The following is a 144179-nucleotide window of genomic DNA, read 5'->3' on the forward strand; positions in this document are numbered from 1 at the left end:
ACAGGAGACTGTCTACCCCAGCCTACCACCGCATCTACCCACTGAACTGCATCTCGGTGGGACCCTCTGCCTGGCCTCCCGTTACTATGGATGAGCTGTTTGTGCTCTTAGCCAAAGCCAATTCTTGAGGGCTTTTGAACTTGCCATTCCCTAGGTCTAGGACATGAACAGTCTCCCTCACTTCATTAGAGTCTATACTAAAATATTGGTGAGTCTCTCCTATTTAAAATAGCAACCTCCAGCCCCACTTCCAGTCTCCTTCCCTGCTTTATTTAGCACTTATCATCAAAAAATATTTCATATATTTAGCTTGCTTATTTTGATTATTGTCTATCTCTCCACAGAAGACTCAATTTCAAAAAGATGTCAGTTCTTTCTAATTTATTCGTAAATTTAGTAGGATTCCAGTAAAAGTATCTAAGGCTATGTATGAGAATAGGCGAATGGATTTTAGTTTCATATATAAAAAGAATCAAGAAATAAGATAAGAAATCTTTTAAACAGAAGAGCAATAAGATGGAACCAACCATACCATATAATAAAATATATCATAAAAGCCTAGGATATCAGAATAGTGTTATAGAGAAATATTAATAGACAAAACCGATAGAGTAGAACAACATGTGGGAATTTAACATAAAAGAAAGGTTGTATCGCAAACTTTTGAGAAAAACATAAACTTTTCAATAAATGAGTTGGAGAAAATTCAGTAACCATTTGGGAAAAAATAAGAGTCAAATCCAGAGCAAAATGTAAATTTAATGAGAATCCCAGAAGATAATTTTGTTGGTTTTTGTACTATGTACTATGCTTCTAAATTCCAAATAAGAAATTAGATGAATTGGAATTGTCAAGAAATTTGGAAAAATAAGACAATTAAGAAAACTGATATTATCAGATATTAAAATAATATAAACCTATGGTAATAAAAAACTATGGACTTGACACATGAACAGACATCTACATCTACATCTGTGCTCATGCCTTCCTAGAACATAATGGATTCTCTACACAAGTTTGTTGAAGATAGAATATAATCCTCAACTCAGTACGGTATTATCTTTAAATTATCTCCTGCCGTATAACTTAATTATTCATTATTCTATTGAAATTTGAGTTGTTTTCACTAATATAAATAATGTATCAGGACTTCCCTGATGGCGCAGTGGTTAAGAATCCGCCTGCCAATACAGGGGACACAGATTCAAGTCCTGGTCCGGGAAGATCCCACATGCCATGGAGCAACTAAACCCGTGCGCCACAACTACTGAGCCTGCCCTCTAGAGCCTACGAGCCACAACTACTGAAGCCCACGTGCTAGAGCCCGTGCTCCAAAGCAAAGATGAGCCACTGCAATGAGAAGCCCACACACTGCATCGAAGAGTAGCCCCGCTCACCAGAACCAGAGAAATGCCGCGTGCAGCAACAAAGACCCAACATAGCCAAAAATAAACTAATTAATTAATTAAAATTAAAAAAAAGAAACCAGTAAAGTTATTAAAATAAATAATGTATCAATGAGCAAATTTAAAGATAATGCTTTATTGAGTTGAAGATTATATTTTGTCTCCAACAAATGTGTATGTGTATATGTACACACACAACACATACATATAATTAAGTTTAAACAATAAAGTATGTGTGTATACATACACACACACACACACACTAGGAAATGCAGATATTAACATGGATGAACATCACGAGCATTATATAAATGAAAAATTGAAAGGTACATTATTCTACTTAGATGAAGTTCAAAACATTGCAAAACCAAAAATAAATTGTATAGGTATACATACATATAAAATAAATCTGTAGGAAGAAAAGCAAGGTCACACTAAATATTCATTAATATGGTGGTTACTTGGTGGGTGGAGGGGAAGTGTTTGGGATTTGGGATGGGTATAAACAGGAAGTGGGTACCAGAATAAGTAGCAGGCCTGAGATGCTATCCTTAGAAAGACCTGCTTGTAAGTTTAGACCTTGGCTAGCGTCTGGGAGCTTAGATTTCATCTTGGGAGGGTTCCCACCATTGCCTAATAAGAGTGGCTCACAATATGGTTTATGCCAAACACCTGCTTTCCATCCGGAAGTCTTGAATTTTGGTACATGCCAGGCAGAGGGAGCTGCATGTGCAGTTCCCAGCGAAAACCCTTGGCACTGAGTCCCTAATGAGCTTCTCTAATAGGCAACACTTTACACATGTTGTCACGACTCATTGCTGGAAGAGTTAAACCCATCCTACTTGACTCCCCTGGGAGAGGACTCTTAGAAGCTTGCACCTGATTTCCTTGTGCCTTTTCCCTGTGCTGATTTTGTTTTGTATCCATTCACTGTAATAAATCATACTGTGAATATGACCTGATTCCAAGACTATGAGTCCTCCTAGCTAATATCAAAGCTAGTGTTGGTTTTAGAAATCCCTTTCAGTGAGGGCTATACAGGTGTTCTTTCAAAAATTTTTATATCTTTCATATATTATAAATATTGCATGTATTTACCGATTAATCAAAAGGAAAATAAAAGGTGAAATGAATAGGAGTTACCCAAGTAAAGATGAGATGTGATTGTGTAGAAAGCGTTCCAGTAAAATGAAATAGCATGGCAATGTCTAGAATCAAACCACAGAATATCTCATTCAAGGAACTGAAATTATGAACAGAGGAATCAGAGGAAATGGTAAAACTGGAGAAGTAATCAGAAGTAGCCGTGGTTGTGATCTCCGTGAAAAAGTCTTCCCAGTTCCTGCCGACCCCATCTTCCCTCCATGTACTGCCCCTTCTCCTCCTAATTTTCATCTATGGTGTGATGCAAACGTTGAGACACCTTTTGTTCCCATTAGCATCCCCTTTTTTCCATTGCCGTTTATTAGAAAGACTATGAATTACCTTGGTACGTTTTTGAAAATGAATAAACTATATATGTGTGGGAATGTATACACATATGTGTATATTTCTGGATTTTCTAGTCTTCTCTGTTGATACGTAGGTTGATTCACACTCCACCACCACACGACATTATCTTGAAGCTATAGCTTTATAATAGTATTTTAGATCACATAGTAGACGTCCTTCCAATTTTCCTTAAAATTGTCTTAGGTATTCTAAATCCTTTTCATCCTCATATATTTGGAATCAGCTTGTCTATTTCTAAGGGGGGGGAAACCTGCTTTTTAAAAAATTGCACTGAACATTTAAAACATTTTGAGAAAAACTGACATCTTAACAATATTGCCTTCACGCCATGAATGAGGTTATCATTCTTGCTTGGATTATAATTCAGTAATATTTTATTTTGTTCAAATTGTTTCTGCTTTGGCACTGGGAGCTCTTTCAGTTGGTTCCTGTGTTGCTTTGATACACACCATCATTGTGTGTGTGTGCCTGTAGTTCTTCCCAGGTGTTCAGTGAGGATTTCTCCACTCCGGCTGATGAGAACTCAGTATCTCCTAGTTTTGGGAATTGTTCAGCTTTGGGCTCCCAAGTGCTTTTCTTTGCCTGACCTTGTAGAATTTTCTCTAGGCATGTGCTGCTTTGTAGTCAGCCAAAACTCAAGGTGACCTCTATGATGATTTCTGGAGCCCTTTCTTTAGGATAGATATATTTAAAAATTATTTATTTAGCTGTGCCGGGTCTTAGTTGCCACGTGCAGGATCTTCATTGCAGCATGCAGGATCTAGTTACCTGACCAGGAATCGAACCCAGACCCCCTGCACTGGGAGCTTGGAGTCTTAGTCACTGGACCACCAGGGAAGTCCCTGGAGCCCTTTCTCCACATAGCTCTCTCCGCTCTAGCATCCTGTACTCCAAATTCCAGCCACCTGTCCAAAATCTGATCTCTGTCTCCTCAACTCAGTAAGACTCTCATGCTCTGTTTGGGTTCCTCCTCCCCACCTGTGGTCCAGAAAGAGCCACCAGGAAGAAAGTAGACGTGTTGCTGGGATACCGTTTTTATTATCCTTCTCTGTCTAGTGCCCAATGTCTGAAAACAGTTGTTGCTTATGTTTTGTACATTCTCTAGTTGTTACTATAAAAGGCCAGTGCAGTACCAGTATTCCATCATAGGAGGAAGCACAACGCCCTCTACTAGGGTTGGCCAAAATGTTCGCTCAGGTTTGTCCATAAGATCGTACAGAAAACCCAAACGAAATTTTTGGCCAGCCCAATATTTTGGTTGCTATTTTACTTGGTAAATATTTCTGTAATCAATTACAGTTACTAATATAACTTCCATGTATGGGCATATAGAAATGCAATTGTCAGGGATTCCCTGGCGGCCCAGTGGTTAGGACTCTGCACTCTCACTGCTGAAGGCCTGGATTCAGTCCCTGATCGGGGAACAAAAATCCCACCAGCTGTGCGGGGAGGCCAAAATAAAAAAAAGAAATGCAATTTTCTTAAACTATTAATAATTCTATAACTTGTCTGTAGATGTTTTTAAAGCTTTATATTCAGATAGTTGTGTTAAAATAATATTTTGTGTGTTTTTCTTTTCAGTTCTTAGAATTTTTATTTCTTTGTCTTGCTGCATTGGTTTGAGTTTCTGGGATAATGTAGAATACAACTGGTAATAATGGACATCCATTCTTATTCCTGGTTTTAAAAGGAATGTTTGATATTAGCTGTAGCTATTTTTTTAAGATCCTGATTAAAATACAAGTTAAGGAAGCTGTCTTTTACAATTCGTTTGTGGTTTGTTTTGCGGTATGCTGGAAGAATGTCCCCTCCCCCCAAGTTATATTTACTTCCTAATCTCTGGACCCTGTGAATATCACATTACACAGCAAGAGTGAAAATTAATTTACATGGCAAATGATGTGATTAAGTTAAGGATCTTGAGAGGACTTTATCTTGAATTATCAGGGTTGGCCCTAAATGCAATCATATGTACCCTTAGAAGAGAGAGGCAGAGAGAGATTTTATACAGACAGACACAGAGGAGAGGTCCAGGTGTGGATAGAGGCAGAGATCAGAGTGATGTCACCATCGGTCAGAAAACATCATACAGAGTGAAGTAAGTCAGAAAGAGAAAAACAAATACCGTATGCTAATGCATATATAGGGAATCTTAAAAAAGAAAAAATGGTCATGAAGTACTTAGGGGCAGGATGGGAATAAAGATGTAGACCTACTGGAGAATGGACTTGAGGACACGGGGAGGGAGAAGGGTAAGCTGGGACGAAGTGAGAGAGTGGCATTGACATATATACACTACCAAATGTAAAACTGATAGCTAGTGGGAAGCAGCCGCAGAGCACAGGGAGATCAGCTCGGTGCTTTGTGACCACCTAGAGGGGTGGGATAGGGAGGGTGGGAGGGAGGGAGGCGCAAGAGGGAAGACATATGGGGACATATGTATATGTATAACTGATTCACTTGTTAGAAAGCAGAAACTAACACACCATTGTAAAGCAGTTATACTCCAATAAAGATGTTAAAAAAAACACAAAAAAACATTAGGAGAAGCTATGAGAGGCAAGAACTGACTCTCCCCTAGAGCCTCTGAGGGGAGCCTGACCCTGCTCACATTTAGATTTCTTATTTCTAGCCTTCAGAACTGTGAGAGAATTATTGCTTTAAGCCACCACGTTCATGGTAATTTGTTATGGCAGCCATTGGAATCTAATATTGTTTTTATTTAGCTGTGATATTGAATCACATCAAATGCATTTGTTTTGCATCCACTGAAACAGTCATATAGTTTTTCTCTTTTAATCTCTCTTTTTTTACTCTTCGTAGCAGTGCACGGGCTTCTCATTGCGGTGGCTTCTCTTGTTGCGGAGCACAGGCTCTAGGAGCGCGGGCTTCAGTAGTTGCAGCGTGTGGGCTCAGTAGTTGTGCTGCATGGGCTTAGTTGCTTTGTGGCATGTGGGATCTTCCCGGACCAGGGATGGAACCCGTGTCCCCTGCATTGGCAGGCGGATTCTTAATCACTGTGCCTCCAGGGAAGTCCCTCTTTTAATCTCTTAAAATGTGAATTACATTAATTAATTTTTCTAATGTTAAACCAACCCTATATTCCTGTGATTAATCTAACTGGTTTATGATGTATATATGTATGAATGTATGTTTCATCTGTCTTTTCTGCTGATTCTCATTTATGGTATATAATCTTCAAATGTCGTCTCTAGAGCCTCCAGCTAGAAGAAATGCAGCCCTGCTGACACCTTGATTTTAGCACAGTGAGACCCACTGTGAACTCCTGACCTCCAGAACTGTAAGACAATAAATTTGTGTTGTTTTAAGCCACCAACTTTGTGGTAACTTGTCACAGCAGCAATGGGAAACAAATACACTCATTTCCCTTAAGGATTCATTTGCAGGATTTCCTTAAGGCCTTAAAGGAAGGACCAATATTTCAGAGAGGACGTGTATTTCCTTCTCCTAGTTGTCTAGGGCAGAGGTCCCTAACCCCGGGGCCATGGACCAGTAGCTGTCCCGAGGCCTGTTAGGAACAGGGCCTCACAGCAGGAGGGGAGTAGCGGTGGGCAGGCCAGCGAAGCTTCATCTGGCGCTCCCCCTCGCTCGCATCACTGCCTGAGCGAGCCCTGCACCCTCTCAGCACCCCACCCCTGCTCCATCTGTGGAAAATTGTCTCTCACAAAACCAGTACCTGATGCCAAAAATGTTGGGGACCGCTGACCTAGGGGCACTACTAGCCCGGGAACTCTTTGAACTACATTAAGGGCTAGAGGTAACATGATTTTGAGCTGCAAATCCGTGTAAAGGCTAGGCTGTGTTATACTTTTCGCTATTCCCCTCTCTTCTTGTTCTGTTAGACAAGGAAAATTTTCTCAGAGTCTCCTGGGTGGAGAGAGATGTGAGTTTACTTCTGTTTCGCCCTAATCCTGGGTTGTAACCCTTTGCAGGTCTAGCCCAGTGTAAAGAGACCCTCCTGTTAGACTTTCCAACTTGGGGGCTCCCAGGCTCTGATTTCTGCCCCTTTTACCCCAGAAGGCTGTCAAAACCCAAAGTTCAAGTTTGTCTGGGATGGAAAATGCACCCAAGGCAGAAGCAATTTCGGGGTCTCTCTGGTTCTCACTTTCTTTAAGTTTTGCCCTGTTTTCAGCGCTTTTGACGCTTTTCATATTTTTCTTTCTTTTAGCCAGAATTTGTTGCGGTTTTCAGTAACGGGACTGATCTGAATAACCTAGCCCAACATATTCCCAGGCACCTATTAAAAATTTTGTCCTCTGAATCTGTCAGTTCTACCATCTAAACTTTTGGATGATCTGATTTTGCTGTCTTGTGTTTCTGCTGGCTCCCACTCACGATGCTTTGTTTTCCTGTTCATTTATTTGTTTGTTTAATTATAATCTCATTTTCAATAGACCTTTATTTGTCAAACTTCTTTGAAGGTTAGGTTGAAGTCACTTACCCCCAGAAAAAAATTGCAGTTGTATTTTCAATTGCCTGGAGGCATGCCGACCCAGTACCAATTAAAAATAATTCCTTTGCTTGAGGTTTTCTACATCACCCAGGTATTATGAAGTGGACCACAAACATGCATGAGGTCTGACTTGTGGTTACACATTCTTGTGGGAATTTCTGCCCTCTCTTTACTCAGTTCTGATGTTGATACAGGAATTTCTGTGCCGCTCCCTCCTCCCTCATCCGCCAACACCTTTTGTTTTTGTTTTATTCTTCCCTTTACACTTTAACCACTTTGCTGATGGTTCCCTTTTGACACTTAGCTTTGTACAAGGTTCTTTTTATAAGAATAAGAGAGTAGATCTTAAAAGTTCCCATCACAAGAAAAAACAAAATTTTGTAACTATGTATGGTGATAGGTGTTAACTAGACTTATGGTGGTGCTCATTTTGCAATATATACAAATATCGAATCATCATCTTGTACACCTAAAACTAATATAGTGTTATTTGTTTAATTATTTAAATTAAAAAGACTCCATAACTTGGCCATCTCATGTCCTATGTACATATCAAAATCAAAGCTTAGTGACACCAGGGATTGGCAGTGTTCTGCCATTACAGTGCTTCCTTATTTCTCTAGATTTCTGCCTCTACTTTTTTTGGCTTCTAAGACTGCTTTTACTGTTTATCAACCTAGCAATACATTTAAAAAGAAAATTTAAATATTTTAATGAGTATTGGTAGTTGCTGTGCAATGGAGGTGTTTAGGAATCTGCTCTGTCATTCTGTCAGAAATTCATCATTTTAAAGTGTCAACAGTCTGCTGGAATTTAAGGGACTAAGGCTATAGTTCCTAAAGTAGGCACCATGGTGTCCTGACCTCCAGAAGTCCTTCCTGACCCGGAGGATAAGATTAGATTCCATTTCACCACCATTTTATGCCTTGAATGCGAATTCTTTCTGCCTTCATACTCAATTCTCTTTTATAACTCTTCTTGATTACTAACCCATTCCTCTCTACAAGCAGTTTATGTGAAGTAAGTCAAAATAACATGACAGGCATATGATCGTTAAGAACTTTTTGAACTTTACATAGCTCTCTTATCTCTTCTTATTAGAAGCAGAACAAAACAATAAAACAAAATCTTAACCCAGGGCTTCTCAGACAAAGATGGGCATTACATAGCAATAAAAGGGTCAATCCAACAAGAGAATACAACATTTGTAAATATTTATGCACCCAACATAGGAGCAGCTAAATATATAAGGCAAAAATTAACAGACTTAAGGGAGAAATAGGCAGTAGTACAATAATAGTAGGGCATTTTAATACTTCACTTACATCAGTGGATAGATCATCCAGACAGAAAATCAATAAGGAAACGTCAGCCTTAAATGACATGTTGTACCAGATGGACTCAACAGATATATACAGAATATCCCCTCCAAAAGCAAAAGAATACACGTTCTTCTGGAGTGCACGTGGGACATTTTCCAGGATAGATCTTATGTTAGGCCACAAGACAAGTCTTAATAAATTTAAGAGGATTGAAATCATCTCAGGCATCTTTTCCAACCACAGTGGTGTGAAACCAGAAATTAATTATACAAAGAAAACCAGAAAATTCACAAGTATGTGGAGATTAAACAACATGCTACTGAACAACCAATGGGTCACTCTGTTGTATGCCTAAAACTTATATAATATTGTACATCAACTATACCTCAATTTTAAAAATATATAAAAAAAGAATGCTCAAAAAATAAAATAAAAAGAGGGAAATCCTGCCATTTGCAACAACATGGATGAACTTGGGGGACACTATTATAAGTTAAATAAGCCAGTCACAGAAAGACAAATATTGCATAATCTTACTTATCTGTGGAATTTTTTTCTGAAAAAGGTTAAACTCATAGTAACAGAGAGTAGAATCTTTGTTACCAGAAGCTGGGGGTCAGGGGAGAGGGGAGATATTGATCAAAGGGTACGAACTTTTAGTTATAAGATGAATAAGTTCTAGAGACAGCATGATGACTATGGTTAATAATAATGTAATATATACTTGAAATTTGCTAAGAGAGTAGATCTCAAGTGTTTTCATTTCCCCAAAAAAGGTGGTAACTGTGGAAAGCGATGGATATATTAATTAGCTTGATTGTGGTATGCATTTCACAATATACATCTAAACATCACCTTGTACACCTTAAATGTATATAATTTTTATTTTTCAATCATATCTCAAGCTGGGATGCAGGGAAGACCCTGTCTCCAAATACAGTCACATTCTGAAGTACTGAGGGTTAGGACTTCCACATATGAATTTTGGGGGACACAATTCAGACTATAAACACCCAAAACTGATTTTTAAAAAGTGCCTTGAAACCTTCTGACTTAGATTAAAATCTATACAAATTAACATATAAGGAATAAACTCAAATCTTCAGAAAGCCATGATTTTGCTAGTCTTATTATAGGCTTCAGATTGAGCCAAAAGATATTAGCATAAAAACAAAATAGGTATCAGAGAGATATTTGCAGTGTTTATTCAATATGGTGTAGGAAAAAGGAGCACTGAAGCTTGGGTATACGTCAGGGGGAAGGATATAAAAGTTCTAGTCACTATAAGTTTCTTTTTACAATTTAATAATTCAAAGCAACTGTCAGATTATTAGTTTCCCAGCTACCTTGGTGTAGAAGACTTTGCCTTGAATAGTAGACATGAGAATTCCAGTCACTTGAATGAGATATATTATATAGTAAATCAATAAACTTGGATTCTGGGCGGCATATGTCAGTATCTTGTGTTTGGTTATTATTGGTTTGTCCATGAGGCTCTGATCTACTCTGGATGAATTAAATTGAGTTACTAATCCATCAACATATGAGGAATACAGTGGTCACAATGTATTGTCAAAATGTGAGGCCTTATTTGGACAGCCTCGTTGATGCCACTTAGCACAGTGCCCTCAATTTATAACAGCTGTTTGTAGCAGAAAGGTAGACAGAGTTTAGGGATATAAGAAAATACCTTTTGGGTGATATGACCTCTTTCATCATACCCTGAGTCTTCTCTCATTGCACTACAACAAAAGAATTTGGTCTCCTTTTCAATGATCTGAAATGAATGAAAATTCCTATAGTCAGAAAGTTCTTCTGTCATTTCACAATAGCTGCATAAAACTTTAAGGCAGGCGAAACAGCTCCTTCTCACCAGCAACTTGAAGTTATGTCCATTTGGAAAGTCTGGGGAACAACTGAAGGTTGTGTCTGTGGGTTGGGCATATACTTTGGGTCAGGAGTGTGTGTGTGTGTGTGTGTGTGTGTGTGTGTGTGTGTGTGTGTGTGTGTGTGTGTGTGTGTGTGTGTGTGTGTAGTAAGGAAAGATTCATTGTGAAGGAAAAAGACACGAATCTGTTGGTTTACTCATTGAGGGGCAAAGGTTAAGCTTAAATCAATATTCAAACTACAAAGCCTGGAAATTTAGAGATTTTTTTTTTTAAATCTTTGACCACTACTACTGATAACATGTGCTGTTTTACCTTTAGCTATTTGAAGAACCACTTCTTTAACAGAAAACAAAACACATCTGCCAAACTCAAAATTCCTACTTAATTTAAGTGAAGCTGGTGGAAGTAAAATATTTACTTTGTACCTTTAACATCTTATGATTCTCTCAGGGAATATACCTGGTTTCACTATCAAGTTTGGTGAGTTATACTGTGCTCATTTAAAATAATAAGATTGGGAATTCCCTGGCGCTCCAGTGGTTATGACTTGGTGCTTTCACTGCCATGGGCCTGGGTTCAATCCCTGGTTGGGGAACTAAGATCCCACAAGCCACATGGTGGGGTCAAAAAGAAAAAAATAAAATAAAACAATAAGATACAAAATTACCAAATTATTGAAATGGGGCAAAAATATTTTTTAAAAAACCCTTGCAATCCCAGCACCCTAATAGAATTATCTTTATTTTTTATATCATTTTTCAATCTTTGCATATATACTCTTAAAACTAAAATATCAATACATTAAGTTTGTTTTGTATTCTTTTGTATTTAATAGGCTAACATATGCATTTTCCCTTTCCTGTATTTCTAGTCTTATTCTAACCATTAAAAATATTTTAAAAATTGTGATTAAGCAAACATAACATAATATTTACCATTTAACTATTTTTAAGTGTACAGTTCTGTGACACTAAGTACTTTCATAGTCTTGTGCAACCATCATCCCCATTCATTTCCAGAACTTTTTCATCTTCCCAAAATGAACTCTATGCCCATTAAACACTAACTCTCCATTTCCACTCTCCCCTGGCAACCCCCATTCTACTTTCTGTCTTTATGAACTTGACTATTCTAGGTCCCCCATATAAGTGGAATCATACAATATTTGTCTTTTTGTGACTGGCTTATCTCACGTAGTATAATATCTTCAAGTTTAATCCATGTTGTAGCAGATGTCAGAATTTCCTTCCATATTAAGGCTGAATAATATTCCATTGTATGCGTATACCCCATTCTGTTTTGTTTGTCCATTTACCTGTCAATGGACACTTGGGTTGCTGCCACTTTTCTTTTTTTTTTTTTTGCGATACTCGGGCCTCTCACTGTCGTGGCCTCTCCCGTTGCGGAGCACAGGCTCCGGACACGCAGGCTCAGCGGCCATGGCTCACGGGCCCAGCCGCTCCGTGGCATGTGGGATCCTCCCGGACCGGGGCATGAACCCGTGTCCCCTGCATTGGCAGGCGGACTCTCAACCACTGCGCCACCAGGGAAGCCCTGCTGCCACTTTTTAGTTATTGTGAAAGCGCCACTATGAACATGGGTACACAGATATCTGCTCAAGTCCCTGTTTTCCTTTCTTTCGGGTGAATCCAGAGGTGGAATAGCTGAATCATATGCTAATTCTATTTGATTTTTGAAGAACCATTGTATTGTTTCCCACAGTCTAATCATTGTAATTGGCTATATAATATTCCATTTTGTTTCTGTGTCCTAATTTACTAAACCATTCCCGAAGTGTTTCCTGAGGAATCTCAAGTTTTCATTTTTTTCACTGGATGGAAATTAGTTCTGGTTTAGATAGTGCTCCAGGTTTTTTGCCCTTGTTTAAAAATAACTCATATACATATATAGCTACTTCTGATGGCTGATAATTGTTTTTTGCTTACTGCCACCTCACAATGACTCCCCTTATCCAGGACGTGCCCTATCGATGGGACTAAGTCCTCTCTAGCTAGACTTCTGCTTTCCAATGTGGTGGCCACTAGCATATATTTAAACTTGAGCCAATTAGAGTGAAATAAAATTAAAAACTTATTTTCTCAGTTGCGCATGCCATAGTTCACATGCATGATAGTCGCACGGAGCTAGCGCCACTGAATTGGGCGTCACGGATATAGAACATGTCCACCATCTCAGAAAGCTCTATGGCGAGGGCTGCTTCAGACTGTTTTTGACTCTGACCACTTGGTTACGGCTGAATTAGAGCCTATGAGTTACTTCCCCAAATGATTAAGTCCTAGGGGAAAGGCCAATGATAACTGCACTTGGAAGAGAATGCCATAAACTCTGGAATGTGAGTTTCATAATTCACAATTGGGAATATTGCTTCCAGTGGCTGGGCTACTCCTGCCCGCTATTTCCCACATTAATCTTCTTCAGAAAATGAATTATTGGTCTTAAGTTTCTCGGTGATGATCACCTAATCCAAGCTGGGTCAATCCAGTTCCTTACTTTCCTCTTAAGGACTTTGGAACTGGGAAGGAGAGGCTATCAGTCAGGTCCTCTAGATGTTTAGAACTATAAAACCAGGAGCGACAGTCATATCCCACTAAGTAAAACAGAGAGTGGATAAAGCAACAGAAGGAAAACTCAAGCTGGTAAGCAGATAAGGCTGCTTTAGGCTTTCTAAATTCTGGTTTGGGTGCCTTCCTTAGGCCCATCTGCATTCCTGACTTTGGAGAAAAATCTGCATCCTAATGGTGAATTCTTTAATGCTTAAGCTAGCTCGAATTGGTTTGTTACCTGGGAATCAGAATCCTAATATACATAGATACATAAACTACACACATGGGCATTGACATGTTCACATCGTAGAGGTGTGTGTAGTTGTGCACAAACTTTGCATTTACTCTTTGCACTGGGCCTCCAGACTCCCCTTTACCCTCCTCTAACGTTTCTCTACTTTTCCTCTTGCTTTACTTCCTTCTCACTAAAAGAGTGTGCTTAGGTTGTCCTCTGCCTATTTTATTTTTCTTTTCCGTCCCTTGGTCAAAATACGCCTTCTGCAATCCTTCTGGCTATGGAAGCTATATGAAATCAAGTCCTGTAATATGTTAACAATGGATTTAATTCTTTTTTTTTTAAATATAATTCTTTAGCTTGTATTGCATCTTAATCTCTCAGGCCTAAGTAATTCGGTCAACATTCATTCATGAATGACTGAATAAATAATCCCTCATAGGCCAGAGCGGCAAATGTTGAGTGGTAAAAATCTGGCATGAGCAGAACTGAGTGGGCACTTCCGCAAGTCACAGCATGCTACTGTAGATGAACTGATTAGGAGAAACCTCTGGCAGGAGGAAAGAACGAGAGCAACAGCACCCCAGAAGGCAGAGGCACACAAGTGTCCTAGGTAGGAAAGCACTCAGTGTTGTCAAGGAACAAAGGAGACCACTGTGACCAGAGTAAAGAGGACAGGGGAAGTAGTGTGAGCTGAGATAGGTAGGACCTTCGGGCCATAATAAGAGGTTAAGATAATATCTGAAGTGCAGTGGGAAAGTCTTAAAAAGATTTAAACAAGTGAGTGACCTGATCTGATTTGTGTATTAAAAAATTCCCCTCTGGCTAGAGTCTGGAGGATGAATGACAGGGACCAGTTAGTTAGGAGGCTACTGCAATTGTTGGCAAGAGATCACAATGGCTTGGCCTATGAACTTTGTGACACATTCGAGATTTTGAAAGTGGACATATAAGCTCTTAAGAAAAAGTTATCCGTTTTACCTTCTAAGTAGCCAGCCACCGTATTAAAGCTGTCAATGAAGTAGGCTCTAAAAAGCAGACCCTAAAATGTCAAGAGGCGCCTGCCTTCCCCAGTTTCACACGGTTCTGGGCTCAGCTCTTACATTAGTACCTTGATTCCAACAATCCTCTAGAGAAAAATTCTGCCGTCATCTTTCCCCCCTTTCCTTTTGAGTGAACTTCGGAGAAGTGATTGCTGAAAAATGACTCCCAGTAAGACGACAGTGGTGTTCGGGGTTCAGTGATACACCCCTAACTTTTAATTTAAATGCTCGCTTTGAATTTGGTATCGGTTATCTTACATTGCACGACGTGAGAGAGAAGGCGTTTTGCTAGCAGCATCTATTTCATCTAGGAAAACGGTATTCACCCTCTGCCTCTAAACCTAGGGCAAAATTCCTTTAGAATAATTCATCTTTCATAAAAGATGGGTTCTTTCGCCTATGGAAATCTTGTGCGTTCTGGGCACGGCTTCCCGCTGTACAGACAAATGCACTCATTGTCTAGACCACGCCGGTCCCCCCCGGATTTTATGCAGCGTGCATTTCCTGCACTGAGCTGCTTGCTCGCTGCAGGCGTGCTTCCCTCGTCCCCCTGCCCCCGCCCGGATCCAAAGCTTTTGTTTCTAACGTTTTCTCCCGACGCTATTAAAATGCTTGGGCACATCGTTACCAAATAAGTGGCTGACTAGGAGCTTTTCCGGCTGTTAACCTTTAGGCCAACGTCCAGTAAAGTTCTGAAAAGCAACTAAACCTCATGTAAAGGGGCCAAGCCACAAGGAAACAACGGAAACGTGTATATTGCCTAAACTTGCCGGAGGGACATTTGGGATTTTCTTAGAGCAATGCTTTGCAGTGGCCCCAAGGGCGCTCCAAGAGGCAGCAGCACTCGCTCCCGCAACGGCGAGGAGGTGGGGTGCGGGTGAGGGGCAGGGACCCCGGGAGCCGAGATGAGCGGGGCCTCCTGGCGGCGACGCTCTGGCCCGCGCGTGCTCGATGGTTCCGCGCGGCGGCCCGGGCCTGCGCGGTCCCGTCGCCAGGGGGCGCGCTGGCAGGCGCCGCGGATCTCCGAGCTGCGCGGCCCGACTCGTGTCCGCCATATTGGATGCCGCAGCCGCTGCTGCCAGCGCTTCCTCCTCCGTCTTCGCCGTGCGCTGCTGGTTCCTACGGCCCGAGCGGCGGGGAGGTGAAACAGGAGCCTGTCGGAGGAAGAGGAAGAAGGGGGTGGAGAGTGTAGGGGACCGGGCTAGGGGGTGGAAGCCCGAGACCGAGCGGGGCGGAGAAGAGAAGGCGCCCAGCCCCTCCCCCGCCCGCTGCCAACCAGCCCCGGCAGCGCCTCTGTTTCCCGGACCGGCGCTCCGCCCGCCCTAGCGGCCATGCCGGGGCCTCGCTGCCCCTAAGGGAACCTTTCCCTGCCGGTGCTTGCCCTTCCCCTCCTGCCCGGGGTCGCAGCGGCCCGGCCTCCCGCCGGCGCCCCCTCCTCGCAGCCGCGTTGCCGCCCCCGTCTCGCTCTCCCCACCCAGTGCAGTGGCCGCCGCCTCTTCCGCCGCCGGGCTCCGAGCCTCCGCACCGACAACATGGAGGCTGTGAAAACCTTCAATAGCGAGGTTGGTATTGTACTTTAGCCTCCCCTCCTGCCCACGCTCCCCCCAACCTGGAACGAGGCCACTGCGGGAGGGTGGGCACTGGCCCGCAGTGCTTTTCAGGGTGGGGCGAGTGGCGGCCTAGCTGTGGCCGTGGGGGAGGGGTGTTTCTCTGCCCCGGCGCCCCTCCCCCGATTCCGTGGGCGGAGGGCTGGAAGAGGGCCGCCCCGGGGCGGAGGGAGGTTCCGGTGTCTCCAGCAGAGTACTGAGTGGCTGCGGGGCTGGAGGGAAGGCCCGCTTGGGCCCTCCCCCGGAGGCTTACGGCAGGTCTCTCCGGGTCAGTTCCGCCGATGCCTGGCCCGCCCATCTCTTTCCTGGACCTGCGGGATTTTAACTGGAGGCCGGGCATCACCGCCCAGACCTTTCCCGGGTCCTTAATGAGGCAGGCCGTGATCGGGGGTAGTGCAGGCAGAGCACCTACAGGGGTGATGACCTGTGGTCACCTTGCAAGTAGTGTTTGTTTATAATTGAGATATTGTTGGCTAGGTAACCTGCCAACTAGGGACTTAAGCTAAGGGCATGGTTGATCGGGAGGCGAGATTATTCTGCAATTTCTCCTATTCTTACTCCCCCCCCGTTCTCATCATCCGACATAAAGACAGGCAGGGTGAGTTGTGCATGCAGAGGGAAGATGCTGGAGAAGCATTTCCCACGGGCTCCTTCACGTGTCGTATATAGGGCTAGATTTTTAACAAGCAGGTGTCCAGTTTTCACTGTTTAGTTGAGTTCACTAGTCTGAAGGGAGACGAGTTTTGATAAAATATTTTAAAATCTTTTAAAACTCCGGTAGGAATAGACCTTAATGCTAACATTAAACAAGCATTTAACAAGTACATATCTACACAACCAGAGTTATCCTTACCTGTATGACTTATTTAACAATATTTTAATGTGATGTTAACTAAATTTATATAAATTTTATGAACTTTTCATGTGGAAGTGCTAATAATACTCCATTCAGTAGTATAATAGTGATATTCTGAACAGGGCAATACTTTAAAAAGCTGTTTTACAATTTTGTTTTCCAAAAGGAGAAAACTCGTTTCCTCCTCCCTCCCACCGTCCCTCTTTTCTCCCTCCCTCCCTAGAATTGACGTTTTGGAAACTTAGCAAAGAGGCTAAAAGTTAGATAATATGTGAATTAAACTCTCCATATTAGACTAGATAGCAGTGACACAGTTACATGAAAGCAAGCTTTTTTTTTGGAAAGGATTTTCTTTTTCAATACTGGATTTTCTTTTTTTTTTTTAACCGCTTCTTGATACAAATTAGAGCAGTAGACTTGGGAATCTTTTCCATTTTTTTTATGGATTTATAGCTGATAATTTGGGTCAGATTATAAAATTTGGTTCCACCCCACAATACTCTTGTCCTTAAAATCTGGAATAAAAAGTAAGAATACTGTATGTTCCAGTTTATTGCTAATAGTTTCATGGCTCTGCAGGGGGGAAAAACAACAGGTCTGTAGCCTTTTTATTTGCTACATGTGGTGCTATAGCACTAAGAGAATGTTAAAGTGTTTTTTTTTTAATTATAAAAAATATCCTTTCTCTTATTTCCTTGCCATTATTTGTTTACCCTACGCCTTTTTGTTGGGTGCCTCTCCTATTTATCTTGGGGGTTCCTAATATGTACCGTCCTCCATTCCCAGCCCTCCCTGCCATGTGGTAGATACAAACAAGTGGTTAGTACACTGTGGTTGGTCACTGTAAAGCGTGGTGGATTACAGGTGTTAACAATTGGTTTTTCATTTTAGCATTGATGTTAAGGGTAAGGAGTCTAACATTTAAATGGCTGGCTTGATGCTTCAACTCTTCTCTCAGCTAATCTTCATAAGAACTTGAGATTTGTGGTAGTATTCTCATTTTAGTTTATGTAGCACTCTCTCTTTTCCCCTTACGTATTTCAGAGACCTTAAAACATCTTTTAACTTCCTATTTACTAATACGTTCGCACTTCACCATATTTGAAAATGGGCTTGGCTTAAAAATTGTAGCAGTTAACAGTCATAGAATTGAGGAAGGGCAATAGATTTTGAAGGAGATTCAGAAGAATATACTTTTTTTTTGCTTTAAACTGAAAGTACATCATCCTGTTTTTTTCTGATTTCTGAATATAGTTTCTGTGAATATAACACTTGCTGATGTAGTAAAAGTTTGTTGTTGCAAGGAAGTATATAGTGGGAAATAGTTCAGTAATGATGTTTTTCCATTAAATCACGTTGCAAAGTGCAAAAATGAAAAAGGAATCTGAGTGACAGGATTAGGAGAAAAGGATGTTTTAGAATGTTTACTTGCAGTGAATTTGGCTTTTAAAGGCATCTATCCTTGGACTGAGCCCAACAGAACTTTCTCTGGCAAGTTTAAAGGTATCTTTGAAGCACTGAATTGTCAAGAAGTGCCATTTGCTTGATAAGGCACCACAATTTAGCTCTATATGTATAATGTTTAAAATAAGAAATGCTTAGCTTTTATAACTTGCTAATTATCAGGTTTTTCAAGATTAAAAAAAAAGACAAGCAAGCAGATCTTGGCTTGAAAACAGGAATGTGCCCGAGATTTTAAAGTTCAGAATGTAGGCTTTTAATCTGCAGATAGTGGCTAAGTCTCAGTCTGAACGTGTGGGGTCTTCTGCAGGATATGTCCGAGTCATGATGGCGTGTCTGCCTCCCTGCCTCCCTCCACCCCCCCAACCCTTTTCTCAAAGGGGCTTTGTGCCTCCTTACCCCTTTTCAAATGCACTGTCAGAAGATCCTTTACGTGGTAAATCCCTCGTACGTATCATGAGTTAAATGAGATTGAGGCTCAAGAACTGATATTTAAGTGCTCATTGTGCTAGTTTTGTGGGAAAACTTTAATTTCCAGTTAAGCATCATCCTTGTGATAAAAGTTTTCAGAACTAATGTCAGTTCTGAAATGATGAAAGAAAATTTGTCCAGGATGGAATATAAGATTCCCTAACGGTCAGTGCTTGACCTGAGCGGTTAATTCCAGAAGAATTATCATCATTACAAGGTATTGTAGTTACTGCTGCTCAAAGATGGTGGCATTTATTTGTTATGATGGTTTAGAGTTCTCACCTCAGTGGAAAGGGTCTCATCTTTATCTGTTTACATCTGTGGATTACGTTAGGACCACAGTTGATTACTGGAATGCAGCAATTTTATGTGAGCTACATATTTGTACTCTGTCCGTAAGACTCCTCCTGTATGGAGGTTATTGTGGTAGCGTTTTTGTTTTTGAAAAGAGGGAAAAGAGAATAGCAATACAGGACCCTTTCCTTAGAAAATTATAACTTAATTGGAGAGGGCATTTTAGTAATATAGGAACTCTTAAAATAATATGTGGAAAATATAAGAATCTCTTATGCATTATAAGAATCTGTTATGCATGTATCAGGAAAACTATTGCAGTTTAATTTTTGAATTTACCTTGGTTCTTAAATTCTTTACTCATCTTTAGGATATCTAAATTCTTAGTGTCTTTTGTTCTTAGGATCCTTTGGTTAGTCCGATAGCTTACTCTTTGTTTCAGGATGTAGCCCATTCCAGAGTCACTTTAACACCCAGTACATTTTCCTCTTCTGTGCCTTGTCTTTCACATCAATAGTGAAATCCCATCTTCATTTTATTCCATTTCCAAGTTTGTATCCAGAGTGTTCATTTGGTTAACTACAGGACTTTTAATACAGTCTTTCCACCGATATCTAGTAGTAGGCATGGTTTGGTAGAGAACAGTGGGAAAGGTAACGGGAATAATAAAAGCATGTGAAATTTGTTTTTATATTTTCCCCTTGTGGTTCAGGAAAGGGAATTTATGTGAAGTAGCTATAAAACGTTGCCTTTTTCTTTTCTTTTTCATGTATGGGGGAAGTCTCTCTCTCCTTTTTCTCTCCTGTTTTGATTTTCCAGTGGGAGTTTTAATTAGTTTTTTTTTTTTTTTTTTTTTTTTTTGCGGTACGCGGGCCTTTCACTGTTGTGGCCTCTCCCCTTGCGGAGCACAGGCTCCAGACGCGCAGGCTCAACAGCCATGGCTCACAGGCCTAGCCGCTCTGCGGCATGTGGGATCTTCCCGGACCGGGGCACGAACCCGTGTCCCCTGCATTGGCAGGCGGACTCTCAACCACTGGGCCACCAGGGAAGCCCCAGTGGGAGTTTTAATTGTAACAATTAGTCTATCTTTTTTGTTTCTACCTTGTGAAAATCCCTTAAAGACGTAGCAGTCTTGGTGTTATAAAGGAAGGAAGCCTTCACTAACCCCTCCGTGCCCCCAGTGGTTTAGGTCAAGGTTTCTCAGCCTGGGCCCTATTGATATTTTGGGCTGGATAATTATATGTTGTGAGGAGCTGTCCTGTGCATTACAGGATGTTTAGCAGCAACCCTGGCCTCTACCCACTAGCTCCCCCATTGTGACAACCAGGAATGTCTCCAGATACTACCAAATGCCCCTTGGGGGGCAAAATCGACCATGGTTGAGAATCACTGATTTAGGTCCCCTGTTAAACTGTCTTAAAACACTGTGCTTTTCCTTCTAGTGATAACTACAATTTTAAGTAGTTAGCAGTAATCTTTCCCACCATATTATAAATTACATGAGGACAGTGACCACGTATCTTTATTGCTTCATATCCTTGGTACATAGCATAGTGCCTTAGTACATAGTATATGCTAAATAAAGATTTCTTGAATGGATAGCTTGATGGTATAGTAGGTAGCTGAATGGCCTGGACCAAGGCAGTTAACATTTCTGGACATTTGGTTTTCTCCTCTGTGAAATAAATGATTGATTTGAGATTTTTAGGTTCCCTATTAGTTGGGAGATTCTTTGACTAAATATGAAATTAATGTTTTGGAGGACTTAGTATGTATAAGCATTATTTTGAAGGTCATTTTATGGCATTGTAGGCGTATAGGAGTTTAGATGGGAAATTTAAAATCAAAACTCTGATTTGTTTATGATTTTCACTTCTTACTAAGAGGGGATAGTGGGAAGGGGACTATTCCATTGAAAGTTCCAGTTAGATTTAATCCATCCTAAATTTTATATTGTGTAATTATGCTATTTTCAAATCCTTTTTGCTTTGTTTTTCATTTTAAAACAACATATGGTAAAAGTTGTGTTTTTAACTAATTTAAAAAATTTAGAATACAAGGATAATTGAGACTGATAATAATGATTTTGGGGACTCTGAGAGTGTTTCAGTCATTCAGGATTAAATATAAAAATTTTTTGGCAACATTGAAATTCATAAGATATATATAGTTCAGCCGTTCTACTTTAGGCTAGCATTGAGTTTGTTACAGTAATTTTGATTGGCATTTAGGGGACATCTGTATTCCCCAGTCTTCTAAATAGTCATATTTTATGATCACTTGCTCCATTTTTTTAGAAGTATAGTTGGCTTAGAATTAGTGCTGGTATTGCTGCTTGTACATGGAATTTTAGGTATTTCTTCTGGGCCAGTTTTCCTGTTATTGGACAACAACTAACTCATAATGGTTTGAGAGAATGTAATCAATCTTGACCTTGAACAGTGGCTGAGCTCCTGAGCTCTTAAGTGAGCTCATTTTATCTGGTTTTGTTTTCTCAACATCTTTCTCTACTCCTCTCTCTCAGGATTGTGCCTCTCTACTCCTGCTTGTACAGACTGCTTTTCCAGCAGCATGGACACAAGAAGCATAGTAAGATGATTATGACCCACATAAGGCAGGCCCTTTGGAAAATACTTAGGGTTAAATTGGTAGTGAAATGATGTCTTGATTATATGGGAAGTACTTGGGAAGCAGAATAAAGTTTGTCACTTAGAGTATGTTGGTAATCTGAAAGAGAACATGTAGGGAATAAGTTGAATTTTTCACAAAAAATAGGTTAAGTGAAAAAAAAGTTACTGTGCTTAGTAGTGAGTATAAATCATATCTAAACTCTTGTGCATTTACTTGCATTCTGCTCCGTATAGTTTTTTGTATAAGAAATATTACTTATGTATATAATGTGAGTAAATTGCAAATCTCTGAATTTGGTGGTAGGAAGTAAAATACATCTTATATTTTGAGGAAGTTCTTCAAACTATAAGATGACAACAGATCATTGACAGATGTTGTGTAGTAATGGAAAAACAAGACTAAATCAAATTTTTGATTTTCTAATTATAGAGGAGCAGATTTTGTTAGCGGTACTATTATGAGAAATAAATGCTGGTGAGAAATGTTTCTGTAGCTTCTGATTCCTTGTCTGAGTTAGTTCTATCTTAAGTTTGATGGTAAACATGATGCATTTGATCTTTCTGATTCTGGTTTTATGCATTTATTTCGTCTTTGTAATTCTGCTTTGCCAGTTTCTGATACACCATATTTTAAAGTCAAGGAAGGGTATGTAAATATGTACGGTATCTACTGTAGGTCAGGAAATACGTTAGGAACTTTGACTCTACTTAGTCAGAATGGGGAATATAGATTATTTGTTCATGTTTTTAAAAGACATTTGTGGCTATTAATTTAATGTATGCCAAATTTGTTTTTAAAATAATTCTGCAACTTAGTATACTTTATAAAGACTGACTAGTATACTTTATAAAGACTTAGGATTTCATTCGTTTATTCATTTAACCAGTACTTAATGAATGCTTACCATACACCAGCCGTTTTTCTGTCTGCTGGGATACAGTTGTAAACAAGACAAGCGAAAAGCATACCCTCTTTGAGCTTATGTTCTTGTAATCCTTTTTCTTTCACCTCATCAGCTTTGTGTGCAATGACCTTGCTGCAGAGCTAGTGAGGCTGGGCAGGCGTTACTGACTCTGGGCTTGCTTCTTTGCCAGGAACTGCGTGGGATTGAGCAAGTAGACTTCTTAAACAAGAATGTGATCTTATATTTTCAACAACGGGGAAATAAGACAAGCTACCCTATTTTATTTTAAACTAAATTGTCGTATTAAATCTCCATTTGGCATTTTGGAATCATAACTGTTTTTAGAGAACACAGTTTTAAGGATGTTTTCTTTTGTGAGTGAGATATTAATTAGTCTCCATGTGTAAACAATTAAAAAATACTTTTAAGTGGTGACCAAACCCTTATGAGTTTGGAAGGATAAATTAAGGAATATTTTTATTTTTGAAACAAACTTTCCCTTGATTTGAGTGCATGAAAAAAATTTGGTGTCTCTCTTTTTCTCTCTTCTATAAACACTAATTTTCTGAATTTGATTTAATTCCTTGGGGCTTGTGAGTGAAGGATGAAAAGTTTGGATCATGTATTTTATGATCTTGGGAACTTGGGAAATGATATAATCTTTTTAATCTGGGTCACAGTATCTGAAAGATTGACCAGTAGCCCTGAAACTGATACAAGCTGTATGTCAGCTGTATCTTAATTTTTTTAAAAAGGTTGACAGAGTCCTGGTTAATGATTTTCTTTAGTAATGTTTTTGATACTGTAAAGTTTTATGGTTAAAAAAAATGATACAGGTATTTGAATTTATTGAAATGGTAAGAAGAATGTTGAATAAGTTAAATTTTTTGCAAACCAAAACACATAGCAAATGTCTAGTTTCTAAAACAGCTGCTTGCTATGGTGAAAAAAATGTCTGGCTTGTGTAATTTTGAAGTATTTTTTGTTTACCAAACATTGTTAAAAGTGAGCCACTTTATAATATATGGTGTTTTATGCACCTCTTTTCTGCAACCATTATTATGTTTCTGTGGATCTTTAGGGTTAATTTGTGAGAAAAGTAGGATAGGTGCTGTCTTCATTTTACAAACAAGGGAACTGAGGCCTGCCATTGTGATTTTACCGAGGAAAAGCAGCTTTGTGTTAGAGCTGAGACTGGAAGGGCCGGCTCTCAACTCCTGGTTGAGATGTAAAGGAGAACCATCACTCGATTTTTCACAATTCTTTTTGCTGGTATAATGTCCAAATATAAATTAACTATTTTTCCCCTTTTTATACTTTATTTTTACGACTTCAGGTTTACAGAAAAGTTGCAAGAGTGATAATTTTTATGTACATTTCATCCTGATTCCTCTATCTAGTTAATTTAATCATATTTGCTTTCCTATTCTCTTTCTCTCTTGACATACACATGAACGACACATGTAAACTTTTTTTCTGAACGTTTGGAGAGTAAACTGCAATTAATGCCTTTTACTTCTAAATATAACTGTCTTTGCTGAAAACAAGGACATTCTCTTATGTAACCATAGTACAGTTACCAAAATCAGGAAATTAATATTGATATAATGCAGTTGTCTGCAGACCTTCAGATTTCACTGTCTGTACCAGTAACGTCCTGAATAAAAGGAGTAAATCTAAATCCTACATCACACCTTGCATTCACTTGTCATGTCTGTCTAGTGTCCTTTAATCTGGAGCAGTTGGTTATTACTTTGTCTTTTGTGACCTTTGATGATTGATGAGAATAGGCCAGTTATTTTTAGAATTCCCTCAATATGGATTTGTCTGCTGTTGCTTTATGATTAGTTTAAGGTTATGCTTCTTTAGCAGGAATAATCCAGAAGTAATATTTTGTCCTCAGGAAGCACATGATGTCTATTTATCCCATTAGTAGGGAGGTTAACTTTTTTCTGCAAGGTTTCTCCATTGTAAAATTACTGTTTTTCCCTTGTGACAGATATCTTTTCTAAAAATTAATTAATATATTTTTGGCCACTCCATGCGGCTTGCAGTCTTAATTCCCCAACCAGGGATCGAACCTGTGCCCCCTGCAGTGGAAGCACGGAGTCCTAACATCAAACTTCACTCTTCTTTTTTTAGCATCCAGTTAGTTCTTGCCTGAATCAGGACTAAGATGGTTGTCAGATTTTCTAAGTCTGTTGTTTGTTTATTATTGGCAGTGCATAAGAGCTTTTCCTTCTCCCCATTTATGTATTTATGCATATCGGTATGAACTCAAGAATTCTTTTCTTATTCATTGGGGTGTTTTGATGTCAGGGCTCCTTCAGGCTGGCACCTGTGTCATTGTGACATGTGCTTATCAGTTTTTGAGTACTTACTTTCTTGTATAATAAGATATTCCCACCTCAGCTCTGGAATCAGCCATTTCTCTGAGGAACCCTAGTTTCTTCTGGTGGTTATCTGTTAACAGATTGAGCTAGAAATTGGGTATATGTCTGAACATGCTTATATGTGTGTGTGTGTGTGTGTGTATGTGTGTGTGTGTATATATATATATATATATATACACACACACACATACACACACACACACACACACACACATTTTTGTTGTTTATCCATCTGCCTATCTAAAAAGCCATGAGTTCATCCTATCTCCAATAACAGGCCAGCACTGTAGGGTTCATTCTGGCCTTTCCCTTTTGCAAATCTGTAGTTCCTTTCTCTGACAGTGAGAAAACTAGTTCCCATTATCCACAATATATTTACTTACTGTTTTATCAATCCTAAAATTACTTATTGTTTTATCAGTACTAAAATATGCAGAAAGTAGTTGCAGAATTCTAAACCATAGGTCTGAAAACAAACCTATTAACTAGAATTTAGTATTTGTTTATAGTTCATCTTTTTTAGCCTGAGGATATATAGTCAAAATGCAGTGTTCAAAGATTGCTTTGTTAGTTTTTTCTCCCTTAATGTACTTGCTATTCTTTTGAAATATAATTTGGCTTTTTTTTCTCTGTTTGTATTCCTTTGTTTTTTCCTCCATCCGTTTTTGTAATGTTTTAGTATGTAAAATATTAAACATAAATTAACTTTAATCCTCCTTTACTTATTAGTCTCAGCATTATAACCACTTATGCTCTGGTGAAAAAAAAGAGAAATGAAACAAAAAACCATTTCCTTAGTATTCTTCAAATCAAATAAACCAAAATTTAGAGGTTTAGATATGGAGAAGGTCTTAGGTGAAAAATATGTTTCTAGTAGCAGAGATTCAGTTCATAGGTGAAAGTACATATTCAAAAAACTTTCATTCTCTTTTGAATGGAAACTCCATTCACGGTTTCTGTAGAGGGCCAGATGGTAAATATTAGGTTTTGTGGGCCGTTTATGTCTCTTTTGCATAATCTTGTTGGTTTCTCACAGTTCTTTTAAAATGCAAGACCATTCTTGGCTTGAGGGCCTACAAAAATAGGCCATGGGCCAAACACTTATGGCCTTACTGCACTCTGAAACCTAAGAACTTGGTTAATAGCATGCTACTTGCAAATCAGAATTATAATTGAGCAGGAAGATATATTCTTTTATAGGCTTTATAAGCCTTTTTAACATCAAAAACAGAAACAAAATAACTTTAAAAGCTGCCTTAGTGAAAATATTTATTCAACATGTTTTTTGAGCACCTACCACCATGTGCAGATGTGCAGATGTGCAGACACTGTTCTAGGCTCTAGAGATTTAAGTGTACAAAACACACCCACACAAAAGACCTCTGTCCTCTTGGAGTTTACATTCAGTTTTTTTGTGTGGGTGTGTACTGGAAATGAACGTTTCTTGTTTTTCCACATTTAGTGACTTCTGATGGACTAAAAGTTTTTTTCGTATTAATTGCAGAGCGAGCATTCTTTCTTGAAAACTTGATAAAAAATGCAGCAAAGGGAGCAAACTTTTAAAAGCTTTGTTCATTTCTTCCTGTCTCCCAGTCATGATGCTTTCATTGTGTAGCGACACTAACTCACTAAAGGAAGAGAAGAGAAACCTCATTTATTGGGCACAGAACCCAGACCTAATTTAGTGATGAGTACACATGTATTACAGATCCTTAAAAAGCTGTTCAACAGTGTACATAACAGTAAATCAGCTAATCTTCCTTTACTGCTTTAATGAATGAATGAAAAAATTTTTTAATTAATTTATTTGTTTATTAATTATTTTTGGCTGTGTTGGTTCTTTGTTGCTGTGCTTGGGCTTTCTCTAGTTGTGGCGAGCAGGGGCTACTCTTTGTTGATTGCGATGCGCAGGCTTCTCATTTGCGGTGGCTTCTCGTTGCGGAGCATGTGCTCTAGGCGTGTGGGCTTCAGTAGTTCTGTCGCACGGGCTTAGTTGCTGTGTGGCACGTGGGATCTTCCTGGACCAGGAATCGAACCTGTGTTCCCTGCGTCGGCAGGCGGATTCTTAACCACTGCGCCACCAGGGAAGTCCAAGAATGTTTTTTAAAGTATTGCCCAAAGTTACGGACCACTGTGAAAGTAGTTGCTTGTGTAGTTTTCTTGAAATAGGGAGAAAGTCTCCTGATAATGCTAATATGCATTTACCTAATAAAAGCTTAAAAACTATGTGCAGGTTATCTATCTTTTGCCTGGCTTTGAATAAAAATCATCAAAATGAGTTTTTACCATGTTGTATGTTAGTTGCTGAAATGACTTATAGCTTTGGGTAGTTTTTCTGTAAGCATTTAATAAACCAGTTAGTGCCCCCCCCCCAATGCTTTATTGAAATACGAGTGACTGCTTTTGTAAGGATTATTAACATGTTTGGCTTTGTTTTTTCTACACCAAGAAAAGTGGTTTTTATTTTTATAGCAGTTCCTCTTATTGGGCAGAATTTTCCAAATTCTTGTTCCCATTTTGTCAGAGAACTCAGAACCTCTTTTAGAGGCCTCTCTCTGCTTTGGTGGCAATTACAAGAACAAGGGTTGTGACCAACTTAGCTGAAGAGGATTGATATCCCAAAGGAATAGGCCAGAGGCTGCCACATCATTCCTAGTACAAAATTTCCCAGTCACTACTTTGATTCATTTGCAAAATCAAAGGATTAGATATCTCAGGCATCTTAGAGCTGTTAACAGAGTCGTTCCAAATAATTCTGAGTGCTTCCTTTATTTTGCTAGTCCCTCAAGATTGTCAGACAATTTTTTCATTCTATTTTAACTATATTACAGTTTTCAAATTGCTAGAATGCAATAATAACCCGCAAAGGTTCTAATGTAATAGCAACTAGTGGTTGGAAGGAATGCTGGAAAGTAGTGGCTGGTCCTTTGAGCCTTGTTATTTATGTGTATTTGCCATCTAGCAGGCATTGTATTCTGCAGAGTGGTTACCAGGTTAATCAGATACCTGTGTCCTTTTTCTCAGACAGCTCATATTTTAATAGGGGTGGGGTTGGGAATGGACTACCACAAAGGATAAGAACGTAACGTGACATGAATACTATGATACAGAGTAGTGGTGTAGACAGTTTATAAACAGTATGTGTATACTCTTCTGTGTATATCATGTTGTACACAGTATGATGGAGGAGACATTGTGTAAGGCAAAGGCTAGAGATCATTTTCAAGGAAATGGCAGCTTTGGGTAGGGGAGGTGGTTGGGAGGACTGCTGGAGGGTTAGGCAAGGGTCTTCTGATGAAGGGTCTTTGTGTACTATGCACAAGACCGCATTTTTAATCAGAAGGGAATGGAGATTCTGAAGGGTTTTTAATAAAAGCACAAGTTTTAAATTTGTATTTTAGAATGATGATTAATATCTTTGCAGAACAGGGCAGGTCAATGAGGGGTGAGATTGAGGGAAGGAAGGTTAAATTACTATAGAGAAGATGAGCTCAACTACAGTAATAATGGGGAAGAGATGACTAGATGAATGCAAAATAAATTTAGTAATAATAGGGAGCTGGATATAAGGAAGAGGGTGGTGCCACAGGGCTTTGGCTGAGTGACGGTGTAGATAAAATGATATGGTACCAACCATTAATAGGGCAGATCAGGAGGAGCAAAGCACTAGAGGAGGAAGATAATTTGGTGGGTTGGATGAGGGATCATTTTTCCCACCTAGAATAAAAGAGTATGGAAGGAGGATTGAAATCACCCATATCTCAACCACCCAAAGACAGTGTAACTAGTTTGTTGAATACAGTTGTAGTTTTGAGCATCTTGAAGATTTGGTGTCTATGGGACATCAAGGTGGAGATGACCAGCTGGATATAGGTCAAGCACTTAGAGAATAGGCTAGAGATGGAGATTAGGGGGAGATGATGTAGAAAAAGAAGAGAAAAAGGCTTGGGGCAAAATCTTTTAGAATCTTTTATCTTACTCAGTTTTTTTTTTTTCTTTGTTGTTTTAGATAAGGATTGACCCTTTCTGTCATATTGTATTTGTGAATGTAAGGACATTTTAAAGCAACTCTGCTTGGAATTTGCCTGATTTTAAATTCTGTTTATACAACCAGATGTTCTTATATGCAATTAAAAGTTAAGTAGTAAATTGCATGGTCTATGAATAAAATTAAAGATTTAAATTTTGTTTAATGAAACTTTATTAGAATTCCGTAACATTGAGCCGACTTGTATCATTGAGTGTTTTCTTAGCTCCTCTTGGTCACGTAGTTTTTTTATCATAACTCTGTCTGCAATAACCAATTTATTGTGAACATGGAATTGTGGTGAATTTAAATACTGTATTTTTAGAAATAGAATCCATATTTATTTGAGAAATTCCAGCTAATATGGTTTGTAATGAAGAGGATTGACAAATTAATTATTCTTTCTCTTGTTCTCATTTTGGCCATTTCACTGTTAATAGATTGCTTATCAGTTATTTAGTAACTCTAAAATTAAGAGGAGGTAAAATTCACATCTTTTTATTTTAATGTTACAAAAAACATAGGAAAGAACTGAAATCAAAGAAAGGTGGTTGTTTGGATTCCTGGGAAAATTTAAACTGAAGACTTATTTTTATATATGTACGTGTTTGTTTATACATTTTGTTTTCTCTCATAGAGAATCATTTCTGTTCTCTTTGATTTTAGAATGGGGTAGCTAAAGACCATTACACTCATGGTAAGCATTTGTAGTTATAGGTTCTATGATTGGGTTTCTTGTTTACTTCCTTGTTAATGCTTAAACTTGATTTCCAGAAATTGCAAATTTTAGACCTGAAACACTTGTGATAGTATATCATTTAATAGACAGATGAAGAATCAAGACCCAAAGGTGATGAAACTTGTTAAGAATCACAGTTTATGAGAGGCATATAGTTAGCAGCCAAATTAGAAGAAATTTCTGTTCTCTGCGTCTCAGTTCATTGTTTTCACTTTTTCAGTATAATTTTTTGAGTGAGATTTTGGTAGTGTTCATGTGTGTTGTAGGTGGAAGCGGAGTGGGAATTGGTGATTCTTAGTAAATTAATATCACTTTATGCTAACCCTGGACCAGAATGAGGAACAAACTACTAGGCTGCTGCTTCCCTGCTCATAAAATAGGTGCCATAGGAGAACACGCACTCCTTGGCAGAGAGGCGTTGTACAGTAACACCCACTTAGCCAGCAGTTCCCTAGCAACCCAGCCCTCTGCAGAAGAGTAAAAAAAGCCTTTTTTACTTATCTTGTACCTTCTTCGTAGAAGAGGGATACAGTTACTCTGTAAGCCTGTATCATTAGCATGTTTCTAATTTTCATTTTAATAATGGTGGCTGCTCTGTAACTGCTTTCTTTAAATTTTCATAGACAGCTGTTTAGAAAGCTCCTGGTACAGGTATTTTAAGGCACAACAATGCTACAAAATTAATGTGGTTGCTTTCAAAGTAAGATGTGATAGATTACAGTTGGCAAGGAAGGAGGTAGTTGTTTTACCATTTATAAAATGTGATTAGACAAGATAAATTTTAGGATCTCTTAAATATTAGCCCTAATGAATAAGTTTTCTAATTAATTTTTCTTAGCTTCAGTTTACTCATTTTAAAAATAGGGATAGTGATACCTTCCCTGACTACCTCTCAGAATTGGTTTAAATATTTAAAATATTGGCTGGTTTGAAATATTCAAAAAAGTTGGTGTATATAAAATTTTAAATATTCAGAGAAGGTGGTTTAATATATAAAATTGTAAAATAATTTTATAAAGTACTTGGAAAGCTAAAGAATACTAGTTCTAATATTCTTAGTTTCTAGAGAAAACTAAAAAGTACTAAGAAAAGTAGTTTTTTTTTAAAGCTGCTACTGGGAACATTTACTGTCATTGTGGATGTCTCTTTTGCCCTGGAAAGTATTTTCATATTGTAACATTTTAATAATGGATAAAAGTTTTGGAGAGTATGAGCTATAAAGAAAGTGCTGTATTATATTCAACATATTTTCCAAGTTGGAGAAATATTTATAAGTTGAACAAAACTTTTGAATATCAGACAGTAACAAAATACAGACCATGATGTATTTTGGACCAGTATTATTTTTGGTCATCATTTATAAGAATTTCAATGTTCTACTAAATCCAGCAAGACTTTGAAGATAATCAATTTTAAATAGTTACTACGAGTATAATTTTGCACCAGATTGTATTTAAAGTATATATGTCATCATATATAAATATGTGTACACATTTATGTTTATATATACACACACAGACATACATATAGATGCATATAGAAAATTCTGCAAAGTAGCCTACCAGCCTTTTAGCCGTGGTTGTTTCTTAAGAGAGAAGTAGGTCGATAGGGTGTAGCGAATGAGAGTTTTCAGTGTTTGGAATTTTTCATTCAGCATCTATTACCATACCAGTTTTGTAATATTTTCCTCAAACCCAAAATATTATGTGTCTTAGCTTTGGGGAGAAAGATGGAGTTGGTCTGTTTTAATGTTATTTGAATTAAATCCTTTAGAAAAAGTGAACTTCCTTGTTAAGGGTTGGAAGACTCTTAAAACTTGATCAGTAGGCATATAAGCTTCATAATCTGTTGTCTTTAAATCTTCTTGGTTATTATTATTGGTTAGGTTGATGCTATTACATGGTTGTCTCCACGGTCATCTACCATCTTACTCAGTGACTCAGTTGTATATGTTTAGTTGGATGTTACTTGGAGGACTTTGCTTTGTTTTTGCAAACTGAGTGTTGGGGTAGCCAGAAGAACTGGGTTTGAGACATGGCTCTGTAGCTTAACACCAGTTTGAATTTAGTTAGGTCATTTACCCTAAGTTTATATATCTGTAAAATGAGAATAATAAATACTAATCTTACTGGGCCATTCTGAAGGTAAAAGTGATATAGCATGTATAATATGATAGTGCTTAATAGTTGACAGTGCCATAGAGATGAAAAGTAATATTTATTTTTAAAGATTTTCTTTATATATATATAAATTTATTTATTTATTTTTGGCTTCATTGGGTCTTCATTGCTGCGCGCGGGCTTTCTCTAGTTGAGGCGAGCGGGGGCTACTCTTCGTTGCAGTGCACGGGCTTCTCATTGCAGTGGCTTCTCTTGCTGCAGAGCACGGGCTCTAGGCACACAGGCTTCAGTAGGTGTGGCACACGGGCTCAGTAGTTGTGGTGAGCAGGCTCTAGAGTGCAGGCTCAGTAGTTGTGGTGCACAGGCTTAGTTGCTCTGTGGTGTGTGGGATCTTCGTGGACGAGGGCTCAAATCCATGTCCCCTGCATTGGCAGGTGGATTCTTAACCACTGCGCCACCAGGGAAGCCCGTAATATTTATTTTTATCTTTCTTCTTTATTATGCTACTGCGTATCTCTTTTTTTAGTTTTTGCATTTGTTGCTTATATTTCTGAAATGATTTTACTGTAAGGCCTGCTAGTCTTTTGGTCTACTTATTCTCTCTCTGATATTTAGTCTTCAGTATTTTATTCTTCATCTCTTCAACTCTTAGCTCTTCAGGAAAGACTGTAATTTTGCTTTTCTCTTCCGGGATGCAGTCCCATATCTTCTAGGTATTATGTGTACATAAAATGGCATTGTTATCATCCCAGTCTAAATTTGTCTTTCTTCTACAAACTTACTTTTAGACTTCCTCTTTATGTCGGTAGTAAAAGTGTGTTCCCAAACACTCAGACCTGAAAACTTGGAATTTTCATAAGTGTCTCTCTTTTATTTGTATCTTTTCAGTCATGAAATCCAATGAATTATTTTTAAAAATACGCTTTTCATCCTTCCCTTCCCTTTTATTCTTTTTTGCATTTCACTTCTAAAATATATTTTATTTTTTTTTAAAACATCTTTATTGGAGTATAATTGCTTTACAATGGTGTGTTCGTTTCTGCTTTATAACAAAGTGAATCAGTTATACATATACATATGTTCCCATATCTCTTCCCTCTTGCGTCTCCCTCCCCTTTTATTCTTAGTACGAATACTTTGGTCCATATTTTCATAACTCCCCACTTGGTTTGTTATAGTCAGTTTTTTTTTTTTTTTTTTTGCGATACACGGAGCACAGGCTCCGAACGCGCAGGCTCAGTGGCCACGGCCCACAGGGCCAGCCGCTCCGTGGCATGTGGGATCCTCCCGGACCGGGGCACGAACCCACGTCCCCTGCATCGGGAGGCAGACTCCCAACCACTACGCCACCAGGGAAGCCCGTTATGGTCAGTTTTTAATTGACTTTTATTATTCTCTGTTCTCTCTTGTTCGTACAGTAGAACGACATTTTTTAAGATTGCTAGATTAATTTTTACTAGGTTAATCTCTGAACAACTGTTCTGTTTGAATCACTTTGTATTTTGAAAAACCATTAAGATTCCTTTACCTTCAACTGTGCAGATCTCTTTTTTTTTTTTTTTTTTTTTGTTTTTTTGCTGTATGCGGGCCTCTCACTGTTGTGGCCTCTCCTGCTGCGGAGCACAGGCTTCGGACCCGCAGGCTCAGCGGCCATGGCTCACAGGCCCAGCTGCTCCGCAGTATGTGGGATCTTCCCAGACCAGGGCATGAACCCGTGTCCCCTGCATCGGCAGGCGGACTCCCAACCACTGCGCCACCAGGGAAGCCCTGTGCAGATTTCTTAACTGTGGATTTAATACTTTTTATAAGACTATTTTATAAATAAGTTATTTATAAATATTTATAAATAAATATTATCAATATGTTTGTCATAAGCATTGCATATTTGAAAATGCTATGAAATAGGACGATTTACTATATGCAAAGCTATACACTATGTATTCCCATCTTTGTGTCTTGTTTTTGGTACTTAGTGATACTCCAGTAGGAAAGCACAGCAGTCTGTTGAGATATTAATGCATTCCCATTAGGAAATAGCCACTTCTCCAATCCTTTGTGAAAATTACTGCTTGTCAAGAGATTTATTGATGAGTATGCTATATGTGTAAATAGTGTAGAAGCAGAATCACAGCTGTGACAGGAATGCTCTCTTTTTCCAATCAGTCCATTTCACTTCCACTTTCTTTATTAAACCTTTCATTTGTTGTTTCTAATTACATTTCATTTGTCTGAATACCTTCCCCAGTAGCATTTTTTATTTTGGCACTAAATTATGCCCCGTGTTCTTGTTTTCATGAGGCAAAGTCTTAAGGTCCTCATGGATCCCCCATTTTTAAATACTAGTTTGGTATGTTATTCCTTTGTTAAATGCGTATGGGAACGTGTGGGAAGAAAAAGATGCTCAGTCACTAATGGTTAAGTAAATTGTTTCCCCATACACCAGCTTTTTAATATACACACTTTGGATTAGTATCTCCAAAAAATTACCTGTGATTACATTTTGGAGAACTTTGGGATCGTTAGTGAATTGTCAAAGCTGACAGTGGTAAATCTCAGAATATGAAGAATCTGCTATGTTAGAGTAATGATGTGTCTGTGACCCTCCCTTTCCACTTCAGTAGATTGTTAGATAGTTGAGGTGAAAGGCTTTATGTTATCTTTTATCCCCTGAAGGGCTTAATATATTGTGCATATCTACAGTAGCTTATCAGTGGATGTTGGTTTGATTTAAGTCACCCACTAGCTTTGACCTGTTAATCAGTTCAGTTTGGCTTTGTATTTCCCAGTTCTTTTTGTTCTATTTGTTTTTAGTTGATTTTGTTTTGTTTTTAGTTGGTTTTACCTTGAAAATAAAACTTGATTGATCTCAGTAAGATTATTGCGTGAGTGCTTATGATTAACTCTCAAAGTAAATTTGAAAGTAAGTACACAAGGGTGATTGTTGTACGTCAGTTACAAGTTATATTGAGATTATTTCAGAGTGAGACATTCCACTCCTTTGAAATAGTTCTTTATTTCCATGAATATTGGCATAGGATTATAGATACAGGGTTGCAGAGATTGTTAAAAGTAAAGTTTGGGGGGGATGGGAGTAAAGAGATGTATGTCATAAATCTGGCTTTGGCATTCTGCTCCTTTGAGCACAATAGATCTGTTGCATTCAGGTGAATTTAGATATGAAGAAGCTGGATAGATTATTTTTTTAGCTGTATTTGGTTACCTGATTATCTTTGGAACCTAGTAAGCTAATTTATCAAAGTTAAATCAGCTTATATTTGAATAACTAATATGTGCAAGGAAGTTTTTGCATTTAATTCTTATAGTTATGAAGTTGCAGTTATTGCAAATATTTTCTATTTGTCATGTAGCATTAGACATTTCCATATTTCTGCATTAATAATGTGTATATCAGGTTTCTATCTCTTAGTATACCTTACTAAATCTCTCTTCCTGGACATTTTTTTTTAACTGCCATATAAAATGTTGATGTAAAAATAATCATGATTATGGCCTTTTGCTTCTTAAAATGTGTAAAGTCACTGGTGAAATTTTATAGCTCTTATATATAGTGCCATACTGTCTTTTTCTTCCAGATACTGTAGTTTTCAGTTCTAAAATTTCCATTTGGTTCTTTTTTGTAGTTTCTCATTCTGTGCTGAAAACTTCTATCTTTGCATTTATTTCGGGAGTTTTCTCCTTTACCTTATTTAGAATGATTATAACTTCTTTAAAGTCCTTGACTGGTAATTCCAACATCAGTGTCATTTTGGGGTTGGCATCTGTTGATTATTTTTTCCCTTGATCAGTGTGGACAGATTTTCCAGGACAGTGAGAGAGAGAGAGAGAAAGTGTGTGTGTGTGTGTGTGTGTGTGTGTGTGTGTGTGTGTGTGTGTTTTGGTATGTCAAGTAAGTTTGGCTTGTATGCTAGACATTTTCAATATTGTATTGTAGTATTTTATTAAAATCCTCTGAATGATGTTGATTTTTGTTTCGCAGGTATTCAACTCGGTTTGGTTCAGGATGCAAGTTCTGTCTTGCCTTTTTGGGTGGTTCCAGTGTCAGTTCAGTTTTCAAAGCATTTCTTTTGCTGTTTAGGTGTGCCCAGCATATGTTCCACTCACTTGTCTAGGTATTGGGTAATGGTTTACATAGATATTAGTTCTCAAAGCCTCTGCTGGGCTTCTTTGGGTCTGTTTCACACAGGCACAATTTTAGGACAAGCCCAGGACTTACGTTGGGCTCCTCTCTATCTCTCTCTGGGGTTCCCATACTCTCTCCAGATCCCAGGGCATCCTTTTCCTTGTTCTCTGGCCAAAAAGTCAGGTTTCTCTCCAGGTTTAGCCTTCAGAGTGAAGTGGCAAGAGAGAGAAGAAAATGGTATTTTTGGATAGTAGGGGCCCTTTTCCTGTCTGGAGATGGCTTTTCTCTTGGCGTTTTTGGTGCTGGGGTGGCAACAGTGGCTGTCCTTTAACCTTTAGCAGGGCCTGGGAAGAAAAGGGGGAGGAGTTGTTTTTTCCCTCACCCCTGCTTCCCCAGTAGTGTGGACGATTCCTTTTACCTAGTCTTCTGGCCAGATGAAGGGGGTTTCCCCTAGTATTGTGTTTTTAATTCTGGTATTGGCTGCACCATTTAATAATGCCGGCTCTGGGATAAAAGTCCGGAAATAACGGAGGAACACAAAACACTGCGAAATTTTTTACCTTAACATCCACACACAGCTCCCCGCCCCGCTGTAACTGGTCATTATTCAAGTTTGACTCCAGTGGCTTGGTGTTCCCTTTTACAGCATCCTCAGGTAGTTGTTTTTTATATGTAGTCAGTAGGGTTTACTTGTAATCAGTGAGAGAGAGAGAGGCTACAGTTGCTTACTCCATCTTGGCTGACTGTAACTTCTATGTACCTTTTTTTTTTTTTTTTTTAGAAGATGTTGGGGGTAGAAGTTTATTAATTTATTTATTTTTGGCTGTTAGGTCTTTGTTTCTGTGCGAGGGCTTTCTCTAGTTGCGGCAAGCGGGGGCCACTCTTCATCGTGGTGCGCGGGCCTCTCACTATCGCGGCCTCTTGTTGCGGAGCACAGGCTCCAGACGCGCAGTCTCAGTAGTTGTGGCTCACAGGCCCAGTTGCTCCGCGGCATGTGGGATCCTCCCAGACCAGGGCTCGAACCTGTGTCCCCTGCATTGGCAGGCAGACTCTCAACCACTGCGCCACCAGGGAAGCCCTATGTACCTTTTTTAAGAGTATTTTTTAACCCCTCTTTTCCAGGGACTTGGGAGAGTTGTAAAAATTTGGATGTTGGATTAAAGGACCATGAAAATAAGTTCTTGTGGCCTAAATTTAATTCTTTAAATGGTAATATTTTGGGGGGGAGAGATGATAGTTTTTCTTTGCTACTAACACAGTTTTAAGCTATAACTTAGATTCTAAAATAGCTTCCTTTTTGATAGTATTTAAAACTGTAATATTAACCTTAGATGTCTGCCATGCTTGAGAAATGCGATATTCTGCTTAATAATATAAAAGGTTAATTATTTATGTGAAACTGCTTATAGCCAATAGCAAAAGATAATTTATGAAGGATATAAACATTTGTATTTGTCATAATAATCTGGTTAGCACCTTTATATATCAAATTCTCGCTTTTTGTTTTTCATTTTCTTTTTTTTTTTAATTAGAGGATCTCTAACACACCCCCCGCCAAAGTTTGGTATATAGATTTGATCTTACTGGACAGATGTTTGCATAATTCAGATTTATAATAAAAAAATAGGCATCATTTCCTTTTATAATATCTTACATTTTTAAAGAAGCGATTCTGGGGCTTCTCTGGTGGCACAGTGGTTAAGAATCTGCCTGCCAATGCAGGGGACACGGGTTTGAGCCTTGGCCTGGGAAGATCCCACATGCTGTGCAGTAACTAAGCTCAGGAGCCACAACTACTGAGCCCACGTGCCACAACTACTGAAGCCCGCACGCCTAGAGCCCGTGCTCTGCAACAGGAGAAGCCACCGCAATGAGAAGCCCATGCACCACAAGGACAGTAGACCCCACTTGCCCTCAACTAGAGAAATCCCATGGGCAGCAGCGAAGACCCAACACAGCCAAAAATAAAATGAATAAATTAAAAACAGAAAAATTAGAGAAGCTGCCATCCTTTTAAAAAAACAAAAAAAGGGATTCTAGATTTGAGATTCTGAAAAAAATGTACAATTTTGCATACTCTTCACCGTATCACATTGTTACCTTCATTATGTGCTTAACTGTACTCTGCAAAGTGTTTCTATGTGTTTATTAGAATGTTGTCCATCGCCAAAAGCAGCCCATTAGTTTCATGAGAACAGAGACTGTCTACCTGTTCTATTGGATCCATAGTGCCTGGTACTAATTGAGTATATTTGGAATGAGTGATGAATTCTTGGATTATAGATGATTTGCATTTTCTGCTGTCTTCATGCTTTTTTTGTATTTCCAGTTTTTCCATAGTAAAATATTTTTATAATCAGAAAAAAGTTATAAGATTTTTTTTAAGGTGATTATTTTTTTATGTTCTCTCACTGGTTTTTAGGTATTATGTAACATTTCAGGTTTTGTGCTTTGGTGTTTGCAATTATTTATGCCCCCCCTCCCCCAAAGATGCATTTGAAACTTTGTTCTGCAGTTTTCATGCTGGCACAATATTTAGTGTAAAATTGGGAGTTCTGCCTTTGTTAAAAGCCTGATCTGGTGGTCCTCACAGAATATCTGTGATGTATCTTTTATTTAGCCTTTGTTCTTTAAACATTGTGATTGCTCAAGAATATTGCTACTTCAGTAGAAGTTAGCCCAAGTTTATAAAGAGCTTTGTTTCAAATACTTTTTACAAAGAAATTTACTTTAAAAAACCTTAGGAACATGTCGATATTGGTCACATTATTGTTTTAGAATGTGCTTTTCTTAATGTTGGATCTACTACTGTTAGTCTAATGCTAATGTTCTCTGGTCACATTTTGTCATGTCCTGTGAGTCTGATTTTATACGTCACTTTGTTACATGCTTGTATTATCAGATAGTTTATATTGTATTCCAAACCAAAAATAATATGGAAGATTCTGCTATGTAAAGAAAGGAGAACTCATATGTTAGGGAGTGAGAAGTTTTGGATATGGAGAATACCTAGTTTTTGACTTGTTGAGGTAAAATTTGTAATGAGGTGTATTGGTTCTCAGGTATTAAAATTGGTGAATATTATGCTCTTTAAAATGACTATCAGTGAAACAAGTCTCTTATTTACTTTTTTTATATATATATAAATTTATTTATTTTTATTTTTGGCTGTGTTGGGTTTTCGTTGTTGCGTGAGGGCTTTCTCTAGTTGTGGCCAGCGAGGGCTACTCTTTGTTGCGGTGCGCAGGCTTCTCATTGCCGTGGCTTCTCTTGTTGTGGCACGCGGGCTCAGCTGCTGTGGCTCACAGGCTCAGCAGTTGTGGCTCACGGGCTTAGTTGCTCTGCAGCATGTGGGATCTTCCTGGACCAGGGCTCAAACCTGTGTCCCCTGCATTGGCAGGTGGATTGTTAACCACTGCACCACCAGGGAAGCCCTCTTACTTACTTTTTATTCCTATATGCAAAATACTGAATTTCTATTTTTAAAGTTAGGAAAAGATAGAGAACTGTTTTATTTTGAAATTTTAATTTCTGTTGAATACTTTGAATTATAAAAATGGTTTTTGCAAAAATATTTATGAAAAGTAAAAAAATCTATACAGTCAAGTTAGAAAATTAAGATAAATCGTTCACAGCTTTCTTCTACTTTATTTTCTTTTGCTGTGTAACACATTGACACAAACTAAGCTTGCGGCTTAAGCACCATGTACTTATTTCACAGTTTCTGTGGGTCAGGATCAGGCACTGGTTAGCTGGGTCCTCTGCTGATGGGCTCACTAGGCCAAAGTCAGGGCGTCAGCCAGGCAGGCTGTGCTCTCATTTGAAATGTGTGGTCCTCTGCCCAGCTCATCCAGATTGTTGGCTTAATACAGTTCCTTGCCATTGTAGGACTGAGGTCTCCATTTTATTTGCTGGCTATGGGCTGGGTGTCTTTCGGAGTTCCTAGCAGCCACCCTCAGGTCCTAGTTGCCTTGTAGCCTTCTTATGTGTGTCTTCACATGGCTGTGAGAGGGAGCTAGTTCTCTGGTGTCTCTTCTTAGAAGGACAGTAATTTTATTGGTTAAGGCCTTCACTCTTATGACCTCATTTAACCTTAAATACAATACCTCCATAAAGACCCTATTTTCAGATACAGTTGACCCTTGAACAGCACGGGTTTGAACTGTGAGGGTTCACTTATATGTGGAATTTTTTCAGTGGTAAATGCTACAGTACTAAACAACCCGTGGTTGGTTGAATCCACGGATACAGAACCATAGATATGGAGGGCTGGCTATAAGTTATATGTGGGTTTTTGACTATGTGGAGGGTCATCACCCCTAATTCTTGCATTGTTCAGTGGTCACTGCATAGTCACGTTAGGCATTGGGACTTCAACATATGAAATTTGGGGGAGAGATACTGTAGAAGGCCAGGGTTGGCAAGTGGAGTTAAAACAAGATTGTATTAAAATGTAATTGTTACATTTTTCAGAATAACGTATGCATGTAGTTTCTTTTTAAGTACAAAAGAGATTTTATTGGAAGCTCTTTCTTCTCACCCTGTGCTGGATCTCCAAAAAGAACAGTGTTTTAATTCATAACACTTCTGATGATAACCTTCATGTCACTAAGCAATAATTTTATATGTGTTTCTTTAATGGTCAATTTTAGACAGTGACATTTTGCAACGGTAGGTGAGGCATTAGTTCACTTGTGCTGGTCTTGCCCTCTGAATACCTTGTTGTTGTTTTTTTTTTTTTTTGCGGTACGCGGGCCTCTCACTGCTGTGGCCTCTCCCACTGCGGAGCACAGGCTCCGGGCGCGCAGGCTCAGCGGCCATGGCTCACGGGCCCAGCCGCTCCGCGGCATGTGGGATCTTCCCAGACCGGGGCACGAACCCGTGTCCCCTGCATCAGCAGGCGGACTCTCAACCACTGCGCCACCAGGGAAGCCCTGAATACCTTGATTTTGAATGGTGAGACTGGATTTTTGCAGGGCAAATTATTTCCCTCTTTGGCTGTATCTGTGTGTTTTGGGGCTTGCGGTTTTCTCTTTGTTTCATCAGTTAACCAGTCCTTTTATGACATTTCCATTTTCTGGAAATTTTCTTGTCTGCTTATTCTGTTCCCATTCCCATTCTACTTTTTATTGTGAGTTTTAAATACTTTTAAAAAATTATTCCTTTTTTATCCTGCCAGTAAGAAGAAGAAAAGGAAAAGGTGGTCAGCATGCTATCTTGAATTGAAAGTACCAAGATTGTGTTGGATCCAGGAACTTTTGTGATTGTCTGATTTCTTAGGAGATTTGAAGGATCCTAACTCTAGTAATCTCAAGGCCCTGAAGGACCATTGTAGAGAAAAATGAATTTGATTGATTAATATTTTAGGTTCACACTTAAGGTTAATTCATATTGGACATAGAATCAACCTTGAAGGCATAAGATTAATCTGTAAATGAGCAAGATTTTACCCCAATTTAATGGTTCTCTTGGGTTTGTCAGGTCACATGTTTTTTTGTTGCACTCTTCCAGGGTCATGGTAGAATTCATTTAATATTGCTCAAATTGGGAAAGGCACTAAAATTTTTGAAGTGGAGAGTTTGCTCGAAATAAAAAGCATGAAGTACAACATTTTGTTAAATTTTGGGTAATGAGCCTTACTCAGTGCATAGATGAGGAAAGGCCTCAATACACTTGGCAGGACGTGAGAGTGTCATGTTTATCCAAAAACAAAGTGGAGTGTTTGTAGGATTGAGAAATAAAATTGCCCAATATCGGGTTGACCTGGTTTTGTAAAAAGGTTATGTTGGAACACACCCTGCCCATTCATGTGAGTTGTTTGTGGCTGCTTTCTTTACCCAGGGGTAGTGCTGAGTACAGGCATACCTCAGATGTTTCGGGTTTGGTTCTGGACCACCACAATAAAGCAAATTTTGCAATAAAGCAAGTCACATGAATTTTTGCTTTCCCAGTACATATTAAAGTTATGTTTACACTATACTAGTGTGCAGTAGCATTCAGTCTAAAAAATGTACATACTTTGTTTTTAAAACTTACTGCTAAAAAATACCATCATCTCAGCCTTTGGCGACTTGTAATCTTTTTGCTGGTGGAGGGTCTTGCCTCACTGTTGATGGCTGCTGACTGATCAGGGTGGTGGTGCTGAGGCTTGGGATGGCCATGGTAATTCCTTAAAACAACAGTGAAGTTTCTGCTGCATGGATTGACTCTTCCTTTTACAAACAATTTTTCTGTAGAATGCAGTGCTTTTTTAAAGCAGTTTTCCATAGTAGAACTTTCAAATTGGAGTCAGTCCTCCGAAATCCTGCCTAATCAACCACGTTTATGTAATATTCTGTATCCTTTGTGGTCATTTCAGCAGTCTTCACAGCATATTCACCAGGATAGAATTCTGTCTCAAGAAACCACTTTCTTTGCTCATCCACAAGAAGCAACTCCTCATTCTTTAAAATTTTATCATGAGATTGCAGCAATTCAGTCACATCTTCAGGCTCCACTTCTAATTCTACTTCTCTTGCTATTTCTACCACATCTGCAGTTACTTCCTCAGTGAAGTCTTGAACCCCTCGAAGTCAACCATGAGGGTTGGAATCAGCTTCTTCCAAACTCCTGTTAACGTTGATGTTTTGACCCTTTCCCATGAATCATGAATATTCTCAATGGCATCAAGAATGGTGAAACCTTTCCAGAAGGTTTTCAATTTACTTTGCCTAGATTCATGAGAAGAATCACTCTCTATTGCAGCTATAACCTTACGAAATATATTTCTTAATAAGACTTGAAAGTTGAAATGACACCTCAATCCATGGGCTGCAGAATGGATGTTGTGTTAGCAGATGAGAACATTAATCTCATTGTACATCATCAGAGCTCTGGGGTGACCAGGTGCATTGTCAGTGAGCAGTAATATTTTGAAAGGAATTTTTTTTTTTCTGAGCAGTAGGTCTCAACAGTGAGCTTAAAATATTCAGTATGCCATCTTGTAAATAGATGTGCTGTCCTCCAGGTTTTGTTATTCCATTTAGAGAGCACAGGCATAGTAGATTGAGCATAATTCTTCAAGGCGTGTAGGATTTCCGCAATGGTAAACGAGCATTGGCTTCAGCTAGTCACCAGCTGCATTAGCCCCTAACAGGAGAGTCAGCCTGTCCTTTGAAACTTTGAAACCAGGCATTGACTTCTCCTCTCTAGCTAGAAAGTCCTACATGGCATCTTCTTCCAGCATAAGGTTATTTTGTCTACATTGAAAATCTGTTGTTTAGTTTAGCCACTTTCATTAATGGTCTGAGCTAGATCTTCTGGATAACTTGCTGCAGCTTCTCAATCAGCACTTGCTGCTTCTCCTTGCACTTTGATGTTATGGAGATGGCATCTTTCCTTAAATCTCATGAATCACCTCTGCTAGCTTCACACTTTTCTTCTGCAGCTTCCTCTCCTCTCTCGGCCTTCAGAGAATTGAAGAGAGTTAGGGACTGGCTCTGGATTTGGCTTTGGCTTAAGGGATGTGGTGTCTGGTTTAATCTTCTATCCAGACCACTGAAACTTTCTCCGTATCAGCAGTAAGGCTGCTTTGCTGGCTCATCATTCACGTATTCACTGGAATAGCAATTTTAATTTCCTTCAAGACCTTTTCCTTTGTATTCACAACTTGACTGTTTGGTGCAAGAGGTCTATCACCCTGCCTCCTTCACTGACACAGGGTTGCAAAGCACAGTGAAATGAAATATGCCTGTTGTGCGATAGCAAGTGTGTAGCCTCCAAAGCCTAAAATATTTACTGTGCTGACCCCTGGCCTAATCAATAATGGACAACTTAAAAACTCTTCATTAGAAATGAGTTTTTTGGGGGAGTAGCCAGCAGCCACTGAGAAATCTCCGTTTAGGTTAAAGATTTCTCAAACCTTGATTGAAGTCATTAGAAACTGATTTGATTTGAAGAAGTTGTTTTCAGATCTAAAAATGTGCATTTCATGTGGTACATACAAGTGATAGAATAGAAAATTTAAATGTTACTGATTGAAAGAGCACTCTGCAATGTAACTGAAAGGAGTTGAGAAACAAAAGAATGAATGAGTTAGACTGAAAGCCCAGGCTGTTGTTTAGTATCTTTCCTTTGAATCCGTAAGTCTTGAGTAGCCAAAGGAAGGACACGTCAGGACTGGGACTTCATTAAATTTTAGTAAAGGCATTCTGTGAAGAATTAGATGAAGTGATCTATGCCTCTTTTCTGGCTGTCAGATTTAATAAAGAAATGAGATTTTAGAGAATCTAAATAAATGGTTAGTTGGAAGCACATGTATTCAGTGGGCCTTTGAAAAGTACTTAATTGCTTAGTATTTTTCTAAGTAATACCTTAAGTTTCTGCAGTATTAAAAAGAGGGTCTCTCAGACATCCCTGGTGGTGCAGTGGATAAGAATCCACCTTCCGATGCAGGGGACACGGGTTCAAGCCCTGATCAGGGAACTAAGATTCCACATGCCGAGGGGCAGCTAAATCTGTGCACTGCAGCGGCTGAGCCCCCGCGATCTGGAGCCTGCACGCCATAACGAAAGATCCTGCATGCTGCAGCGAAGACCCCGAGTGCCGCAACTAAGACCTGACACAGCCAAATAAATAAAAGTAAATAAATAAATTAAAAAAAATAAAGAGGGTCTCTGATAAGAGCTGACTTTTCATGCTGTTGAAATGTTTTACAAGTCTAAGCTATATTTTCCCTACATCATTCTCCCAACCTCCCCCCCGCCCAATAAAAAAAGGAAGGAAGAAAGAGAGCAAAGTTTTTGATCTGCTAGAATATGGACCAGTGCTTGATTGAAACTTTAGGGCTTTACCACACAAAATGAAAGAAGTAATGTATTGTCAACTATAGGAAGACCCTGGTGCCTCTTCATTGCCCCAGTCATATAAATTACTATGGAATGTACCTTCAGGTACCTGAGTGAATAAATGTTTGATGCATACTTTAATATTATTCATTTAAATGGAGAATGCCTCCAAAGAGAAGGATTTTAATTTAATAATGGCTAACCCTGTTGAGTGACTTAAGTATGTTCTAAAAGCTTTATATGCAATGTTTCTGTAAAATGAGTATTGCTTCTGTTTTCTAAACGAGAAAACTAAGGTTCAGAGGTTTAGCAACTTTGTATTAAGGTAACATAGTTGGAATTAAAATCCAGGTCTTTCTGTGCAAAGCTTGTACAATGCTGTGTCTTATATGTACTTGTTCATTTTAATTTATTCTTAACAAATTCTTATTCTCAACGAATTCTTATTCTCTGCCAGACACCGAGGGTACAGTTTGGACAAAGGGGGAAAAAAATCTAAGCATAAAAGGCAGAGTTTCTCTTCTTAGAGCTTATTCTTTAGTAGGAGAGGGCAGGTCTGGATCTCAGATGGGCTGCAGTCTGGGCCTGCTAAGAACTTCTGGGAAATTGACCTTTGCTTTACACAGCTTGCTGAAAACACTGTGTTGATGTTGTTTTGCACCTAGTGAGGTGATTGGCATACAGTTAGATTTTCTAAAACAGACAGGTAGGAATTGAGGCCATGAGTATATTAAAATTCCCTGTGAGTTTGACAGAGGTAGCTTCTTAAATGATCTGATGGGATCCTAACCCCGGTTGGGCAGTATCATCAACAAGTGGACACCTCTGTGGGAACTTAAAGGGAAAGACGTTTATACTTCTCCCAAGGTTGATTTCAGTTTGGACAGCTCTTGGTGTTCAGTTAGTGTCTTATTGCTTAAACTGCATTAAAGGAACTTATATCCTTTGTCTCAAGGATGTCAGTCTTTGTCACCCTTTGGGACAGTCCTTTTAAAAGTCAAATATTAGTTAAATAATCATGCAAGTAAGTGTCAAATTCTGTGATGAATGCTTCAAAGGTGAGTGACAGTACAATGAGGGTATAAAAGGTGGTATAGGGGCTTCCCTTGTGGCGCAGTGGTTGAGAGTCCGCCTGCCAACGCAGGGGACACGGGTTCGTGCCCCGGTCCGGGAAGATCCCACATGCCATGGAGCGGCTGGGCCCGTGGGCCATGGCCGCTGAGCCTGCGCGCCCGGAGCCTGTGCTCCGCAACGGGAGAGGCCACAACAGTGAGAGGCCCACGTACCGCAAAAAAAAAAAAAAAAAAGGTGGTATAGCTCTGGTTGGGGAGTTGTAGGGAAGGCTTTCCGCATTAGGTGATGCTTTAACTAAGATGAATGAGTATGCATAAACTAGTAGGGAGGTCCTAGTTCTATTCCAAATAGAGGAAACAAGCCCATTTTTAAAGGCTCTGTGGCAGGGAACTGAAAAAAGACCGTTGTGCCTAGGGCAGAGAGCTGGGGAGAGGAGCATGGTGTGAGATGAGACTGGAAAGGTAGACAGGAATTAGATCAGGCAGGGGCCTTGTATGTGTAGATTTTTGTGCATCTCCAAAGAGTGGGAAGTCATTGAACCTTTTAGGGTGGTAGAGGAAGTGGGTGAGTATCAGTCACCTGATCAGATTAGTTTTTGAAAAGATAGACATGCTATCACAATGTGCGAGATGAAGGTAATTTGGACTGTGGTCATGGTAGTGGTTGGAGGAAGAAGAGGCACACATGGAGGAAACTGGGTAAAAATCAATAGAATTCAGTGATGAATAGGTTATAAGGGCTGCTGGAGCAAAGGCTATAGAGCAGCGGTCCCCAACCTTTTTGGCACCAGGGACCGTTTTCGTGGAAGACAGTTTTTCCATGGACGGGGTTGGGGGGCCGGGATGGATGGTTCAGGTGGGAACAGGAGTGATGCGGAGCAGCAGATGGAGCTTCGCTCACTCGCCCCCCGCTTGCCTCCTGCTGTGCGGCCCGGTTCATAACAGGCCATGGACCACTGCTTTCCCGCCCCGGGGGTTGGGGAGCCCCGCTCTAGAGGACTCCCTAGTTGTTAACCAACCAGTGTTGTTTTGAGTTGCTTTGCAAGTCTGTTCAGGTTGTTTTTGCGATGTTCTGAGGGCCAAAGCTTAGTTTCCAGGCTTCTAGTTAATATCTTATAGCATTGTAGTTAAATTCCCAGCATCATTTAATACCAGTTTTCATCAGTATTTATTTAAGCTTAGTTATTTGTCTTTTGCCTAATTCCCCCACCTTGTCTTCATCCGTTTTCTCTCTAAGCAGTATTATTATCCTTTGCGTATATGAGAAATCTTAAAACAAAAATTTGGGGTGGGGGGGTGGGATTATTGCTAAATATTAGATCTCTTGACTTCTAAAAACAATTATATTGAGATGTAATTCACATACCACGCAATTAACCAATTGAAAGTGTATAATTCAGTGGTGTTTAGTATGGTTGTGCAGTCATCACCACAGTCAATTTTAGAATATTTTTGTCACTTAAAAAACATGCTTTACTCATTAGTTATCACTCCTCATTTCTCCCCAGCTCCCCCAGCTCTAGACAATCACCAATAGATTTGCCTTTTCTGGACATTTCATATAAATGCAATTCTGTAACATGTTTTAAATATGGCTTTTTAAACTGAGCATGTTTTCAAGGTTCATCCATGTTGTAGCATGTATCAGTACTTCATTCCATTTTCATGGCTAATATTTCACTGAATGGGTAGAAGAAATTTTGTTTATCCATTCCTCAGTTGATGGACATTTAGGTGGTTTCCACTTTTTAAATGAATTTTTTATGAATAATGCTGCAGTGACCGTTTGTGTACAAGTTTTTATGGGAACGTATATTTTCACCTCTGTTGGGTATATACCTGGGAGTGGAATTGCTGGGTCATATTACATATTATTTTTTTTTTGAAAAACTGCCGAAATGTCTTCCAAAGCTGCTGCACCATTTTACATTCCCATTAGTAATGTGGATAAGGGTTCGTTTCTCTACATCCTTGCTAACACTTGTCTTTTTGATTATAAGCAAGTAAGTGTAAAGTGATAATCTCATTGTGGTTTTGATGTGTATTTGCTTGATGGCTAATAATGTTGAACTTGATTTTTAAAAGAAAAGCAGCACTTTAATTTCACAGAGGATATAAAAATAGAAATGGTTGGTAATTTCATGTAATTTCTTAGAGACCAGTTTTGCTGTGTTTAAAATTTGTTCTTCTTTTTCATCAGTTGTATTCCCTGAATGACTACAAGCCACCCATTTCTAAAGCGAAAATGACCCAAATTACTAAAGCAGCCATCAAAGCTATTAAGGTGAGTAACACCTTTTATTCTTGTGTTTTTCAAAGGAAATACTACACTAATATTTTGCAGGAGGGATGATTTTTATAGATTATATGTTGTCTTCCTCTTTTCAGAGTCAGTACATGTTCAAGAGAAAAAACGCAAAAATGAAAATCTGTCACCTGCAAACTCTCTCACCTAGAGATAAACACTTAATATCTTGATAAATATTGTTCCATAAACTTGGAAGCAATCATTTTCCCTTATTTTTCTTAGGTAAGATTTTAGATGTAGCCACATTGTGGAGAACGTGTTTAACATTGTTATTTGTCACACTGACTTTACAGAATCTTGAAATACAAGTTAAGAAAAGGTTTCTTTAAAAAAATTAATGTATTCTTTTTCTTATTGATTGTATTATAGATTTAAAAATGGGCCATTATGGAAAATAATTGGGTTTCATTGTACATAGGACATTTAAACTGTGGGAAGAGGCCACAGGTATTTAGCCATTGTTCTGATAACAGTGGTTTTGATTTATGGATACTTCTGAAAATCTCAGGAAAAGGTTGGGTCATCTCTAGAGAAATACACATATGTACAGAATTTTGCATAAAATTTCTTGGTTTTAGGGACCTTATGAAGCTCGACCATAGACATCTCTCCAAAATGTTCTTGTCCCCAAAGCTAAGACTCCCTGCTCTAGTAGGGTTGTTAAAACTGAGAATGAGTGAGTGCTTATTTTTAATTAAGTAGGTATTAACCTATAGATATTTGGTGATACGTTTTTCTGCTCTGAGCATTAGCTCATAACCAGAAGCACCATTATTTAAATAAATTGTCTTTTTTGTTTTTTTGTTTGTTTTTGGCCACACTTCGCTGCTTACGGGATTTTAGTTCCTCGATCAGGGATCAAACCCAGGCCCCGGCAGTGAAAGCGCCGGAGTCCTAACCACTGGACCACCAGGGAATTCCCTGAATAAATTGTCTTTGACTAATAACATTTATCTGTTAGATTTAACAAATTCTTTACAGAGAATCACTACTAGGAGAAAATTTAGGTAGTTGATTTTGCAGTGTTCTAATGCCCCAAACTTAGTTTTCAAACTTATAATTAATATCTGATAGTATTATAGTTCAAATCCCTGTATTTATATGCACAATATCAAAGAGGGGATAAGGGCAGTGACCAGTAAACACCTTAAGATAGAGAATTCTTCAAAGAAGTGATTTTTCAGTTTATCTGATAGACTCAATATAGAACGTTAGTCTCTTCTGCTTGCTTTATACCCTTCTTCATTGTGATCTGATTTTTATGGTCATGATCCTGAGAGTATGCGAACGTGTATATTATTATCATTTTTATTCTGAAAATTAATAATTCATGCATTTAATATAACCTTTTGTTGAACAGAATACTTTTTAATTAGAAGACTCTAAGGAATAGGTATTAACATTATTTCCATTTTTCACTTGTTGGAAGGGTCTAAGAGAAGTAATTTGCAACAGTCAGAATAAAATCAGCTAGATTTTGATCTTCTCTCAATTAGTCTAAACATGTTATACTGTACTATTTTGATTTATTGGTACTGTCTTAATGTTTTTAATTTTGAAGAAACACAAACATGTTGCATAATATAATGAGCAACACATAGCCTCTTAGATTCACCAGGTGTTAATATCTTGCTACATTTGGTTTATTTCTACACACGCGCGGGCGTGTACACACACACACACACACACACACACACACACACACACTGAAGCACGTACATACACACTTTCACGTTTTTTTGGCTGAATCATTTGAGAGTTCGTTTCAGTGTTCATTCAGACTAGCACATAGTCCCTAAATACTTGAATTTGAATGTCCTAAAGCAAAGAGATTTCCTAGGTAACCAAATACACATCACATGCAAGAAATTTCACTTTGATACAATATTATTATCTAATATGTAATCTACACTTTCATTTACCAGTTGTCTCAGTATTAACTTTAGCACCTGCACCTGTGCATTTTCAGGATCCAGTCGAGATCCTGTCATTTATTTATCCTGTCACCCAGCCTTTTTGCTTTGTTTTGTTTTTGTTTTCTTTTTCATTACATTGACATTTTTGAAGAGTTCAGACCAACTTTTTTACAGTACTGTATTAATTTAAACTGCATTTGATACATATGTAAGTTGATATTTGAACTGCCTTTTAAATCAGATTTAGATGATATTGTGTTTCATATTAAGGTAAGTCATTGGCTTTCTATCAATGTTTAGAGACATGATTATTTTTCTGGGTGCTTGTTAACATTGCACACTGTCAACAAAACTTCTGATAACCTATTGTGGAAGAAGGCCTATGTGAGTTGAGTATCTTTGAATTAACCGTAAGTTGTTTTACTCTGAATTACATATAGTACATGAAGTAACTAGAAGCAAGAAGCACTGCCGAGATGTCTTCCAGAAAAATTAATATTTAATAAAAACCACTCAGTGTGTAATTACTATTTTATATATTGATTTTAAATGTTTAGTTACTTATAAAGTGCCTAATAACTTTTAAGTAGTTTGGCTTTTTTTTGCTTGAGTAACTTAAACTGTAGCATAAACTGTTACTTTGTAGTAAGGAAACTTTTATTGTAGATTTTGATTTGGTGAATATGAATAATGAGATTTTCCTTTATTTTTTTAAAATACGCCTTTTTATATACATTTAGTTAGTTAGTTGGTTGGTTGGTTGGTTGGGCCAGGTCTTAGTTGCGGCATGCGAACTCTTAGTTGCAGCATGCACGTGGGATCTAGTTCCCTGACGAGGCATCAAACCTGGACCCCCTGCATTGGGAGCGTGGACTGTTAACCACTGCACCACCAAGGAAGTCCCAGTTTTCCTTTGTTTTTGACTTTATAAATGTTGGCTTTCTTGCTGCAGTTCAGTTGAAAGTTCTTGTGTCTCTTCAGTCTAAGGGGATGTCCCTAAAGAGCATAATTCATGGGACCAGAAATATAAATAGAAGTACAATTCAGGACAGTTTTTTTTAAACAGAAATGTGCTGATTGTGCAGTTGCCATTGAGCTATTAAAATTAAATTAGGTACAAATTCCAGATAATTTTTGTTTAACCTGTAATTTTCATCTAATTTTTTTCACGTTTATTCATAGTGTTGTTTCATAAAACTTAAATCTAAGTTTTCACATAATCGATAGAAGCCCATTTCTAATTTTTAATGTGTGTGCTCACTTCTCTTCCTGCTGATTCGTTTTGGCTGATCCTTTAGAACATTATACATCTCTGTGTTTTGTTATATATACGTGCAGTTCCATTTTCCAGGAGAAGCAGAGGAAGATAATGAAGTTGAAAACATCTCCCTTGCACACATTTATTAATGCTCTTTATTTTCAGTTACTTGATTTTTCTAGTACTAACCTAATTTAGCCAATAAAACGATACTAAAGGAGAGCTTTGCTTTTTTTCCAGGAAGGAAGAATGTACATCTACCAGTGTCTTACCACCAGTATTTTGCTGTCAACCTAACTATTTGTGAAAGTTTGCTTTCTTAAAGACTGTAATAGAATTCTTTTGTATCTGTGTTAACGTAACACACTTTGGATATACTGATCATACACCTACTTGAAGAATCCCTTTACTAATCATAGCTAGTTTAATCATGAATTTAGTCAAAATTCATGATTAAAATTCATTGCTTTGATAGACCTTTGAAGCTATGTTAAACCGTATGTTTAGCAGGAAGGTTCTAATCAAACATTTAAAACCACATTTCTTTTTTTTCTTTTAGTTTTATAAACATGTGGTACAGAGTGTTGAGAAATTCATTCAGAAAGTAAGTATATAATTTTCTATATATACGCTAAATGTTCTGTAACTATAGATTAATGGCCTGCACTCTTCTCTTTTAAATCAAATACCCAAGTTTAAATTGTTTTGATGGACTGTTCAGAAGTGATTCCATTTGTTTTAATATCTGATTAAGAGTTAAAATGAAAGTGCTTTTTGGATAATTCTAAAAACAAAAGCTTTTAGATAGATGTTTTTGTTAATTTGCGTTGCCGTAGTGAGCATCCGTCCCTTGAAGAAAATGTTTCAATATGATTGATTTTTTTTAAATTAATTAATTAATTTATTTATTTTTTGGCTGCGTTGGGTCTTTGTTGCTGTGCACGGGCTTTCTCTAGTTGCGGCGAGCGGGGGCTACTCTTCGTTGCGGTGAGCAGGCTTTTTGTTGCGGTGGCTTCTCTTGTTGCAGAGCAGGGCTCTAGGCACGCGGGCTCAGTAATTGTGGTTCGTGGGCTCTAGAGCGCAGGCTCAGTAGTTGTGGCGAACGGGCTTCGTTGCTTTGCGGCATATGGGATCTTCCTGGGCCAGGGCTTGAACCCGTGTCCCCTGCATTCGCAGGCGGACTCTTAATCACTGTGCCACCAGGGAAGCCCCCCAATATGATTGATTTTTAATGAAATTATAGATTCATTATTTTTTATAGCCTTTAAAGAAATTCTCCCTTGTTATTTGAAGCTGAATGCTTAGAGAGCAGTCTTCCTTTTAGATAAGATGTGGTAAAATGTAGTAAAAATACCAGCCACTTTCCTTCTGCTGATTCATTTTGTCTCATCCATTAGGGCATTACACATCCTACATCTTATTATATAGACCTGAAGTTCCATTTTCCGGGGTAAGCAGAGGGAGATGAAGTTGAAAACAGCTGTTTGGCATACAGTTAGTAATTTTTTTTGTAACCAGGGCCCGAGGTGACTAGATTATATTTCTTTGCCCCTTTGTGATCAGTGCCCTATTGGTGCCACATTTTTTTGGGAGGAGTACATAACTTTTATAACTTGTAATATTGTACTGTAGGATATCTGTAATTGAATTTAGGTTTTGTATTCTGCCCATTGTTCATGCCTAGATGTAAGCAGAACCAGTTTGAGGATCAGAGGTAAACGGCATTAAGGACTTGGCAAGGTTGCAGTGTGTTTCTTGAACGAAAATAGTTGACTGGAGCATGAATCAAAGTGATATTACTGTGTCACTAAACTAGCTAGATAATCTTGAATAAATCAGTTAACCTTTATGTGATTCAGCTTTTTTTCTCTTAAAGTCTTGTTCTCTCAAAACTTAAAGTATTGGTAAAACATATTTTGAGGTGAACAACTCGTGAGTTGAAGCTTAAGGCATGGGGTAAAATAACACGTATGCTGTGTTTTAGGTAAATCCAACTAGAAAATACAAATGTTGGTGATTGGAAAATTTCATTGTTCTAAAGCTTTTAAAAATCTTTTTCAAAAGGTTCAGTGTCTATAAACAGTGCTTCTTAAACTACTTTTGTGCACAGGAATTACCTAGAGATCTTGTTGAAATGCAGGTTCTGTTTCCCTAAGTGTGGGTTAGTTAGGCTCTGATACAACCTCGGCAAGTTAGGCTCTGGTTAAAAAGTTTCTCCTGAGAGAAGACCTTGTGAAGAACTGAATGCTGTGGCTGTCTCATAATGGTTCCTTTTCCTCTCCTTCCTTTGGAAGCATGCTCTATTCACTGTGAGAATTCATTTGGTATTAGGTATAACTGTTTCCTGAGACCAGCCCTCTTTTCTTACATGCTCCTGTCAGCATCATTTAGTGCTTTGTAAGTACAGCCACAATTGTTATTCAAAGTGTAAAAAATACCTCGTGACATTGGAGTCTTAGGAATTCTTGTGTTTTCAGTACTGCCAGAACTTGGAAAAGAGATTGAAAACATTTCAGATTTTTTGGTCTTAATTCGCCTCTCAAGTTTCTAGTTGGTGACTTAGCCAAGTTTACCAAATATTGTAATCTTAAAACTTCTACAACATTTAAATCGTACATAATTTTTTTTTGCCATTTTATGTGGCAGACACATAAAAATGCCTAGTCTGTCAGTGAAGGAAATTCTGTACCATAACACGTTAATATAGTGTTTCTAAAGATATTGTGGAAGAAGAATTATCTTTATAGCTTAATAATAAAACTGCTAACATTTTTGAAGCTTTGGAATCTTCACAGTAGGCGAGGAAGGCCCATTTATTGTGTTATGTACTCATGATTCTTATGTATTGTGAGTTTATAATCGAGTTTTTATTATAAATCAGAGGAAAAGGTGTATTTGTTTAAACAAAACTCACTGCATTAATCACTTTTATTACTTACCATTCAGTATTAATTTTAATAACTCTTACCAGCAACTTATAAATTTTATTTAGCCTTAGTCTCAAGATAATCATTTCTGTAAAGTAATAGATTATATATCAGATTATTTTATCTGTGTTTTCGGCATTGGGAAATAGATGATTTTTAACAGAGTTGTCTTGCTTTTCATTAAATTTAAAAAAATTTCTTTTCTTTACTGGATGTATTATTTGCCTGGCTAGGTGAATATTTCTTTGAATGTATGGTAGTCAAAGGAAAATAGCCTTGGCCAGTTATATGAACTGAGGGACAGATATGCTAGATTTGGGGAGGAACGTGAGGGAAAAAACTATTTCAGACTTTTAAAACAGTAACTTTCAATAGAGCAGACAGGTTTTTTTGTTTTGTTTTTTTTTGCGGTACGTGGGCCTCTCACTGCTGTGGCCTCTCCCGTTGCGGAGCACTGGCTCCGGACGCGCAGGCTCAGCGGCCATGGCTCACGGGCCCAGCCGCTCCGCGGCATGTGGGATCCTCCCGGACCGGGGCATCGTGTCCCGTGTCCCCTGCATCGGCAGGCGGACTGTCAACCACTGCGCCACCAGGGAAGCCCGAGCAGACAGTTTTGAAACTTTTTGGTAGGTTAAACCTAAAACTTTAATGTCCAGTCACCAGCATTACTGCCCTTTTATTAAATGTTTCAAGTACTAAACAGCCAGAACCTTGCAGTAGACACTTGTGAATTGGTGCTAAAGGTCTCTTCATTTTCTTAATAATGACCTTAAAGAGAAGGTTCTTAAAAGGGATTTGAAGGAACAAATGAAGAATCATCTAGTCTTTTTGCAGAATGAAATCACTCATTGTCTTGACTGAAAATCCTGTTTAGAAGCATGTATGTCTGTGTTGGAGGTAGATTGAGGATCCTTTACCCACTGGTCCTTGGGTTTCCAGGAAGTTTTTCAAGAATGCAATTTTGATTTAGTCCATATATGATTTCTATGAAATTACTTTGGGTGAAATACCGAATTACACCCAGAATTTGACCCTGCTTTTTGCAGCCATAATTTCATTTTTATCAGTATATGTTTGGGAGGCAGGTGTTCTTATGCTTCTGGATATGGAAGAAATCGAAGCAGTGAGCTTGATAGTGAAAGGATTCTTCCTTGTGCTCTGGAAAGTAGGAGACTTTCATATTCTTCAGATTGGGTAATGGATAAGGTTGAGAAACATTGATCAGTGGAGTAGCTAAAAAATGTTTTCATAGGATAGATTCCTAGAATCATAATGGTAGTGTCTTGTCTTTTGTATAGGTGTGGTATTTGAGAAAAGTTTTGAAACTTTGGGTTCATTGTGTTTGGAGTGTTACAATTTGTCATTTGATTTGTACCTTCATTAGTACAGAAATCCTTTCCCTATATGTTTCAGACGAAGTCTAAGGCATGTTGGCAATGCTTTTACCAGTGCTTTTCTTTCCTGAATTTGCTGCTTCCTTTTATTTGGCTTTTCAAAATCATTAAACATTTCTTTTTATTATAACAGTACCTTATCTTTTGTTTTTTATTGTTCAAGCCAGTTACTCAGCGCTATTTCAGAACTTAGGTGATTGGCAGTTGAACTGAATATGTAGAGTAGCCAAAGTAGATTCTTTCAAATACCATTCCAGAGACAGACGGTGTGGAATAGTCAACCTCGAATGTTCATCACCTCAGTATGAGCAGTGTTTTTGTGTTTGTACAGGATTTGTGGTGACATTTGTATATCAAGAATTTTAACCTTCTCATTTGCTTCCCTTCCCACTCTTCTTTTTTTCTTCAGTGTAAACCAGAATACAAGGTACCTGGACTTTATGTTATTGACTCTATTGTACGACAATCTCGACATCAGTTTGGTCAAGAAAAGGATGTGTTCGCACCCAGATTTAGTAATAACATCATTAGCACTTTCCAGAATTTATATCGTTGCCCTGGAGACGACAAGGTATGCTGCCTTTTTTCTTTTTTTTTAAGTCACTACAGTAATTACCTTTTTTGTCTTAATGAGACTCTTTACATTATCTTAATTTTATCATTTTATGTTATTGTTTACTCTTTGTTATTCCGAATTTGAATATTTAGTTATCGCACTCTCCATGTTCCTCTTTGTTATTAGACTTTTCTTAAACAGAGTGGAAAGATATAGTTGATTTTGCTACTTTTTAATTTATTGAAGCAGTTGGTGTTAAAGAAACTGGCTCTAATAAGCATTTGGAATTATCCTAAAATCTTACTTATTTACACGCACAACCAATTCAGAATTTTGATTATTTGACTTGAGCTGATATTTACCTATTTAGTGTCTGTGAAAAGTGGATTTACCAAATAATTAATAGAAAATAACTGCATATCAAAATTCCTTTGTCATGGTAGAGTTTTCTTAGTGCTAGAAACCACACTACTGGGTCTGCTGGATCTGAATGAATAAATATTCTTTCCCACATTAAACAAAAGCTTTGGGACCTGAGGGAGAATAAAAAGGCGCTGTTTATCCTCATAGGTGCTCAAAGATAGTAGAAGGTTACGTATCTTGGATGCTGATTTGGAAATTTAGTGTCCTTTTTCTGACAGAGTTGATTGCAGTATTGATTTTGTAGGAAAAGGAACGAACAAGTGAAGGCTAACTGTTACTCTGAGGAAGAGCCACAAAACTTAAAAGCTCACCACAAATCTTTTACCTTCCCTCAAGTACAAGATTAGGTAGTCTTTATTTTTTTATTTTATTTTATTATTTATTTATTTATTTATTTATTTATTTGCGGTACGTGGGCCTCTCACTGTTGTGGCCTCTCCCATTGCGGAGCACAGGCTCCGGACGCGCAGGCTCAGCGGCCATGGCTCACGGGCCTAGCCGCTCTGCGGCATGTGGGATCTTCCCGGACTGGGGCACGAACCTGTGTCCCCTGCATCAGCAGGTGGACTCTCAACCACCTAGCCACCAGGGAAGCCCTAGGTAGTTTTTATTTTTAATTTAATTTAATTTTAACTATTGTACAGTTTTGAAACAAAAGAAGTCTTGTTATAATAGATAGATATGGAGATAAATTTATCATTGTTTTTCAGTTTTATTTTATTTTATTTTAACTATTGTACAGTTTTGAAACAAAAGAAGTCTTGTTATAATAGACATGGAGATAAATTTATCATTGTATCATTCTTTGTAAACTGTTCTTGGATATGCTTCTTGAAGCAGATTTTTTTCTTTTAATTAACTTTGGTACGTTGATAATTCTATGCAGGCAGAAAGAATGCTTCTAGTTTTTAAGTAACCCATCACAGTTGAGACTTAAAGTAGATGCCTTAGAATCCCACCTAAAATAACTCATTTGAAATTTTATATAAACATTTTTGAAGTAACTTAAACACTTTGATTTAGGAATTTCACTGGTTTGGACTTGGATTTCTATCAGTTACAATGAACAAGTCAGTCTTGAATTCGTAGATTTCATAATAATAATGTTTCTCATTTATAATAAAGTTTAGTATATAGGGATTTTTTTTTTTAATAACCATAGTAGGAAAGATTACATTGCTGCTGTAATCTCAGTGCATAAACTCCATAAAGGAGAGGCATTATTTGTGTGTAGGTAGATACACAGAATGATACTTACCAGACGGGGACTACTTTTAGTGCTTGGTGAGTATCTTGGGAACTGGAAGATTTTTTTTTTTATGTAAAGCAAAAAAAATATAAGACACTTTCTTAGTGCCTACATCTTAGGAAAAATAGTTAAATCAGAAGGTATGAAGCATTCTTTGTGTAACTTTCTTATGCTTCATTTGAAATACAAAAATTTGCATGTTAATTTAGCTTGGACATAGTTTGAAAATATGTCGATATAATATTATGAGTGATTTAAAGGTGAACCAGATATTCTTAAAAATTCCTGGGGCTTCCCTGGTGGCGCAGTGGTTGAGAGTCTGCCTGCCGATGCAGGGGACACGGGTTCGTGCCCCGGTCTGGGAAGATCCCACATACCGCGGAGCAGCTGGGCCCGTGAGCCATGGCCGCTGAGCCTGAGCGTCCGGAGCCTGTGCTCTGCAACAGGAGAGGCCACAACAGTGAGAGGCCCGCGTACCGCCAAAAAAAAAAAACAAAAACAACCCATTACAAAATAGATTATTTAACAAAAGGCTCTTTTTAGTACTAATTTCAGCCTCTGTCATTTAACTTATTCTACTGGAGTTAAGTAGCATTACAGTAGTCAGTAACTAATACTGCTGTTTACAGAACTTTTATATGCTGAACAGTGGTGGCAGAAAGTAAATTTGGTTAAATTCTTATGTGAAGAAATACCCTTTCTTGTTCTTAGATAGTTTTAAAATGAAAAAATTTTTTTAAAGTCACATAAGATAGGGATTTTCTCTTGAAGTTACTTTTTTAAAAGATAAAATTAAAATCAACAGTAAATATAACTTTAGTGCTAAGCCTCAGAATCCTTAACACAGTTCTCCAGCTAACTGTAACCATCTCATTAGTGTTCATGTAGAAGGTGAAACCTAGTTACCATTCCTTCCTTCTTTCTGCTAAATATTGCTTTCATTAACTTGTATATTCATCAGAATGAATATTTTTGCAAGTGAGTTAAAGTTAATAAATGCAAAATTATAGAAACATAATATCAGGGCTGGAAAGTATCATAGCAGTATTTTAATCCATCCTTCCTATCTATTGTCCAAGTAGCCTGTAAGATATGACTGTGCTAAGGTTTTGAAAGCAAAAAAACCAAAATATCATTTTTCTTTTTTCCTGTAGAGTAAAATAGTGAGAGTATTAAACTTATGGCAGAAGAATAATGTATTTAAAAGTGAGATTATTCAACCTCTTTTGGATATGGCAGCAGGGATTCCTCCTCCAGTTGTCACACCTGTTTTGGCCAGTACTACTGCTGCTATGAGCAATACCCCAGGTATGTTGCTTTGATAGATTTTCTGAGTATTCTATTCATGCTTTTCAGGTGATTATTCATAGATGAAATAATAATTTGACAGTGCAGGAGAATTTGTCTAGCATTAGGTAAATGAAAGGAAATGCAGTTTAAGTGAAAAATAAAATCAGAAGTTATATTTGTGTGTAATTCTTTTCTAAAAATTAAAAAGCTTAGTTTTTAAAATCCCTAGAAACATAATGAGCTTTGGAAATTGGTGTGTCAGTTAAGTTTTTCCTGATTTAGACTGTAATCTTTTAAACTTGCATATATATCATCTTGATATTCACAGTGAACTAAGACTACTAATATAAAGAGAACCCTGAAAAATTTATTTAATGGAGAGGGGAATGTTTAGTAATAATCTCAAAATCATGTTTTGTTTTTTTTTAAGGTATTTAAATGACATTTGAAATTTTTTATCATAGTCCAAGAATTACATTTGTTAGCATTTTGGTATATATTTCGTTTTTGATGTGTGTGTGTATACATACACAGACACACATATTTTGGAACAAAAATAGTTTTATGTTATGCACACTATTTTATAATAATTTTTTTCATGAAAGATTGCATTTTGAATATTTCCTTATGTCATTGAATTTTCTTCTTTAATAAGATTTTTAATGACTTGCAAGTATTAAAGCCTCCTTTATTTTGTTTATTTTTTTAAGTTATTTTTTATTTTTGGCCATGCCATGGGGCATGTGGGATCTTAGTTCCCTGACCAGAGGTTGAACCTGTGCCCCCTGCATTAGGAGCGTGGAGTCTTAGCCACTGCACCACCAGGGAAATCCCTGTAGGTTCCTTTAAAGTAGTAACTTAGTTAATTGAGAACAAGTATGGATAGCTCTTTTAGGTCGTTTTTTTTTAATTGTTGTTGTTTTAACATACCTGATTCTGTAATGGTTTTTCAAAATGGAGACAGTAAAATTACATTTATATAAATCTGTACATATTTTATAAAAGTGACAGAACAAATCTCTCTACTTTTCCAAGTCTTATTTATGTACCTACATATTTATTGGGGTTGGGTTTGATGTCTTTTCTAAAAGGAACTCCTGTGACACCTGTTACTCCAGCCAATGTGGTCCAAGGTTTACCTGATCCGTGGGTGTCTCAGATAACAAATACAGATACACTTGCAGCTGTAGCTCAGATCTTACAAAGTCCTCAAGGCCAACAGGTGAGCAGCTTTTTTATTATGTCAATGATTTAGGACTCATTATTTTCCTAACACATTGTTTCATTATGTACCACCTAAGGAGTATGTGTTTTATTTTTTAAAAATGACTACACTACATATAGTACTGTGTAACTTGGTTTTCTTTTCATTTAGTAATGCATCATGAACACTTTTATGCCATTAAAGATTATTTTACAAATAATTCGTTCCACACCAAAATAATTAAGTGCACAGTTTGTGCCAGACGTTATTAGGTGCTATTGTTATTCCAGTAACAAGGCAGGGAAGTCTTCTACCTTGAAGAAGATACCTATCTATCTTAGGGGAGACAAACAGTAAAGAAGTATAAAACATTATTTAGATAGTGATATATGACTTAAAACAGGGTAAGTCTTTACAGTGACTAAGTTTGGGGGAAGGGGTCAGAATTAGGGTAGCCAGGAGAAGGCATCTTTGACAAAGTGACATTTGAATTGAGACTTTAAATGGAACTAGTCATGGAAAGATATGAGGATAGTCTAGCATCTGTTTGGTTTTTTTTTTTTAACTTATCCTCTAAAAAGCAGGTTAATTGTGATATGAATAAGTAAAAAACGGTGCAGTTGTGGACTCTTTAAAAGACAATCTCAAAAAAAATATGGAACCATTTTAGTGATTTACAAATGTAAAAAAACAGTTCAATTATCATCTTAGATTGGATCCAGTTTCTACATTTTTGGGACAGTTGGGAAACTGAATTGGATATTAGATTAAATTATAGAATTAATAACCTTTTGTGATAATGATATTTTGAAAGTAATTCGTAAAGCAAATGTCATTTTAAAAGACATCTATTAAAAAAATACTTTTGGCCAGAGTGTGGATTTTCTGGAAGAATAGAACAAGGAGTCAGGAAGACACAGTGATCTATAAGATATGAAGTCAGAGCAGAGGAAAGAAAGTAGGGTGCTGCAGTGTTTGAGCCTGGGTACCTGAAAGAATAACAGTGCTGTGGGGGGAAATGGAGATGTCAAAAGGAACATTTAAAATGTGTAAAGGAGAAATGTGATAATTGCCTTACTTTCTTCTTTCCTCCCTCTCTCCCTCCCTCTTATTCATCCATCCTGTTTTGGAGCTTCCTCAGTGCAGTAGCTCAACTATCATATGTTTTTGTAGTTTCTTTCCTATCACATTAGTAGTTTGTAGTAAATGTTGGTATGATAGGTAAAGACACTAGTTTGTTTCTTAATGTTGCTATTTCAGATGAAATTATTTTACTTTCATCGTGCATGTTTTTACCTTCTCCCACTGTAAACTGGACTTGAAGAGTGCAAATTCTTATTTAGCAATAGCTTTTCTATTTTTCTTTTTCTATTCTAAACTGATGATTTTCAGATTTAACTTGGGTTTACATCTTGAGTAGGAAAGTATTAATTACTACTAGGTTATATATAGGGTTTACTGAACTGAACTATCTTCAGCATCTTACTACTGTTTCTATTTTTTAAGAGGGAGGGTGAATGGGGGGACAGGGATTGCTTTCAACTCTTGTTGACACTATTCACCTTTAATTTCCTTAGTTTCAGACTGCTCCAAGGGACAGATTTCTTATTTTCTTAGCTGCTTTCAGGAATGTGTTATCAGATGGTAAATCTGAATGATAGTAAAAGCAGTTGTAAGTGCTCGTCCTTTTACAGAGATTGAGTTAATTGAAGAAGGGATGAAAAAGCTTAGTGGAAAAAAGTCTGCTTGTGATGAGTTTTTTTATCCGTTGGTCATGGTGTGATCATTTTATTTTGTTTAAACTTCCCTGACTTTCCAGAAGCAAGACAAACTTATTAAGGACTGTGTTATATATGGCACACACAAAAAGTCTTTTTTAAAAAAAAAAAAAACTGTTTTAAATTAGTATATATTTTTCCTTGGTCTCTAGACTGTAGAATGGTAAATTTTATTGACCAAAAGTTTTAGATGAGTATTCTTATTACAAACCCAACACCTGTTTGTAGTAATTTTCTTTTTTTTTTTTTTCCCCACCCTTTAGCTTCAGCAGTTAATACAGACTTTACAGATACAGCAGCAGAAGCCTCAGCCTTCCATCTTGCAAGCCCTGGATGCCGGCCTTGTGGTCCAGCTGCAGGCTCTTACAGCACAGCTCACAGCAGCGGCTGCAGCAGCCAGCACCCTTAATCCCCTAGAACAGGGAGTGTCTTTTAACAAGGTAAAAACTAAGATAAGAGATCTGTTCTGTATGAAGAACTGAATTTTCTGTACTATCATGTATATTCCAATTCTGTAAATTACATTTTACCGTAGCACTATTTTATATTTTAACATCCATCATACTCTATAAGATACAAATTTTAGAAAAAGTTCAAATTTCTGAAAGAAATTAAGTAATTTTATAATTCCACTGGCAACATTTAGAATATTTTCTTTTGACTAATAATAACTGGTCAGTAAAATTGTGTATTCACTTTTTTTTAAAATAAATTTATTTTATTTTTGGGTGCGTTCGGTCTTCGTTGCTGCGTGTGGGCTTTCTCTAGTTGCGGTGCATGGGCTTCTCACTGCGGTGGCTTCTCTTGTTGTGGAGCACAGGCTCTAGGCCCACGGGCTTCAGTAGTTGTGGCTCGCGGGCTCTAGAGCGGCAGGCTCAGTAGTTGTGGCGCACAGGCTTAGTTGCTCCGTGGCATGTGGGATCTTCCTGGACCAGGGCTCGAACCCGTGTCCCCTGCATTGGCAGGTGGATTCTCAACCACTGCGCCACCAGGGAAGCCCCCTGTATTCACTGTTGAGGCAGATAATTATTTTTTATACTGCCTAATTTATTTTATGGATGTTACAAATATATTAATTATGGTGTCCGTCCTATAATTTTAATCTGCTAGAATTAAAATTGTAAAGTATGTGAAAGTTCAAAGGAAAGCTTCTTTACAAGTTGTTACTATGCTGTGATAAATCGAGGTCTAACTAAAGAATAGTGGGTTTTTTTGTTTTTTTTTTTTTGCTGTACGCGGGCCTCTCGCTGTTGTGGCCTCTCCCGTTGTGGAGCACAGGCTCCGGGCATGCAGGCTCAGCGGCCATGGCTCACAGGCCCAGCCGCTCCGCGGCATGTGGGATCTTCCCAGACGGGGGCACGAACCTTTGTCCCCTGCATTGGCAGGTGGACTCTCAACCACTGTGCTACCAGGGAAGCCCCAAGAATAGTGTTTTTAAAGTTGAAAATCTTTTATGTTTAACTTGTGTGATATGCTTAATATTCTTGCTATTTATGGGAATATTATAATACTTTGGAAGTGTTATCTGTATTATTTTTATTTCTGCTACTGTAATTTTCATAGAAGTATAAATATTGATTTATGAGATTATTACTTAGACTTTTTTAGCCTGCAGCTTCCAAAAAGTCTTTAAATTGACCATTTAGAAGACAATGGAGCATTCTGAGAGAACTGCGCTAGTAACAGATCTGTTGATTATAGTTCTAGATTTTTTTTTTAATCAAGCTCTGTTACTATTGACAAGCCACTTAATTATTTTAATCCTAATCCTCTCTTTTATAAAGTTAAGAGTATTGGTATTTATCCTGCGTGTCATGATTGTTTTGCTTCATAAGGCAATGTCTGTCAAAATGCCCTGAAGAAAAGTAAAGATCCGCTCAAATAAAATGTTTTATTGGAGTATAACAATAAAATGATATGAAACATTTACATTTTAAATGATAGAGATAAATTAATGGGATGTCAGTGACCTTCAAAATAGCATTTGCAACTTTTATTTGTGCAAAGCACTTTTAAATTTGTCTCTTTCTCTTTTTTTTTCCCCCCACTTAGAAGTTGATGGATAGGTTTGATTTTGGGGAAGATTCTGAGCATAGTGAAGAGCCCAAAAAGGAAATTCCAGCTTCTCAACTGTAAGAGTCATTATGTTTTTCTTTATAAACCATAAATTTTTTCTGTTATCTTTATAAACATTGTATGGGACGTTGCCATTGAGCTACTGAGTGTACTTTGAGTTAGTTGAGTTATTATTTCAGGCTCTTGAGCTCTCACATTACAGAAAGATGGTAGAATTGCTGCTTGTTGCTTCCCTGTGTTATTTTGACTCTTCCTAAGAACTTTGTAAATAATTGGGATATGTCAGTATTCTTTACTGGAAAATTGATGTGTTGATAAATCTAGTTGTGTTATTTTCTGTTGTCTATATTAGGCTTTAAGTTATTTAACTCTGTTGTAAGAATATTTATAGGAAAGACGTTTGCTTCTAGTGCCAGTGGGCACTACTAGGAAGTATACTAAATTCTGGGAGTAGATCAGACTAATCAGAAGTAAGGAATAGGGTTGTAGGGATTTTGTTTGTTAAAGAAATGGATTGTATGTTTTTCTTTAAATCAGTGATACAGTTCTGCAGAGCCTTAGGTTCGGTGAGGGTTCATGAGAGGACCAGAGGGAAGGAGGATGTTGGAGAGCAGGGGTGGAAGGTGGGACGATTAGAAAGGGATGATGAGTGGGGAAAGCCTCTAGAAATCTTATTTCAATAGTTATTTAGTTTTCTATATTGTGATAATATATTAAAAATATACTTATATGTAAAATTGCAATTATATGCTTATGATAGAGATTCTACTTGAAAAAATTAAAAACTAATGTTTTAGATTATGAATTCTAAAGTTGTAAGAAGCATTTGAGATCATGTAGCTTAGTGTCCTGAGCAATGTAGTAATCTCCTTTAACCATCTGTATAGGTTATTTATCCATTGTTTTAATGCCTTCTATGACAAGAAGGTAATTTTTAATACTGTATGATCTTTTGTTACTGAATCTTATTTGATTTGCTTTCTATACACTGATCCATTTTGCTTTCTGAAGCAAGGAAACAAATTTGCTCCATTTTCTTTTGAGAAAGAAATAGCCATTCCAGTATTTGAAGATAGGTATCATTCTTCCCCTTAGGTTTATTTGCTCCAGATGAAGTACACTTTTTTCCAACTGTTTCAAGACTTCTCACCATCCTGATTGCCCCTTTTGGGATGCCCTCTTTTTTGTTCATGTCTTGCCTTGTGGCACCCAGAATTCCAGGTGTATTCCAGGTGTGAATTTCCCAGAGTATAGTTAAATTATTAATTCCTCTTATCTAAACACTGTTTCCGTTAACATACCTAATAATGTGAATGCTTTTCTAAAGAAAGCAGATTAGTTTTATGAAGTGTATAATCAATTATGATGGTAGATTTCACATATAGTGATTGATGGAACATTTTTCCCACTGTCTCATAGTTTAAAGAAGGAGTTAGAGTGACAATGCTTAAGTACTTTTAACTCTTTTTATAAGTGTTTTATTGAGATTTTCTTAAAATGCTGTAATGTAAAAAGTACTAATTTATATGTATTTTAATATTGTGAGGCAGTAATATCAGATCTTCATCAGAGTATCTCTAACATGTGATCCATCTATTGAAACACTATTGAAGAGTGTATTTCTATTTTAACGTATTAATGTTCTGAGGTATTCTATTTTCTGTGTGAATATTTCAAAAGTAAACATAGAGTATAATAGTAGAGTATGTTCCATTTAATTGCATTTTGGGGTGTTCTTTTCGAATATTCAGTTATTATCATATTATCTTTATTGGATTTTAATATACATTTCCACTTGTTTTTCCTTTTAGTTCTCATGTTTCAGAATCTGTGAACAATTCCATCTTTCATCAGATAGCAGAACAGCTACAACAGCAAAATCTTGAACATCTCAGACAGCAACTCCTGGAACAGCAACAGCCTCAAAAGGTTTATATCCCCATCTTGTGGTCTTTAGAGTTACTGCTTTGTACAGTCTGTCATTTGGTGATTTTTTTTCTTCAGCTGTTTATTACTAGGGAGATCAGTCTTTTCAGGACCTTTACAGTTTTTGTTTGTTTTTTTGTTTCATTTTGTTTCTTGGTAATCAAAATGTTTACTGGCAACTTATGTATCCATTGAGAACATTAATTTCAGTATACTGGAATTAGAGAACAGAAGACAGAGATGGTGTTTCAGTATTACAGCTGAAAACTTTCCTTTCCTCTCAATTCCCTGTCAAGCCAAGACAGTGATGATTTTACTGTTGTTGGTGGTGATGATGACAAAATAGATTGCTGTCTTTAATTAGACTGTTATTAGTATGTGGCAGGAGCTTTATTAGGCATGATTACAGTTAATGCTTATGCGATAGTTATTTTGAATCTCATTTACATTGTAGGAAATTGAAGCTTAGTGAAATCGAAACATCTACTGTTAAAGTACACAGTATCATATATCATCAGTCTTAAGACCCACCATTATTTTACGTATAGCTAAGAATTTTTAGATACTTGTATATATAACATCCCCTGGAGTTTTAAGAATCTTCTAAATTTCAGGGTGATAAAATGTAAAGAAAAATCATACCTTAGAATTGATAAAATATGTCAAATTGTTGTGAAGCTAGGGTTAAATCCATTACAAAGCCTCTTTTTGCTCTATATGAGAAATACTTAACGGATGTTAAACTGTTTGGATATGAGTTTCTGGGAATTCCCCCCACTCACACTTCTTCCTAATCAAACCTTTTTGACTCTAATGAATTTAATACAATACCACAAATATTTTTAAACTATGAGCATTGTTAGGTAATACATACAGAGATGAACAGAGAAGTGTCTGGCCTCAAGTAAGCTCTTCTCTAATGGAGTGCATATATCTATATGAACACAAGGCAGAATCCTGGTTTCTGAAATAGAGGTATATATGAAGGACTATGGAAATATGGAAGAGGGAGGATTACTTAAGAAGGGATAGTCCCCGAACTTGCCCTTTTAATGCAAAGAGTAAATGTAAAATGGATTTTTTTAAAAAATATAAATTTATTTATTTATTTTTGGCGGTGTTGGGTCTTCGCTGCTGCACGTGGGCTCCCTCTAGCTGAAGTGAGCAGGGGCCACGCTTGTTGCGGGGCCTGGGCTCCAGGGGTGTGGGCCTCAACAGTTGTGACACGCGGGCCCAGCCGCTCCGCAGCATGTGGGATCCTCCGGGACCGGGGATCGAAACCGTGTTCGATCTCTGCAGTGGCAGGCGGACTCTCAGCCACTGCACCACCAGGGAAGTCCTTGTAAAATGGATTTTGATGATATTTATATGTTGGAACTTGTACCTGGAATTATGAGAATGGAATTCCATACCTTGTTTTGTAGAAATAATTCTGATAGAAGTAGTTGGGTAGGTGCATTATTTTATGTCAAGAAAATAAAATATATCTGCCTAAGAATTCAGGAACTTGAAGACAAAGCACAATAAAGAACATTTGGGGACTCCCCTGGCAGTCCAGTGGTTAAGACTCCACACTCCCAATGCAGGGGACCGGGTTCGATCCCTGGTCAGGGAACTAAGATCCCCCATGCCACACAGTGTGGCCAAAAAAAAAAATAACCTGGATGTTATTTAAAGAAAAACATAAGTTGTGACTCAAGGAAGAGAAACAGGTTGTCAGAGCTGTTACAGAGGCAAGAGATAGTAGTAATGGAACAGTTTATCTAAACAGATTTGTTCAGCTATAGATGTGACACTTTTGAATTGCCTTAGTTCCAATTTCATTTCAGAAGTTTTAGCAGAAGCAGTAGGATGAAGGTTCAGCAGAGACAGTAAAGGTGTAGCACTCTTGACCTGGATCTTGAGCTTGAGCTTGTAATTAACACCAGGTTACTGAGGTGAAAGTTACTAAAAACTGGAGAGGGATTTTGCTTTAAGAATCTTACCAACCAAAAACAGAAAAAAGAACTCTGGTCTTAGTTGATTACTCTATACCATCTCCAAAATTTTAGAAGATATAGTAATAAGATCTCTTTGAAAGGAGTAGATGTTCTTAAAAGCTTCCTTATTCAAAAATAAGCAGTGAAGAAAAGGGAGTAGTGAAGAAAAAAAAGCAACTTTTCTAATGCATAAGGTGAATAGTGTTTAAAGCCTATCACAAATTTAAAATTGAAAAGTAAATATCAACAGAGTAACAAATTTAATAAGTTGTGTAATTGGCTCTATCAAACCAGTTCCCTTTAGTGTATTTAAGATGGGGTGAAACATGCAGAAAAATTAAGCATTTTTGTTTACCAGTAAGCTCCGTATTGCTGCCTAAAATTTATTAGAGCGCCTCAGAGAAAAGAATAGGTTTGCTAGTGCCACTCTGTTCCTTGCAGCTTTGACCACACTTGGGTGTGGGTTGAGGTCTTTTATCTAATGATGGAAAACCAGTGGAAAATGGGAGCACTTTCTGAGAATGGTTGAATTGTGAAGGGACTAACAATCATATCATAAGAGGAATGATTTGTATTGTCTTGAGTAAGTTGGAGTTGTGATTTTGATAATTGTTTTATCAGGATATCCAAAAGGTGTCAGAGTCATAGAATGAAATGCTGATGATGAAAATGATAAGACTAATAAAAGGGCTTTAAAAAGAATGTTAGGAATAAAAAGATTATAGAAGATTCAGCTACTTAATAAAGAGCTGTCAGTGGGATATCAGAAATATATAACTTACTTTGCTTCAGTAGTTTTTTATAGAGGAGAATATAATGGAAAGAGGAGAATTGAACATGATAACTAAGATGGGTGATAATTAAGAGACTTGAGTTGCATTTCAGGGTACTGAGGTTGATGTTGTAAGGTTATTAGACTCATAAATTAGGAAAATGCTGTAGGTGTAGCATAGCATGTGTGGATTTCAGTAAGGTTTTTTGACAGTCTTTCCTGCCACTTATACAGAAAAAAATAGAGGAAAGTAGATTTATAAGGGATCAAAATGTGATACTGAGTGAATGTTAATCCAATTTTGAAAAAAGTCTCTGCTAACTGTTGTTATCCTTGTCTTCTATTTTTGTCGATATTATCTTTATTTATTTATTTGGCTGCGTCGGGTCTCAGTTGTGGCACGTGAGATCTTCGTTGCGACATGCAGGATCTTTCGTTGCGGCACATGGGCTCAGTAGTTGCGGTGTGGGCTTAGTTGCCCCGCAGCATGTGGGATCTTAGTTCCCTGACCAGGGATTGAACCCGGGCCCCCTGCATTGAAAGGCGGATTCTTAACCACTGGACCACCAGGGAAGTCCCTCAGTATTATCACTGATGCTTTGCCTGAAGACATTGCTGAAGAAACTAAAGATGAATATACCAGGATGTATTCTAAGGACGTATATCAGTATATCAGGGTAAAAAGTCATTTGCCACCTGGGTTCTATGGAGTCTTTTTGGTTTTTTAAAAATATTTTTTAGTCATCTTAAAATAATTTAAAAGCGAAGCTAAAGGGATAGGGGAAAATAAACATAATTAGGAATTTTAATATAGTTGAAATATAGCAAACCTTTTTATGTCAACTAAGTTCAAATGTCACATGTTCTTTTAACAAAACAGACAGTCCAGCTTCTTGTTCCAAAATACTATAAGATGAAGTCCTTCCTGTTGAATGACTAATTGAATGAAAATACCCTTAGAGATTTTTGTCCTTAGAGATACATTTTTCGCTCATCAGTTCTTGAGTTTGAGAAATACGTTTGGGATGCAGTCATTTGAAAACTCACCGTCTGATATTTCACTTAAACATTAAATTTCACCGTTACCATTAGAGTCTAGAATGCTGCGGTCTTTTTTTTGCATTCATCATCTGCTTTGTCTAAGTGTTGTGAAATATTGGGAATTACTGGTGGTCCAGTGGTTTGGACTCTGCGCTTACACTGGCAAGGGCGCGGGTTCAATCCCTGGTCGGGGAGCTAAGATCCCGCAGGCTTTGTGCCCAAAAAAAAAAAAAAAAAAAAATTTTGTGAAATACGTTTCTTTGTCAGTTTTCTTCTCTTTGCCATTATGGACAGAAAATGAAACATCTAAATATCCATTGTCCAAGGAAAGCTAAAAGCAGACTACAGATATGTCTCCAGTCTTATTTATACCTTCTTGAAATATAATGCAGTGGTTTTGGTGATGCAGTAAAACTGAATGATGATGGTTTCACTGTTGAATCACGCTTCTCAACAATTCCTTTTTTTTGTTATTATTTTAGTCTTTTTGGCTACAGTTGGGAGTAATTGATGAGTAATAATGGAATAATTCTTAGGATGATGAAATGGCAAAATGTTTCAGTATATAGGAAAATAAAACCTCTAAGATCCCGTACCATATCTTAGATATAGCTAAGGGTCCAGTGGACCTAATTAATGCTAACTGCAAGATCATAAGATAAAATTTGGTAGAATATTAAAAGTAGATTTTCTCTTTGTTCTTCATAAGATTGTTAAGAAAGAATAAAAGTCATGAATCACAACCTTTTCAAATAGGTAAAACTGCTCAAAAAAGAAGCTCAAGAACTAGCATTGGTTGCAGTGGATTCTGCTGGTTATACCAAGGGTTGACCATTAATAGAAAATCAAAGATGAAAAACAAGTGGGTGGATGGTAGGTAGGATGCTCAAGGTGAATGGTGAGGTAAGAAGTAAATAATGTGAAGGTTGTATGAGTACTGAATTAGGAGCAAACAATACAGCTCAGGATAAAGTTGAAAATTATCTTGCTGTGTTGTTAAGAATTTTAGTTTTATTGTACCATTTTAAAGGCATAAGCCAGGACTGTGCTTTAAAAACATTTTGATTTGTTCTCAAACATATACTTATTTACCAACTCTTTGGTCAATTTTGTGGAATAAAGACTAATAGAACTTTAATTCTGATTTTAGTTTTAATTTATTTCTAAACTTGAAAATGTTACTTGTCTTTGGGGAGCCTGTTCCTTCATAAATTAAGACACTTGGAACAGTTCCTTTTTTTTTTTTTTGGAACAGTTCTTTAATGCTCTTTTTGGCTCTTAATTTTTATTCTGCTTTCTTTTCTTTCAGTTTAAATGTCATTAGAGTAAGTTTTAAAAAATAATTTTATTGAGATATAATTGACATATAGCATTGTTTAAGGTGTACAACATATTGATTTGATATGATTATATATTGGGATATGATTACCTCTGTAGTGTTAGCTAACACCTCTATCATGTCAAATAATTATCATTTCTTTTTTGTGGTGGGAACAATTAAGATTTAGTTTCTTAGCAACTTTGAAATTTATAATACAATATTGTTTTTTATAATCACTGTGGTTGTATTCCTTTTACATGTAGGGAGACAAATTCAGAGTTGGAGTAACTTGGTTCACAATCACAGAGTTTGTAGCAAGGGAACAGTAGTTTTGAGTTGCTCTTTTCTGTTAATTATTATAATAGTCCCCAACTTGTGTACCAACTCTTCTTACTAATCCTCAACACCTGTGAGATCATGTTTTAGGAATGTTTAACTAGGGAGTCATTTCTTCATAATAATCAGTTTCTCAATTTTAGTTAACACCATAGTGTATGTAATTGCTAGTCAAGTTCATACTGATTAGTACCATGTAAGCAGTATCCCTATAGCAAGTTGCTGTAATTCTAGTCCTAGGGGGGCAAAAAGGTTTAAATTTTAGTTTTTCCTATAATTAGGCTGCATTGCCTAACTTTTATTAGTCTTTCTGAAATCTTTTACATATTTGAGTACTTCCTTATACTCTTTTGTCAATTCCTAGAGGTGGAGGTTGAAAAAGACCCAAGTTGAGAACTGATTTTGCAAGATCAGTGATTTTGATATTGGGGTTTGAGCTTCGTTTTGCTTCTACACGTGCAGTTGGGTGACTTAGTTCTTTATATATCATTCATGATACAGTCCCTTTATTCTTGGTAGTTTATATTTTCCACAATATAAAATTTGTTTGGAGACCTACTTTATCTTACCATTCTTTCTAGTGTTATAATATCTCCCTTTTATGGAGGTATTCTGTGCTTTTAAGTAAACTTGGATTTATACAAAAGTGCCATTTTAGATTGATCATAAAAGATGTAATGGGATTTCTTTAGGTATTGGGCTCCTTTTTAAAATTGTAATTGTGATGTTTCATTTGTAACAATATTCATAATATTCATTATTTCCCAATGTTTGTGTGTTTGTGTACATTCTCAATAGGCAACTCCTCAGGATAGTCAAGAAGGAACATTTGGGTCAGAGCATTCTGTGTCACCATCACAAGGGAGCAGTCAACAGCATTTCCTTGAACCTGAAGCAAATTTGGATGATTCCATAGATATTCAGCAACAGGTAAAAAGTAAATGTTTTTCTGGGGCATAAATTTATAAAATTAATTACAGAAAAAAAATCTTAAAATATAGTAATAATTTTTATTGTATGTAAATAATGTAAACCTGAATGGTTTTTTCCTACTCATTAAGCTCCACATTCTTACCATTTTACTATTAGTCATTAATGCTACTATGGTGAATATTTTGTAAGGCAGAATTACCAATACACGCTGAATCTCAACCAGGCATTTTGTCTGCTGTTCTTTTGACTTTCAAGGATATGGATATAGATGAAGGGCAAGATGGAGTAGAAGAGGAGATCTTTGAACAGGAAGCAAAGAAAGTGGCTGTTCGCTCCAGATCAAGAACGCATTCACGATCCCGTTCAAGGTTCTACAATCCTATTTAAGAATAGCTGTGTGCGAACATTTAAATTGTTGGCTTTACTTTTTTGCATCCTTTATTTCTTTGCATCAAGATTAAAGAAAATGTTTTCTGAGAGTGACATTCTCTCAGGAAGAAGTAATTCAGAACTTCAAAAAACAGAAAACATGTGTTCTGTTTTTAATTGGGTGTGGCTGTGGCCATTTATTTGAATGATTTGCATGAGTCACGGCAGTATCACGAGACTTGGATTTGGGGTTATATCTGGTTTTAGTTAATAACATCATGATAGTCAGCTTAGGGTATTATTGCCCCTGAACAACACTTAAATCAAGCTGTAGAGGACCAGTATTAGAAACTCCATTGTATTTCTCACATTCCATTTCATCTCATAATACCAAAAATGATTATAAAAATAAAACTACAAAAATTATTTTTATAAACATTAAGCATATCAGACTATTACAAAACATATCCTAGAAATGGTTTCTTTGTGGGCTGTTCAGCATGGCTGAGGCTCACTAATGTGCATGCTCATTCAGATTGAGTTGGAGGCGCCTTATTCTTAACCTGGTAAATTTTCTTGTAGCATGTGTATATTGTTTTTGCTATAAACTGTCTTAAAACTTAAAGTCATTAATCTTTAACATTTTAATGCCCTATTTTCTACACACAAATACCCAGAAAATCTGAACAGCGAATGCTGGAAGAGAGGCAGTATCCGTGATGACTTTTTCAGTCATTTCTTACGTGTTTCAAGAACTTACTTGTATTTGCCTCTTGCAAATGAGAGCCTGTCAGTTCATCTTTCTCTAAGCTGACCTCTCTGCAGTGAATTACAGTGTTAGTGCTGAAACTTCTTTGTCTTAGCAACTTCTTTATTTGTCTTAGCAACACCTCCCTACTAAGTATTTTGAAGAGAGTTCAATGGCATATGACTGGCAGGAAAAAAGAAACAGTATTTCAGTATCACATTATATTGTAAAGTCAAGCACAGGAGATTTTAGAAATTGAAAACTTGTAAACAGAATTGTATAGTGGCCTAATGTTCTGTTGAAAACATTCTTTGTTTCTTAATTTTAAGAATGTAACATCTTTGTCACCTAAAGAATCTTTTTGTTTTCTTCCATCTTTCATCCCTGTTCTTGACTCTTGTTTGAAAAAAGAGTTGGAAGACCCTAAGAGAAAGTGAGGCCTTACTAGAATCTCTTTCTCTTACTCTTCCTTGTGGTTGTGGTTCAGTAAGAATCATTGCAAACAAACATCTGTGACTAGTGTGGACCTAAGCAGTATAGAAATTTGAGAAAATACATGTTTGATACTTGATTATGCTTGAATGTTTTTTAAAAGGTAGCTAAATACCAGACAGTCTCGCCCCCGCCCCACCTACAAGTGAGAAATTCGATAGAAGAATAACTTTGTCATTAGAAGTAAAATAAGATTTTTTTTGTAGGTCACCAAGAAAACGAAGGTCTAGGTCACGGTCTGGTTCTCGAAAGCGTAAACACAGAAAGCGATCACGCTCTCGCTCTAGAGAAAGAAAAAGGAAATCATCACGTTCATACTCAAGTGAAAGAAGAGCTAGAGAAAGGGAGAAAGAACGACAGAAGAAGGGATTGCCTCCAATTAGATCTAAAACATTAAGTGGTAAGTGACGTACAAGCTTTGGTTTCAATAACATTGAGAAAATAGTATCTGTTACAATGTCTCCCAACCTTATTTTCAGACTAAGAGGTTAAATACCTGTTTTGGTATATGAGTAATTATATTTTTGGGTTTTATAATGTGATAGAGGAGAAAAGGAAAAGGAATAGCAGTTTCTACTCAAGTACTAAAGTCATTGAGAGTTTTTTTTTTTAATGCTAGTTAGAAAATATGACTTGATTAATGATTTATAAAGTGTCCTAGGCCTCGTGTCTGTTTCATGGACACCGTGACTTCTATGCACAGTGTCCTAACCAATTATGAACACTAGGTCTGTAGGAGTGATTATTATAGGAAGAATGCAAATTTTAAAGCTAATTATAAACTTACTGGATCAGTACTGAAGGAGAGATTTCTCTCGTAAAAACTTTCCCTCCTTTATATGTTAATCTATAATGTATGATTAGAACACATTTGGTAGTAGTGGGAGTTTGTTTTGGGAGAGTGCTGCAGGAGAGTTGACTTGGTAGGCATGTGAGGTCTAGGAAAATAATTTGTAATTAGTGCCAAATTCTGCCTAAACGATTCTTAGCGGGTTATGACTTTTAAGGTGAATCAACAGACTGCAGATGGATAAAGTACATAAAAGGAAGTAAATTGTCATTCTTCGCCAAGAGTGAAACACTGATCAGGTTATCTAATTTCTGAATGTATCCAAGTAAACTCCTTCTGCCATGGAGATAGATGAATAACTGGTATAATTTATAATGCTGAAGCATCCTAGAAATCGAGGCTTAGGATTAAAGGCGACGCCATCTTACTGAATTCTAGCCATTTGAACAAGCCTTGGCTATCTTTCCAGAATCTTACCTGATTATGAGAGCCATTGTTAATTTAGTAATGTTGACATTCCTAACTCTGAAAGTTTCTATTTATCCCTTAGGGTGAGGGACAAAATTCAAACATTTTCGTGCTGTCTGATAAATAATGTCAGAAGTCTGATCGTAAAATCTCAACTGTGCCTCCTCCCATGATTGCTATTAGGACGTTCAGAATAACGATTTTTATGATGGGCTTTTACGTGGAGTCTCTCATTTAGTTCCTTACCTAACTTGTCATGTGTCGTTGCCACCGTTTACATAGTTATTGACCGTGGAATTTATTTTTTGTTGCTGTTTTATTTTCATGGGTAAAACACACAATTAAAAAGTTTAGAAAGGACATAAGAAAATACAGTGAGAAGTATATCTTGTCTTTTACCTCAAAACTCTACTGAGAAGCAATAACAATTTGATGTGGTCCCAACACATTTTAAACACATGTGGTAGTGTTTCTCTGCCCATTGGTTCTTAGAACATGAGTTTTCATGAATAGTCCAGGGGCTGTGAAACATCAACAAAGAGTAACATTCTAAGAATCAAGTGTCCCCTTCTCATGGGATGGAGGAGACTCATTACTTTCTGGGGGGGGAAATGGAGTTGTCCATGGGAAAAATTTGTAGAGAGACAATATCAAAAGAGTAGGGGAAACATGGAACAGATTTTGGGGAGATTAAGGCAGCTATAATATGTAGAACAGAGTAATGAAGAGGTGGGAACTGTTCAGTGAAAGAGGTCCAGAAATTTGCTAAGGGTTGGTGGTAGGTTGAATAGTGGTCACCCAGAGATGTCCATGTCCAAATCACTGGAGCTTGTAAATATGTTACCTTACATTTGTATATCTGATTAATAAGGATCTTGAGATGGGGAGATTAACTTGGATTATCCAGAAGGGCCCAGTGTAATCCAAGGGTCCTAATAAGAGGGAAACAAGAGGAGAGGGTCAGAGAGAAAAGGTGATGTGAATGTGGAAAGGAGAAAGAGATTGGTAAATGCTACACTGTTGGCTTTGAAGATGGAGGGTTGGGACCATGAGCTGAGGAGTGCAGATAGCTTGTAGAAGCTAGCAAAGGCAAAGAAACAAATTCTCTCCTAGGGCCTCCAGAAGGAATGCAGCCTTGTTGACTCATTTTAGACCCCCAGAGCTGTAAGAGAATACCTTTTTGTGTTTTAAGGTACTAAGTTTGTGGTGTTTTGTTACAGCAGCAAAAGAAAACTAATATGTTGCCCTTTGAGACTTTGGTTGAATATTAAGTTATTTATGCACAGGGTAAGACTGCATGAGGCAAAGAACAAAGAGCAGGGAAAGAGCAATTTCCAGGCATCTGTTAGCTGAACAGGTTCCTAAAGCTCACACAGGCCTGGAAGACGTTCAAGTTCTGACCAGCCAGAGTAGAGAGATGGAGACCTGATTGAAACCCACATTCAGTAGAATGTAATGTGAAACCCACATTGCAATGGTGACATCTTAGCTCTAGAGTAAAACCTGCTCTAGGCTGTGTTGTAGATGAAAGATAACCCAAAAGCTGGAAACTTCTTTTTTTTTTAATGACATTGACATAAATCCAAATATATTAAAACTCTGCAAATATATCAGCTGTAAATATTTTTAAAGTCAGTGTTTTCAGGAAAAGGAGATGTTCATGGAGACATGAACAGTGCAGCTCAAAGTAGGCAAGATGTCTCACGTGTGGCATTTATTTATTAAAGGGAAGTGGCTTCCAGCCCTTAAGTATCCCTAAGTCTTTCATGATAATGAGTTCTAAATTAGCCTTTTCCTTTTTGTATATATATTTTTTGTGTATAATTATTCTTTCCTTAAGGATAAGATTTAACTGTTGATTTAGGAGAAACATCCATTTAATCATTCCAGTACAGAAAGATACTTAAAAGGTACACAGATAGTATTGCAATGAGAAGTGGTTTTGAAACTTTGTTGCACATTAGAATCACCTACAGAATTTTAAAACTCCCAGTTCCTGATCTGTCATACCCCATACCTTCCATCATCTTTTAGAGTGGGTTCCAGATATCCACAGGTGACTGATGTGTGCTGCCACGCTTGAGAACAGGTGATAATGCAAGAAGTTGACTTGGCATAGATGTGAATGGGTACCTGGTATTTTAGTTGATTTTAAACATAACATAAAAATGTCTGTTAACAAGTATTTAAAATATACTATCTGAAATTTTAATTTATTATTGTTACTAGTGTTTTTTCCTCAGCTACTTGAAAGAAGTAACTGTCTATGTGATTTGGGTTATTTGTCTCTTATATCTTGACAGTATGTAGTACTACTCTGTGGGTTGGCCAGGTAGACAAGAAGGCAACACAGCAAGATTTAACCAACCTCTTTGAAGAGTTTGGACAGATTGAATCCATTAATGTAAGTATCAGTTCTTAAATAATTTAAAGTTAAAAAAAAATAGGGAGTTTTCAGAGTCACTTTGGTTCCTAATTAGCCCAGCAATATCTGCCTTTAATCAAATTTTAAAAGGATTGTTCGACTCTAATCGTTTTTATGTTTACTCTGCTGTTGCTTATCTCTCTGCTTAATTAATTTTCCTTTTTTAAATGGAAGTCTAACAAAATATTCTTAGGAGTTTTATAGCAATGTAATAGCACTTGATTCCTAAAAACATCGAATGTTTGAGTTAGCAGGAACCGTATGTGTGATATTGTTTAATTTCTTTTTTTAATGAAAGTGAAGAAACTGAGTTAGAATTGTAATCACCTGCACATGAGCACATAGGTAATGGTGGAGACACAACTGGACTTGAGGTCCCAGTCTTTTGCCAGGCACTTCCCACCCCTTCCCCTTCTCTTCCTCTCAGAGCAAACCTGAGGCAAGAAAACCTGTGTGGCCACAGCATAGCTCTATCACTCCTCAGCTTGATTCTTTCAGTGTACCCAGTCTCCACCTTTGAGTATTTTCTTCCTCCTGCAGGGCTATTGTTTTTCCTTGAGGCTAAAGATAATGGAATAGTCATTTGAGGAGTCTTGTTCCTTAACTCTCTGATTTTATTCACTGTTATTATACTTTTATGTCTATTGGACCTTTTTATCATTATTTACCAGGAAATTGGCTGGTTTTCCTTTCTAGTCTTAGATTCCTTATATTCTCAACATTCCTTATATGGCCAAACTTGACTTTTTGGTGTTAATAACAGCACTCTTTATTTAAATTGAATTTGACCATTTTGTATTTTACTTTCAACTATGTATGATCTCTTTGGAGCCTCACAAGAAGCTGGTTAAGTAATTCAAATATTGTTATTTTACCAGTGAGGAATCTAAATGATTTGTCTAAGTTACACAGATAATAAATAGCTGATTGATTGGTTAATTAATAGGTAATTGGCTGAGTGTTTCAACTTAGGTATTTCAGATTCCTCTTTTTACACCATGAAAGTGTTGTAGGCTTCTCTTTTCGTCTTTTTAAATTTCACCTGTCAGAACATAAGTAATCTCTGAGTCTGTGATCATATAACCTCTGAAATTTTTTCTGATTTTCCGCTGCCTTTAAACTAGTGGTTCTCAGCTCTAGCTGCATATCAGAAACGAGTTGACATTTGAAAAAATAGGGATGCCCATATAGGGATGCCCATTATCAGTACCTTTAGATTCTTATCAAAGTGCCATAATTACGCAGGTGATTTTGATGCAAAGCCAGGAATCACTGCTCTGAACAGATCCCGAATCCAAGTAGCATTTTGTATTTTCACGTTGCTTATAACGTTTGTAGTCTTTCTTATACCACAGTCATTTGGACATTAGTTTGCCTTGTCTCCCTCTTCTTCTGTATTACCTTTTAAGAGTGTAGTACTTAAAAGTAATAGGCACTAAGTTATTTTGTGAACTGAAGTGTACTGAATGGCTAGTGATAAAATCCAGGATTTGAAAAATTAATGGAAGATTTATAAACCTTTCACTTCGTTTTGGGGGAGTTTGAAGACTGAGAAAAGTCCATTAGATTTAGCATCTTGTAGGTCATTAGCTCGAAGAAAATATTTTCGGTGGGTTGGTAAGGGGTTGGATCTACATTGCAAGAGATGAATTGTATAAGGGGTTGGATAGACTTCTCTTTCGAGAAATTTGGTATTAAAGTGACAGCTGTTAGCAAGGCTGAGGGAAGCGTTACTTTGACAGCGAGAGCTTATTAGGTATTAAGTACTAACAAAGTGATGAATACCTTTTGAGTTCTTCATAAAGAAACTGAAATGCACTGTGTATTTTTCTGAGTTAATACATTAAAGATAATTTATGATCTGGTAGTTAATAGAGTAGTTAAATGCTTTGTAAATAAACCTCTTGAGATCCTTACACTGAAGCTATCTTCTTATTCATATTAAAATCTTTGTCCAGAAGTACTTGGACAAAGTTAAGTTTTATAAAATTGAAAAGCTTTAGTTTTATTATTTGTTGTAGATTTTGGACTTTATATTAAGGATAAGATACTTCCCCCAAACAAAATCCTTCTCACATTACTCAACATAACATTTGGCAAAATTTAAATGCTACTGTAAATAAATTGTATGCCTTCAAATATGTTGGCCGTACAGTATTGTTTTCCTTTTATCTGGTGGTATTATATACACGTCTATACATTGCTTTGTTTTAATAGCTCTTCATTGTGTGTTAAAACTTTAGTTGACACGTGATATTCAAGATTTCACATATATAATGGCTTAGAATGAGACCCAACTAGCTTCTGAATTTTTTTTTCAACTGATTGTGCTTGAATTTTACCAATAAACAGATAGCTGGAGGAAGAAAAGGGGAAACAATTCAGTATTAATAATCAATATTCTGTTCCATTAAAACTATAAAATGCCAGAAATGACTTGCCCTCCTCATAACACCCTTTCTAAAGAAAATAATTTTTTTAATAGATGATTCCTCCCAGGGGCTGTGCTTATGTCTGCATGGTTCATCGACAAGATGCATTTCGGGCTCTTCAGAAACTTAGTTCCGGGTCATATAAAATTGGGTCCAAGGTCATTAAGGTGAGATTGGGGGGCACGTGCTCTTATTTTATTGGATTGTTAGAATGTTTCCTGTATTTAATTCATCTTCTTCTTTAATGTTATAGGCAAACCTTGACAAATTTATTATTTTAGTATTGTTAAATTATAGAATTTGGCTATAGGTAAAACAATAACCAAAATTTTATTCAAGCAGTTCTTCAAAATCACACATGCACAGTATTCTTAGTCAACCCGGGCACCATTTTATGAGCAGAACTTTTTCATTTTTACAAGTTTGTCTTTCATTCACTCCTTCCCAATGCTTCCTAATCCTACCCCTTAATTATATTATTAATGTCTCCTTTTTAACATCTTGTCTTATACAACTCAGGCCCTTGTGAAGGGTTTATTTATGTATATTTGTTTCCTCTTAGTCTTTGAGTATTTATTGTGTATTTTTCCATTTTTACTTCTTATAACTAATTTACATTTTATTTCTGCTATTTGGAGTTAATTTATTCCATAGTTTTAGCAACTGAATTAAAAATTTTTAAATTACTTTCAAGGGAGTTAATATGCCCGTGTTTTCTCATTTTATGGCAGAGAGTTTATGTAAGCTAAAGTGTCACTGGTCTCTTGGAGTACCAAGATGTTGTTTAACTATTCTAATTATCGCTAATGTAGGTTGACATTTTTATGGTGAAAAGTAGATTTGGTTTATTTCTGGAAACGTGTTGTTTTAAGGCCATAGTAAGAAGTGGAAATAAATCCCATATTATAAACACCACCGCTATCTAATGCAGGTTTTATTTTACAAACAAAATCAGAAAATACATGGAAAAAATTTCATTGGCTACTGTTATTCCAGCAGTGATGCTTTGCCTGTCCAGCTGATTTTTAAAACTAATTTTATTCATATTTGCATTGTTAGCATATGATTTTGTATGTTTTACCTTGTTTTTACAGTAAACATGAGCTTTCTTTTTTCCTCTCCTCATTCCTGATAGATTGCTTGGGCTTTAAACAAAGGTGTAAAAACAGAATACAAACAATTCTGGGATGTGGATCTTGGAGTAACATATATACCATGGGAAAAAGTTAAAGTGGATGACTTGGAAGGTTTTGCAGAAGGAGGCATGATTGATCAGGAAACTGTAAATACTGGTAAGAGCCCTGTGGGTAGTTTTATTGTTTAAAAATATGCTTGAGGGGTTGTAATTGATAAGAGTTTTACATGTTGGGGTGAATTGTATTTATTTCCTGGATCTTCCCCATCCTGCAGAAGAGGGGAAAAAGTGAAACATCACCCTGTTCAATGTGTATACTTAATGGGATCTATTCCATAAATGTCAGAGTATATAGATAGTGTTCTAAAACTCTAAATGTAGCATTTTTATATATGTCTTTTAAAAAGTTTCAGTCTTTGAGAGCATTGTATGTGTGGAGGCTTGTAAAGACTAAGTTTTTCAGTCACTTGAGTTTCAATGAGAACCGGGGATTTAGGGAATTCCTTTAAAAAGCTTCCTAGACTATTTTGATTAGTATCTATGTTGAGGATGCCAGGAATAGAATCTCAGAGAGCTGTAGTTCAGATTCATGCTGCTTTAGAAAGCTTATAACCAAGTGATAATCTGGCCCGTTCTTTTGAAAAATTTGTCTTTTTGTTTTAAAATTTTTCAGTTACAAATTCACAGAATAATGGATGCTTGGGAAAGAATTGAAATATGTTATACTTATTTCTTGATATCTTAGCTCTTCTACCAAAATTAGCTAATTTTAAGAATAGTATTTTTGTTCTCAGGCCAATGTACATATTTTCAAACACTTTTTCAGTTGTTTTCTTCTTGTCATTCTCTCTCGCTGTCTTTCTCTCTCCTTTTTGGATGGATGTTCCTCCAGAACATTTATTCATTCAAAAAATATTTCAGTTCCTACTGTGTGCCAGGCATAACTTTAGGAGCTGGGATTATAGCAGTGAGACAGACAAAAATCCTTCCTCTCTTGGAGTGCACATTGTAGTACAGGGGTTGACAACAGCCCATGGGCCAGATCTTACTGGCAGCCTGTTCAGTAAATAAAGTTTTATTGAAACACAGCCATGCTCAGTTGTGTTTACCTATTGTATATGACTTTTTAAAATTCAGCAACAGTTGAGTCATTGTAACAGAGAACACATGGCCCGCACAATCTAAAATACTTACAAATAGGAAGAGTTTGCCAACCCATGTTCTAGTGGGAAAAAAATGGATAATAAATAAGATAGATAAACTAGGTAGTATTTCAGTGTTGGTTAAGTTCTAAGAAGAAAAAACAGGGAAAGGGGATAGGCAGTATGGGTGTGGAGCTATTGGAGTTTTAAGTGGTTGAAGAGGGTCTAATGGAGAAGGTGGTATTCAGAGGTGTGAGACATGCAGCTATCTGGGTAAGAGTGTTTCATACAGAGAGAACAGCAAGCGCCAAGTCTGTTAGAAAGTCGTGAGACCAGTATGGCTTGAGCATAGTGAGGAGTGAGTAGTAGGAGATGAAGTCAGAGAGGTGCAGAGGGGCGAAGTCATGTGGTCTTACTAGTCATTCTCATGACTTTGAGCTTTAAGGGAGGCGAACCTGTGGAGGAACCTCTTTGTTCTATTTTTGCATTTTTTTGTATTTTCAGAAAGATCTTTCTGTACTGGGTTAGTACTTGTTGTTTCCCCTTATGCCTTATGACAAAATATAGAATAAGGTTGGTTTGTCTTAAATCAGACAGCCTTTGAGATACGTATCTGTTATATCCCTTTTAAGTGTTTTCTCTAGACTGAATATTTTAGTGTCTTTGATTTGTGCCTCATGTCATGCTGCTTTGAACTCCTTAGTACCCTAATCAGATTTATCTCAGCAGAACCAAATAGGTTGGCACCGACAGCTGTGGACACATCTTAAAGATGTGCCAAGGTAGATGAAGGACTATTTAGATGTGAAATAAATGTGTACATATAAAATGAAAAATTGCACCTATCCAGAGGAAATCAATTTCAAATATTTTGTTTAGAGTGGGAAAGTGTGAAAAGCTCAGAACCCGTTAAAGAGACGGTCCAGACAACTCAGAGCCCACCTCCAGTTGAAAAGGAGACAGTGGTCACAACCCAGGCAGAGGTTTTCCCTCCACCTGTTGCTATGTTACAGGTTAGTGCTGGGTGTTTTTTTATTGTTTAATGTGGTGTTTTACAGTTTTGTTTTTACTCACATCTTTACTTCATAAAACTTGGAAGAAATTGTCCAAAATATATTAATACTAAATATAAGCATTTTTGAAATTTTCCTTTTAGAAAAAGTGTAATTCATATTTAAATGTTTATTTATTGAACAAATATTTATTGATTGCCTGCTCTGTGACATTCACTGTTCTAGGCACCTGGAATAGGGATACATCAGTGGGAAAAAAAAACAAACACAAATCCCTTCCCTTACGGAGAGTTTGTTCTCAATAGGGGAGACAGAAAATATAAAATTAATAAGTTTATAAGATACTGTGGAGGGGAGAAGGTAGTACAAGGGTCATCAAGAGTGCCTAGGTAGGTGTTTAAAATTTTAAATAAAATGGTGAGGTAGACTTAATTGAGAACAAGACATTTGAGCCACAACTTAAAGTTGCTGAGGCAATTAGTCACGTGGCTATCTGAAGCAAGCGTTAGAGGCAGAGGGAACAACCAGTGCAAAGGCCTGCAGCCAGGAGCATGCTTCGTGTGTTCCTGGAATAACAAGCGGACAAGAATAAAGTGAGTGAGAGGCAACTTAGTGTAAGTGAGACCTCTAGGGGGACTTTGGTTTTCACTCTGAGATGGGGAGCCATTAGAGGACTTTGAAGAAAGGAGTGGCTCAGTCTGGCTTAGAGTTTTAAAGGATTACACTGGCAACTATTTTGAGAATAGAATAGTGGGCATTGATAAAAGCAAAGAGACCAGTTAAAAGTTGCAGCAATCCAGGTGAGAGATGATGGTGGCTCAGACTGGACTGATGGCAGTGAAGGCAACGAGAAGTCGTCAGATCCTAGGTGTATTGTCATGGTGTGGCCAGTGCGCGTGGTTAGATTTGAGTTGTGAGGAAGAGCAGAGGCAAGGTTTTTGGTCTGAGAAATTGGAAAGATGGAGTTACCATTATCTGAGAATGAAAAAGACTGTGGAAGTGTGGTTTGGGAAGGACAGTTGGGAGTTCAGTTTTATGCGTGTGAAGTTTGAAGTGTCTTACTACACAGCAAAGTTGAGATGTTGAATAGACCATTGATACAGTGTGAACTTTAGGAGAGGGGTACAGCCATGCCATAATACAGATAAATATTTGGGAATTGTTGTACCTAGGATGAGTAAAAGAATTTATGATTAAGAGTAGAAAACAAATTAATGAGAAATTCAGCCATTTTAAAGCTGTTAGTGACATGCTTCCTAATGGTGATTAGATCGCATAATATAGCTAGGTATTATAAACGTAGTAGGCGATGGCAGTGTAAAATTGAGCATGCTATTCACTGTTGAAGTAGGTGCCCACATCTTTACATCACTCGAATGTAAGGTAGATTTCACAATCTCTACACATACTGTTTGTTGAAAAATACTGTCTTGCTTTTACCTCAAGTAAGTTCACTTATAAGAATACAAAAAGGAAGAAAAAAAAAACCAAAACAACTTAATATAATGATATTTGTTACTTTCCTATAAAAGAAACAGAAATAATTTATCTTTGGTTGTCCTAAGATGTAATCGTTGCAGATGGATAAAATGATACATGGACTTTTTATTTTCTATCCACAAAAGATTCCAGTAGCTCCAGCAGTGCCTACAGTTAGTTTAGTCCCACCAGCATTTCCTGTGTCAATGCCAGTTCCTCCTCCTGGATTCAGTCCAATTCCTCCACCGCCTTTTCTCCGCGCAAGTTTTAACCCTTCACAACCACCTCCTGGTAAGAAATTTTCATTTTATCGTTTCAACTCTATTTAGAATATCATTTAAAATGTTCTTTTTCCAGGTTTAAACGCTGTAGAGCAGTGATTCTCAAACCATAGCTTACATGCGAATCACTTGGAGGGCGTGTTAAAGCACAGGTTGCTGGCCCAGCCTCCTTTTGAGTCAGTGGAACTGAGGTGGGGCAGGACAGTTGCATTGCGAACAAGTTCCCAGCTGATGCGTATTGTTGCTGGACCACACTTTAAGAAGCACTGACAGAAAAGAAATGGAATCCTTTAAAATCATTGAAATGCCTTAAGATGATTTAAAATTCATGTTGAAGTTTTTATATAAAAGTTCTCTATAGTTATCACCCATTCATCAGAAAGTATGCATTAAATTATATAGATTAGTCCTCCTAAAAATCATTAGATTTCCACTTTGACATTAGAAATTATAGTATATCTTAAAATGCTAATTGAATTCATAATACTTTTTTTGACCTAATAAATTATAGATAAACAAGTTCCTTGAAGCGTTTCTAGGTAAAAACTATAGGTTACTTAACATTTATCAATTAAATATAAATAATTGCTTACATAGGTTAGAGATAGAGCTTTTCGTATTAGATCGTGGAAGGCTTAGACAAATAAAGGAGAGATAATACAAGGGATCAAACGATATATGTTGTTTTTCAGAACTATTTTTTTTGAACTTCATGAATTATTTGTGTACTATAGAAAAGAAGTACTGAATTGACTTCTGTAATTTAAGTTCTTAGTCATTGAATAGAGTTCCTAAAAACTGTCAACAAGGCCAAAAAGTAAATTCATTGTCTGAAAACGGTTGTAATTTGTCATGTAATGTAAATTTTTTAAATTACAGTTTAATACATAATTTGAAATTGATGCAGATTTTAATAAGAACTTTCTTTTAATATTTTAAATATTGGAAAACTACTCATCAGATATCTTCAATCACAAATCTGTATTTGTGATTGAAAATTAAAATTTTTTCTCAGAAGGTATTTTTAAATGATTTTTTCAAAAACCATACCACATGGATTTTATAGAGTCTTAATCTAGCATTCATTTGTTGAAAACCACATATCTTTTTTTCCCGTTATTCTTAGCCACTATTTTCTATTGGAATTTAATGGTAGCTCTATATTTTAAAAATGCAGGGAAGCAGGTTTATAGTTTGATCATATGATATTTAAAATCATAAAACAGCCAATATTAAATTTATTTTATTTATTCCTTATTTTTTATTAAGATTTGTTTCAGTGCTCAAAATAAAATGTAACATCCAAGGTTAATAAAAGTATTCTGATATAGTGGGTAAACAGCATATACATCAGAGAAGTACAATAGCACATTTTACAGATGACATTATTGCATATGTTATCAGCCGCTTGAAATACAATGTTTAACTTCCCGTACAGTCACCATGCTAACATATAAACAGGTTGCCTAGCTTGACTTAATCGTTGATTTTACAGCAGCATAGAGCATGCCAAGTAAATAAGTAGTATATGCTCATGATGGGGCTCTCTGTGCTTTACTTAGCTTACGGAGGATCAAATAAGGTAGTGTATATAAAAGTAATTTTTTAAATGGAAAATATATTCATAAATATGAGGTAGTAATGACTGTTTTAAGAATGTAGGATTTCATTTATAGCTGTTGGAATGTTTGATTTAAAAGAAAGTAACACTTTTTGTTATTTTATTTTTGGTCTTTTTTTTTTCCATGTAGGTTTCATGCCACCTCCAGTTCCACCACCTGTTGTACCACCACCTACTATTCCACCAGTAGTACCAACATGTGAGTTTTCTACTTTAAGAATTTTCTTTCTTTATGATAGTGATAATGTGTTGGTTCTCATTTTTGTGAATTATTGTTAATTTTTTTATCATGGAAGTTTTCAGACAAATGCATTTTTTGGGTTAAATGATTTCTAACAAATTAACAGTATCATATGACAGTTCAGATTTGCTCTGTTGTATCAAATTTGTGTTTTTTGTTTTATGTATAAAATGTCTTAATCTAGAGCAGCCCCACCCACACCCCCCTTTTTAAAAATGCTTCATGTCTTTGACTTGTTGAAAAGCAGTTCACTTCTGTATGCAAGATCCCAAATAATGGGTTTGGTTTTTTTGCTTCTTTGTGGTATCTTCCTTGAATCTCCTGCAAATAGAAAGTTTTTAGCACCATAGGCTTGTTTAGAATATGCTTCAACTTTTTTGATAAGAATACTTAACAAGTGGGGTGCTGTGGACTTGATATTATATCACATCAGGAGCCTGTGCAGTGCCTTCATGTCCCACTTTTTTTTTTTGCGGTACGCAGGCCTCTCACTGTTGTGGCCTCTCCCATTGCGGAGCACAGGTTGCAGACGCGCAGGCCCAGCGGCCATGGCTCACGGGCCCAGCCGCTCCGCGGCATGTGGGGTCTTCCCGGACCAGGGCACGAACCTGTGTCCCCTGCATCGGCAGGCGGACTCTCAACCACTGCGCCACCAGGGAAGCCCGTCCCACTTTTAATGATGTCATAATGGATCAGAGCATTCAGATAGTGGGACCTGGTCATTTAAAAAAGTTGCCCTTCAAATTTTCATCAGATGGTTTCATCTTTTGATTATTATTGCTGAATCTACTTTTCATTAGTTGCAAAGTGGTGACCTTCCGAATTTTGTAATTCCTTCCACATTTCTTAGCAGGGATTTTTTCTGTAAAGAAAAACTTTCTCTTATCAACTAGTAGTATTTAGTTACCTTGAAGTACAGTTGTACAGGAGAAGCTAAATTCTTGCCTGTAAGTGCAATTTTTCAGAGTAATGAGTTCTATGGATATTACCTGTGATATCCAGTGACTGAAGGTGGGGGAGGATTTCTCTTATTTCTCCTTCTCCACTCCCTTCCCTCTACTTTTTTCTCCTTCACTTTTAGTAGTGTTTATGGATTAATGCATTTTTACTTCCAAGTGGTTGCATTCACCTTTCTTTTTGAAGTTCGGTTTGTTCATTTTTGGACAGTAAGAGCCTTTCATGTTACTTCTCTATTCTTTTGAGATGACTGCATCAGTTTTTGAGAGCTTTTTGGCCTAATACTAGACCAAAGGACTTTATTGTAAAGAGAGTGTATATGATACAGTTTTATGTTTTGGTGTTATAACCCACTTTTCTTACATTTTTAAACTCTTTTCTCTCCTTCAGTGTTTAGACAACATTAGAATCCTTTTTGTGTTACTGTTGGTTAATTAGGAAGAATTGTTTATTCTTTCTGAAAATTAGAAAAGTGTTCAGAAGCCGTTTCTGAATTCACCATTCACAGAGACTCACCTTACTTAGAGCCTCCCTCCCAGTTGTTTCTCCTTACACTGTTCATTTTGGAAAACCGAGGGTCAATTAAAGGAGAAGGAGAAACACCACTGTGTGCCAGCTGCTCCCCTAATTGTTCACACTGTCTTATCTAATTCTCATAATTCCCATACATGATCCCGGTTGATTTTTATCCCAATTTTACAGCTCTGTTCTGTGCTAACAGTTTGTCTAGGTAGTCCAGAGTTAAATGTGAGGATAACAGTTTCTAAAATCCCAAAGTACATGATTTAGTAGTGTTGTGAAATAAATTTGACTAGAAATTCTGTGTGTGATTTTTATACTCCTCTAGCTTAGTTTTTTAACATACAGGTGACATATACAGAAGAGTTTTTCTACCTGTTCTTTATGCCTTTTTTATATCTTTATAAAAAGGAAATGGTTTTACCTTTTTATGTGTAGTTCTCACCTGATGAGTTTCCTGCCTCATTTGACAAATGGTAGTGAATGTAAAGACCCTCGTACTTACAGATTCAACGGGATTGGGCAGATTTTCACTCTCATATTTGTTGGTTTTCGTCAATCATTTCTCTATATTTAGATATTCCCATACTGGCATCCTTGAAAAATTATGATTTTTTTTTAATTGCTGAGATTTTGTTCTTAAGTATGGATCCTTATTTTACTAAACATTTCTCTTGAAAATATTTCTAAAAATTGTTTTTCCCTATTTTTAAAAAATGAAGCTTTCTAAATATAATTTAGCTTCTTCAGGATGACTCATTTGTCACTTTGAGCATCAGTTATTATATAATGTGCTAGGTGATACAGAGATGCCATTAAGTGAAACACTCAAGCTGCCAGAAGTTAGTTTTCATTATAAACGAAATAAAGGGACCAGAAGAGAATTCACATATGTCATGTTAACTGAGCAGTCTTACCAAATAATTGGGGAAAGAGGATAGGAAGTCATTTAAAACTTTGGCAAGACCAGTGTTGGTCATACTTAATATTTTTACCTAGCACATGAATTGATTAGCTAATTAAATCTGAAATATATATTCTCCTTCTTTAAACAGCTTTAGTGCAGCCGCCATTATCTATGACTCCAGAAACTGTGAAAGATGTTGGATTTGGTAGCCTTGTTTTGCCAGGTGGTTCTGTTGCCAGCAGTCTTGCTACTTCCACTCTGCCAGCTGGAAGTGTTTTTAATCCTCCAACTAAACAAGCAGAGCCTGAAGAAAAAGTACCTCATCTTATAGACCACCAGATTTCTTCTGGTGAAAACACCAGATCAGGTAAAAAGAAAAAAGAAATCCCCAGAGATACATAGCTAAATCATAATCACTACTTCTCTATATTGGTGTTTAATTCTTAGGTGCCATGAATGTGTAAAACATTTATCTCCTAAAATTCCTGTTAAAAACAAATTTGGCATTCTCTTCAGGATAGTATAGATTTTGACACCTTTCCATTAAGACTCCTTCTCCTCCTGTTTTTGGCCTATTGGAACTGTTTTAATGTGTTATCAAAATAAGATTGCACAAAATATGTATACTTACAGAAAGATTAAAACAAACAAGTATTAGTTATAAGTAACTACTACCAGATATCCAGCTAGGTCTAGAAGATAAATATAGTTTTGAAAGCAGCGAGTCCTTTTTTTTTTTTTTTTTTTTCCTTCCTGCAACCGTAAAGCAGTTTATTTACTTGCATGATGTCACACACAGGCTTTAAGTAGCAGAGCCAGGAATTAAACTCTCTTTTTTAGATTTTTTAAACCTGCAAGCTCAGTGTTCTTTTGGCTACACTATACATCTTTTTTTTTTTTTCTTTGACATCTTGGAGTATAATTGCTTTACAATGGTGTGTTAGTTTGTGCTTTATAACAAAGTGAATCAGCTATACGTATACATATATCCCCATATCTCCTCCCTCTTGCGTCTCCCTCCCACACTCCCTGTCCCACCCCTCTAGGTGGTCACAAAGCACCGAGCTGATCTCCCTGGGCTATGTGGCTGCTTCCCACTAGCTATCTGTTTTACATTCGGTAGTGTATGTCCATGCCACTCTCTCCCTTCGTCCCAGCTAACCCTTCCCCCTCCCGGTGTCCTCAAGTCCTTTCTCTACGTCTGTGTCTTTATTCCTGTCCTGCCCCTGGATCTTCAGGACCAAAGTCCTTCTTTTATGGCACCACTGTTAGTATATTAAGAATTGTTTGTACTTTAGAAAGACTTTTGTTAAAGGTGGAGAATCAGTATAAAACCTGATATTTTTATTTAACTTAAAAAGATTCATGTAAAGATTTTAGGTAGCAGCCCCACTTACGTTTTAATATTAAATTTCACTACGTATGGTATTAATTTTAGCTTTAATTTTTTAATATCTAGTGTACCTGTGGATTCTTGGGGGGATACAAGTAGCTGATTAAACTAACTGCTGGAAATTATAGCATTAATAATTATAAACATAGTTTCCTTTTCACACCAGAATGATTGTTTGTGTTATTTTTCTTCTTTCCATTTTAGTGATTCCAAATGATGTTTCAGGTGGCTCTGCAATTTTAGGAGGACAGCCGCCAAATGTGACGAACAATTCTGGAATTCTGGGAGTCCAAAGACCAAATGTATCAAGTAATAATGAAATTCTTGGAGTCCGGCCATCTAATGTTTCCAATAGTTCTGGGATTATTGGAGCCCAGCCACCAAATATTCTAAATAACTCTGGAATTTTGGGAATACAGCCACCAAGTGTGTCAAGTAGTTCTGGACTTCTGGGCATGCTACCCCCAAATATACCTAACAATTCTGGACTTATGGGAGTACAGCCACCCAGTGTTCCAAATACTTCTGGACTTTTGGGAACACAGCCACCAGCTGGGCCTCAAAATTTACCCCCTTTAAATCTTTCTAATCAAAGGATGCCTGCAATGCCAATGTTAGACATTCGTCCAGGACTAATACCACAGACACCTGGACCAAGATTCCCTTTAATGCAGCCTGGAATTCCACCTCAGCGGGGACTCCCTCCCCCAGCGGTGCTTGATTCAGCTCTTCATCCACCACCCCGTGGTCCTTTTGCTCCAGGAGATATTTTTAGTCCACCTGAAAGACCTTTTCTAGTTCCTGGAAGACAAAGTGTAGACAACGTTGCTAATCCAGAAAAAAGGATACCACTTGGGAATGATAACATTCAACAGGAAGGAGATAGAGATTACCGGTTTCCTCCCATAGAAACCAGGGAAACCATTAGTAGACCTCCCCCAGTGGATGTTAGGGATGTGGTTGGACGGCCTGTAGATCCAAGAGAAGGTCCTGGAAGGCCTCCATTAGACGGTAGAGATCACTTTGGACGACCTCCTGTAGATATTAGAGAGAATCTTGTGAGGCCAGGCATAGATCATCTTGGTCGAAGAGACCACTTTGGCTTTACTCAAGAGAAGCCCTGGGGGCATAGAGATTTTGACGAGAGAGAGCATCGGGTTCTGCCTGTCTATGGTGGTCCAAAAGGCTTACATGAAGAAAGAGGTAGATTTCGGTCTGGAAACTATCGGTTTGATCCTAGAAGTGGTCCTTGGAACAGAGGATTTGGACAAGAAGTTCACAGAGATTTTGATGACCGCAGAAGACCCTGGGAGAGGCAAAGGGATAGGGATGACAGAGATTTTGATTTCTGCAGAGAAATTAATGGAAGTCGTTTTGGACGAGATAGAATTCAAAACACCTGGGTCCCCCCTCCTCATGCTCGGGTTTTTGATTTTTTTGAAGGGGCCACTTCTCAGCGAAAAGGTGATAATGTGCCTCAGGTTAATGGTGAAAATACCGAGAGACATGCTCAGCCACCACCTTTACCAGCGCAGAGTGATCCTGAACTTTATGAAAAACTGACATCTTCAAGTGAAATAAACAAGGAGAAGAGTGACACAGTTGCTGATATAGAGAGTGAACCAGTGGTAGAAAGCACAGAAACTGAGGGGACATAATCATCACTCAGTAGGTAAAAGATACATTTTGTAAAGTTGTCATCTCTCTGTAATAGATTAATGGCTGACTGGACCATAGTTGTTCACTTTTGTCTGCCAGAATTAAGTTAATCTGATGTTCATGTTCACCTTTCTCTTAAAATAATTGTACAACTGACTTGTATAGACATTGTTCTTAATATGAACATGGTAGGTAAACATTTTTTTATTTTTCTGATAAAATATAAATGTTGCCCCAGATTCTTTTAACTTCAAGGAAATGAATAACAGCTTGTCAGAGACTTCCTATGGAAGAAAGAATTTTTTAGATACTACCATTAGGTTGGATATGGTAATAGATATATTTCAAAATAGCAAACGGTGGTATATCTTATCCATATCTTTAGGCTGCTGCAGAATTTTAAGGTAATAGACAAAGCTGTGATATTTTATGCAAAGACTGGCTCTAGATATTTGAGGAGCACAATACAGAGATTTTAAAAAGTGATTTTGTAAAATCTACACTATGGTCTCTGTTTCTCCAAAGTAAGTGTTTGTGATTTGTTCCTCATACTGCAGTGAGTAAAAAAGAAAAAAGAAAAAAAGAAAACAACATAAATATTAAAGTACGTTTCAATGTTGGGTGAATTTTGTTTTTAGATGCCAATAAAACTTATTTGTTTGATAACAGTGTTCTAGGAATTGTATTTTTTTAACCTACAGATTCTTAAAACCATGGATCATTAGCAGCATGTGCTTAGTTGTTGCAGAATTTTTCTATTAACTCGTAATAACAACAACAAAGAACCATGTGGTTGAAAAAAGCGTGTACTTTGATATAAAAATCATGCAGTCTCATTAGTATGTGTGTAATATCTGTGTATATTTATTGCATAAGTCATACGTAGAGTTTTCTTTCTCTGTACGTCTATTTTCATGCACATACAGAGAAAAATAGGAAGTTGGTAGTTTAGATAATAAAATATTCTTTAAAACTGGATAGAAAATAAGAGCAATTTGGCTAATTGACATTGCTCATAGTTACAGCTCTTAGCCTTTATGATGGTAAAATAAGAAATACTGTAAAGAAATACATTGGCAGTTTGGCCGTTCTCTTTTAATACAGTTAAGCATGAAGCCAGATTTAGCATCAAGCTGAATTCCACGTAAATGCTTGCATTGCTTTGTTTCACACTATTTGCTATTCTGCATAGATAGTGCTTATACTGAAGTACTTACTGGTCACTTGCCTGAAGTGAATTTCTCAGTTGCACAAAATGTAGAGTAGTGTTGGTGGATTTTAAAACATTAACTTGTATACCAGAAACAATGTGTCCGTCATGTGTTTTGTAGGCTCTGCATAATGCTGTTCAGATTAGCCTCCAAGGTAAACGGAGTAGCAGAAAAGTTGGGGATAAGTTTCCTGTTTTATTTATTATTATTATGTTTTTGCTTTTGCTTTTCATTTATTTGCTGTTTGTTTCTCCTTTGGGTTTTACATATATACACATATATATAAAACCATTGGTGTTTTTCCGTTTCTAATGATGGCTTTCATTTGGTCCCATGAACAGTTGCTTTGTCTCCTATTGCAGTAATTCCTCATTGGTTCTATTTACCTAAAATTCTTAAGTTACATTTGTCAAGCCCCCCCACCCCACCCCACACCAGAAGAAATGATGGAGTACGCCAGCCATTGAACGTTGGGTGGTTTTTGCTTCCCTCTGATGATCTATAGATCTTTAAGGATTCTCGCCAAAAATAAAGTCTTTTCTTCTTGTAGGTTCTGAAATAGAAATAGTACGTTACTTATTTTGTTTTTTTGGAAAAGTGGATGAGAGGGGGAGTTTGGTGTTTATTTCTAGGGTAATTGAATTCAGTCCAATAATTTCGAGTTGGTTTCAGATCATTTCCTTGGGGTAATGGGAAAAACTGTGACATTGGTACAGAGTTTTAATATTCTGGAAAGATTTAGCCTTGTCCTTAAGGAAATTACATTAACTGAGATTTCTCTCAAACTACTTTAGTTACATTTATCATTATCAAAATTAAGTGACATTCACTTGGATTAAGTAGCAATAAAAAAGAAAGTGAGACTTTTCAGTGACTTTTGATCCCAAGTTTTTTTTATCACCCTTGGACCTTCAGGTGCAAACTTGAAAATAAAATGTGTACAAGTATTGCACTTGTTCGATGATTCTGATGGTAGAAGTTACCTAATCAGTTGTCAGTACTGTCTCCTAGAAACCCATCTTGGAAATGTGTGACATGCTTAATTAAAACAGCTAAAAAATAATTATGTGTAGTTAGGCTCACTTTATCCTTGTATTGTGTAATGTTTGAGTGAAAGGATGTTATTCATCCTCATACTGAATTTCCAAAATTGATACTTACGTTCACTATTTTTTTTTTAAACGGTGGAGAGAAAAGTTAATTGTCTTACTTTGCTAAGTTTGACATAAGACCTATCACATTTTTGACGCTTTTGATCACAGTACTGCTGTCGCTAGAATGCTAGCAGTTAGAAATATGAAAGGAGTACCTAAATACTTTAATAAAACAGTTGAAGTGCTGCAGGCAGTAATTACATTAGACAGGAGGTCACATAGTGTTTTGATTTGTGATATTTTAGAGAGAGAGAATGATAGGACTTAGTGTGGTATTAGTAGATTGCAGCGTTAATAGACATTAATTTCTAAATTTTTTTTGTGTTTAAACATTTCATTAAACATTGGCTTCTGTTCTTAGCATGAATGCATATACTGTACTTTGATCATTTTATATTGTAGATGGAAACTTATTTTAAAGCAAGGTAGTCTTTACAGCATATCATAGGTGGAATGTTCCTTTATTTTAATTTTATTTCAATGTGTAGGCTGTGCAGCATACTTAGCATTGGAAGATGGAATAGTATAAAATTATTTGTTTAAAACTCTGGAAATGACTTCATATAATATTTAATTAATACAATTTGTTTATTATTTAAACGATTACATTCTTACCAGAGCAGTTGCTTTTGTTCTGGTAATTTAGTTGCTTCACCAAATTTATTGGCCATTCTTCACAAATTTGGGGGTGTTTTGGAAATGGCACAGTTCGTTACATTTAAAAAGAAAGTTACCTCTTTTAATTTGAAAAAGTATTTTTTTATAAACACTAGTTCATCAGATCTAAGGTATCATTGATTGTAAGAAGCACCGTTCAGAAATTTTTAAATGCTTCCAATATGACATGCCAGCGATTTATAAGACACATTTGTAATTCAGAAATGTCAAAATGTAAAATGTGTCTTAGGATCAAAGAAATATGGTATTTCTTTGGTATATATATATATATATATATATATATATATATACACTCCATATGTATATATTCCCTTAGTAAGTGATTTAGAAAAATTCTGATTTATTTTTGTCATTGTATATATTTTAGATGGGCACAACATTTAATGAAAAAAATTTAACATTTGATTAAAAATAATTTTGTACCTTATGTGCCTTCATCGTTATTATTGGGTGCTATATTAATAAGATGTTTTAAGGGCTTTTAACTGTTTCAAAGAAAAAAAGCATTAACATTTTACTCTTTAAATATTTTACATAAGAAGAGGAGAGCAAGTGTATATTCATTTTTAAGACAGGCAAAATAAAATTATGTAAGAAATCATAAATATTAGTGTGGCAGAGAATTATAAATGTTTGCTTAATTGATGATGCTGTGATTTTATAGGCACCATCTTTTAAACTAACTTAAGTTGTAGGCTTTAAAAATTTTATTTTCTACTTCTGAAAAAAAAAGTCAGGTTGCTACACTTTTTAATGGGAGATTAAAAACAAGATACCTTGATCCAGCAAAACTTTCTAGAACTAGAATTTAAAATTAATGGCAGAAATTGTTTTCTTTGGGGGCATACTTTAAATGAGGGCATGTGTATTGAAAGCTATATGAAATACACTTTCTCTGTGGTTCTCAGCCAGGAAATGTGTGACAGAAGAATCACCTGTGGAGCTTTTTGAAAATATGGGGTGGGGATGGTCACCACAGACTTACTAATACAGACTCTCCTGGGGAGGTATTCATGTTCATACACCAACACACACACACACACCTTCCACATATCACCACTTTAGATATGTTAAAATATGCAAATATTTAATGTACCATACACTTGAGATTTTTTTACGTTTTTTTTAAAATAGTGATACAAAATTATTTTTAGTGTTTCAATAAAGTATACAGTTAATTGTGGTAATTGGTATTGGAGGGTGAATAAAAAGTAGAGAAGTCCATCACGGATGTTTTAAATTCAAGTGTTAATCTAAAAATGAATTATTATAGCAAGAAAGGGATGGAAGGATGACGCATATGAGATGGTTTTGTTGGAAGTATTTTTGACCCAGGTGAAACTTTGTTATTGGATACCTCAAAGAAAAATTTACTAGATGTATCATGTAATTAAATGCTTTGATTATAAAAAGGATCCCTTTGGGACCAAAACTGCAAGCATTAAGCTTATCAGGGATTAGGAGTAATGTTACTAGTAGGACTACTTAGATGTGGGTTGCACATCAAAGACTAATGCAAGTCAGTGGTTTATTTTGGCATGAGCTTTGCTCAGACATTTTTCTTCCCCTCTACTTAGATCTTTTTTCCCCCACCCCCAGGGGGCTGTTCACCTCATATGTACTTAGAATTACTCTGCCTTGTTCTAGTCAAGATATAGAACAAATATTCTAAGTAATCTGTAAAATATGTGTAGTATATCAAGGGGTAGAATGGTGCTAATGGGCTAACTTTATATTGTATGAGCAATGTGAGGTGCTTTGGATAGTAGGCTGACCTGCAGTGAAGGAAGCTGAGGGCATGCTTATGCAGAGCCCAGTAGGTGGTAGAGAGTGCGCCTGGAACTTGTAACCTTGAGCCCTGAGTTTAGTGAGAATTAAATGAGTTAGTTTAATGAGCGTATTAAGCTCGCACAGCAGCTTCAGAATGTAGCACTTGGTTGACCTGTGTTGTTTGTCCTCCCACCTCCCACCACTATCACTCAGCCTGTGGGTGGCTGTCACTGTTTTATCTTATTTTTCTGCCTTTCTCAGAATTCTCATCACAGCACCTCCCAGCCTCCTTTTTGACCTATCATTCCAGGAAGAGGCTATCAGTTGGATTTGTCTGGTGAAAGCAATTTGCTACTCCTTTGCGTAGTGATTTCTGAGGTCGTTTCCAGCATTTAAGTACCTTGAGTCAATGAAATAAGTTTTTTCTCTTCTGTAAAAGACCAGCTGAGGAAGCAGGAGGAACAGAGGGAAAGGCTAACAATATTGGAACACTTTTTAAGAGAGCATAGGTTTTATTGCCTTTGGATTTTCAAAACTAACATTTCTAAATATATGTCTTCAGACTGCACCTTGAAGCATCATTTCTTAAAAGCTGGCCTGAAGCGCTGCTTTTTTTTTTTTTTAATTGATGATAATATTAGCTAATATTTAATAGGCATATACTGTGTGACAAGAACTGGGATGATTTTATTACCTGCATAATATAATTCTCATTGACAGTCCTGTGAGGTAGTTGTTGCTTTAATATCTCTTACTAAGAGAAACCTGAGTCACGGATTTAATATCCTAAGATCTCACCACTTGTAAATATTTGAGCAAAGATTGAAACCCAGGCCTGTCAGATTAAAAAATTAACATGTACCACTTAATAAAGTGCCAGGCACATGTGGCAGAGGTTCACCAACTATTAGTTCCTCTTCTCTTTAGAAAAGGCAAATAAATTTGTGCGGAAAAACGTAACATGCATACCAGACTTATCCTTATAGGGTAAGGGTGCAGTGCAACACTGAACTTATGTTTTCACTGGTACAGGTGTACTTGGGGCTGTCTTCTTTTCCAGTGTCTGAACATTCACTTCAGCTTCATTTTCTTAGATCCTACTTTCAGGATATGTTTTTTTTCTTAAAGTGATACCATAGCATAATATTGTTAACTTTCTAAATAACTTGCTACTTTGGAGGCAGGTTTGTGTTGCATTGATATTAAATAAGATTTCTTTTTGAAAACACCTTTTCCCACGAATTAAATAAAATTTCAAAACTTTTTTATACTTTAAAATGTTTTAATACTTGTAAAGCAGAGCCAGTGGTAGCTTCCACATTTATACTTTTGTGGCTTTGGCAGCTCCTTTCTAAAATGTGGCGGTTATACACTGTATATTTAGCCATAATTTAGTACTCAGTTTTCTTGTGTATAAAACTCATATATTAGGAATATTCCGTGGCTTGAAATAAATGAAATATGTAAAGTTATCTTTACACATAGTAAGCATTCAATGTTAGTCGTTATTCACCACTTGAATTCAAGCAGTCTGGAGGTTAGCTGTTGTCTTTGGTAGTAGTGAATAATTTACAGTTATTTTACTTTATTAGAATATATAACCTGATTCTAGGCTTTCTTCAAGTCACTAAACTTAGGTTCATATGAGGTTTAATCCACAGCATGTCATGGTGCTGGCCTTTGATCACCTTTTCCAAAGTCTTTGGACAGATGATTCTAAACATTGTGGCCATATTACTGCCTAATCCACACATCAGGGGAACATGCTTATCGTATTTGTGAGTTATACTTCTATTTCTACTAATCTTGCCAAAGTTAATTATTATTTGCTTATGTTATTATTACATGAAATAAAAAGTTCTTGCATTTGAACAGTCGCTTTTTAATGACATGAGTCTTGTGTTTATTACTGAACTTGGGTCAGTTTACACATTAGTAAGAATATTAGTAAAATCAGAAGACTTGTATTAAATAAATAACCTTTGAAAGTGTAAAAGATAACTTGTTTAAGAATTGACCTTCTCTGGTTATTGAAACTACGTTGAGCCTTTTTACATAGGGTAGCATTTACCTTCTTAGAAGGTTCTGAAAAACAGCACACCACATAGCACTGTGGTCACACCCAGGGTAAAGATTTAGAGATTTCTAAGTAGTAACGCTATCAGGGCTTCATTTAGGACAGTGTTTTTTATAAAATTTATTTAATAATATTTGAATTAGTCCTCTTTTTATCATATTACTTTCTGAATTGTTAGCCAAATAGTGTCTGACCATATGTTAAAATACATTCTCATTACAGGGAGAGGGGTTTGAGAGTGGACAGAGAAAATTTTTAACCTCTGTGTCATTGACATTCTATATAATTTATCTTCAGAAATACACTGTTTGGTAGGATTCATTTTCCCTTCTTTACAAATAAGCAAACTCAAATCCATGGTCACACAGCCTTTGATTTGCATAGGTCTTTGAACCCTGGGTTTGCTGACTTAAAAGCTATGCCTTAGTTTAAAAAAATGCTCTTTTGGACAGGTAGATTCTAATTATAATATATGGTCTGTATAATTAATTTCATAGAGCTGCTGTAACAACATACCAAAAAGTGGGTGGCTTAGAACAACAGAAACTTAATTTCTCATAGTTCTAGAGGCTAGAAGTCTGAAATCAAGGTGTTGGCAGGGCCATTCTCTCTCTGAAGGCTCTAGAGGAGAATCCTTCCTTGCCTCTTCCCAACTTCTGGAAGTTCTCAGCAATCCTTGTTCTTGGCTTGTAGATATGTCACTTCAGTCTCTGCCTGTGTCATCACATGGCTGTTTTCCATCATGTGTCTTCACATCATCTTCCTTCTATGCTTGTCTGTATCTAAATTTTCTTCTTAAAAGCACACCAGTTTTATTGGATTAGGGGCACACCCTACTCCAGCATGACCTCATCTTGACTAATTATATTTATAATGATCCTGTTTCCAAATAAGGTCACATTCTGTGGTACTGGAAGTTGGGACTTAAACATATGTTTTTGGAGGACACATTTCATAACAACCTATGACTGGATTCTGTAACTATTTAAGATCTACGTAAATACACTTGGAACAGCTTAAAACACACATACAGGGGGGAAAGATAGTCACATTTTAGAGTGATGAAACACATCTTTATAGAATTCCATTTGTAAATTACTTTGGGTGTTATAAACAAATTTACAACCTTCATACAAGTATTGCAAATTGTTAAATACGATAGCCACTGCCTAGCTTTTAACATGAATTTGTAATGCCCATACTTCTATGTTTTTTAGTAATAGTTCAACTAACAAATCGGCAAAGAAAATCCAAAAGTATTGGCATTATGTAGCAAAGAATCTATTTACTGAAAATTATTCTTGCACTTAAAAAAATTCATGCTTTTAAAAGTGAAGGTTTTTTGGACTTCATTAAATACAGCTACACTGAAAATATGCAATGTGTCTTTCCATTTCATTTTTATTGTTTCTTTTTTATAGTATACTAGCATTTGTTTTGTCTGCTCATTAAAATTTCCTGTTAAGCAAGTGATATAACTATCATTTTGCTGTTTTAGTGGTTTGTTAGAAATAGGTTTTTCATTTACCAAATAAATTAACAATTTGTTCACTATTTTTATTTATCTAGTAGCATAACCTTAATATATCTATTTTTTCATACAATTATCCAGCAAAATCTTTGAGTGAAAATTGGCTTTGTAGCTGACTGAATCCAAGTTGTATAAAAATATAGGTCTTTACTAAATAGGTGTTTTAACAAGGTCCCCTATAACTTTTGTAGAAATTTGGAGAATTCTCCTGATTTTCATTTGAAGAGCACCAAAGCACTTAGAACACTGCCTGACATGTAGTATACCTGGGTGTTCACTATTGTTATAATTGTCCAAAGTGGCTAATAGAGACTTTGGGGGCATGCAAATCACTGTTGTATATTAATTGTAAATAATTAAGGGATAATTTATGCAGATTTGAGTATTAACAACCTCACATCAGGGAGTAGGGAGAGGGGATGGGATGGAGTTATATGTTCTTGGAACTTTAAAGCTCTGAAGTGTTTTTTTCTACCTCTACAGCTTACTTCGTTATTCGAGCTGTATTTGTGTTTCTGGTCCTCAGTACCAGTCTTTAAACGGGAGTTTGATTTGTTAGGCTAGTGGCAAGCCTGCTGGCGTACCTGGCTTGCTGGTAATAAAGAGATGGCTGTGATCTAATTTCAGGAAGAACAATTAGACGGCTTCCTTCCTTTTGTTAATTGTCCAAATATGTCCAGATAGTAACAATTTAATGGTGAAAACACAGTATTCCTCATTTTCTTATTCAGCAAAGTAGGAACTCAAGTTTTAAGAGTAGGGATTTTTCCATGGGACTTGAAAAAGGATGATTCGATTAAAATGAAAAAAAAAGATTTATACTTTTCTCATAAGTACACTCATACTAAAAAGAAAGTTGTTGGGACTTCCCTGGCGGTCCAGTAGTTAGGACTCCACGCTTTCACTGTTGAGGGTGAGGGCTCGATCCCTGGTCGGGGAGCTAGGATCCCACAAGCTGCGCCATGCAGCCATGTGGGGGAGAAAAGAAAAGTTGTTAATCACTGAAATAAACAAATTACTTTTTAAAAATTGTGTCCGACTCAATCTATTGTATGGGAAAAATTGTCTTACTCAAATCATTTAGAAAAATGCTTTAAAAAATTTTTATTAGACCTCCCTATATGACACTGAGAATTTGAAAAGCATATTTAGAGTTATTTTATCCCAAATTAAGTCTGTCAAATAAAATTTGAGGTCTCAAAAGACATTATCTACTTGGGAGAGAGAAGTGAAGTTACTGTCCATTCTGGACTATCTAGTCATTCATAGCAACCAGTTTAGGAAGACACAGTAGGGATCTTGGTTCCATTGGAAACCATGAAATGCCACAATAACTGTAGTCACCTGTGCTTCCAAATGTAAAGCAGTAATTTAATTTCTCATCAGAGCTTTAAAAAAAATAATAGCTAGACTCTTCAGGGGATAATGTAAAATTTAATTGTTACCTTGATGTAGAGAGCTAAGTTTGGGATTTGGCAGTCCCTTCAACTGTGTTACAGCTGTACTTTTTCTTTGCCACATGCTGTAGATGGAGTACTTTAAATAGGGAGGTGTAAGTACAAACTGTACCTGTCTCCAGATCCACAGTTCAAAGCCTTTGTTTTAATTTGAGCTCTGTGTTGAAAGTTTTCTTCCTAACATGACTTCTATACTCTGAGCAGATAAACTCAGTAGTGTACATTTTAATTAATGGCAGACAAAGAGTGACTTCTTAAATTAGTATCCATTTTCAAAGGGCCAAAAAAGGATTTCCCTTACACCAGCAGCATTTTCATTTAACTGTTAGTAAAAGTAGGGAATGTGGGAATGTTTATGGATGAAGGAAAAATTCGAATGGAGGATTCACCTGAGAAACTATGAGAATAAAGGCACTGACTAGCCTTTGGATCTTATGAGCCTCCAGCTATGTGATTATTCTAACTATCCAAGGGTTGTAGATGAGGGTATGGCCTTGATTCTTTTCTAAAGCACTAAACATCAGATGGAAATGATTTTCAGAGCACATAGGAATAGTATAACCAGGTCTTGAAATCAGGATGACGTCTAAGTCCAGAGAGTTGAGTAAGGCTGACATTTTGTGATTTGTCATTGAGTCCTTTCAAGGTGTGATTTTCTCAGTTTCTCCAGAGGAATACTTTGCTACTTTTTCCCTTTGTTCTTAGCAGTTTAGACAGCTCTCTGTCCATTGTCGTTAACTCCAGTGGTTGATGGTCTGGTGGAAAAAGAAAGTCACTCTTGACTACTTAATGCCATTTGTTGTGTTTTGTTGTCAGATATCTACTTTGGCATCTTAAAGCATCTCTTCTGCCTGGAAGTGGTTGAGCCAGGTTGATTTTTAATGGTATATATTTTTTCTGTTAGTGAGTAGTCTTTGCTTTTGTTTCTTGACTTTACATTTTTAATTTAACATTTCAAAACGGTTTCTGATAATCTAATACAATTTATAATACAATTTATACACATACATGTATATATGTACATGCATATGTGTATATATCACCTTCTCAACCTTTAGCAAGCTTTGTAGATTTTCTTTTGATCTTTTTATGATTGTACTTGAATATTCTCTCAGGAATCAGACAGCTTAAAAGCAATATCTTTCTCTGCTTTGAGTCTCACACATGCTTAGCAAACTTGTAGTTCCTAGGAATTAATTAGATCTTTAAAGGCTGATATAGTCTCATCAGGGCCAACTCAGTCTTTATTAGAAAAATGACTCGTTTAAATGCCCCAACAACTGGAAATTAATTTGTACTCGGTACTAAATGTATTCTCAGAGAATGAGAGCGAGCAAGAGCCTTTAATTTTTAAAGCAGTAGTATTTCTGATAGCTGGCTAACAAAAACAGTAGCTTTAAATGATTTTTGAGTTATGATTCATCCTCTGATTTATTGTAGCCTAATAGTACTCTCTAACATTACTGTCCAGTGCGCTCAGTAGCCTCAGTCGTATGGTTCACTTGGTGGATTTTCTTCAGCTTCTTTCTTTGCACCAGCTGGTTTCAAAGACCCCAGCAGTTAATTGAGACTGAATAAGAAAGACTTCAGAGAGAAGACAGAGATGTGCGATGAGTGCGAGGGATACAGCAGCGGGCAGGCATGTGCCCCTTTTTGGCCTTTTGACTTGTTTCACATTCAGTATTCTACCAAAAAGAAAACTTTCTTCTTTTACTTTTTCGTAAATGTTTTGAAGGCTCTTTTATGGGCGTCCTCTTGGATGTTCTAATTTATGAACCACCATTCTAAACTCCTTTTTATCAAACTGATTAATTCAAAGTGAAGTACAGGGCTTCCCTGGTGGCGCAGTGGTTGAGAGTCCGCCTGCCGATGCAGGGGACACGGGTTCGTGCCCCGGTCCGGGAAGATCCCACATGCCGCGGAGCGGCGGGGCCCGTGAGCCTGCGCGTCCGGAGCCTGTGCTCCGCAATGGGAGAGGCCACAACAGTGAGAGGCCCGCGTACCGCAAGAAAAACAAAGACAAAGTGAAGTACATGATTTCATTGAGCCATTCTGCCTAGAATGGATTGATAAAAATAAAAACAGTACGTTTGTCTCATCATGTATTTAGAGTACATATTTGAAACCCAAGCAGTAGACCTCTTGGGATGATGATAAACAAGCAAAAAACCCAGACATTTATGTGGTTTTGGAATTTAACCCAGGAAAGAACACTTCATGGGTGGTCCTGCACAGAGAGTCTGATGTACACCCTTGGGCCCTCTTTAGTATTACAACCTATCGTAGTAAATGAGAATTAATAACGTTCTCAATGCCTTTGCGCCAACATGATTGTTCCTACACCCTTCTGCTCTCTAAGCATTTTATGATCTGGAATTTCACTTCTGTTAACAGGAGTGCTGAGGCCCTAGTACCGTTCTTGCTTCTGGCTTTCTGATATTCTTCTGAGCTTATAGCTTTCATCTTTAATTAAAAATCTTTGAAGCCTCAGGAGAGTGACTCACATATTTTAGGGTGCTGTTTCTCCTATAACTTGCACAGTAGAAAGAACCCTGAGTCTGGGGGAAGTTAGCTTTGTGATACCCATCAGTAACGGAATTTGTTGCCTTGTGCTAGCACTCTAATATTTACCTAGAGCAAGGTTCAAAAATATGGAAGGTGTACCAGCATTTTCCTTCTTCCCTCAAAAGATGTATATACTTTACAGGTCCAGCTATGTCAGGTACCATTAATCTATCCAGGGACTCTCGCTAAGCCACGAATTTTCCACATTTCTCTAGGTGGCCAGTGCTAGTCACAGTTATTAGCATTAGAACTGAAACCTCTTCATTCTGGCCCTGAAGCATTTTACCATTTAAAATTGTATGCCTTTCTTAAACAGTTATCCCAGCATCTTCTCAGTTTGCAGTGTATAGTTTTTTAGTTCTTAAGGTGACATTACATGATGTTACTTTCCATTGATTAACAGCATTCACAGTTAATATCGTTTTGTCTGTACCTCACTTGAGATGCAGTCACATCTTGCATAATTTAATTAAGTGTTCTGTTCCTGAATTCTTTTAAGTATTGTAAAACAAAAATAGTAATATAGTTAAGATTATTTACTGACTCTTAATTTTATAGATGTCACAATGCCCCAATTGTGTTTTGGCCTTATTTTCAACTTTTTAGGGAAAAGAATCCTTAATGAAGATGTTAAATGGAATAATTACATCCTTTGCCATTTGTTTTAGGTTTACTTTAACCTTGTCAATAAAATTGTTATAAGTAATTATTAGAAACATGCTAAGGCATGACCTTTGAACCCAGTTAATTCTTGTTTCTGATATTAAAACCTTTTTTTTTAAATATTAAGGGGACAGGTTTTTTTAATTACATTGGGGGAGGAAAATTGAAAAGAACTCAGAAAAAGAGAATAAAATTAGGACTAGCATACTTGCCTTATTTCCCACAGAAAATAAAGCCAGTGAGAGGCCAACACAGGTTGTTTAAGAAAAGGACGAGCATTGTTCAGCACCTAAATATACCCAGATTTCTTTTTGAAATGAGAAAGTTAACCTTTATGTCAAGGTTTCATGTTTATGTAATCCAAATATGTTAGAATAAAATATTTTAAGATTATGAGTCATGGAAATCAGTGCTTATGGCCTTTTTGACTTTTTAGTATTGAGCACCCTCAGAGATTGGATCCAATTTATATTAAGAAAAATAAGTCTCAGAAGTTTGTCCACTTTGGAACTTGACTGAACTCAGTACTTTGTTGATTGAAGTGTCTAGTGAAATTTTATTTGCTTAATGTTGGTTTTGAAGGAATTTGATTTTAGTAGTAACTTGCAACAGTAAATAGACAACAAGAGTTTCTTTTTTTAATCAGTAGCTTAAAATGTGGGCCAGGTATTGAAATCCTTAAATTTTTTTAAGCATAATTGAATTATTTATATCTAGGTTGTTCTTTAACTACACTTAACATTCCCTTTCTCAATTCTTATACCTTTTTTTTTTCTTTCTTTCTTATACCTTTTAACATGTTTCCAAATCATGTGCACTTTTCATTTCCTTTGGGAGGAATAAAGACATAACCTAACAGCTTTAGAAATAACCCTGATTGCTGTACGAATATGTTTGCCTTCAGTAAATTCTTTCTCACTTGGTAAGAGAGAAAAATGGCCTACGCACCATTTTGTAGTCAGTTTTGGGTGAAGTGCATGGGCTTTTCCTGATGATATAATGCCCGTTATCAGAGCTCATCTTATAGAGGCCTCAAGTGTGCAGATCATGTTGCAAATTAGAAATGCAGTTGAAAGATGATGTTCACATTGGTCTTTAGAATATGGAATTTCAGCTTAATTTTTTGTCCTTTGATCAGTACATGTAGCAGATCAGAAAACGAACCCAACTTGAATTTTCTTTCTTTGAAAGAGAAGTGGTAACATATCCAAAGTGCTTATCATTCAGTATTGAGACCAACTTCAGATGGTTGTGGAGCCCAGAGGAGTTCTGTTTAGGCAGTGAGACTAATAACCATAGTGAGATTATAACCACCACCGTGGCTTCTCTCTAGCTGAAAAAAGTCATACTTCTGAACATATGCTTATGCTGAGGTTTATTTTAGCAGATGAGAATCTTTGCCTATTATATCTGGAATTATTGTTTGAGCATATTTTAATGTGCTAGATATTTGTGTTGAGCTGAACTCTCTTGAGGGAGATTTGCGGTTCTCTTAGCTGCGCATGGAAGTGCTACAATAAGTTTATGGATCCAGGAAAAGGAAAAGAGAAAAATTTCTGGGACAAAGTTCCATATCTTTTAAATACATATTTTGGGGAGATTTTTAAGTGAGATAAATTTCTTTGCAGATTACTTTCCTTGGAAATGATGTTGACAAACACTGGAGGTATTATCATACATCTCGCCTGTTTTCACTTGTGTAAGGGCAACTGCCTAATGTGTACTGTGAAAAGTATACTTTCAACATTTTCAGAAAATTAGGTTGTTAAAACATAAACCAGATTTTCAAGTCATAAAGACTGTTTTTAGAAGATAAGTTTAAGTGAGGTAGCTAGTTACAACATCTTCTGACCAGTCACTTTGTAAGTATGCAGTAATTAAGATTTGGGGACCTAGATATAAATATTAAATTTTTCTCTACACTGAGCACAAATATTAATGTGGAGTATACCCAGCATATGGGAGTTAACATGACAGTTTTTCAAAGGTGATGCATCATTTAAAATATTAGATTGTTTTATTTTTGTGTCTTAAAATAAAAAAGTATTGGTTGTAATGGATAGGAGTGCGAAAATAAAACAGAAGACTTCCTAATGAAGACTTTACAAAATTTTGATAAGATTGTATATTCTGAAAAAAAGATCAATTCACTTTTTACCCCTAAATCTCTATTCTGGTAAACAAGAAGATGGTTCTTCTAAGAGTCAAAACACTTTTCAGGATGATTCACTTCCTTAAATTTTTAAGACTATTTTGAGAAAAATCTTTCAGTGCATTATTCAAGCTCATGTCCTTTTGTGTACTGTTTTCTGGAGAGCCCATAAAGCGAATGTACTTGCTTTTTAGGCCTAGGAGAATAGAAAATATTTCTGATACCCAGGTGATTTTGTTTCCCTGCTTATGTGCCTCTCCCATTCCCCACAAAATCATTGCAAATTTTTTCTCACCCACAGCAATACATGCTTTTCCCCCACTTTGAGCAAAGGACCCTCCTCCTTTCTCAGGGTACAACTGGTAGATGGGAACCACTTTGTTTCAGTCTCCCTCTAAGCTTTGTCAAAATGATCTAGTCTGTGCCTCTAGGCCAGTAGTTCTGAATCAGGAAGGTTTTGCTCCCTCCTTCCCCCAGGGGACATTTGGCGATGTCTGGAGACATTTTTGGTTGTCACAGCAGGGCTGCGGTTGGTATTACTACTGGTATTCAGTGAGTATGAGGGGCACGGGTGCTGCTGAAAGTCCCACAGTGCATAGGGCGGCACCCCGACCCCCTCTGGCGACAAAGAATTCTCCCTCCAAATTCAGAGGTGCTGGGACTGGAAACCTTACTCTCTAGTCTTAGGACGAAGTGTCACTCCTTAGGTCCAAAGCGAATTTCTTGGTATTCTCTTCATCCTGTTTTACTTAGGACACCACTTCGTCAAGTATCATCTCTTTCCTGTGTTTTTAAACCTTCTCTCTTCATTGACCCCAAGTTTTCCTGTTTAATGTGCTCAGGTGTCTCACATTTATTAAAAAAATGAAAACTTGCCCTTGACTTTTTGTCCTTTTCCAGTTACTGGTCTCTTTATTTGCTTTAGAGCAACATCTTTGGAAAGAGTTTTCATTTGTCTCAATTTCTTCTTCCTTTTATTCTCAGTGCACTGTCGTCTGCTGTGACCTCACCAGTCCACTAAAGTTGCTTTTCCTAAAGTCACCAGTGGCATGTTGGACTCCATGATCTAATAACTCTGTTTACCTTTCCCCAGTTACCTATCTGTTCTCTACCACAAACACCATGTGTCCGGCGTTCTGATGTAATCTGCAGTTCCTCCAGTGCTTTACTGCCTGTCTTGCTGTTTCTTCTGCCTGAGATGGGATCCTCCTCTGCTTCACTCTGTGGACTCCTCTTTATCTCCAGGACTCAGTGCGAGAGCCACACCTTTAGCCTTTTCTGCTCCCCCTAGGAAAGTGGCCATTCTCGTCCTTGAGGGCTGAGATCAGACCTTATTTATGCTCCTAGGGAAATGCCTGCCTCATAATATACCTTCAGTAAAAACTTGTGGAAAGAATAAGTGAACATTAAAAAGAAATTAGAAGAGTCAAAAAAAAGTCACAGGTTTGGAGAAATTAGTTCTTAGCCACACAAAGCCTTAGACCAGCAATTTCAGCATCACACCTGGCAGCTTGATAGAAACTCAGAATCCCAGGCTCCATCCCAGACCTGCTGAGTCAGTATCTGCATTTTAAAAAGATGCTCGGGTGATTTGTAGGAATGATAAAACTTGAGAAATAGGATTCTACTTCATTTCTTCCCCAACAAATGTGGGTTTTCGTATGTTCAAATGGAATATATATGTATATGTTTATACACACGTATATCCATATAGCCACACACACATATATATATACACACACATATATATACACACATATATATACACACACACACACACGTGTATATATATATATACACACACATATATATACACACACACATATATACACACACACATTTTTGATGTTTTTAAGGACTAGGATAGCTACTTTTATAAATAGGTTTAATGGTAAGAAAAAAAAGTAAAATGGAAATTTAAGGCAAGGGTAAATTTGATGATGTGTTGCATATTCTTTAAAATTATATTTCTCATAAGACAACAGCAGAGGCTCTGTGTGATACTCGTTTCTGAAAAGAAAGAGATCATTTTTTAACTAGAAGGGCTTGGTGTATTTAAAGAGTTTTATTTGATACCATCTCTGATAATGTTTCTACATTTCTCATGTGACTATTCCTGTTTTGTCTATAAGTTGAATTTCATTAATTCTTGGGATGGGGGTGGGGCTATGGATTTGGATTGAGGGCAGGAATTCCTAGATTTCTTTTGGCCTTCTGATTGGGGAGGGGGAGGTCCCAAAGGTTATCTTGGCCTCACTTTACCCCGTAGATACTAGCAGTGTGCCCATAAAGAGTGAATATAATTTAATAAAGTATGAAAGGCTAAAAACAAGTCATTGGTAAATGAGATGAAAAGATTGGGAACTCTCAGGGCTTTATTATTTAAAGTTACTTTAAGCAGTATGACTCAGCTCTGCTTTAAGATGAACATGTAAGGGTGAATGGTATTATATGACACAACTTTTGTGTAAGGTAGGATTTCAGTTGTAGTACTAAAATTTTTATAACATAATTTCCAGAAGCATGGGAAATCTGATTTTTTGATTGAGTCTGAAAAAACAAGACAGCTCAAAGTTACATGTTTTGATCAGACATTTAAACTTCCAAGTTCCTTGCCAGATTCTTTGAAACTATTTACAAACCTTTATTTTTAATGCTAAGATTTAAATTTGATTCTAAAACTCAAATAAAAATGCTTGAGGTGTAAGAGTTGGAAAAAGCATGTTACCACATGGGTTTATCATTGGAATAGAGAAATTCATAGTGAATTCAGCAAATACTTATTGAAGAGTATATATATTTCAAGTGCTTTGATACATAAAAGTTGGTGGGAGCAGGTGGCTGAGAATGATGTTAAGGAGTTGACAGAACACAGTCCCTGCCTTCAAGGAGTTTACCTTTTAAGTGGGAAACAGCTGGTAAACTACATTTCAGTATGATGTGTGAATTGCAGTAACAGAAGTATATACAGGATGCAGCTGAATCATAGAGGAAGGGCACTTGTTGCTAGATTTCAGTTAGAAGATGCATTTTTATTTCAGCAACTTAACTCCCTAAGTCCCAGTATCCTTATCCATAAAATGAAGAAAATAAATCTATCTATCTGGAAGACTTGCTTTGAGGATTAAGTGAACATACATGTATGGTGCTCAGTACAATATCTAAAATGGACTGATTGCTTAATAAATGTTAGCTATTATGACGAAGTGGCAGTTCCTGTATAACCATAGAGAATCTTTCCTTCTGGCTTTGTGGGTTCTGCTTCCCTCCTTCTTCCTTTCTTTTTATATTCAGAGCCCTCGTGCATGGATTTGAAGGAGGCTCTCTAAAATCTTGGAAGTCAAATTTAGATTTCTTTGGAAGTTTATTTTCCCTCATTGTCATTCTCCTCCTTCAGTATGAATAACCCCCGTCTCTCTCACTTTTTAAAATTTCCAGAACATGAGTGGTGTGGCTCTTGTACGGCATGTTCCCTCTCATTCAACATCTGCACTGTTCAGTAAGGAACTGCTTAGTCACGTGTGGCTATTTAAATTGTTAAAAATTCAAAAGTCTGTTCGTCAGTCACACCACCCCCACTTAAAAATGCTCAGTAGCCACGTGTGCTTGTGGCTCCCCAGTTGGACAGTGCAGATGCAGAACACTTCCTAAAAGCTCTGTTTTGTAGCGCTATTCTAGAATAGCGATTGCTGGTCTTATAGGACCCAGAAAGTGGGCTGTTTACCTGAGCAATTTTATGATTCAAAATCCTTTCTCCACCACTATGTTAAAGCAAAAAAGCCTATCACCTTTGGTTATTGGTTATTTGATTAGATTAAATATATTCAACACTGCTTTAATCCCTTTCTTCAATCTTTTATAACTTGTATTTGCCATTTGTTTTTTCTGAGCAACTCAGCATGTATCTTCCATATACAGACAGTGTTCATTTAGGGTTTTCATACTGCAACTGCCATTTACATCTACATTATTACTGTGGCAGACACACCAGCAAATATGCTGACAGATAATTTTGAATAAATCAAAAAAACAAAAAAGGCTAAAAAGTTTCTCTACTGACTGCTCCTGACAAATTTACAGTGAGTAGAAGTGTTCAGTTGTACAAACATTCCATACTGGTTTGCCAAGAACCCACCTATAATTCATCCCATAAAAGTCAACATGTGTGCCTATCAGGATTTTTCCAGAGTGACCTTTTTAAAAAAAATTCTGTAGTCCCCAAAACTGATGTTCCTTATTTTCTGACTTGTTGCAGTAAAAACAGATTGGATTAACAGATATGTAAGTAAATGCTGAGTTTATTTTTATAATATGAAATATTAATATTGTTGCCCTGTTCCTTTTACTGTATACTTTATTACATGAAGCAGTATTCTCTACAATATAGAGAGATGTCTGTTATAGTAAGTGTAGTTGTAGGAATTATTTTGAAAGAGTGTGAATCAGATAAAGAGTTGAAGAGAAAGTAACTAAACCCTTAATGTTTTTGAGAACAACTTGAATTTAGAGTTTGAAAGCATCACAGAGATCATTGTATTAAACAGACAGAATTTAGAGAGATTATGACTTTTACTCATGGTAACCGACGTAGGTGGCAGTTTTTAAAAAAATATGTGCGGTTGACCCTTGAACAAGAGGGGGGTTCCATAGAGTCAGAAATTTGCGTGTAACTTATAGTCGGTCCTCCGTATCCAAAGTCCCACATCCGTGGATTCAGCGAACCTTGGATCACTTAGTACTGTAGTGTCTACTATTGTAAAAAAAATTCGAGTATAAGTAGACCCGTGCAGCGCAAGGGTCAACTTTTGTTTATTCTATATAATAAGTTTGTATGTAATTTATATAGTGTTTATACTTTCTACATCTCCATGGAAGTGCAGTGAACTAATTTGAGTTCAGAGAGACTCAAAGAGGGCAAGTTACTTCATCTCTCAATCTTAGGATTTTTATGTAGAGCCAATTATCGTGTCTAGCTCACGTGTTTACTTTGAGGTCTTAAAAAGTAATGCATGGTACCAATACAGGCTACAGCGCTGTTGAACCTGGAAAATATTATGGTTAAGTAAAAGAAGCCAGACACAAAAGACCACATATTATATGGTTTATTTAGATGAAGTGACCAGAATAGGCAAATCAATGGAAACAAAGTGGATTAATGGTTGCCAGTGGCTGAGAGGGAAGGGGGAATGGAGGGTGCTAACAGGTACACAGTTTCTTTTTGGGATGATGAAAATGTTCTCAAATTAGATAGTAGTGATGGTTGCACAACTTTGTGAATACGCTTGACTACTGAACTGTACACTTGAAGAGGGTGAATTTTATGGTATGTGAATTATACCTCAGTAAGAAAACAAAAACCTGTGATGCATATAAAGCACTTATTAGCAGGTACCTGAAACATAAACTCTCAATAAAGATTATCTGCTACCGTTATTAGAAACCATTTGTGAACTTGAAGAAAATGCAGGAAATCTATGAAGTATAATATTTCGTATCTTATTTTACTACCTGAAATATAGGTGACTTAACCATTAATAGCATATTTTAATTTTTTTTTTTTTTTTTTTTTTTTTTTTTTTTCGGTACACGGCCCTCTCACTGTTGTGGCCTCTCCCGTTGCGGAGCACAGGCTCCGGATGCGCAGGCTCAGCGGCCATGGCTCACGGGCCCAGCCACTCCGCGGCATGTGGGATCTTCCCGGACCGGGGCACGAACCCGTGTCCCCTGCATCGGCAGGCGGACTCTCAACCACTGCGCCACCAGGGAAGCCCTATTTTAATTTTTTTGTCAGCAGTAGCAGTACGTATAATGTGCAAAAGGTATTTGGTAACATTAGTTTCCAAATTCAGATGTTAACTATAGCAGTTTTCTTTTGCAGGAAAGAATCCCATGTTTTAGTCAATATTAACAGTATCATTTAAACAATTTTCTTAATACAAAAATAAATACCATTAAAGTGGTAAAATTTTATGTTGTGTATATTTTACCCCATTTGAAAGATGATAAATAAATACCAAGTCTAATGAGAGTTGTTAATCCATAGGTAGTCTCTACTTGCCGTATAGACCTATTCTTTTTTTTTTTTTTTTTTGCTGTTCGCGGGAAAATGATGCCTCAGCTTCTCATCTTAGTTGTAATACCAATGTCAGTAACTTATAAAAGTAGAGAACTCTAACTTTCAGAGTCTATAATAAAGAGGTTTTAGGGCTTCATGTAATGCTATAATGCTGGTAGCAAGGGGGAAAAAAAATCGGTTGTTTTTGTTTTAAGGACTCACATGAGAGAATTAAAGACAAAGACAGTTTACTAAGTGAAGCCCTGGTGCCTAGGAATAGTGCTTGATGTATAATGATTACCCAGACGTTTGTCTAATAAATTAATTTGCAGGTATTCGATATAATTTGATAAATAAATACAGAAATTGTGGCAGCTGTTATCAAGCTGATTCTATATGACGTGTTTTGAGTGGGAGTTGATGGGGTTGGCATGGAGATAGCGAGAAATTCTTTCAGTGTTACTGCCTTCAAGGGTCTTGGAAGGTTCATAGGGGAGGGAAGGGTGTGGAATACTACAGAACAGTTGTGATAAAGCATGAGGCTGAATATACTCAAGCGCTTCCGTATTTGGTGAAGGTGTGAGATGCTGCAGCTAATCAGAAAAGGGATGCTGTGGAGACTGCAGTTAACGGAGGTCGACCCTTTAGAGGGGTTGATAAGATGTAAAACCCATCTGACCAGAGCTGGCAAGATCACTCTAGGAATAAGGTGACATATGGTTTGGTCGGTTAAGTGAGACTGGGTTACACAGAATCTTAAGCATCAGGAGCTGAGAGGTTCATATTTCATCATTTAAGTTGTGAGGAACCACTTAGAATAGGTTCTCAAACTGAAAAATGGTTTGGTGAATTGGTGTTTTAGGAGAGGTTAATTTGGTAGTTTTATGTATCATAGGTGAATGGTTGTGGAGAGACCATTGGGGTAGTGTACACTTTTATGTGACATATAAGTCCGGTCCTAGGCAGAATTTTAAGTAGGTTGTTAACCTTTCTTTTTTTCACTTTTTCCTTTCATGGCAGTTAGATGTTATTCATGAAGTCAGTGATTTTTTTTAAAAACTCACTTTAATAAGTGAATTTTGTAAACAGAACTTTCCTTGTCAAATTTTCATTGGAGGTTGATGATAAAAATGGTAGAGAATTCATACTTTTGGACAGGGCACACTGCCCAGTAGAATCACAGTATAGAAGGGTCCACCTATAAGGATATCTCACTTTTTAAGATCAGTGTTTCTCAAAGTGTGGACCAAGGGTAACCTGAATTAGAATACTCAAAGGGTTTGTTTAAAATGCAGATTGAGCCCCTCCCAAGACCTAGTGGAGCCAAAAGCTTTGGGAGTAAGTGGGGGAAACCTGCCTCTTCAACCAGCAATCCAAGTATACTAAAGGTATAACTAAATTTTGAGAACCACTGATTAAGGAACTGTAATTTTCTATGAAATTATTCTAGCAGGTAGTCTTAGATTTCATTTCCTTCATATTAGTTTCTTTCTTAGTGGAACATTTCTCAGTAGACCAAGTTATATGTAGCATCTTATTCTCAGGTGGAACCTAAAAGAACATTAAATAATCTACTGGTGTTTGGGGCCTAGTTTTGCAGTTTTTCCTGGAGTGCAGGCAATTTCTTGTTGCATATAGTAAAGCAAACAGTTCCCCCTTGGACGGGTTGACTACTAGCAGCCCATCCAGTGTTTGGTTTGGTTTGGTTTGTCAAATCTCATTAAATTCCTTTTCTATAATAATGTCGACGTTACCAGTGTCTGGAGTTGAATGATTCCTGTTCTACCTGTTGGACTGTTTACTTCAAATCCTCTATAATTATTAGGCTCCGACTTAGAGTGTCATATTAATCATTGAACATGTATTTTTAAATTTTAGTAATTTAACTTGCCAGAGTTTAAAAAAAAAAAAAAACAACAACGTTAAAACAGGAGTTCCAAAACACTGTCTCAGAAGTTAGAGAAGTAAACTGAAGTTCGCCTGTTGGGGGAGGTGGACAGAGGGAGTTTGCTGGGTAAAAATTCAAACAATTGACCTTATAGCTGCCTTTTTGTTGCACCTGGCTCCCCTTTACCTTTATCGACCTTTGTTCTGGATAAACATGAGTAAATTTAAACTGTTGCCATTTTGTTACTTGACGGAGAAGCAAATTAAATACTTAAGAAATACTAAGATAAATGGATTTCTTTATATTATTCATTTTTAGGTGAGTTTAGGTATGGAACCGGAAATGTTGGTTCCCCATGACTGTACCGTATAGCATAATACTTTTTATTTTTCTTTCTTTCTTTATTTTTGCGGTACGCGGGCCCCTCACTGTTGTGGCCTCTCCCGTTGCGGAGCACAGGCTCCGGACGCGCAGGCTCAGCGGCCATGGCTCACGGGCCCAGCCGCTCCACGGCATGTGGGATCTTCCCGGACCGGGGCACGAACCCATGTCCCCTGCATCGGCAGGCGGACTCTCAACCACTGCGCCACCGGGGAAGCCCAGCATGCTACTTTTTAATCTACTTGTTTCTTGGTAACATTGAAACTAAAATATTTCTTTCTAATGTGTCCAGGCTGATAGTCATCCTTATACTACTAGGACCTCTTATTTGTAGTGTGAGAAGAGCAACAGCAAGAAGGAAGCAATGTATTGATCTCTATTCTAATTAGCCTGTAAAGCGGAAGAGCAGTATTTAAGAAGATACATATAAACAGCAATAATGCACTTTGCATTTTGGGTGAATAAGTTATCATCTAAGATGCACGTGTGCATTCTATCTTTTTTTCCTAAGGAAAAGATTTTAACAAGGCACATTTGTCCCTGACCTCCCCCCACCCCTTTTTTTCCTATATATCTCCTGTGTTAATTTTTAATTTAGAGTGTTTTCTATTAGGCTAAAAATGTTTCTTTAAAGGCAAGAAAAAGGATTTTTGTAGGTAACAGTATTTCAGGAGTCCATCATAGTGTAGATTCACTGTAAATCAAACTGTATAGTATAGTTAGTTTGATGTAGACTGTACAGCATTTTGGTTTGCAGCTTTGTTGCGTATTTAAATGAGGAATAAGTAGCTAACTAGATTCATCAAGGTGAGTGTGAGAGCCTCTCCATGAAAGGCCTGATCAGTCGGTTTCCAACCAGAAAAGTAGGATTTTGAAATTCCAATTAGTTGTCAACAAAATAAAGTGCTCATGACACAGCATTACTATACAGTAAAAAAAAGTCATTTAGCCATAACAAATTAATTTTCAGTTTTTCCAAAGATCTTTTGATTTTTATATCTGCTGTAAGGTTACATTGTGCTGTTAGTTATTAAAATAGAGGACCTGGAGTCTCTGCTATGAAACTCAGAAATGAAGGTGTTTCTAGTTCAATTTGGTCTTAGAAGCATGAAAGCTTTTAGCTGAATATAAAATATTTTATATTATTTTAAAGGATAAATCTTCATTTCTTCAAGATTGTCACTTCATTTTACCATTCATGTGGTACTGGGTGTTGTACTCCCTTTGGAGTATACTATAGTTTTTAAAGTCTGTGTTTTTTTTTTTTTTTTAATTTTAAAGGACTTAGTTTGGAGAGTTATTAACATTCCTCTCATTTTGTAAGCTCCAACAGAATTTTGCCATTGCCAGATGGCTTAACTGGTATAGGATTTTGACTCTAATAAATACTCATGAGGGGCAGATTTTTAAAATCATTTGACAATCAGCTTTGCCAGAAGTTGAAGAACGTTACTGTTTTAGTCTCCCAAAATAATAAATCTGAAAGTGGACAAGTGAATTGACTCTAAAAATTATAGCCACAAAAACACCTGCCTTATCAAATTATTCTCATGGCTGATAAAATTGATTATTTTTTTTAAGGTCAGTCGGGACTCAGTGAGAGATTTGCTTTTGCTTTCTTTACACGCATTATTTTCATACAACTTGTAAGGTGCATACACACACGTACACACACAGACACTTTGGGAATTTAATCTGTAAAATACATAGTTAGCCTCAGGTGATATTGTAAAATAAGTGAAGCTTGCCTTTTCCTAGCTTTCTTTTTTTGCTTTCCTCTGTTGAGCTTTAATCTAGCCCTGAACCTTTCAGGAATTAAAAAAAAAGTTATTCTTCACACCCCACCCCAACCCCCAGTGAACTGTCCCTGTCACAACACACATTTTTCTATAGAGCAAGTCTCCCCTTAACGGAAATGAAAAGCCAATAAATGATTGGCGGTTCACAAGTCCAAACTGCATTCCTGATGTTCCGTGACAGACCTGCTTCGTTTCTCCCTCCCCACTCAGGCCCCAATTCCACCCTGGTTTTGTTTTCTTCCTCCTGATTGCTTTTTCCAATTAATCTCTACCTGTACTAGTTAGTAAATTGAAAATTTATAATGTGGAATTTCATACTAGATAACATAGTTGCTTTTGTTGTTGTTTGGGGTTTTTTCCCTACATTATTTTCAAAAAATGAAGGAGAAAAGAATCTCTCAATTACAGCATTTCAGTGCCTTAAAATCTGATCTACATTTAAAAGCAGTGTTACGTGTTTCTGAATTGTGGTTATTTTCAAAACAATTTTTACTGCCTGTAGCCCCCACAGAGAATCCTGTCCTAGGCACAGAACTTGTCATCCGACTATCGCGAGGATTTGTACACATCCTGCACGCTGTGTACTGCATTGCATATGCTTTTGAGGTGTGTGCAGCAAAAGCTTCCACTGGAAGGAGAATGGAGGGTTGCTCACAGCTAATTCTTGGAATATTAACATTTGGAGCAAAGCATTGAATGAAGCAAACAAATAAGAAAACTTGTGAGGATAACAGTGGAAATAGAAAATATTTTATAAAAGATGATAATACTCCCACATTGAGTAACTCTCATGTAAAGGTTTATTTCCTTTTAAGAATACTGGCCTTTTACCCAATTCGGTCATTGTTTATTTTTTTTCAAATTGACAGTAGTTTATTTTGACAAATGAATTTATCAGAGTATTCATTTGACAAAAAAAAATTGATGTATGTCGTTTATTTTTTTCTTGTGAAAATCTCTCACACTCCTGCTTTCATTCCACTCTCCACAGAGCAGTGGTTGGGTTTTTGTCATTCAAAATAGTATTTATTTTATGATTATTTTTCTGTTTTATTTTTTAAACACTACGTTTATCATGAAAAATTCAACAAGTACTAAAGAATGTGAAATAAAAAATTCAAAGTTAACCAGCCCGCCAGTGGTCCTGCAGAGGCAACCACTGTCATCAGTTCTCCATGCATTTATCCTTCCAGACACTTCAGTGCATAAAAGCATATCATTTTTTATAATACATCCATAATATTCCAGTTTAGTTACCCGTAATTTAGTTAACCAGTCTTCTGAGGGACGTTGCAGCCGTCTCCTGTTTTTCTATTTATACTTAGTCTCCTCAGAGTTTTAAATGATGTTTCAGTCCTCTACTGAGGAATATTTCAGTTGTTTCCTGTTTTTCTGTTACACCCAGTCTTGGTAGAGTTTTAAATGATGTTATTGCTTTTTTGGACATGCTATTTTAGAGTACTGTCAAGACTTCAGTGTTTACATAGAATTTTGTGACTTACTGTTCATAATTTTGAAAACCATTAATTCTTTCAGTGAATTAGAGATAACTTTTAGGAAATTGCTGTTGTCATGTCTTATGTTATCCTAGGCTGACGGTAGAGACTCTGATGGGCTCACGATGGGTTTTCACTTCTCATTTAGGCTTTCTCTCCTAAGAACTACGTGTCCATTCGGTCTGTGATTCCAGGCGTCCATTCAGTAGTTGATTCCAGAGCATATTTTATGGATATGATTGGTTGAAAAGGAGGAGGTTTATGTGGTGGTAATTGCTTTAACAGCTGTGTATATGGATAGATCTTGTGCCGGAAGCATAATTTCCCCACCCCATCCCCGATAAAAGAGAGGAGAGAGAAGATACTGTCTGGTCTGCAGAAGCAGGCCTTTCACGCGGCTACAGATATGTATGTGGTGGGGTAAGGAGTTGCACAAACTCTTAGATAGCTTTTTAGGGAAAACTTCGTATTTTAAGGCTAAGTTATTTAAAATATGTCCTTGTAGTTATTTGTATGGCAATCCTATTTTCCCTACTGGCTGCTACTTCCTCAGGAGCAAGAATAATGCCTTATTCACCCTTTTTTTCCTGATTGTGCCTTACATGTAGTACAACAAATACTGACTGATAAATTAATAAGTGGAAATAATGAAAAGGAAATATAGTATAGAAATAGTTAAATCCTAGTTATCAAAGTTAAATAGAAATGTCTTCATTTTTCCTAACCCATTACTCTTATTTAAGCAATAAATAACATTTCTGGAAAAATAACTGCATTTAATCTGAGTATATATTCTGTGCAAAACCCAACTAACTCACCAATCCTCAACTATTTTTATTATGCTTGGTTAAAAAAAATAGAGCAAGATTAGAGAAGCTATATTTCCCCACCGTTGGAACAAAATCTGGTTTGAGTATTCATCACTGAAAAGTATCATTTTGAATTTTTTCGTACTCGTTTTCTGCAATGGAAATTTATGGAAATGAAGTTTCAAGGAAATTATTTCAGCCTGCAAGAATTAAAAATAGTCCTGTCAGTTTTTTAAAACTCATACTTTCCTGTGAAATTGTGTACAGTATTTCCATCATAGTTGCATGTGTGTGGCTATCATGTAACAAAGCACATTAAGGCTGTCTTTAAGGTCAAGTACAATTGACCCTTGACCAGCGTTGGGGTCAGGAGTGCCTACCCTCCCCACATGTAACGTGCAGCTGTTTCTAGTTGGCCTCCATATACTAGGTTCCTTGGTAGCTGCGGTTCCAAATCCAGGGACTCAACCTACCTTAGATCGTGTAGTACTACTGTAGTATTCACTCCTGTAAATAATCTGTGAAAATTCTGTGAATAAGTGGACCTGCTCAGTTCAAACCTGTGTTGTTCAAGGGTCAACTGTATTATTTGACATTTTTTTCACATGTATTGAATAGTAAAATTTGTTCATTGCAAGTTTTAGAAACTTAATAAACCTATCTATAATTATTTTATTTCTGATAACCTTTGAGATTTGAAAGAAAAAAACCAAAGCTCTAAGTATTATTTTGGAAACAAGAAAGCAAAATATTCATGAGAACGTGAGCCACATAATATTTGACAGCTGAAAGTTTTGAATTCTTGTTCTGTAGTTGGTGCCTTTGATAACTTTTGGGGTGTATTAGAGGTATTTCCAAAAGGTTATTTTTTTAATAACAGCTTTGATACCATGACACTTAACTGTATTATTGCTATCACTGGCAGGATTAATTTTTTAATGAAAATGCTGTTTAGTTCTTTCCATTCTGTGATATTATTTATGTGGTCTGTTTTAATTGAAATGTTTAATACTAGTAGAGGAGGAAATTTATTTTTTAATCAAAAACTTTAAAAGGTTCCCAAAGAATAAATATTCTTTTTTTTTTTTTTTTTTTTTGGCTGCGTCAGGTCTTCATTGCTGTGCGCGGGCTTTCTCTAGTTGCGGCGAGCAGGGGCTACCCTTCGTTGTGGTGCCCAGGCTTCTCATTGCGGTGGCTTCTCTTGTTACAGAGCACGGGCTCTAGGCGCGTGAGCTTCAGTAGTTGTGGCACGCGGGCTCAGTAGTTGTGGCTCGCTGGCTCAGTAGTTGTGGCTCGCTGGTTCTAGAATGCAGGCTCAGTAGTTGTGGCGCATGGGCTTAGTTGCTCCGCAGCATGTGGAATGTTCCTGGACCAGGGCTCGAAGCCGTGTCCCCTGAATTGGCAGGCGGATTCTTAACCACTGCGCCACCGGGGAAGCCCCTGAATAAATATTCTTAATTGTGCCTCTGAAAATTCACTTATGGAGAAAGTTGCATTTCAGGATTCCATATTTACACCAGTAGATGTCACTGTGCACTGCACCTAGGAAAGGAAACCCAGTGGTATCTTCTGGTGATGAGCTGGTTATCCTAGAACTAAGATTCATCATTGGTGTTTCTGGGAACCTAATAAGCACATTGCTCCTCTCCCCTTAAAGTCACTTGCCTGTTATTTAAGAGATAGTCACTCGTTTTTCCACATAAAGGGAGCATATCCTGATGATGTTTAGCGGAGTCATGACACACCTTCCCATCCGATGCTTAGGTGCATCCACTAAAGCACCAGAAATTATGATTTCACAAAATCATAGAATCTCTGAATTTGAAGGAACTTTAATATTCATCAGACTCAGCATCTATTTTAACATTTAATTTGCTAGCTGAAAATAGTCTCAAAGTAATTATTTTCAGTACAGTCATCTGCTAGTTAGTAGTATAGAATTTTACTTATTAAAACTGCTTGTGTCTTTATACCATTATGGTGTGTTCGTATTACATAGTGTTTCATTCTCTGAGTATATAAGCAGATTATTTCATAGGAGAATATTGTTTTTAAAGTAATCTCCACAGATGTGTCTCCTCTTAATCACAGAGGAGTATTCAAGAATTAAACAAATGCTGGTTACCAGATAGTCAAAATCTGCAGCCTGTATAGTGGTCCAAGCCCCTGTTAAGCTGGTTGTGAAAGGTGATAAGGAATGCTGTGAGAAGAGCAGTTGGGAATCAAGGACGACTTCTGTAGGCCAGTGTGATGGGGCCTCAGTTTATAGGATGTGAGAACATTGTTCTAGATGCTTTTACAGGTCCCTTTGGTGCTAACATTCTGGTTGTCCGTGGTCACTGTATACTGCAGGGGCTAACAGCACGGATCCTGGAAGGCGATTACCTTACCTGGATTTGAATCCTGGCCCTGCCACTTGCTAGTTCTCAGGTTATCTTGTGGTTACCCTCCCTGCACCTCAGTTTCCTCATCTGTAAAGTGGGGTTGATAATAACACCTGCGGTAGTATTAAGTTAATAGATGTAAAGTACTTAGAATAGTATGTTCCCAGAACATAGTAAACATTCAAGTGCTGTTATTACAGACCCTCATTTTTTCCTAGTAGAACCCATGCTGTGATATGATAGCTGAATTCTTAGACCTTATTCTGTTCTTGACTGCTCCCTAAGGATCAAAGTAGAGTTTATTCTGTGTTTAATTAACCCTCAATTAATGACATGTGTATCAAGGAACCAGATGTGTATATAATTTTTAATGATTTAAGGTTTCTCCTTTCTTTTCTTTAAAGTTGTTCTCACATTAATCCAATGAGTTTCCTTCTTTTGATCCAATATTTTGCTCTGGAATTTTTCTTGTGGAGTATATAATCACATTTCAGTTGCTGTTTTAATGATTCATATCGACACTTTTTTAATGTTTAAATGTCCTAGGTTCCTGAAAATCACATGACACAAGTTTTTTTAACAGGATTTCTCTGTAACATTCAAATTTTTACAGAATGTTTTTTTAATCGAAATCCATTATGTCATTTATAAAGTATTTTATTCAGTCAGCTCATTCAAAAATTTAGAACAGTGACCTGACCATTTATCTAAAAGGTCTCTATTAACTTTCAAATTCTATACAATAAAAATGTAACACCCACATAATCAGTTCCAAGTGAGGAAACCAATACCTGGCACATAAATATATAGACACTTTTTTTTTTTTTTTTTTTTTTGCAGTACGCGGGCCTCTCACTGCTGTGGCCTCTTCCCGTTGCGGAGCACAGGCTCTGGACGCGCAGGTCAAGCAGCCATGGCTCACGGGCCCAGCCACTCCACGGCATGTGGGATCTTCCCGGACTGGGGCACGAACCCGTGTCCCCTGCATCGGCAGGCGGACTCTCAACCACTGCGACACCAGGGAAGCCCCTAGACACATTTTTATAGGTGTGGATTTTTGGTCTTGAAAGTTGAGACCAGTAAATACTTTCAATTTTTAAATAAACATCTTTATTTCTGTAGGGGAGGAATGGAAGGAATTCCCCAGAATAAATGGAAGGCCATAACTAGACTGTCCTCTCCATTAACCTAAGAGCCATGCATTTCTTAGGTAAAGGGTGTTAAAAATCATGTTGACTGAGATATTCCCTGAAAGAACGCACCTCATTAACACTCAGATATCTGCACTCAGAATTTTAAATGAGTCACGTATGTGGATACCCCTTCCCTGTGCAGACACCCCCCCACGTGTGAAACATCCTGGTATAGAACATTACATGAGACAGTATGGTACCAGCTATCTCTTACATGCAACTGTATTTTAACTGTTCTGTAAGTCAGCCATCAGAGAAGGAGGCAGCCTTCTTTCTCTACATTTCTCCCAGTGATATTAGCATCTGTTATGTGTTGAATTCAGCATGTTGAATTAATTTAATTTATCCAGAAAGCGTAATGGCTAGGAGACAGAGGGAACTTTTACTGGAAGATTCTTTGATCTATTTCAGAAGTCTAAGTTACAAGCCTTTTTTTTTTTTTAAGTAAAAGTAATCGTTACTTTTCAATGTTTTCCATGCATTTTATGAAGTTTAATAAATAAGTTAAACTTATTTATTATAAGTTTAATTATTATAGTTAAAATTTCGGTTTCCTAACTTAGTTTTCCAGAATGACAATGTGTCAAGATATGTTTTGTGAATACGCTGTAATTCTTTTGTGGAAACTCAGGAAATAGCCAAGAATACTATTTAGGTCACTTTTCAGTATTTTTTTTCTCACCATACCCTCTTCCTTCTACCCAGATCTATTCTCCAAGTAAAATTTTAGCTAAAGAATTTTAAATTAGGGCATCAGGACAATGTGTGGGTAAAGAACGTAACTTGGGAGCAAACTTCTCTGTCTCTGCAGAGTCATATGACATTGGGCAAGTTAGTTTGTTGCTCTGTTTCTTCATCTGTGTCAGAGGGTTTATCATGGCACTTAATAGTGCATATGGCATTTAGAATAGGACTGGCACATGGTGAGCACTTAATTCATGGTAGTTATTACTATTTTCATTGTAATCTGGATTCTAGAGAAAAAGATTTTAAGACTGCAGACATTAGGAGTACCAGGCCCTCTGTTAATATTCATTCTTAAGAGAAAGTTTCCTGTAAAATGTATGGAAATGGAATGGGGATATCTTCAAAGTCTCCCTCTCTTTTTAGCAATGCTTGGCTTTCAGAAAGCATACATTTTACAAGACATGTGTGTGATAATGTGCTGGATGTGGGATAAAGCCAATAAAAGCTACAGCTCTGCCATCTTGTCTTATTTATTCAAAAATAGATAGCATTATTGTTCATAAACATGTAGGAGAGTAGAAAGATGAAGGCAGCCATTCAAGAAATAGCAACCAGAACTAGAGGGACAGAGCGTATTATCCTCACAGTTTGTACACTCTTTTTACTGCACCTGAAAAGGCAGAGGTAGAGACAAGTGTCTGCAGAGGAAAGGAAGGGTGCTTTGTGCAGAGGAAAAGCCAAATGGCCTTCAAAGAACTGGCTCTAGTGAGGCAGGCGACGGGGAGGGAAGTGATGGGCCAGCGCTCCACCTGCCCACACAGGTAACCTGGAGTCTGACGCTGACTGCAGTGAGGTATCACAGGTGACAGGCTGTGTAGTTGTAGTAACAGGCTTTGACAAACTCCATAGGACCCACGTTCCTTTAGTGTAGAGCAGAGTTGGTCTTGCAGGGTGAAGTGCTAGAAATAACAGGCTGCAAGGCTGCAGCGTCTGGAGGTACAAGTTCTGTTTGAGATTGTTGAACAAATGGGCCTTGGGACTTAGCAACATCATGGGTCATAGTTCAGAGAAAATTAAAGCCCGAAAGCACTTGAGAGATTATCTAGTCCGTGAATAAGAATTTGGATATGTCAAATTGGGGAGGATAGGAGGGAGTTTGAAAAGCATGTTTAACACGCTTTGTTTCATAATGCGAAATAAAACGTTTTCAAGTCCCCTGGGTTGAAGGAAGCTGTGTGGAATCTGGTCACGTGCAAAGGATGGCAGTGGGCTTGAGTTAGCAGCAGCTGTGCAGCCATCGCTCTGCCGTGGTTTCCTCATCTGTAAAGCAGGAGCGCAGGTACCGGCTGTTTAGAATGAGCATCAAATGACGTCACAGTAAAACTTCCTTGGAAGTTTCGGGAAAGTTAGAAAACCTTGTATAAATGAATGATGCTGTTTGTTGCACTGGTAGATACCACGTTATCAGTCTCAGAATTGAAGATAAAGTGGAATTCCCTGAGGCTCCCTTTAAGTGAATTAAGAGAAAAGAGGCAGTAGAAATAGAGTTGCCAGGTTTCACAAATAAAAATACAGGAAACCCAGTTGAACTTGAATTTCAGATAAACAATGAATGATTTTTTATTTTTTATTTTTCGGTACGCAGGCCTTTCACTGCTGCTGCCTCTCCCGTTGTGGAGCACAGGCTCCGGATGCGCAGGCTCAGTGGCCATGGCTCACGGGCCCAGCCGCCCCGCGGCATGTGGTGTCTTCCCAGACCGGGGCACGAACCCATGTCCCCTGCATCGGCAGGTAGACTCTCAACCACAGCGCCACCAGGGAAACCCCCAATGAATGATTTTTTAAGTATAGGTACAGGATGTCTGAAACTCAAACTTAACTGGGCATCCTGTATTTTATTTTGCACCCCTAATTAATTAGAAACCTAGAATCACAGTAGAGCCAAGACATTGGCTGAAGGATTGATGTCCTGGAATGTGTAGGGATTTCACTGGTGGCCTTGGTCTCCTTGGACTTTTCTAGATACCTAGAAACAATGTCTCACTCCCTTTCTTCTTCCTCATTCCTCCTCATCCCCAGAACTGGAGAGTGTTGGAATCAACACTTTGACCTCATTATTGAGCCATGTGTGGTTGTCGGTGTTATTGTAGAATAATAGTAGTGATTATTCTATAGTGAAAACCTGCTATTCTAGACCTTTAACAAGTTATTTTTTCTGTGAGAATATTATTTCACTTCACAGATCAAACAAGCAGTTTAGCCCAAATTATACAGCTAATTTGGGCAAAAGGTGGGTTCTAACCCAGGGGCGTCTGATGATAAATCCTGTGTTCTTAATATCCACTCTGCATGTTTTGGGACAGGACGATTTGTAGCCAAATCTATGACAGAAAATTACTGAGAGCTTTTCCTCTTTTCCTTCACTGTCTGTTAGGTGAATTTCTCTTCAGAAGCGTGTCCTGTGTGTTCAAATTTCATGCTCTGTCATTTTTCTTTTCAGATTTTGACTTTGTTCACTTTGCTTAAAATAATATTTTATCTTGTTAATTAAAATAGCACACTTTGATCCCTGCAGAAATATTTAGGTTCTCTCCTTACATTTGTAGAGATCGGCATGAGATAAATGAATTCATGGCAGGCATTGCATGTGACAGCCCGGAGAAAGGCATGCGAGGGTTCTGTAGAATCATGTGGGTCTGTGGTCAGCATTTATCTATTCACTGTACACAGCTTTTAAATGAGTTACATCCAGTTAAAGAATGGAAATCCACTGTCGAAAAATATTTTATCAATCAAATTATGTTTAAAGTTATTTTTATTTTCTTTCAGCTCTTACACACAGCTCTCTTCTCCATCTGATTTCACTTCTGCCATGTTCTTAGCTACAGAGATTTTAGAAAGATGACAGTTGGCTATGAAATGTAGAATCTGTTCTTACTCAAGATCACTGATTTAAGTTTGACAGACTAAAGGAACGTCATGTTCTATTCATTTATACGATTAGTACCTGCCCAGTGAGTTCTTCTGGTCTAGAATATGTTCCCATTTTTCTAGTGATTAAAGATTAAGTTTTGGCTTAAGTGAATCTGTAAGGAGATTTTAGTTAAAAATAAAACTCACATGTGCCCTGACCAGCTTTCACCATGTGGGCCCACTTTCTGCTGGATATTTTTTCTCTTTGGCCCAGTTAAAAGCTCCTGAGGGCTTATGTGTGTGCTGTGTCCTGTAAGGCCTTGGCTTTGTCATCTTATTTTTTTTAAGCTGTTTTTAACAGCTGCATGTGACATTTGGGAAATTGCTTTCCTAATTGCATTTGGGTGTTATTAGCTTATTGAACTGTATAAGAAAACCACATCTTTAAAAATTTTTGAGTTGAAGGCATTTACATTCAGTATCTTTTAAATAAGGAATTAAGTGAACGAACAACGATAAAAAGGGGTCCAATTTTGTTAAGTGTCTTTCGATAGCATTTTGGGCTACGGGGCATGGAAAATAATCAAATGCAATTCAGTACAGCACTCCAGCATAAACTCAAACTATAGGGAATTCCCTGTCTGTCCAGTAGTTAGGACTCCGTGCTTCTACTGCTGGGGGGCCCGGGTTCGATTCCTGGTCAGGGAACTAAGATCCTGCAAGACAAGTGGCACAACCAAAAAAAAAAGAAAAAACCTTCAAATTATAACCATTAATAGCTGTAGATTTGAATTTGCTCAATATTGAAATCTAGTTAAGAAATTAAAGTCAACATATATATTTGATGTCAGTTTTGCAGAACCCATTTATATGTGGGTTCTTAAGCAGAATTATGTTAAGTAGTAATCATTCACGACAGAAACGATCAAGAGAGAGATTTTGCAAAAACTGCCAGTAGAGCAAGTGTAGAAATTCCACCACGTGAATATGTTGATAATTTTTAGTCATAGTGTTTGTCATAGTCAGAGGTATTTGCTCGTAATTACTTTGCTAGGTAATTCTATCCACTGATTATTTGATCGGTAATTTCCACTGCTTACTGTATTATCAGTCTGGGAAACTATGGAGCCAACTTTTTTTCCAGTTTGGTTATTGATATCCATGAGCTAATTTTATTTAAACATAAGATATTACTGGTATGCAGCTTTTTATCTCTGCTGCTTAGCAAAATGCCAGACCATGCCTAGCTCTCAGTAAATATTTGTTGAATTAAAATCAAATGGCCTGGTTGGGGTATTCATATTTATTTATTTTTAAGTTTTTTTTTTTTTTTGATGTGGACTATTCTTTTTTTTTTTCAGTCTTTATTGAATTTGTTACAGTATTGCTTCTATTCTATGTTTTGGTTTTTGGGCCATGAGCCATGTGGGATCTTAACTCCCCGACCAGGGATCGAACCCGCACCTCCCGACACGCACATTGGAAGGCGAAGTCTCAACCACCAGACTGCCAGGGAAGTCCCGATATTTATTATTTTTAACAGGGAAATAAAAAGATCCTTTGTCCTTTGTTCATTTCACTTTACGTGTTCCCCTTATTGTTAAGGAATATGGGAACAGAAAATTTGAGGTTCTAAAATATTTCAGTGAACAACCAAGACAGGTAACATTTTTAGACATATTAATAAAATTATTTGTAAGTAAAGAGGTTTTTTCTCAAAAAGCATAGAAATATACTCACCTCTTCATACATATACACCTATAAAAGTGAGAAAATGATACAAGGGACATTGATAAAATAGACGTTTATGAAGATGTCGTATGTATTTATACACGTTTATTTTTATCAGCATCTTTTGCATTGTTTACCCATTTTTTTCTGGTTTCCCAAAACAAGTATGATAGAATTCTCCAGGTAGTTTTATATGGTATAATGATAAACATTCTGCCCAGAAGCCAAAACTTCCTGTCATTAAAAGTTTGCTCTTGGGCTTCCCTGGTGGCGCAGTGGTTGAGAGTCCGCCTGCCGATGCAGGGGACACGGGTTCGTGCCCCGGTCCGGGAAGATCCCACATGCCGCGGAGCGTCTGGGCCCGTGAGCCATGGCCGCTGAGCCTGCGCGTCCTGAGCCTGTGCCCCGCAACGGGAGAGGCCACAACAGTGAGAGGCCCGCGTACTGCCAAAAAAAAAAAAAAAAAAAAAAGTTTGCTCTTGTGTATCAACTGTATCTCAGTTTTAAAAAATTTGCTCTTAAAAGCAAGAATCATAGAATAGCATTGGCTTTCTATTCAAACTTTCCTTCAGGTGTTATTTTTGGATACCGTGACAGTTAACATCTCTATTCTGGGGCACATAAGTTGCACCCTGTGCCCAGTGACATAACAGTAAAACTTCGTGACAGTAACAGTATAACTTTGTTCATCCAAATATTAGATAAAAGTCATCTTGCAGAGTTGTCCACTGTATTCCAGTTGTTTCACTATATTTTTCCAATAGGAGAAATCCCACTTTTATAATTGAAATAAGTGAGTAAAAAAATAAGTAAAAATTTGAGGCCTAATGGTTTTTGCTAGAATTTATTCTCCTAAGTAAGAGTTATGCCTATAGAGCAAAGTAACTGACTAAAAGAAGAGGCCCACTGAGTATAAATAGAAAAGCATTTCAGAAAATGTGTTTCTACTCAAAACGTTTATATAGTAACTAACAGTGTTGAGTCCAGTTCGCCTGATTTTTTTATCTTCTTAATAATTTAACTTCAACGACGGACAGTATAGGGAAATTTGGGGCTAAAATGTTCTGGCCCAGGAATATTGCCTGGTTACTGAGAAAAGTATAAAGTTATAGGGGGGAAAAACATTTTGTAATTTAATTCTCTAAAAAATACTTTATACTTCCAGTCAATGCAAATTGTTTTATTTTAAGCAATCTTGTAGTTAGTTGCTTTAGAATTTGCCAGTCTTCCTACCTTGTAGCATTTTTGCCTCTGATGGTGTAACCTGAGATAGAACAGGGCCACCACTGTGCCCTTGTCACATTTAACTTTTCCTCAAAATTGCTCCAGTCTTATTTGTTTTAGGTCCAAGATATGTAGTTGGGATTCATTTTGGCCAGGTTGAGATTCTTTGTCACCTTACTTAAAATTAGCGTGACCGTATGTCCAGGTTTGCTCCAGAGGACCTCAGTTTATGCCTGTTGTCCCCGTGTAATTATTAATAGTGCTTCTTTTCACTTTTCCATGGACAATAAATTATAAGTTCATCATACTTTTAACTGTGATTTCAGATGAATACAAAACGGTCATCACAGGTCACACAGCCACACGTGAAATCTGAGTGATTTAGAAAGGCGAGTGGGACTTGTCAGAATTTGGCAGGTTAATCTACTGACTCTGCAGTGGAAGAAATAGCAACTTTCTGATATATTTGAGGAGGACAGAGGCTAGACAGCCGATGCCTCAGAATGACTTCTAATCTTGAGTTAGACATTTATCTCAACAAACATTCGTTGCATCCCTACTGTGTGCCCGGTGCCACAGGGAGGCACGGGGAACGACAGACCTGGCCTTATCCTCAAGATGCTGCCCCGAATTGCCCCATTAGGCCCTGTGCAGCCCAGTGACATAAACAGGTCCCTGCAGAACTTCTCTTTCATTTTGTAAACCAAAGACGTAGGCTGTATGTTTATAGTCTGCAGACTAAGTGATATTCCAACCTCATGGCCTTAATATGCTCCTTTATTGGATCACAGATTCAATGTGGTGTTTCTGTGTGAAGAAACCCCTGTAAGAACGTGGGGTTCTCTGCATCAGTTATGCGCCTGCAGTGCCTGATACCCATTGTACTAGCATCATAGCAATTCCTTCAGAGAGACTGTCAGAATGTCCATTGTGATAAACGCTTGAGAACAAAACAAACTGATGATTTTCTTCCAAAACCATTCAAATCAAGTACTTCTAAAAAACTTCTGACTTACTTAAAGTTACTTATGCAGGACCTTCCACTGTTCCTAAATACAGCTGCTTAAAAACCAGGAAGTGAGGACCAGGGGCTCCTGAGCAGCAGCCCAGGCCATTGTGATGAGGTCTGTTTTGGAGGATTATGTAGAACTGGAAGGGCTAGGCGACTACCTGTGGCTTGGGAAGGCCAGGAGGCGTGGCCAGGGCAGGTGGTCAAGGTGTGGTCAAGCAAGTCTTACTGTCAGGGGGCATCAGGCCACCCGCAAGCTGGTGGGGTGTGTATGTGTTTGTAGGCAGGTTGAAGGGCGGGGCCTGTGTGTCCAGACCGCCCCTGGCCTGCTTGAGTGCAGACAGGTTTCCTGTGAGGCCCATGTGTGGCATCAGAGAATGAATTCAGGTTCATATCTCATAAATGGCTCTAAGAATCTTTTGATCATCTGGTTTTCTGTGCCACAATAATTACAGAGATGGGGCTGACAGGTGTCCTGATAGATCAAGAAATTCCATCATAGTCTAGCAACGAGATTAGCCTCTAGTGTGGAGCTGACGGCAGCAGGCAGTGACAGCTAGCAGCTTTACACTGTGAGATAAGACAGGAAACGCTTAATAAAGAGCAGACACCAGCCAAAGGCCATGCACTGTGTCCAAATACGCCACTGCAGACGGAGTTGAATTTACGTTCCGCGTGCAGTTATAGTTCTGGAAAAATATCTCGTGTGGAATATCTCATTTTTCAACATTATAGATAGCTGAGATTAAGCGTTTATTGTAGACAAGTCATCTGTTTTCTCTCCCAGTTAGTTCTTATGTCTAAACACAACCAGAAATTCACATTTAACTCTGAAGTCTGGGGGGGGTTGGGGTTTGTTTTGTTGTTGTTGTCGATTGTTTTATTTTTTCTGGTTGATTTTCAAGGGACCAACTTTTGCTTTTTAATTTTAGGCTTTGACTTTTTCTTGCATATGTAGGATATTGAGGACCATTCTTTTTCCTCTCAACACCAAATGGCTTTCTTGAATGTACGCTGCTTAGTTGTCTTTTTCATTTGAAAACACTTTGAAGTTCTTCCAGTGTAATGAAGAAAGTTTAATTTTGTTGAATAAAAACAGTAGCGAGTCTGTTTTACTTGCTAAGTAAACTAAGTGCAAAGATTGTTCCATGTAAAACTTGCAGTGTTATGTCATGTTGAAAGCATGGGCCTTTGAGGTGGACCTGATTGAAATCCAGTATCTCCCGTAGGGAACAGCGCTGAGATGGTGGGGAAGACACTTTAATCGTCCAAGCCTCAGTTCTCTCGTGTGCTAGTGCACAGGCGTGCTAGTAACGGTGCGTTCTTCAGAGAGCTCTTTGGGTACTGCAGGAGATAACGTAGGTCAAGTGCCTGGTACGTACTCGAGTACTCATGACTGTTATTATTCTGTTTACATGTTTCTTTCGAAGGCTCCTGTACACTTACGTAGACTTAAAAATCCCTTTAAATAGCAGGCAGTGTGTGTTGCTGAGCCACGAGCTGGCCCTGACTTGAGGGAGGACAGGAGGCAGAGAATCACTGTGATGCCCTGGGACTTGGGGGATCTGGCCCACAGGGAAAGGAATATTAGGGAGAGATCAGTGGGTGATGGGGAAAATGTACGTTTGACGTTCCCTACTAAAGGAAAAGAGCTTGGTGTTTACTCTGAAGGATAATAAACACCACAGCAGACTTTCATTTTCCGTAAAGAATCCCTTTGGACCTTCGGTAACCCTGTCTGGAAGCAGTCATCCCCCCCCCCCAACCCGCCGCCTTAGGTCTTACATAGCTATTGACGAACAATGACTTGGGTGGGTATTTCATTTTCTGTCAGCCTTACAGTATGTATGCGTACGTTGTGTGTATTTCTGTCTGAGGAGTGAACAGAAGGTATCTTGTATTTATTGGATTTGATGGTTCTTCAAGAATCTAAACGGGAAACGGGTGTGGGTTGCGCGCTGACTTGTTTCCAAAGTCCAAGTATCTCTGGTCCCCCCAGCAGGCTCTTGGTGATTAGCACTGCCCTGCCGTGCAGCTGAGCTGCTTCCCCTTTAGTGGGGAAACTCTTGGCAGAAAGCAGTTTATAAAAGACACTATTTTGGAAAGCCCTGAACAACATTCCTTACGTTCTCCAAGGAAGTTCTATTTAAAATGACCACTCTTCATTATACTCAGCTGAAACTGTTCCTCGTGTATCGTCATAAGTGCTCAATCGGGTTGACCATTTATACACATTAAAACTTAGCCTTGACCGTAGTTATGAAGTGTAAGGGGCACTAAGTAAACATACTCCTCCCTTCCACTCGACTGTGGAAAAGCAACGCTGGTCAGACTGTGCACGTTTGTGTTTGGGGTGGGAATGCTCTCTCTCCTACGTGGTGTTGCGCCTCCCTTGTGGAATGCAAACGTAGGGCCCGGAGGAGCGGGGAAGCAAGGTGCAGCTGGAGGTGATGAGAGCGAGGGAACCCGGGCAGGTGATGTAGGCGGCGCCGGGAGAGTGTCCAGGGAGAGCTGCTGCTGGAAGACACAGCCCAGTGGCTCCCAGCCCCCCTCGGGAAAGGCGGTGTGAGGGCCGACCGCCAGTGGGCAGCTGTGTCCATCAGGAGGTCATTGGGAGCACACAGTACAGTAAGCCTTGAGAGAAAGGGCTTGAAGAATGAGGGGGCACAAGCTGTAGATTTGTTTAATGTCAGCCGACAGATTTATGTGTAGCAGTATTACCTTCCTGCTCTTGTAGAGGGAAGGAGCCACTCAGCGGCGGGGTCTTATTCCTCTGCCTGCTTTTCCGATGATAGTGCTTTAGCCACGATCCCTCGTGGGTTTGGAGCAAGGAGATCGTGTGTAATTTTAATCAATAGTTTCCTACCAATCGAAGGTGGGGAGGTGTGCTTTCACAGGTAGCTGGGATAGAGTGCAAAGAGCGTTGGAAGCTGGGGCTCGAATCCTGGCTCTGACACCTTCCTTACGCAATCATCACACCTGAGACCGTGCTCATCCACGAGGCAGCCCTAACACCTGTCTTGTAAAAATGTGAGGCTAACAGGAGGCCTTGCTCTGGAGACAGGCCTAGCACATGCTCTGCAGACGTTCTGTCAGTGACGTCACCTGCGATGAGACCATCATCACCCAGGTTTTTCCATGTAGCCAGCGTGTCAGCATTAAACCCGTGCTTTGTATAATCAGTGTTACAGGGACAGAGCATCTGTGGCCGCAGAGTGTAAGAAAACTTCCACCACGGCCACCTGCAGTAGCCCTAGAGCATCCTCAGCGTTAAGGACTTATTACGAAACCATTCACTGAGCACATAGGTACTCGGTCCCCGTCGCGTGTTGCAGGCATTTCAGTGGACACAGGTTCTGGTCTCCTCTAATGGTAAAAATGCACATCCCAACTTGGAGTTCAAAAAAAGTGAATGTGACCTCATGCCTGTTCTGTGCTGCTGTGGATGGTGTTAGAAAACAACTTCAGCAGCAAAATTGACAAAAATGATTATAGTTTTTTACTGCTTGTGTATATTTGGCAGTTAGATACTCTGAGAGCTGTAGGTATCTGACTGTCGATTGTCCCAAAGACCAGATGACCAGTTACTTAAAACGTCCCCGCTGCCCACTGCTCTCTAAAGCTACTGTGCTGTCCATGGTGGCCTATGTGGGCCTGGATCAGCATGTAGAAAAGACACTTCACTTCCTGCTTTTCCTTTCCAAGAGGTTAATACACACACCACGCTCCCCATTTCCTCTGTATTTCACTGCTTGTACTTGTGGATTCTAAGTAATAGTCTCTCGTGTATACACATACTCTCTTTATCTGCTTCTTTGTTCTCTCTTTCCCATCCAAGGAAAGCAAAGAACGTCCTGCCCAGCCTTCTAGGCATTCCCCCAAATAATTATTGGGACCTGGTGCATGACACTGTACTGGCTCTGTAGTTGATACGAGGTTGAATGAGACATTAGTGCCATATCCGCAAAACTCACCGTCTCGTAGAGCTCATGGCTTCTAAACCGAAAGCTATGGGACAAGGTAGAATGTCAGTGCCAGAGTGCGAGGCTTCTTCTCCCATATTTTCAGTTTTCAAATGAAAAAAATGTATCAGTATAGATTTTCAGATGTTCTATGTCATTGTTCGAGATAGTATAGAAAAAGGAAACGTTAACTATAAAGAATGAGTACATGTTGGTCATTAGTTTGGCTTTAGGCTTTGTTTACTTTAGGCACTGTCGTCTCTTTAGCAGCTCTGAGTATAGTAGTAGCAGAAGGCAGGAAAGGATAGAAACCAAATACGTACGCATTGTGTAGCATGTGACTCCACGGGACCCAGGTCTGGTGGCTAAGAGGGACTTACCTGAAAGGACAGTTCGTCTCGTGAGTTCTGAAGGTGGGAGCGGCTGTGATTTTATAGACAGATGGATGGCTGGGGGGCAGGGAAGCCAGCCTAAGAGAACCAAACGAACCTCTGTGGGAGGGTGAATGTTTGTAAAGTCTGATTCCAAGTTTGCTAAGGGCAGAACACAAGGGAAATTGCATAATGCTGAGAAAGGGAGTGATGTAAATATAATGGGATGTGGTTTTAAGTGTTTTTATGACTTAATCCAATAGGTTGGGAAAGATTAAAGGCAGGTCACCTATGAAAGAATGTCGGTTAAGCTTTTTTAGAAAGGCAAACAAAACATTTTTCAAGACATTCTGCCTATTAAGCTTAGATGTGAAAGATTTATAAAAGGCAAAAACTACAATGATGCTTCATATAACCACGTCCCAGAAAATCTTGGCTCTGGTTCCAAAAATCTTGAAATAAAATGTTTTCTGGAACATTAATTGGAAGACAGCTTGCTATCACCAAATTGTTAGTCTGCGGTAGAAACGCAAAACTGCTAACAGATGCACCCTACAGATTTTTAAAATATGGAATTATTTCAGCCAGCTGCCAAACCATTGATCTATATAACTTTCTTAAACTATGAAATATGCATATAAATCTCCGTAACTGTTCAACTGAGAAAAAGTGTTCCTTTTTATACCATATACTGTAAACATCTGATTTCCAAACAGCCTTGCCTCACTAGAATTAAGCTATTTAAATTAACTCAAGAGTTTATCTAAAAATAACTTAGATTAAATTCAGTTTTTACAAATCAGAATTTAGGTTGTAGTCCTTGACTCTGTCAGTAACTGTGTAACCTTGGGTAGGTTTCTTAGCGTGCCTAAGAAATTTCCAGATTCCTTTAAGTCCATGTTTCCAGTTTGTGCACGTAAGGTTAGTATAATGCACATACAATCGATATATGTTGTTAGACTATACTTAGGAAAACTCCCCAAGTATTCACATTAGTTAGTTAATGAGGTTACTAGCGCACTGGGACTCAGGTCCACTCTGTGCCCATTTACGTTAGTCATGTTTGCTCCCATGTAGAAGTTGAAGAGGGTGGGGAAAGTAAACAGAGGGTCTTTGGGAGTTAGACTCCACTTCTGGGCACGTCTGCCAGTCAGCTCAAAGTGGGAGCATCCGCATAGACCTGCTGGACCAGCAGTGGTGGAGGGAAGCTCCGGCCTCTGCAGCAGAAGAATGCTGTTCAGGCTGAGACGCGTGATGACCCTGGATGGTGTCATCCTGTCCCAGACAAATCTCATCACATCTGAGGTTTTCAATTCAGTTCCAGTTTCCATACATTGAGGGACACATTTTGAGTGAGGGCTAATGTGATCATCTTGGAGAACATTTGAGCGGTTTTCTGGCCACTGGCTTAAGTGAAGCACAGTTGAAAGATTGAGTATCCCTTGTAACACCAGAGGGCACAGATCTGGGCTTCCTACCCTTGGAGATGTCCAAGTAGAAGTGGAAACCTCAGGAGACAGGCCCAGCCACTAGAGAGGCTGCTGGACACAGGCCACTTTCAGGGAAGTCAGACAACTCAGAGATCCAAGTAGGCATCCGTCTGATGACATGTAAGCCCCTATGGGCTTGAGATTCTGTGCTTCTAGTTCTTTTCTACTTTCCTGTAGCTGTGGTTACCCAGTGCCTCACGTGCCAGTTCCGAATTGTTTCTGTGAAATATGTGCTCTTTGAGATGGTCTCCTTCTTGTGAGTTGTATGACTCAAAACTGAAAAGTTGGGGTAATCTTGTTTGAAAAGGGCATCAATTTCAACCTGGTTCATTTCATGAGACCCATTATTATCCTTCAGGGAGGAATTTGACTGAAAGGTAGAGGGAGACGCAATGAAACTGCAGGTCCTAATCTGCACATCTACGCTTCTCTGTGCCAAAGAGCGGAGCAATTCTTACAGGTTAAAGTGAGCTGCTGTGTCTCCTTAACTCTTGAAAAAAAAAATCATATAGGCAAGTTGTTAAGGAGAGACATTTTAATATATTTTGAATTTTTTAAAAAATTAGTTCATTTATTATCAATGTAAAAGGAAAGTCCTTCCTTAGAACTTTGGGTGCAAGCCAAAAGCCCAGTGTCATTAACTGTAACTGATAAATGATGGCTAGGTTCCTGGTTCTGGTCGGTGCTGCAGTGACCTAAGATCAGATGTTTGTCCTTGTCCTTTTGAACAGGGGAAGGGATTCAGAAGCCATGGGAACGTTGTTTCCAACATGTTCCCAGGTGGAGACAACGATCCACCAGTTGCTCTGCTGGGGAGTGATGGTCCCCTTAGCATCCACACTTTCTTCCTGGTCACACATTCCTCCTGACCCCAAATGGACAACATGCCCTTAGGAAATGAGGGAGTTGTTTTCCTGGTCACGGATGTACCTTCTTATTGCAGTTTGTAAACAGTGTTAGCTGTCGACTTCCCCCCTAGTAGATGGTCGAGTGTTCTTAAATGCAGACGCTTTCTCCATCACTTAGGATGCTGGTTTCAGGTGCTGTAGGATTGGCCTGAAGGCTCTTGCTTTTCTACACTAAGCCGCTGCAGAGTGCTTTGCTCTGGGAATGTCAGGTGACCACTCCTCTGTCTTCCTCCCCTTCTCTGCCCGCCACACACCCTCTCATTTTTCCACACTGCTCACCCTCTGTCTCTCACGTTGTCTCTGTCCTACTTTAGAGAAAGCCTAAAGAGCACTCAGTAGGAAGCAGTGCCCAACCCCCCCCCCCCCCCTAGTCCCTGTGACTCTCTTTTTTCCCACCCGGTTTTCTTTAACAGCACACTTCCGTTCAGTTGTCTGTTTAATTCTCTGTCTCCAGGCATGCAGGCAGCCTGAAGACAGAGATGGTGCTTTATTCAACGCCTTGTCTCCCACTCCTAGAACAGCATGTTGGGAAGCTCGTAGTAATTATCCGAGGGAGACAAAGGAGAGAACTTGTAACGGGAGTATTCTCACAGCCCGACAGACATCTTCAGTTCTAGACTGCCCGCCTTGCTGTGGACATGAACAAGCTCAGAGCTCTTATGCCAGCTCAGTGTCTCTGAGGCACCCACCCACTCCACTCCCTGGTAGGGTGCTAGGTAAGGTACAGGATGCCCAGTTAAACTGAACTTCAGGTACACAAGAAAGTTTAGTATGACTATGTCCCTCGTGGTATTTGGGACGTATTCATACTAAAAATTACTTCTTGGGTATTTTCATCTGCTAAGTTTGACAACCCTACCCCCTAGGTCCCTGATATATATTGATTTGCCATAAGTTAGGATGTTTACGTGTTCTTTACAGTTTTCCTAAAAGAAATCAGCTCTAAGTCAGCCTTGCCCCCAGTGTATAGCACCACTGATGGAGCCATGGTTCATTCAGAACCTTCCTTTGAGTGAAATACGTATGAAGAGCGATACTTACGTATGCAACCTACCCCCACCAACCTCTGCTCTTTTTCTCCCACTCAACAAAACATATTGAATATGAGTGATAAAGACTGCTAGAGGGATAACCTTGAATCCTTTCTGACTGATTATTTAAAACAGGTCACTTGCAGATCTGGACTTCATTACTGTAACTAAACCTAAGAAATGACTTGAGACGCCTCTCTTAGCTGAGTGCAGATTTACTTTGAGGTTGAGGATGGGTGGGCTAGATTTAGTGTTAAAAAAGGAGGATTGTGGACTTTATTTTACTTCTTTGAAAGAGAAAAAAATACCTTGGACTCAAAGAGGACCTTTCTGAGGAGCTAGGGATGGCTCAGTAAAACCTCACCTAACTGCCAGGACGGGTGTCGTAGATAGTGAGTTGACAGTGTCATTTTTACATGTGACAAGACAAAATGGGAATCCATCTAACTCCACTGGCAGGACCATTGAAATAGATGAATGAAACGCTTTTTGACAACACAGAGGATCACATAAATGAGAAATGAGAATATCTTTTTCAGTTTCTAGTCACCACCAAATGTTTACTTGTTACTTAACTGTAAAAATTGCTTAGGCAGTTTAAGAAACATCATATCAGAGGCCTGAGGCACAGTTGGAATAAACCAAAAATAAATAATATACCACAGTACCCACCGAGATAATTTTTAAATTATGACTTGGAAATGTAATTGAGTATTGGTAGAAATTTTTTTAAAGACAAACCCTAATACACTACCAAAAACTACCAAATTATAACTTGAGTTTCATTTCTTTTTCTTAAATAAGAAATAAGTGAATAGACATATTTATTTGGGTCTGTTGGTTGCAGTCAAGTATCTATCTATCTATGGTTAGCACTTTTGAGATCCCTGAAGCATGGTTATTTTGAGTATAATGCAAACAAAAGATTGGCACGTGAATGCCCATCTTCCTGTTGCCTGGGACCTTCTAGTTTTCTGTTATTAAAACCACTAGTCATGGGCTGCCTTCTCCCCAGTGTCGTGACTCTGTGCCCTGTTCCGATGTGTTAGTGTAAGTCCAGCTACTACTATGTAAACCTTGGACCACTTCTCTAGAGTGACACTCTATTAAGCATCCTGGGAGATGTTCCAAAGAGTGAGCTATAGAAAGTTAAAAAAAAAAAAATTATAGTTTGTCATAATTCCAGAGAGAAAGAAAGCCAGAAATTTTAACAAAATTTTTGGCGAATAGATCTTCTCAAGATGGTTTGCTCACATGCGCCTCACTGGCATCGCAAACTCAGCTGTGGGTCATCGATGCAGAGAAGCACTTTGTCGGGCTGGGTTCAGCTTACAGGCAGAAGTTTCCTGGCATTTGACCTGCACCTAAAGCATCAATCACCACACAGCTGGAGCCCCCTGTTGGGTTGAAATGCAGTCCTCTGTGGAGGCAACATCACGGGGAAGAGGATGGACTTTGGTTTCAGGTGGGGGCTCCGCCCTGCAGTAGCAGCACAAGCTGAGGAGGTGACAGCCTCAGCTGCCCGTCAGGGTCGCGACAGCTGCTTGAAGGAGGGGAGAAGGACCAAGGTCCAGGCCCGCCTCACACCTGGCACCTAGCACAGGTGACACAGACCCTCATTTCCCCTTCTCCCCGCTGCAATGAGACGGGTTGACAAGCCCGTTTGGGCTCCCTTGCCAGGGTTTACAAAGGTTCGCTGAGTTCAAGCAGTCATTGAAGGAAAAGGATAACTAGTTCAGCGCGAGGTTGTCCAAAGAGGCCGGAGTATTTTCCCAGAAATTGCCAGGGAGGACACAGGCTTTTGGATGTGTTTAGTGGCAGGTGGCTTGAAAAGTAAGTAGCAGTTTCTTTGGAAGATGTAAAGAGACAACTGAGTTGCAAACTCGTAAAATTGGCTGTCTCAAAATGGACATCATTTTCTTGTTGTGTAATACTTTCCTGTAAATAGTTGATAGTCGGGGCTCTGCTCAGGCTGTCCTGGGGCCTGTTAGAAGTTTGTTTTTAGTTCTCCTGTCTCCCAGCCAAGCCACTTATGCCAAGAACACCTAGCTCTGTCCTAACTTTCGATCAGATTTACCCTGCTTTGTACCCGTCATTGTAAATGGTGCTGGGTAAGGGCCGTTCTTTGGGGGCCTCAGGGAGTTCATTTACTTTAATAGTTTCCTTACCAATTGTATACAAATGATAAAAGTACCTACAACTTGGAAGTTTTCTGTGGCCTGTTTTTCAGTGTATATGTGATTGGGGGAAAGGAGGGAGAGACTTAAAGAAAAAGAGATTATTTCGGATCAGCTTGTATTTCTGATGTTTGTATAACGACTAACTAAATGGAAGAGGTTATTTCGTCTTGAATTATTATTTGTAAAGTGGATCGAGCTTTCCTTCAATACCCATTGTAATTGTAGGGAGGGATTCATTCCCAGGGAAACGTTTCAGTTTTCCAAAATGTGATGCTTGACTTTGACAAGGATCTGGCTCCTAAAAGGCCTAAGGAAATCTCGCAGGGCCTTAGACGATGTCAGTCAAGACGCTGGCCCCTGAGTTGACAGGAAGAGAGATCCCTCCTAGGGAATCCTCAGGCGTTCTCGTGTGGATCGGGGCAGGTGGTATTTGGAGCGCCCCTAATTTGGACCTGATTCGTGGGTAGTGCCTAAAATCGTTTCAGAACAAAGCTTTCCAAACCAAAGTTGTAAACGTTAGGTCTGTGGCTTTTCAGACTCTGTCTGTGGGGCAGGGGCCTGCAGGGTCCCCTCAGGGATGGGGAAAAGCCGGCTTCTACTCGGCATTCCCGTGTCTCACACGATGGACTCGCACAGCTTGAGAAACAGGAGGCGGGTTACGAGCTAATACCGGGGTTCCTTGGCATCTGTGGCTCTAACGTGTCTGCTTTTAGCTGTTCCAAGCCGACTCAGAGCGTGTCATAATCTGTAGTTTTACTGAGGCACAGATGTGAACAGCCTTGCCTGCAGGACGCATGCGGGGCAGTGTGTCTCACGTGGTGAGTGGACCCTGGGCACTGCGGTCATCTGTGTCTCCGCTCGGCCTTTTTCTACTCATCGCTGCATACCTGCTTTAGGGGGAAATTACAGACTACAGTGGGGTTTGTACTTCGGGGGCCTTGCGGATCGCTGAGAGGTGCCCTCACAAATGTCTAAGGTCTTCTGTGTAAAGGCCTAGGACGCTGGACAGCTGGATGAATGGGGGGTGCCGTGGGCCGGGGATTACGAGACGGGTCCTGGGAGGGTCCATGTCACACCCCCTCCTGAGCGCGTGTGGGGTGCAGATGCGGTGCACGTCAGCTCTCAAACACTGCACAGGAAGGGCCTTTCTTATCCCACATCCTGGACTTCCGAGGAGCATGACTGTGGAAAGCCACCCATTACAAAAACTCACCTCCCTTTCTATTCAGTGCCTTCAGATCTGCCCAAGCCAAGACAGATGTTCCTGAGACTGTGTTGTGTTTGTAAAAGAATGTCTATTAGTGGTTCATTAACTAGGATCACGTTTGGAAATCTCTGTGAGCTTGTTAAAAGAAGACACTGTGCCTTCCTGAAAGCTGCTATTCTGTTTAAAAACAAAAATGCAATTCAAGTGTAGTGTTTCTCCCTCATACCAGAGTTACTGCTTGAGGCGCTGAGGGGACCTCAGGCACAAGCTGATGTCGATGAGGTATGGAATAGCTGGCAGGAGTCTTAGCGTGTCCTCTCTGCTCTGTGGTTTTTAGTGTAAATATGACCCCAGTTGTTGCGTTTGCTGAGCCTGCCTCCCTGATGGATGTGGAGTCGCACTTCCTGTCTTAGTCATTTTAAGAGCTCCTGAGAGAGAGACTAAAATGAAGACAGAGGGACATAACTCAGACAACTTCTCCAAACAGGCATGAAAGCATTTTCCAGCTATGCCCCGTCAAATGCCCTTGAGGAGTAATAGTCTGTCTTTTTTTTTTTCTTTCTTTCATTTCGTTCACCTACCTTCCTGGTGATTCTTTGAAACAGCCAATTCCCGATTTGAAATGCTTATTCTGGGTAAGGAGATACAGTGTATGCATACCAAGTAAGTGTGAGGCACTGCTGAGCCCGCTCAGAGGGGCAGCGTGTGCCGAAGGCCAGGCGTGGGCCCGGGTGTGTTCTTCCTGGCTGCCTGGCCCCTGCAGCCCCAGGGCCTTGCTGTCCCTCGGAGCTGGGAGTGGGTGTCCCTGTCCTGAGAATTCCCATGGTCATCTTTCCTGGGGGTCGTATGTTCTGGCATCTAAGAAAAGTGAGTGCCTCGTCATCTCCTTGACTAAGTCCCGTCAATTCTCTGCCACTAATCCAGTTTGCAAATTGAAAAAAAAAAAAGAAAAGAAAAGCATCTGCTCAACTGGGTGGCCATCCAGTCTGTCCAATTGGGAAGACAGCTGAGGACACCAGATTGAATTTGCTTTAAGCAAACTGGGTATATGAAAATTGAAAATTGAAAAAGGGGATGATTGTTCACTTTTCAAAAGTTCCTTTACCGTACAAAAGAGAGGAACAGGAGGATTTCTTTAAACAGCAAGTTCTTCCAGTACTCTAAAAATAAGATGTAATTAAGGTCCTTTGTTTCTAGAGCATACTTGATGCATAAAGGTGGTGTGGCAGTAAAAAATACTGAAAGTCTTCTCAAATTAACTTTTTAAATTACTAAAAATTTTTATCTGATGGGCTCCATTTTACTGAATACATACATGTTAATAGTTTGTGCTCCAGGTGGGGGGAGGGGAAGAACGCATCCTACTCTGGACAGCTTGAACATAACAATTTTAAAACTGAGGGCAGTGCGTCATGTGACCTGCCACTCATTAATCTTCCAGTATCTGTTCTTGGAAAC

General features: G+C 37.9%; 1 protein-coding gene across 1 annotated transcript; it reads left to right on the forward strand.

The window, feature by feature from the left end:
- Positions 1-14678: 14678 nt before the first annotated feature.
- On the forward strand, positions 14679-93411 carry SCAF8 (SR-related CTD associated factor 8). Its single transcript, XM_082668964.1, is given in 26 exon segments — positions 14679-15574; positions 15577-15723; positions 15725-15904; positions 15907-15958; positions 15961-16007; positions 21659-21667; positions 21670-21723; positions 48188-48271; positions 52029-52073; positions 56200-56361; positions 59173-59326; positions 60400-60530; positions 62554-62730; positions 64343-64422; positions 66178-66295; positions 72540-72671; positions 72930-73042; positions 74490-74683; positions 77845-77945; positions 80452-80565; positions 81534-81690; positions 83555-83688; positions 85314-85458; positions 87200-87268; positions 89842-90060; positions 91291-93411. Coding segments are annotated over 26 exon segments (4341 nt in total). The 5' UTR covers positions 14679-15505; the 3' UTR covers positions 92745-93411.
- The last annotated feature ends 50768 nt before the right edge of the window (positions 93412-144179 follow it).

Source organism: Grampus griseus (genome assembly GCF_964374135.1).
Source record: "Grampus griseus genome assembly, chromosome: 13".
Taxonomy (NCBI): domain Eukaryota; kingdom Metazoa; phylum Chordata; class Mammalia; order Artiodactyla; family Delphinidae; genus Grampus; species Grampus griseus.